Here is a 144179-nt window from a genome sequence, read left to right as displayed (position 1 = left end):
AGTGAGCTTGGCTATTAGCATGTTACAGCCCTTGGCCTGAAATGGTGGAAGGCTTTCAGGAAAACCTGGTAGTTCCTGGGGATTAATTCTTGGGGACAGTGAGACCTGAGCTAAAACCCCTTAAAATGGATGAAATGCCTCCCAGTGGGTTTAGTGGGTTTTCCTCAGCCAAGTCCTACTGGTGTATTTGAGGGATCATCGTGGCTGTGCTTCTGCATGCTAGTAAAGTATGAAGTTGTGCTCTCATCATAAGAAAAGGCCTGGAGAAAGCTGTGCTTGCATGAACCAGTGGCTCTCAGTTGCTGCTTGTCTTTGCTGTTTCTTAATGGATAGATATGATGGCAACAGCTACCTTTATCCAGGGTTGAGTAGGCTGGGAATACATCATCTGGCCAGCATCTTGTCTGCATATGCCAGTGCTAACACAAAGCAAGTCTGCCACATCTGCTGCATGGATATGTGCTGCTCTTCAGTGCTGTGCTTCAAATTCAGAAGAGTGATTCAAAAGAGTAATCCAGATAACACAAATCAATGTCAGATACCAAGCCATAATCCTTTGTATGCGTTGTGGCTGTATTGCAGGCATCAGTTCTCCCATTCTCTTCCCCTGAATTTTTGTTTGTTTGCTACCAGGGACACAATTCCGGTGGCACAGCCCATCACACAGGCTGACCTATTGGCAGGGAACTAGCTTTTCCCCTCTTTAGCATCTCACACCTTTTATCTCTTAGGAAGATATATATATATAGTGTGTCAGTTACAGTTCACACTGAGTAACTTACATGCTGGATCTAAGAATGTTAATATTTCTCATGTTTGCCTCTTGGCCCTTTTGGAATGGTTTCCTTTTTCCTATTGGAAAACTCTTGAGTATATTGATCTCAAGAAGCATATAAACCAACACTGGTGATGTCAAGGGCATCTGTTTCAGGCAATCCTGATGCAGAGAGATCTTGAGTTTTCCCTGCATATATGTGAATAGCATACACTGGCTGGGAATCTAGAAGAAATGAGGGCTTGGAGAAACCCAGGCAGAGCAAAAGATCAAGGAAGACTGAGCAGCAATCTAGAACAAACGGGGACTGAGGGAGATATGGACTGCAAATACAGATGGGCAGTGGTAGCAGTCCTCTTTGCCATTGCAGCATAAAGCAGTGATTTGAAAAGCACATAATACCATTGCTAACAAAGGGGAAGAGATCTTGCTTTAGAAATAGAAGTGAGAAAGATTCCTCCTACAGCAGGCACACAAAGTTTTCATCATCCCACTCACACCACTGCTCCAACAGCATGCAGCCCTGTTTGCCTCCTGGCAATTTGCATCCGGGGTTGAGTGAGCTGGGAGACTGAGGAAGATGCAACTGCTGAACCCCTGCTGGTGGCAGCACACCCCATGGGACGGGTCTGGAAGCAATTCTTTCCCTCCTAGCTTGAGCCTCATGCTTGCCCTGTCTTGGGGGAGGGGGGGGAGATTTGAGAAGAGATTATTTAAAATTAAAAAAAAAAAAAGTCTGCGTCTGCTTGTTGGATGAGTAGTTTAAACATATTCATTCAAGGGAGCTGTAGAGCTGTAACCTAAGCAGCCAAAGTCCACTTGAGCTGGGGCTGAATTTGGCCCATTGTCTCTCCTTCACACCCACAATACAAATAAAACCTGCAGCTTCTTAGGGCTAGCTGGGAGGCAGGAGGCAGGAAAACCACTGGAGTGTGGTGTTGCATTGACAGTTGATGTGCATTCCTTGAAAACCTGTGCTTCTTATCACTTCTGGATATAGCAGTATGACTAGTTGTTGGGAGACAGGATGCAGTTTGTTAGGAGTGGGACATAATGAGAGTATAGGATCTTTAGGAGAGAGTTATGGAGCAATGCTGACTTCTGATTAAGGGATGGGGAAAAAGCAGTGTTACCCTGAAAATTGGGCTGGAATCTTCAAAAACTAAATCTTTGGCAGGAGTTAACATTCAAAGGGATCATTTTAATTTAGAATGGTGTTTACTTTTAACTGTTCTTTAAATAATTTAGAGCTGTGTCCCTCTGGAGTAGAAGCAGCAGAGTAGACTAAAGGGCTTCTGCTATCAGTTAAATCTGGCAAATAGACTATACTATACAAATGTAATTTATCTTTGCTACTTGAATAAGAATATTTACATTGCACTTTCCTGCAGAAGGAGGCTATGGACATTTATAAGTGGTGTACAAGAGTTTCTCATCCTCACTAAACAGCAGCCAGCTCTGTGGTAGAGCCAAGTCACTGTTTAGCACTGCAGGGTAGCAGTTTGGAACAACTTAAGGCAAATAATATAGAATATGAAAGGGTCATTTAAACCTGTAGAAAGTATTTATGAAACTGGAGTTTAGCTAGAGTTAGTAACATCTGTGGAGTTGCAGTAAGTACAACTGAATCTTCATGAGTCTCAAACATCCAGGATTTTCTTTGGATGCTTTCTCTCACTGTCACAGTATGTTTTCAAAAGTGTTACTGCTGCATGGGTGCACTTCTATCAGACTAAGAGTGACTTCATTTCGGTTTGAACTGCGTTCAAAACCAAAGTTAGTTAAGTAGGAAGCAGCAACCTTATTTCAGAGTAAGTATGCTCATATGGTGATTATATTGTTATGATAGCAGCATAACTTAAAACTTTCTTGTGAAGACAAATCCTTAAAAGAAAGATCGCTTGCATCTGTGAGTTCACATATCCTCTTGATACATTCTAAGATAGCCGCAGGGTTTTGCCCTCACACAGTGACCAACCTTGCTAGAGGATACCTTGTAAAAAATGTGATATAAGTGAACAAGTTTGGGGAAGCGTGGCCAGGTCAGAGTGTGATCTGGAGAGCTATGTTTTGCCTGTGTATCATTGCCTGCAATTTCACTTTTTGTATTTTTCACTTCTGTAGCAGTATAGTGTAGAAGACAATAAAAATTGGGTATCCTAAGCACCTAAATCGTCAGATCAGTATTTCTGCTAGAGAAGATGTGGTTGTTTTGAAGGTGGGTTTTTCAGGTGTTGAGCATGAGCTAAATTCATTTTCAGTGAAATCAATGCCTCCCATTGATTTTGATGAATCCCAGTTAGGCCATTGATAAGCACTTCTGTAAAGGCAGCCTAATCCCCAACTATACTTGATCTCAGCAAAAAAGCCTCAGTACTATGTTGTGCACGAATATTATGCAACTCCATTTTTTTTTTCTCCAGCAGGGTATCATGTTCTAGTGACAGAAGAGATGGGCCTGCTGTCCTTGTTTGTAAAGCACTTTGGGATCCCTCAGAGTGTAACATGAATGCCAGTGGGCTGTGGTTCTGTCCCACCTGGGTTTCAGTTCCAGAGCACAAGACTTTTTTTCACTTTCTACTTTTTTTTTTTTTTTTTTTTCCTTTTCGCCTTTTCGACAGAGCACTCAGCTGCTGTTTGTGAGCAGCTGTTCTGTTTCCCTATCTGCCTGCAGGGGTACCCAGACAGCTGCACTGTGGGGCAGCCAAAGGTGGCCAGAGCAATGCCCAGCTTTGTTAAAAAGTAACAAGATTGGGAAAGAGGGGAGGGAGCAGGAAAATCTGTGACCTGGAGTAGACTCTACAGCACACTGTCAATGGGTGCTGAGGGACCTGAGTGACCTCCGTGTCTAACTAGAGATCTATTTTCTATGCATCTGTCACAGTAAGACTCACCTGTTGACTCGGAGAAAGCAGTTAATCATGAGGTGATGATGAAGGAAGTATTGATGACAGTGGCAAACAGCTCATGTTCATGTCTCATGGAAACTTAAATGTGCATAAGTGTGTGTTCGGCATCCGCTGTCCGCATACTGCATGACTCAGACACAGAGAGGGTCAGGTGTGGCTAAGAACAGGCCTGTGATGTGCAGTATGATTTTTTTAAAATTTTTTTTAAATTTCTTGCAGGCAGCTATCTTGTGGATGGTAGGGCATTATATTTAAGTATTTGTTCTTGGTTTTATGTGCATATTTTTCCAACGATGATCACAGCATCTGTTTTGTGGTTCCACCTTTGAGCGCTTACAAATTAGTGAGGAACAATTCAATGTGTATGAAGCTATGTGGTATGTTTGTGGCATGTCAGGATTTCAGCTTTTGCCCAACTTAATATTTCTTTTCTTTGTGTTCCAGAAAAAGGCGTGGCATACAATTAAAACCATGGTTAACTTGCCAGTCATCAGCCCCTTCAAGAAACGCTACTCATGGGTGCAGCTGGCTGGGCATACAGGTGAGATGGATATCTTCAATGTGTTTGTCTCTTGAGTCAGGATGGCAGCAGCAAGGGAGGCAGTGTTTCATTGTTTCTCTGTTTCCTTCTTTCACATAAAAAGGAAGCAGGCAGTATCACATAAATCTGTGAACTAGAACATCTTTCTTTCTGTTGTGGTGGGGATAGGGAAGGGGAAGCGATATACCTGAATAATGAGGTGAGCAAAGAAGCAATGCTCAGACTGTGGGGAAGGGCCAGGCTCCTGATGCATCCTTGTAAGGTGATATATGTAAAATATGTGTTAGAGGGAAAGAAGAGGGTCTGAGGAGTTGAAGCCCCAGTCCATCTGTTGCTGTTGGTTGTGGTATGGGATCATCTTTCTTGACTGAGTAGCCAATGTGTGTTAGTTCCCTAGAGAGAAGGGTTACTGCCTGTACCTGTATGTGCCTCAGCCCTGGCAAGGACAGTGTTTCAAATACCAGCCCCAAACCCCTCATCTGAATGTAAACGCTTGGGTGGAAAACAAATCTGATGAAAATTGACTTGCTGACCAGGTGTTTGCGTTGCAAGTCTGTCATTGTTCACTGTATGAGTGCAAGGAACAGCTCAGTCAGCTAGTTCTAGTTTTGTGTCTGTAGAAGTTGGTAAGCGTGCTCCCGATGTAGGCTTTGTTTCATTGGTAAGGCAAAAAAACAACAAAGAGAAGTCATCAGGTTTGCTTCTCTCATGCTTCATTTAATTCCTGTGCAGTCCTTGTTCCTAAAGTGCTAGTGTGGGGTTTATTAGTACACATGTGGGCAGGCACCTACGCTGCATCGTGCTTTAATGCAGTACCTGAACCACCTCTTTATATGCTAATGCACTAATATGGTGCACTTCAAAGCTGTGCAGAGAAACGTATTTAGTCCTAGAAATGGAGTAGCTGCGTTTTGCACAGTGGTATTGGTGGGGCTGACTTGTATCACGCAGAGTGCCAAGATGACCCAGTCTTATTGCAGTTTTTATCACAGTGTGTATGGGGTTGGCTTGATCTGTGTGGAGTGATGCACTAGTCATGTAATCATAACCCTTCTGGAGGCTTGTGTACTAGGGTGGAAGAGGAGGATTAAGAGGTTGCTAGAAGTTGATTAGGAGAGATATTGCTCCAGTTTGCTTTAGATAGTTTTCTGTGGTTGCATTTAGTCCATCCTTTTTGCAGCTGCTGTTCTCTGATATGACAAGTTCTTTCTAACCTAAAACCTGAGTCATCACCACCTTCGCCCTTGTGCTGAGGCAGTGCCGGTTCTAGGATTTGTCAGAGAAGAACCAGTTTGCAATGGCTGAAGGATTCTGCTGTGGTAAAAGTTGAGCGTTAACCCCAGGATTAATGAGGCTCCTACTTTGGCACCTATTTTATGTCATGTAGACTAAAGGGTACCTCTGAATGAAAGGTGTACTTTCCTCAGATGTTATTGGCAGGTTGCAGGACAGGAGAGCATCTGGACAGGAGATTCTAGACAGCTGGAGTCTAACTACTGCCATTCTTGGTCTGTGCAGGCTGTTATTTGTACTGGATACTATTCAGACACAGGGTTGTAAAAAACCAATTGCACTACAGGCTGTACCTGCAGATTAGCAGGGCTCCGGAGGAGAGGCAGTACCTGGAGGTACAGGCATGCGCAGTCATAGCGTGTGTGTGTATGTGTGTGTAGAAAGGGCAGTGCTTGGCTTCTGGCCTGTTCATGGCTGTTTAACGATCACTGATTGACCATTCTGTCTCGGTATGTACACGCTCAGCAGGTATACCCTATGTGAGGATTAAGGACAAAGCCAACACTGGCAGTGTTACGCAGCTTTAAAATAGCCTGTCAGAGGATTAATGAATTCTGGCTTGTGGCTTCTTCCTGTGCATTTTAGTAAGTATAGTAGTGTTTTAATATCATAACAAAGAGTTTAGCATGGAAAAAAAAAAAGATGGCCTGGAGCAGCTGCACTCCTTAAAGCTGTAAATTCTGACATGGGAATGTATCCAAACGGACTTTCACTGCCAACGGCTGTGTTTGTCCTGGGTATTTTATTTTTTATGAAAGGCATGTTATCTTTTCTGTTCAGGAGAAATCGTTAACTGGTGTCATGAGGCCAAGGTAGATGAAGCTGGAGTGGTGGGGGATGGTGTTTTTCTTTTTTGCAGGTCAGTCTTGTCAGCATGTGTTTGGTTTTCTTTTTTAGGGAGTTTCAAGGCAGCTGATAGTGGGAAGATTCTCAAACGCTTCTCAGAGAATGAAAAGGAGTGTTTTGAGCGATTGATGCAAGACCCACTACGCTCCTGTGTCCCTTGCTTCCATGGTGTGGTGGAGAGAGATGGCGAGAGCTACATTCAGCTGGATGACTTGCTTACTGATTTTGAAGGGCCTTGTGTGATGGACTGCAAGATGGGGATCAGGTGGGGTACATGAAAGAGAAAGTGCTTTCTAACCCAAATGCATTTGAAAGAAGGGGGGATGTGATCTGTCTGGAGGAGTTTGGTAATGTTTTTGGAGCCTTGGGATTCATTCCAGACAACCTGGTGTTGGTATGGCAATCACCTTGGACAACCTGAGGAGAGTATGTCCCACTGTAGCCTGATTGTACATGGATTCTGGAAGCTAACTGATCTATAGCCTCAAAAACTATCCACATCAAGAAATTTTCAGGGGCAATTTAAGACAAAGTTTCTCTGCAGTGGCCTGATAATACGTGGGAAAAAAATTACATGATTCATTCACTGCCAGTTCATTTAATCTTTGTGTATGCAGTGATTCAAAAAAACCTCACAAAGAGTAAAATTCCCATCTCCAAATGCAAATGACTGAATAGCAGTGTGAAAGCCCATTTCCAACGCTTGAGTGAGTCTTCACTGGTATTGATCTTTTCTGTAAAGAAAAGAGTTGACCATCTGCTCGGGACTGACCTGTGTTTTTCCCTACTCTGACATCTCCATGATGCTATCACCTTGTTCTCCAGATTCTCACTTTCTTTTCCTTATCTTGTCTGTGATTAAGAGGAAAACCTCAAAAATGTTATCTAAGCATAACAAATAGATAAGGAATCTGTTGAGAGCCTGGAGTAACAGTACAGAGAGGTATGAACTGTCATAGTAATCTTTTGGCTGCTAGCTCAGATTCTCAGAAGTTACTGTCATAAATGAGTTATTCAACTTACAGGACTGCAGACATGCCTTTTCAAATAGATACAAAACCTTAAATGAATTGTCAGCTAAATCAGAGTAGAAACGTATAGCACTGGTATGCCTGGAAGAAAGAGGAGAAGGATTTGCATCAGTACATATTTTATTCAAAGTAGGTGACATTCTGGTAATGAGTGACAGCATCTCCTAAACACCAGCCTGGTTTATCACGCTGTGATGAAGAAAGTACATTGCAGGCACCTGACAAAGTGCAAGCTTTAGGAGTCCAGTGGAATGTAGAGAACATGCATAGTGTCTTTCTAATGGTTACCAGATTAACAGGTTGAGTGATAACAGCAAAACGTGGAAGGTTTGTCACCCTTCACCTTCCTGTTCTTAGTTAACCTCTTCTGGTTTGGAACTGCTGAGATAATCTGCTTTACTCTTAATTTTTACTGTATTAAGAATGATTCTGTCTTTCACTGCGATGCATTAAGTAAAACCTTAATTCTAGGCATTCTGAGGCCTAAAAAAAAATCACACATGGCTCACATTACGGGTTTTTTTTGAGGAGAGAGAAGACAGTAAGACTTCAGCAGCCCTATTTGCTTTTGATTTCATTGTAAGTGATCTCTCCTAACTGTTCTCTTAAAATACAGTTCTATTTCATGGCACAGTAGGAATTCAGCTTTCTCCCATTCTGTAAGCAAGACATAACAATAACAGTAAGTTAAGGTATGGTTAGAACAAGAAGTGAATGACACAATTCCCGATTCCTGCAGCTGTTTCACTAAATATGCCTGCACAGTCATTAGTCTGTGTTCTTTATTTTCCCCATAAGCAAAACTGGGGTAATGATAACACTCACTTTCCTGGTTGACATTTCTTGAGGCCAGTTTATAAGTTGTAAAAATAAATGTTTGGGGAGTCCTTATAGTTTTGTTGGGATGTGATGTTTTTGCAGGACATACCTGGAGGAAGAGTTGACTAAGGCCCGTGAGAAACCAAAGCTGCGTAAGGACATGTACAAGAAAATGATTGAAGTGGATCCTCTTGCTCCCACAGCTGAAGAGAATGCCCAGCATGCTGTCACCAAACCCCGATACATGCAGTGGAGGGAAACCATCAGCTCTAGTGCCAACCTGGGCTTCAGGATTGAAGGGATTAAGGTAATAGTTTCACTTCTGCCTGTTCTTGGAGACCAAGCTTTGTTTGATTTGTTGATTAATCAAAAGGCTAGTGCACATCAGTAGCCAGGTTTTCCAAAGGATTATGTGAAAATGCACTAATTGAAACCACAGAGTTCAGTGTATTGTGTTTTTAAAGCATCCATTGTAATTATAATAGAGTAATGTCAATGAAATTAAGCATCAAATGCACATCAGCCATACTTGGTTCAACCACAGAGACATTGCAGGAAGGACTCAAGCAGGTGCACAGCGTAGATAGAATGAAAATGAGACTGTTATAAGGAAGAATTCAGAGCTGAAGAAATAACTGCCTCTCCCCATGCAATTACTTTTTTTTTATCCAGGAACTATACATATTTATTCCAATCACAGTAAAGTGGTTTTGTTCCAGTTATGTTTATTTGCAAGGCATGTTAAAAGTATTAGCTTAGATATTCTTAGGATTGAGGAAACCCCTTTTCCTTTTAAGTACATGACAATATCCAGTATAGATGGAGCTGGAATAAAGCAAAAAACACCAAAAATAAAATTTCTCTGTCAACAAAGTCTATCTGCTATTCTCGATAGGTAAGTCTGTGCCCCTATACCATTCCTAGGATACTACGTTACAGCCAGAGAAGAACCTTGGCAATTTTCTTTCATACCCATTGATTCTTTATATTTGTTGTGCCCCATGGCAATGTCAGATACCTACCCAGAAGCCCATTACACCCTACTCTCAGAATATCAGCCACCTGACTCAGTTACTTAAATGTTAACGCTTGCGGGAATCCAGAAGTGTGCTTTCTGCTTGCATAGGCCTGTCATAGCTAGCCTTGAACTAGTCCGCTTGGGTTTAGATAGTGATGTACCTGTAGCAGCATGGAGCATGGTGAGAGCTGCCCAAACCCACCCTATACCCTGGATGAGTATTTGTTACCTGAAGCCCATGATGGGACAGCTATGAAGAAGTTAGTGTGGGTTACCCTGTGTGATTTTGGGATGTTTCCAGAGCATATATGTTTAATTTAGGTATGTTAGGACATTGTAAATTATAATCTGGATTAGTTTTGCTTCCGTTTCATAGTCCAGGCACATAGGAAGAAGGAAGGGGTAAAAGAGGGCGACGCTGACAAGCAGAGGCTCTTTAAATACCCCTTTTTTCTCTGCTTCCCTGTGTTGTCTTCTCCCTTCCTCATTCACAGATTCTCCTGCTGTGACACAGGAACTAGGGCTTCCAGCTCATGCTGTGCTGGCCCCCTGTACGCTGTGCCACCCACTCCTGGCTGTTAGACACAGGCATCCTCACGCAGGAGCTGTCTGGGTGGTAGATGATCTGGCTCCCATCCAGCCAAGACACTTCCTGTCTTACCCTTTAGCCATCTAATGATGTTGTCAAGATATCTGTTTTATTCCTATACCACTTAAGTCTTTGGATGCCCTGTGTAATGGAACCAGAAACTCAGATGATCTTGAGACCTTTTACATATGTTCTTGGAAAGATAGTTGGTCAGGGTAGAAGACGTACAGATTTATGTTGAGTCATGGAGAGTGACTGAGCTAAGGGAGCACAGGGGAGCTCCAGTAAAACCTCCTGGCTTTTTCTTTGTGGTTTGGTTGGTTATCAGAGGTGGGTAGGAGCAGTATGGCACACAGACTGCATGATATTTCCCTCTGTTGAGATAATGCTGTTAACTGTGCAAAAGGGGACACAAATACTTAATCCTTGATTAAGCATAGGAAATGCTGTAGAGTACTGCAGTACGTTACCTTTTCCTTTATCTCCGTGTGCTGTTATGAGGGATGTAGGTGTCATTCTCTTATTTTTTTTACATGGAGAAATGGTGACAAAGTGTGTTGTTCAAGCAATACAGCTAGTCAGTACTCCCTACACTGTTTCACTGTAGCTGAACTGTACATCCAGTTCTGTGTATTTGCAGAAAAGCAAAGCCATGCTGCAGAGATCCCACTTTTGAGAGGAGAGTCTGTAAGGATCAGTGGTGCCAGCTAGTGGTTGATGAGAAAAGGGGGTTGTTCTCCCTGAGCACTGATAACTCCTGGAGTGAGCTGAGCAGATATGTTGGGTTTGGTCATTCAGAAATATTCCTGCCCTGTGGCTGCTGGAGTAAGAAGCGGAAGCAAAGAAAGTGAAATCATAGAAGCCATTCTGTGAAGTGGCTGCTGATAAATGAGATCTGATTCGCCATATGCACTCCTTCTTCATCAGTGGGGTACCTTTTCTCTTTAGGTTGATCCATCTCTTTTCCTTGCCTTGCTTCCATATCTCTGAAATCAAGTCAGGTTCATTTTTGGGATTTGTCACTCTTCCTTTTATCAAAAATAGTTTGAACTGTTGGGATTCCTTACAGCTGGCACCTGACACTCAGTCTCTTGTGCCTGTGAGATTCAGAATGCAGGTTTCCTCTCTGGAAGGGGCTGTATAAAGGCTAGGCATCACAAACATTGTCTCTACAACCCTAAGCTAATAGTTTTGCAAAGCAGAGATGCATGGGGCTGAGAATCAGGAGTTCTGGTTTCCCATTCTGTACTGAATCTCTCTGCAGTTTGGGAAGTTACTTCTTCCTTTGGTACCATTCCTTTAGCTGTATATCAGGGATAGCCATTTTCCCAGGAGGACATATTTGATTCATAAATCTTTGTGAATCCATTTAGGTCACAACCTTAACCCAGAGCCCTCTAAGGGAAGTCTCTAGAGGAATCTGAGCAAGACCACACAGGTTAAGATAGGTAGCACTATTTTATGGAGCCGCCAAACCTGCTAGCTGTGTCGCTGTCACATCTAATGAGAAATGCTGCAAGTGGCCCGCTAGCTGCACTGTGCAATGGACTGCTCTGCTGTGCAGGAATGTATGTGGAGGCCTTGACAAGGGTACAACTTCAAGGAGCGAGTCAGGCAAGCACCTCCTGGGGATCAGGCACATCCAGAGTTGTTGCAGGGACCTGGGATAGAATATGAGGGATGGTGTCATTCAAAATCTGGACGTTGTTCGCAGCAAGTAAAGGCAGGCAGCAGTTATGCTTCCTGCCAACCACTGCAAAGGAAAAAAAAATCATAAAAGTGTTTGTAAACAACAGGGAAGCAAGCAACTGGTCTTTCCAGACAAAAAAGGATGAAAAGGGTACAGAGAGCAGCTATTCCAGACTTTGTTCTGGGATTTGGGGCATGGGGAGAAACTATTTTTAAAACAACCTTACTCCAGTGAAGAGGTACGAGGCATCAGACTAAGTTCCAAATTTCTATGTGCTGTTGAGTATTATCACACATCAGATCAGATGGCTCCTAACTTTCACTGCCTACCTGCTGAACTTCTCTTGCATAACTTACACATCTCATCAGGCTGACATGCCACACTTGTATCTGGCCCACAGCCTTGGAATAAAATTCTGTTTATTCTGCTGCTAGAAAGTCTGGTAGGTGGGAGGCTGTTCTGCATGGCTTTGCCATTCAGTCAGTTCATTCTCTTGCATGATAAATCTGGAAATTTAGCATTATCGGATTTTTTTTTTGTGTATATACTAGGAGCGGAATTCTGCTGTGGAGTAAATAGTGTTTCACCTGCTGAGACTGGAGCTGAATTTACCCAGTTTTGGTGCAGTGACTTCTAACACGTAGGAGGGAACACATTTTGATGACCTGTTGATTTACTCTTGTAATGGAAATGAGGGATTTCATTGGACTGATACAATGGAGAGGAATACAGTTTGATAATCCTGCAGGCTTTTAGTGGATACAGGCTACCAACTGCAATAATTGCTGTATTTTACATGCATGTCCTGAAAGCTTGTATTTGTATCTCTTGAAGCAACAGGGATGTTCTTGGAGAAATGCATATTCATATAGTCTATGTTGACAGATACCTCTGATTCATGCGCTGTTCTTGTAGCTCCACAAGCACGAACTGGTCACTATTAGCATGTAAAAAGGCTAGTTTTTTTCAGTAGCAGGATGCTTCTGTCCTAGGCCTTACTGCTAGAACAAAAATACTCTGAATTTCTCCAGGACCCAGCTGGATACAAGCATGACTGCACTGTCCTTTGCCAAAATTCACACACCTGATTGTCAGTGCTAGGATTTGTGTCACTGCTAGCATTGCAAATCCTGAGTTGTTCTTATCTGGAACTAGCTTTCCGTTCTGTGACTTCTGGGTCACATTAATGTGCAAAGGTATATTGGGAACTGAGTCTTAACCACAATTCTTTGATTTCCCCACTGAAAAACAACAACAAATAAAAACCAAACAAAAAGAGCTAGTAAAATTGGGTTTGAAAATGTCCCCTTACACCCCTAGCCAGGGTTTGACTACACCAAGCTAGATGGGAGAACAACCAAAGAGGTCACTGTGGTTTGCCCCATTGAACTTTGCACTGCTAGTGCTGCTGTGTGAGAAAACCCTCCTGCAAGCTGGTAATATCATGAGTTGTGTTTTTTCTAACTGCACTCAACAGGAAAGGAAGTGCCATTTAAAGTTATCCAATCAGCTTTTGTATCTTTTCTCCTCCACTTCTTGCTTGGTTCATCTACTCTCTTCCTGTGCAACTACTCACTTTCATCTGGTTAGCAAGAGCTGAGCTGTTGATGGCTCAAGAGGATTGACTGATGAGGGGAATGATATGTATGTCATATAATGGTCTCTGTCTTTGTGTGTTTTTGTGCAGAAGGCAGATGGAACATGTAACACAAACTTCAAAACTACGAAGACACAGGAGCAAGTTCTACAGGTTTTTGTGGAATTCATTGAGGGCAACACAACTATTCTGGTGAGTCTGAACTCTTCAGGTTCACTGATCTTTGACCCAATGAACTTGCTTCAGGGCCATGCAGCAGATGGAGTGGACACGGGGACTCGCTGGGCTGTGAGATGTAGTTGGCTGAGACCAGTTCTGTCAGCTCTTGCCATGAGTTCACCCTGAGTTCCTCATGCTAGCAAAATGTCAGTCAGGCTAATTTATGGCTTGTCATCAGCTTCGACCATGGGTGTTAGATGCATCAGAGGGATGATGATGTCTAAGCAAGTATTGTGTTGGCAGGAAAATGTGTGATTTGGGAATTCAGTCTGGGGAGGATAAAACCAGAGCACGGGGGCAGGAAGTGAGATCAGTGGCTGGCTGTGCTCCGATGTGTGAGACTTGCCTCAAAGAGCAATTCCTGTATGCTGCTTCACAGGTAGCACAGCAGGCATATGGTAGATGGCATAAAGTGTCTCTTGTCTTTGGAACTTCAAGGGATGCCATAGTGTTTTGCTGCAGTGTAGAAGCTGTTATGAAGGCAGATTAGCCCTCCAGGAGGAGCATGCTTGGTAACACAGGGCAGCATTAAAAATGTATAATAAAGCTTTATGTATTAGGCCTTGATTTTTATTTTTTTTAAATCTCTCCACCTGCTCCGCCCTGCCCTGGCTGGAGCTCCTTGTCTCTCTAACACAGTTTCATTCTCTTTTCACTGTGGAGAACTGAAAGAATTTTAATTGCTTGAAATTTTTTTCTCTTTATTAAAAAGAAAAAAAAAGGGGGGAGGGATGCAGAAAGTCTCACTGCATCCAAAGCAAGACAGAGAAGTATGCTTGGTGTAACACAGGCAGCAGAGGAACTCCAGTCTGTTCATTCCCTATGAAAGCCTGTTGAAGTGTATTTTCAGATTGACTTTCAAGTGATGAACCTGTTGGTTTGAAGGACTTCTAGCCTAAAATTAACATAATCTCTTCATTATATTGACTCTTGTAAACATAGTAACTTCATTCATTCTTTGCTTAAATGTTTATGGGTTGGTTTTTTTTTTCCCTCTTCCTCCAGAAAAAATACCTCAGGCGTCTGCAGGAAATTCATATCATTCTTGAATCCTCAGACTTCTTCAAGCGACATGAGGTGAGCAGTGAGTGTAATGCTGTGGAGGTGCATTGCTGCTTTGTTTGGCAATTCAGATGTACCTCGGAATAGCCTGCTGTATTAGTAGAAAGGAGTTTGCAATAGAAGAAAACTAATATATGTTAACAACACAGATACCACAAACCCTCCACCACAACGATACAGAAAATTAAACCAGTTGAGGAATAATAAATCCTCCCATCTTTGTAACATCCCAGCACTTAACAGCTCTGGGCCACTGCAGGGAATGGTTTATTACTACCAGTTTCTTGTGGTTTCTCTAATCTTGGTGCGTTCCAGTGGGAATCTTTACAGAGGAATGGTAATGTGGAAGCTTGCATTTGGTACAGTAGCATTCAGTTATAGTTTGACAGTGAAGGTTTTATTAGTTATACTGGATTTACATTGAAACACTTTATAATTCTGCTCTGTATGTTCTCCTTGTATGCTTTGCTGTGGAGAAGGCATCACTAGCATTGTAAGTTCTGCTTGTTACAGCTCAAGATTTTGAGATCAGGCATTTTTTTTACCTTGTTGAATTCCTCTTGTTGCTAGAAGCATTTTTGTTAATCATGGGTCATGGTCTTTCTTTGAAAGTAGTCACTGGCTTTTGCTGGATTGCTCAAATTGAGATCTGCTGCCAAGTGAGCTGGAGAACTGCTTTTCTTCCCTTTGTTTACTGGGTCCATTTTCCCATCTACTTGCCTATGTATACGTTACTGATTGATATGGTTATACAAATGGGGCATGTAAATTGTCAATGTATAAGTGCAGCCCAAAAGTCTGTTGGGTCACAGGTGAGAAGGTCATTAGAGGAAGTCATCTTCTTAGTGGGAAGTGTTAAGTGATGGGGAGAGCTAAAGATGTGTTTTTAACCACATCACCTCAATCTGTCTTCCAGGTTGTTGGAAGTTCACTACTTTTTGTACATGATGGCAGTGGGAATGCCAATGTCTGGCTGATCGATTTTGGAAAGACCACTCTTCTCCCTGATGGGCAGACACTGGATCACAGGATCCCCTGGCAAGAAGGCAACAGGGAGGATGGGTATTTGTTGGGGTTGGACAATTTGATTGGCATCTTGGAAAGCATCACTGAAAGATGAGTTGAGATTGGCACAAAACTTACAGGGCTTCTCTGTAACTTTCTGCTCTACTGGGATCACTCAGAAAGAAACCTTTAACTCCCTCCAAACTCCTGAGGTCATTAGTGCAGAGGGAGCTGCATCCAGAACCCAGCAGTTAGTGATCAAAATGACTTTGCATCAGCCCTCTATGAACCTAAATAACTCCAGATTGGTCTGTATTGCACCAGCCTAACTTCAGACTGGTCCTCAGAGAATGAAGATCTCCATACTCAGGAATCACACCAGCATGAGTCAAGAGGTCTACATGGTAAACCAAAATGATTTTAATTTCTGGCAAACGGATGGGACTCCAGATTACCTCTTAGTGAACCAGAGCAAGTGCTTGGGGATTCAGGGTAGGAATAACAATTTTTCAGGGAGCTGCATAGTTTTGAAACCAGCAAGAGTGGTTTTTTCTCCCCTAATTCCAAGTCTCCTTGCTCCTGTGTACACCGTAGGTTGGACCAACAACTTCTGCTGCATTGTGTTACAGTGTGCACAAGGTGGAAATGGGTGATAATCACAAGAAACCTGGAGCAAAGGGAGACAGCGATTTGTAGTGGCTGGATGTGGTAACTGCTGTTGACCATTCTTCCTCTTCCCTACCCTAGCCTCGATTCACTTCTGTCCAAGAACAGCCTTTGCTTTTTATGTAGCCTCTCAGGAGATTACAAATACTCTAGGGAGAGAATAGCAGCCTATTGTCTCCAAAAACATTTGACTTTCAGAATCGGTGGGCTGTTGGAAAAGTGCCTAGCTTGGCAAGTTTGGCCTCTTGCAGCTGAACTGCAGTTCTGAAAATCAGTAATGACTCTTTCGCACGCGGACCAGGGAACTAAGGGTTTTTTCCAAGGTTTGTTTATTTTTGAAGATAAAACTCCTATACACGTGCACGCACTAGTAGCCAGCAACCACTGTGATCTCTTAAGGTCATGGTTTGACTGTCTCCTAATGCATGTGACTTCTTAGCCATGTTCCTGTTCCCAAATACAATGCTGCCACTTAAGTGTGTAGACTGGTGCAGCTATCAGGAAGGTAAAGTTTCTCCATTCACAGCACTACACTAATGATGAGATAATTCCCAGGCATCCTTCCTCCATGGTATCAGCTGTTAACTCAGGGCAGTTTGGGGGAAGGAATGTCACTATATCACATCCCTGAGTCCCCGTCTGGAATCACAGGGCCACCTGTGGTTCATTTTTCTTTTGCTGTGGCCCAGGCACAGCCACAGAAAATTCACAGTGTTTTGGTGAAAATCAAGAAAGACTGATGTGATTTCTTGTAATAACTTCACATACCTTCTCTGTTGGTTGCCTCTAGTCACTTGAACAGTTCTTTAAATACTAGCAGTATAAATACTATCAGTATTCACATGTTCACTAGCATTCCAGGTTTTAACATTAATAATGTGATGATGCAGTTTTCAAAATGAGGACAAGACTTATATTACTATTTGATTGTTAATCCCCCTTTCAACATCTAAAGCTAGTAATGCACAAAGACAGAAATCTTTTCTGTCTTTTCCTGCTGTCCTGTGCTCAGGAGAGATTCTGAGAACTTTAGGATATATGAAGGTGACTCTATGCTTTGGGAAACTGCTATTTCAATAATAATCATGATCATGAGCCAAAAAAAGACTGTAGACTCTGGATCTGGAATGAAATCTAGCTATAACAATTGTAATTAGAATTGGAGAGCCTAAAATAATTTCTAAAAGGAGTTCCTTTAGATAACACACTACTGTACTAAGAGATCAGTCAGATTTAATGGGTTTTTCATCATCTCTAAACAAAACAGCAGTATTAAAAATTCAAGCTTACTTGTTACCTAAAAGATGACATAGAGTGGGTATTCTGTAGGAAGTAATGACACTTGGAAACATTTCATCCTAAGCCAGAAGTTGTTTGAAACTGGTAATTATTTTTGCAGTTCAGACTTCTTCTGTGGCCTCACAGAGTCCCTCTCAGTTTTATTTTCATGATAGTATGTTAATGAGTTTTCCACTTGGATGTTTCAGAGAGTTTGCACCTTTTTTTTAAGTGACAGCAAGCCTTCAATAGAGTGCACAGATATTATCATTCCAGATGCCTCCTAACTTTTGAAGTGCTATGAGATGACAAATTAATCTGTGGTGAATTCCATACAATTTAAAAAAAAAAAAAAAAAAAGTTGTCTTCCTCCTTTCCTGCAGCCAGCAGGTAAGCCATTGGTTAGCAGTGCTTAAGGAGAATAGGAAGTAAATAGGTCTCACGGGGGAGGACTTTAATAACAATACCTTTTCTATGAGACTGCAATTGCAAGCAGTCCTACTGTAGTAAAATTAGAAAAGTTATAAATGAGACTGTTAAGGTGATAGAATTCATTAGTAGTTTGCCTAATTAGTCTTCAGAGTTAAATTTCTTTCTTGTTTTACCACATATGTGAATCTTTTGCACTTATTTTCTAGAGGGGAGATTTAGAGGGTAAAAGTTGATGCTCAAATGTCAGGTGAGAATTTGAGACAAACTTCTGGAATGACTGTCCACTTCTGAAGGGGAACTAGAAGCAATGTGGTACCAGTAGCTTCAAAAAAACCAACTGCTGCTAGCACCTGGATGTTTTGCAGTATGTGGTCTTGGGGGGGAAAATGCAGAGAATAATCCATTCCTCTGCAGTAGTTGAAAAGGTCAGGGAAAAAAGAAAACCTCTGCTATAGCAGACCTTGGTCTGCAAACTCATTCTACATGATAAATAGTTCTAGCAAGTTAGTTTTGAAATGGCCCTTTGGCTTGCTAAGGGCTTAGAAGGGAAGAAGCCACAATTGGCTGCTGCTGTTCTGGGGAAGGAGAAAAGGAGGCAGCTTTTCATTGGCAACCTGCAAGTGTAGGACTGCAACAGAGCCTGTCTGTGTATACTCAGTTGCTAGTGTGAGGAAGCAGTATCACTGCCTTTCATGATGGAGTAAGTTGCCTTGAATAAGCTTATATTTACTAGAGAGTCAACATGATGCCTTTGCACAGGCATGTAACATAGATGAGTTGATGCATGATAACCAAGGTACTTGTTCACATACAAGTCCAGAATGTAGTTCTTTAATGCCCCTGCTGAGATACTGCCTCACTCCGGAGACACCAAGAGCACATGTGTTTCCACAGCATGGTAAGATATGCTGGCCCAGAGGCACTTTGGTGCTGAACAGCTAACCTCTGACTTGGGCACCAGGGTCTTTAAACTCACTAGTTAGTTAGATGGAGCAATGCTTACTGTTGTAGCTGCTGCATTCCTGTGTGAATCTAGCAGTAGGACTTCTCTCCCTCAACTTTGTCAGTGACTTGGTTTTTGTGGCCTTGGACAACTAGCCTAGGCCTCAAGTTTTTTTCCCACTTCACAGATGGGAGTAGTACCTACTTACCTCACAGGAATGGTGTGAGGCTGTCCTTCATTATTGCTTGCAAGATGCTGTGAGATTCTTTGGAGGAAGGTGCAATATAGAAAGAAATGCACAAGGAAAGAGATACATCAGCTAAATTTAAAAATGATGAGTGTTGGGGCCCCACAAGAATATAAATTTGGTTGAAATTTAACCAAAGTGGTAAAAATCAAATCCCTCTTAATTTTACACAGTGGGGGGAATTCACTTAACATCTGATCCAGTTCCTGTTATAGGGAAAGATTTCAATGGGAGTTGGACCAAACCCTTAAGTATCTCAGAGGGCTCTTGCTATTTTTTTTTTTTAAATTGGTGGTGTTATTATTTGTTATTCTTAAGGTACTGAGATCAAATGGCCTGTATCATCCACATGCATCCGTTCTGAACACTACAATGCAATGCTGACCATGGTCACGTTTGACATTGACTGTACTGGTTGAGTGTTTGTTACTTTGAAGTGTGTATGCTACTAAATAAATGAGACTGAAGGAAATAACACATCCACTGTGATTTGGTCACAGGACAGTAATATCTTTTCTCCAAGAATTTCCTTAGAGAAGGGACAAAAACTATTTATTTCTTGTGCTTTTAGTCTTTAGCATCTAACATTTCCTAAACCAAAACCAGTTCCAAGACATCTAGAAGCTAACGTTGGAGCTTGGTTCCAAAACCCATTAGGTACGTTTGCTTTAGAACCTGATCCACGCAAAGCTTGAAAGCTTCCTTAGAGGTAAGCTGTCTCAGAAATCTCAGTTCATAGCCTACAGTCTATCAAAACATTGTATGTCAAAAGGCAATTGGCAGACTCGGAGCAGTTAACTGTTCCACGTGGCAGTTTTGTGTGGCACCAGGGAAGAAGCAGTCAACCCTCCAGGACTGGCAACACTTCTCAGCAAGAGAGAGTCCTCTTACCTGTGTGCAGAGTACTTCGCAGAGAGGGAAACAAATAGCCACTGTTAGTGTCTCTTTATTTTGTGTTGCAAATATAGAAGTATACACTTGTCCAGGTTTAAATTGCATAGAAGCAGGTGTGTCATCTACTTATGTACAGTAGTCACCCAGAAAGGTAAGTTGGCAAGAATTGCTGCCATGGTCAGAAGTAATGACAAATCAAAACCAATTCAACTAAATGAAAAAGTCACATGACGAGATGGGAAGATGTTAGTGATGTCATGCCTAAGGTCTCTGCCTCAGATTGAAAAGGGTAGGCAACCGGGAGGAGAGAGCATGGCCATGTCTACAGGAGAAACTGCCTTGCAGAGCTCTGCTGCTCTAGGGTCTGAGGAAGTGTGGTCCCTGGCTGACACAGCGGTGGAGATGCAAATCCATTGGGGAAAACTGTACTCCCATCAGTAGCGTTTTCTTCTCTTTCAGGTAAGTAGGGGTATTGCAGGTGGAATAAGGTACGTTTGCAGAAGCCCATAACTGTTTCATTAGACTTGTAAAGCTTTCTTAGTGCACACCTGCCATTGGCAAATCAGTAGAGAACTTACCTCAGGAAAAGGATTGATATGAGGGGGACACCTTAAATCTGTGCAGTTAAAAATTCTGTTTCTTGAAAGGGAAAATGATGATACAAATCACTTCAGTTGAGGAGAGAAAAGATAACAAAAAAATCTGAAGCACAAATATCAACAAATATGAAAAGAAAGCAGAGAAAGACAAATTGAAATTTGCATTATTATTTCATTTTTTGTTATTCAGTCCCCTCTTTAAAAGGTAGGTATGAGGTTGTATGAAGCAACATAAAGTACTAATGCTGAGCCCAGAAGAAGAAAACCCCAACAACTATATACACACAAACCTAAGAACAAGTTGGTAACATGTTAAAAGACAGACACCCCTCAGGAAGAACAATTTATAATAATCCTATGAATGGCTGATTCTCTAGTGGGCAAGTGGTGGAAGGCTTTTCACATGGATTACAGGACTGAATTAATGCCAGATCTCCAGCTCATGTCATTCCTCTAGGAAATAAAATCAGGTTTTGGCTTTCAATTGCCAAAGTAATCTAATTTTGATACTATGGGTTCAACTCATTGATTATGCACTAAAAGTGTGTCCTTAAAAAACAGTTTCAAGCAAGTTACATTTTGAAATGGTAGCAATTGAGCGCTGTGAAATCTGTGATTGTATGAACAGTAAGTTTCAGTCTTGGAATTGTAGGACTGAAGGTTGTAGAATGTGTCATTGTGATTGTTATTTTTAGATAATATGGTTTGGACAGCCTGTAGCATTCTAGCATCACAACAGGAGCAATATTAGCATCATTTCCTCCAGGATATTAATTAAAAATTCATTATCTGTGAGGGGTTTTAAAAAGCAGCTAAGAGAGCAGATATGCACAGAAAAACTGTTACAGGTCAAAGATTCATGGCAACTGTGCTGACAGAAGATCATTTACATTTAGTTCCATCTGAAGGAGTTGAGAGCTTATGTAAAATGCAGGTTGCTAATGCAGATTCTTTTAAAATTCCCAGCTCTTTCTTTTAGTGCCCATTTGGTATGTGCAGCTCCGTGTTCTGTCTTGTTACAAGACAACTGCATCTGGCTCCGTATATGCTGTTGTAAACCAGCAAAGTATGTCTAGGAAATAAATAATCACTACATGCTCACTCTACTCTTACAATTGCCCTTCAACACCTGACTATTGGTCTTATCTTAAGAGATAAGATACTGGGCAGGATGGAGTTTTATTCTGGCTCAGTGCAACTTTTGTCTATGCTCTTCCTGTAACTAAGTACCTTGATGCAGCTATTCAGTAAAAACAGGTATTTCAGTAAAAACAAAGTGCTGGACTGAAGAACTTCTATTTTGTTTATAGAATGAAGGCATAGCTGCAGCCAAGACTGCCTGTGGAATTGGTTATAGAACTGTGCTCTTCTCTCACTTCACTTTTCAGTGGCTTACCTAGTTTTATCACTATTGGCCTTTCTAAATTTGTGAGTTATGTTGAGGCAAGTGCTGTGTATGGGTAAAACAGTTGTAGCTCAAGCTGGTTAACTGTATGGACAGCAGGGATCTTACCTGCTTCTCACTGGAATCTCAGGGTATTGTATAGTCATTTCCACATGAAAAAAATGAAGAACTGTCTTGTGCCTGCTATAAAAAGTCTGCAGGAAGAAAAGGTGGTATAGTTAAACATCCCGTGGCTTCTGAACAGGTCAGTATTTCGCTCCTCTAATTTCCCACCTGTGCTGATGGCTAAGGAGAATTGAAAGCAGAGTCATAATATGCCTGCAAAAGCGTGGTCATGACCACCAGTGCTCTGCTCAGGGTAGAGCCTGTTACAAACAAGGTTTGGAAAGCAGCCTGGTGTTAGGTCACTGCAGCTGAACTAGGGCTGCTACACTCTGCTGTGGCCTTATCACATATGCAGGGCCTGAGTTGCTGATGCCCAGTCACAACTGTTGGAGAGTTTGATAGCTTACCTTTGGGGAAAAAACTACTCTACATTAGTCCTATGGTTTATGCATATCTGAAAGGTAAGTGTGGTGAAGGTAAACCAATGTTATTCCAATTAGCTAAGATTAGATGTATTTATTCTTGACTAGCATGTTCCAGAGGTGGCCAGCCTGAAACATGACCAAAAATGTAAGCCTCTGCAAGAGGAAAGAATGAGAAAATTTCTTGCTAACTGGGCTTTCCTGCCTCATCTAACTGGGCTGTAGCAGCTCCTGGACATAAGATAGGACAGGCAATGAGCTAAACATGAGAAAAGCCAGAGAGCTTAAGCAAAGGTGAAATGGAAAGAAGGGCATGAGGCAAGGGCAACCATCTTCCTTAGTCACTAAGCCCAACAGTCCCCACACCACTCCTGGAATTTGCCCATGCTCTGTTCTGACCGTCTGTCGTTCCACAACATGGATTTGGAATTATTTCCATACCCTGCGGGTCACTGCTGAAAGGTGGCCATCATCACCACTCAGGTCTGGAAATGATGGTATATAAAACGATTCATTCTAAAGCCAAAGGGCCTAAAACTATAAGAAGCTTGGAACAGATACAAAGTCAGACCAACAAAGTGTAAGCCTGGGCTGAAGGTGCATTTCGCTCAAGATGAATTGAGACTTCACTCTGCTTTTCTGTACCACATCTCAGCAGTGTCCATCCCCGAATGATGCAGAGGGCAGGAAGTCTGTGTGGTCAAAGCAACCCTCTCCTGCCAGCCCACATCTTCAGACTGTACGTGCAGCTGATCACTAAGGCTGAAGCTTGTACCAGAGCACCTCTTCCCCCAGAAAGGAACCAGAGTCTACAACTGACATCTCACCATACAACTTGATTACACATGAAGGCAGCACATAATTTTCCACTGTAGGTTGGCAGTGCAACATTCAGGAGTGGGCATGGACAAAATGCTTCTGAGACTGTTCAGGCTTAATCCAAATTACTCAGTTTTTCACTCTCCTTATTTTTCAGGCTTTAACCAGTAAACATCAGTTTAGACCCTAAGCAACAGAAGAAAGTCTTAGAAATGAGCTGTTTTCAAAACAAACAACAACTACCTTTACCAGCAAGTCTGTATGCTTGCAAGGCAAGATGAAATGATGACCTGCTCAGGTGTGTGAAGCCAAGTCATGATTTTAGCTTTCTCAAATGGTTGAGATATTCTACCTTCCTGTGTAAAGGGCACTGTAAGGTAGTGTTTGTATTAGGTTTCCCTTCACTCTGCCCCTCCCTTGCATTACTTTGTTTCTACCTCAGAGAAGTAGGTACTAAAACCAAGGAGAACTCCAGTGCACCAAAGGTAACCTGAGAACCTCAGCTTAATGCTTACCAACATAGCACAGGAAATTACTGCAGAATATCAAAGTACTTACTTACTTACAAAAATGAAGTTCATCCCAAGTCCATTAAAAGATAAAGACAGTCCATTTCTCATCATGCCATGCAGCTCACCCCTTCTTGAAAAAACCACCTGCCCCTTCCATGCCGGGAGCTGTGAGGAAAGCAACACCATGAGGCAAGCAGCACATTTCCTTTGCTATTTAAAGGGATACTATCAGCTCCACCAACTGTTTTGTTTTTAATAGTAAATTTGTTTTCCTCTTCATTGCTTGTTTTCAAAGCACATGCTCAGAGGAGCCTGGATCTTTTTTTTTTCATCTGTTCTGTTGCTTCCAATTTGAGCAGTAGTTTTGTTTTCATGTTTTTCCACAGGGTCTGCTAATAAAACAGCTGCAAATGTGGCTGCTATTTATTTATTTCCCTTACAGTGCATGAGCATCATTAGTAAGTCATCAGGACTGTAAAAAGCTCTCAGGAATATAGCAGCCTTTGCAAGTTGGTTGCTGCTGGCACAGCATGTGCTTCTTTCTGACCGAAGAAACCAAAATCGCAACCTGTGTTGATCATTATTTCCATCCAAATGCTGCGGTTGGATGGTAGGTCTGTTTCTTTTCACCTGAGCAGATTGAGAAGGAGTCCTTTCATTAAGTATTGTATTCTGATTCAGAGCAGCAATGCCATTGTTCTCCACCTCTAAGCTGGCTCAGTGGGACACATTTGATGAACAGAGATAGAAATGCAACTGTCTTTAACGATCTGGGGATCTGGCACACAGAAGGAGGAAGCAGAACATTGCTGATGTTGAAACATCACCCATCTGAAGGAACTTAAATGGAGGAAGTAAGTGAAATAAGCAGCAGTCCTTCCAGACACACACATTCCCTGATCTTTGGAAGAACCGTTTCTGTTATACTGGAGTAACACTCAGGTCATCTGACAAAGACAGACCTGAGTCCCTCTCTCTCGATGTTTTCTCTGTTTTATAAAAAGGCTTTTCATCTCTATGCAGACTGGAGCTCCTTAGCACAGCTGCTCTGACCTCCGCCAACACTGATGGCTGGTGGTCAGTGCTATAGCACAGGTCATCATAAGCATAATTTACATTGCCACAGGGGAAAGTCTGGAGTTTCACCAGTTCAATCCCACTGATATCCAGGTGAGGGCAGTTGCTTCGACTTGGAGATGCTGGAGATGCCCGAGAGCTAGGAGAAGAACTGCAATTCCCATCAAAGCCCGAATCTTCCCGCTCTGGAGTTGCTTTGAGCTTGGAGCTGGGGCTGAAGTGACAGATGTTCTCTAGCACCCACGATCCATAAGTTGGGTTCCAAAGATTTTTCGTTTCGTTTTTAAGTTTGTGGGTTGGTGGATTGCTGAGCTCCAACTTCTGGTTCGAGGTCTGCTGGAACCAGGACCCGCTGTTGAAATCGCTGAGGCATGGCAGGCTGGGCCCTCGAACAGTCCGGCTGCTCAGATTCTCCACCAGTAGCTCTTGTGGGCATTGTACAAGTTTGTGCCCAGCATTGTGGGAGTCCAGTGTTCTAGGCATTGTCTGAGGTGTGAGAGAAGGGCTTACCAACAGGGGCACTATCCCACTGGAAATGTTTGGGCGCATGACTGTACTCCCTTCATCCTCTGGCGTGGGGCCACACTCCATGGGCAGTTCCGTGTTGATCACATCAGGGTCCTGAAAGAGATACAAGAATCTGTTACACCCTGAGCACCTCCAGGGTGACTGTCACACCTGCATTTTAAGAGAAATAGCTATCAGAGTGAAAAAGATTTTGGCAGAGGCTGACATGGGGTTTGGGCAATACTCCTGCATGTTGTACAAGGTGCTATGTGCCATCTGGATATCGCATTGCTGTTAGGACTTGCAAAAAAGCTTTCTCATGTATGTGCTTCCTTTGAGCAGAGGCTGTGCTTTATTGAAATCAATGGCTAAGCTGAGGGTCACTAGTACATAATTTCTCCCTCGGGAGGTTGGATCGAGGCCTGTAGCTGTAAAATGCTACCAGATGGTGAACTCACTGTGCCATCTCGTTCGCCCCCCTCTGCTCCATACCAATTCAGCTGTGGCTTTCGAGCAACATTAGGCAAGGTCAGAATATGGACCTTGAAAGAGATTCTAAATACCTTTCCATCACAATATGAAGGACATTTTGCTACTGAACAAGCTGAGAGCTGAAAGCATCCACTTGCACAGGAACAGTATAACCTCACTTTGGTCGGGCTGAAGATGGGAGAGTGAGGGTGCATAACCAGAAAACCCAAATGAAAAGAGCAGATGAGCCAACAGCACCACCACAATTGGGAAAGTAATTAGATCAGTCTGTCAGCACTCTTCACTTGTTTTGGGCACTAAAATCTAGTGCCTTTGGATAGTTGGCATTCCATGGATTATCATCCACCTGGATACCAAAGATCAGTACCTGTGTGCAATACTTGATTCTTTCCAGGATGGTGGAGAAGTTTGGCCGATACTCTGGGCTGTGCTGCCAGCACTGTGTCATGATCCGGTACCTTAAAATAAGTCAAAAAAAAAAAAAAGTATCAATCAAGAAAGATAATTATTGTAAAACGTGTTTCAATATGAAGTGATCGTGGGTCCAGAGGGACTGCACTTGGTACATGGCCCAAAGGAGGAGAGCAAAAGCGGACATGTCATTTCTGCATCCTTGGATCCTGAGCCATTAGGGGACCACTAATTAAAGTAAATCCTATAGTGCTCTAAGCTGTATACAAGAGGCAGTAGTTCAAGAGACATTCAGTAATACCCACCTAACCGTGGGGGCAATCACCATTCCCTGACTAAAAGTGTCTAGTTGCCTTTGTCTAACCCCTTTGACACCCACTATCCCTTGGCTTGTGGGAGTAAGGAAATACTTACACCGGTCCCGGACAGTTTTTTGGTGGATCCATTCTTCCTCCACTGGTGACAAATTCCAGCACTTCCTGATTGGTTTTGCAAGGGTAGGGCATGTAGCCTAGAGAGAAAATCTCCCAAAGAAGCACACCAAAGGACCTGTGTCAGAAACCAGCCAACAATACCAATTAGGTTTCATTTGTGCTCCACAAACCTCGCATGAAGCTGTGTAGGTAACACCACAGCAACAACCTTTCGAAGCCATAGGCCAACCATAGTAATGCGCAATTAGTGTGATTATGAGTCAACTTTGATATAAAAAACCAATCAAAACCTTTGCTCAAGCTCCAAAACTAGCTTTACAGAGGTTTAAAAATATTTTAATAACTCTGAAGGTTTTTTTTTCTGCTGCATTTATTATTTCTAGAGCAGGAAATCCCAGAGCACCCTTTGCTATCTATGTTCTAACTGAAAAGAACTGTGAGATTTGGCATGGTGATGCCTACCTTACTTGGGAAGGCTTAAGATGTTTAAATCGGTATTTGGGAACAGGATGCTCAAGAATAAAATCAAGTAAGAGACATTCAGTGAAACTGAAAGGCAGCAGCATTTTTTTTTTTTTCATTATACAGTTGCTCTCCTTTTTTACATCCACAGGTTAGTTAGGCAGTGCCATTGAAAATAACTTATAACTTAGACCCAGGGGAGTCAAGAGGGTTCTGCCAGGACTTCAGCAGGGTCAGACTTGTTAGATTCACTATTTGCTGCAAAGGTGGAAGAAATTTCCAGTACATGCATGTTACTTATAATAGCCTATTACAGGAACTGTAGCACTTTCCTTCAAAATACTTAGTACTGGCTGCTCAAAGTTAGGCACTGATAAGCAATCCCTTGTCTTCTGGCATCACTAACAACTTCAGGAAACTGGGTCAGTGTGGCATTTAAGGGAATGTCTCAGTACAGTATATTGAAGAATCTACTGTACAGAGAGAGAGGCGTTCTTAAGCAACTGGAAAGCTTCCATTCCCCAGCACCTGTGCATGAATGTTCTACTGCTGAGGGGGTGCTTATTTTAAAGAAAGATCAAGTTACATGAGGAATCAACATATAAATATTGTTTCCTCAGCAACCAGCAAGGACTTCTAATTAAGTCTGCTGTCATTTTATATACAACAGAAAAAAATTATACAAAAGAGTAATCCTGGGTGGTACAGAGAGAGTCATTTACAAAATATAGAAGCAGGCCTTGTCACTGATAGAAACTGAGTGGCAGATACTGAGGGTTGAGTGAAGCATCTGATGGTATTTGTCTGGATTTTTAACTGAGACTCCTTGGGAATCTAAACTGCTTTCTCTTTTCACTTCTTGATTGCCTTTATGTGATACTCTGCATTTATGTATAGCGAATTTTTATTACCTTCATTTACATTAGATTTTAAAATTCTTATTCAGAATTCTTTAGCCATGCTTCTACTGAATGCTGAGGGAAGACTTCTAATATTTTTCTGGGAAATTCTGACATTTTTTAAGGGTCCTGCTGAGCAGACTTTTTTCTTGAGGAATACATTCCTTGACCCCTACCACTGAGTAGCAGAAGTGATTAAAAGACATCTGTTACCAGGTATCAGTCTTGGAGGTGAAAATGCCCTCTAAAAAAGCTTCTGGTGGCATCCACTTGACAGGAAGCATGGCTCTTCCTCCCTTGCGGTAGTAACTTGCTCTAGGAAAGATAAAAAGCATGGAGAATGTCACACAATCTGAAAGGGCTCAGATATGTAAAAGATCTTATCACCACAGCAACAGCAGCTGGGGATTACAGGTGGCAATGGGAGCCAAGTGAGAAAAAGGAAAAGTCATCAACACAAACAGTGCATTGAAGCAGTATTTTATACCGTCTTTGCAACTGGGATAGAAACTGAGGATGTTGTAGGTGCACAGCTGAAGACATCATGTTTGCCAACGCTGAGCACAGGGTGCTGATACAGCAAGTCATCTTGACATCATAAACTGAGAATTATGGTTGGGGTTTTTTTAAATTTAGCATTATTTATGATGAACTAGCTAATAAATTTGTCTATGCTTGGTTTAGTGTCCACATGTGTTTGCAGTGTTCCCTGAGGCCTAGGCTGGAATAAACACAGTTGAAGGGTATTTGGCTAGTAGGCATAGATTTGTTAATTTATAGTCTGTTAACTCCAGTTAGTTAACTGGTAATCAAATTCAGACACATAACGGACTGTTCCACTGCTTCAGATTCCATGAGACAGTTCAAACCGGTCAAAATGATACAGATTATAAAGTTATTCACAGGACTGAAATGGCCTTTCACTTACCTGTAAATATCCCTAGCCATCCCAAAGTCACCAATCTTGGCTATTCGTCCTGCTCCACTGCAGGTCAAAAGGCAATTCCTTGCAGCTATATCTCTTTAAAAAAAATAAAAATTATTAATTCTAATTCTAAACTCTTAAGTAGCTAAAGGAGTAAAGAGAGTATTAGTCCTGCAAGCCTTGAGTCATCTTTACACAAATGAAAAGAGCCTTATTAAAAATAAGAAATAATGCCAGCTACATTATCATTTTTATTAACCACAATTCTTAAACTGTATTTACATTACATTTTCTTCCCCGTGTTTTCCAAGAATTCCCCACTCCCAGCTCCTTTCACTAAGGCAGAAAACAGGGTCAGTGTCAGACCAGGGACAGATCCAACCTCTTTTGCTTCAACCACATTATGATAGATTTCTTTCTTGCTCTATTTTTTTTAAAGAGTGGCATCTCAGCAGTGTCTCCATCAGTTACAGATGTGATGCTATTGGTTGGTCTTAGTAAACTGCTTGAAAAGTCAATGTAGGACCAGATTCAGTAAACTGTTGCTTTGTTGCTTCTGGGTATCTCCTGTGGAACCAAGCAAAGCTACATATGGGAGCAGCCGTTTGCTGGGCGCAGGTTTAGCTTGTGGCAAATGGCAGTGATGACTGCATGGCCAAGACTGAAGGATTTGCATTCCTTTTAAATACGCATTCTGCAAAGGAACTAATTAAAAAACATAGCACTGTGGGGGTCCTGTTGACTGCCAAGAAAAATGAGCTCCTTGAACAACTCATATGTTTCTTCCCACTGCCAGCCTTAAAAAATCCCTCAGGATTTGGAAATCAAGCTCAGCTTTCTCTGCCATCATCAGCTGTGACTCCTAGATGACAAGAGCTGCCCTTAATGACATCTCCATAACCCCACTACGCTACCTTTTCCCCCTAGGATACCTTTTATCTGTAAGGATAATCTTCCCTTCCCGACCCACTCTAAGTAATACTGGCATCACTGACAAAATACTAATACGGAACCTAAACAAAATTCTTTCTATACTGATTTCTTGAATTGTTGGCTGAAACAAAACGAGTCTATTCCTAGGTTGCTTATACTAGAGATCTAACAGTCCAAAACCTGACCCTGAGAGTTTTTTTTAAGGTGATATGCTGCTATTAAAAGAATCAAACACTAGTTTCTTCCATTTCTCTCCTGAAATGGAGACTGGTCTTGTGCTGTCAGCTAACAGCTGGCCTGTCCCATTTGTTGACATAAATGTTAGAAGCTTTATGTGATGACCGCTGGCCTCAGTGACATATGATAAGAAAACCAGGGAACATCTACCTGGCGGGAGATATGAAAATTGGTTTTATAAAACACTTGTGGAGAAAATTTCTGTTGAGTTTCTATTGGCGTTCTTGCAGTACGAGCAAAAATTGGCCCTTCACATAAATTCAATAGATCAGGGTGGGTGGAGGTTGATGAAGGCTATTACTATTACAGTAAGGATTTTTAAAAAATAATGCTGTAGTGCATAACTCTGAAGTTTCCAATTAGAATACAGATCCTTTCATGTACTTATTAAGATATCCAAGAGCCAAAACTTATTGCACGCTCTTACTGCTCTTTTTTAATGACAGCAAACTCTAATCCTTTTTTCAAAGGAACTTATTTATTGCTCCAATATAAAGGAGACTGAAAACTGTCTCTCATGCTCTGATCATAAAGCCATAACATATCTCATATCTCAATCTCATGGTTTTTTGCTCCAACTGCTGCTTGCCACTTGTTTCCCTCAGTTTCTCCAATCGCTACCCACTCTTGCCTAGCTCTGCCTCTTTGCTCTGTGCGATGTCATGTGTACGCACACGTGCTTGTGCATGTGGGCAAATCAGTTGTCTACTTGCGTAACTCCGGGCTGCATGTCAGTTTAGTTAAAGCCTGTGTGACCCTCTTGTGTGCAGGCCTCTTCTTTCCCTTACACACAAGGGCTGAACTCAGCATGGAGTTCATACTCGGGAAAGAATTCAGTTGCACACTATGCCTGGGAACATTATGAACTGAAACAACTCTTAATCAGAAGCAAAGGAGTCCAATACCCAACTGGGAATTTTAAAAGGCTACCTCTAATCACCTTCGCCTGTTCTACAATATTTCATTCTTATTTGAAGCCTACCATAGCAACATTTTTTTGCTCTACAAAGAGGAAAAAGAGGTGTGAACAGACAAATACGGGCTCCCCAAGACCACACAGCAGGTCAGCCGCTGAGCTGGGAAGGAAGCCTTAGAGTTGTGTTTTTACCTCCTATTATCCCTGTTCTACACTTCTGTAGTCAATGGCTCAAATATGATGGGCTGTCCTGTGCTGATGAGATAGGCAAAGCATTAAGGCAAGATAGGGACATCAGAAAAGAGAGAAATGATACCTTATAGTCTTACAAGCTAACACAGAGTGACACTACCATCTAGTGGACTACAGGGCTAATTTCAAATGTGTCTACATTGCAGGCACCTGAAAGTTAACACTTGGAAACGGTCACTCTGAGCAGAAGATTCCTTTCTCCCCAGCAGCGCAAAGAGCAGCGCAGAGCCTAACTCCTACCAAAACCCAGTGAGACCAGCCCTGACATCTAAGCACAAGCCTGTATTGGTAGAGGAAATCTCCGTCTCCCTCCTGGAGATTAGTTCTCTCTAATGCACTGCAAATAGAAACTGTGTGAGCTTCACACACCTTGAGATACCTCAGAAGGGACTGTTTCTTCTCACCTGTGGATGAAATGATTCTCTTCCAGATATTTACAGCCGCAGGCAATATCCCTAGCTATGTTCAGCAGGTCCTGCATTGTTAGCGTGGATGGTTGATTCTAGAAAAGGACACACAGAAAATGGTGAGGGAAGAATAGTGGAGTAGAAGAATATAATTCAGGCAGGGGATAATCAGCAAGGAACAGAAGAAGGGAAAGGGAGAGACATTACATACAGAGTGGGGGAACGGTTAAATGAGTCAGGAGCAAAGAGGAACATAAGCAGATCAAAGTAAAGAGTTCAGGAAAATGAGTAAACTCTTATTTAAGCCACAAAACTTTCAGAAGATTTCACTTCTGAGCACAGTGCATGACTGCAAGCTGGCAAGAGATTTATGGACTGGCCTGAATAGCCTAGTAAAGGGGGTGGGAGAGATCTATTCCCTACTGGTGTTGGACTTCGTGAAAACAAAAGACAAGCAGGTTTAAAAGGTGAGATGGAAGAGAAAAAAAAACACCTGCTTTTAAAGAGTGAGTTAAATTACCAACAGAAATTAGCACATGAGCTCAAAGAGAGAGCAAAGATGCATGAGTGCACATCTCTGCACCAGCAGTCAGCATTCATCAACTTATCCATTCTTGTGGAAGGACAGAGGTTACCCTCAGGGAGCAGTATGCAAAAATGGGATGCTTTACCACAGGACTCCGGGACTGGTACTAGCCCTTCACCATCTGCACTTCCCTAACTAAGAACAATACAGAAGTCTTTCTCCAGGAGCCCTGCGTATTTTCATCCCATCATTTATTTCCCCATAGGGCAACTTCCTTGGTGTTTCTCCAGGAACTTCTGTATTGCTCTCGGGAAGGGTGGGGAGAATTAACTACACTGCTGATCAAAAGCCCGAGAGATATCAAAAAAATTGTTCTTATTAAAGCTGCTTTTGTTTCTGGATGCTGTTATCACTGTAATTTCTCATGCTCAAACCACATAACACACACTACAGCCATTGAGCACTATTTTTATTGGCTAGGCTAATTATTGTACAAAGCTCTTGGACATCTGCCAGGGAGAATTATTGTAGTTACAAAGTAGGCATTTCTGGAGAGGAGATGAAAGGCAAGGAAGAGAAATAGCATTACAGACTTCCAGACCTTATCTCTGCTCTGGGATTCCTCTGTCAGAAGACTGTGATGGACATGCGTTTTCTCTGCAGCCAGGGAAATTTGTTGTGAAATACATTAATGATGAGGCTAGTTCTGTTCTCAGATAAGGTGTACAGGGACATTTTTTTGAGTACTAAGGGGACTTCAACTATTGTATTTGCTATCTGCTAGCATACCAGCTAACATAGCAGCAGGTTTGTTTTCACATGATATTTAAAAAGTAACTGTTCTTTTCATTACAACTATACCTGATATTCAAATAAGAGTACTTATTATTCTCTGCTGCCCACAGACTTCATCTACTCACAAAAATTGTACCACTTTCACTATAAATGCCAAAAATAAAGATATACAAACTCCTCCGTCTGGGTGCTGTTATACCACTGTAAGTGCATTTAATTAGTATATTTACTCCTGTATGAAGAAGAGATTAAGCTTGTTCTTTCAACACCATGTTAATACCAGCATAAGAGTATACACACATGAAGCTACATTGCCGTAACTATTTGGGGTGCATGTGTGCGCAGAGGAGAAGCTGTGCAACTGCATCACGTGGCATAGGAGTACGAGGCACCAGTCAGCCTCCTCCTGCCCCTGTAGGCAGCCAGCATAGGCACCTCAATGCAACAAGAAATAATGTAGAATCAAGCCTAACTCTTCTGTTGTTTTTTTTTTAAAGTCTCCACTCAAGCAGAGATATACACTTATTTAACACAGGTGCCCAGGATCACACTGTTAAGAAGCAAGAACACGTATCTGGAATCAGCTATTCATTGTAAGAACATTGAAACTAATTAATTCCAAATAGTCACTGTACTTGGTTGGCATCAATATAGTATTAAAAATCAAAGATAATTTGCAAAAACCCTCATGACAGCTTTTTATAAGGGTGGGGGGTTTTTAAACAAAAATATTTGACTTGATAATTTCATTTGCATTGATTTAAATCCCGGTCACATTGCTACATACAGGCTCAGCTCTTCAACTAGTATAAATCTGTGCATCTCCATATGGTGCTGATGCACACCTGCTGAGGACCTAGTCCTACAAATTCCCACTGCATATCAGTGTTAACTTCAGCTCTTCACGCACTATCACAGTGCACAGAAAACAAGGCAGACATTGAGGAAAGAAAGCCCCTTGATTTGTAGTCCAGTTGACAGAGAACTCTGGAATGGCAGGACAGGATTTCACTCTTTCCCCCTCAGTTACTAATCGACTGGCACTGCTTTTGTTTTCTCTCACTGACATCTGCTTACATCAAGCAAACAGATGTACGTATCCAGAAGTTTATAGGACCTGGGACACCTATGCTGCCCTGCTTGGCTTCTACAGTGCCTTTATCCAATTCATAAAAATAATAAAAACAGTCATACTAAAATCAACCACAAGCCTAGCAGAGAAGTTATCTCACCACCCTGGGTCGATTCTGCCGAAGAAAGCTCTTCATATCTCCTCCAGCCATGAGCTCAAGCAGAATGAAGCGAGGCAGAGTCTGTAGGCTAACACCGATGCACTGCACGATATTTTGGTGATTGAACTTACTGAAAGCCAAGATCACAGCAACATGGAAGAGAAAGACAGCATTAGTACCTGGCCAACATCCATCACACTCACTGTGCCTTGAGCTTTGACAACCTGGATTGAAGCAAATCCTGATGCAGTGCAAGTTACCAAATAAATTCCTACTTCAGCCATATCAAAACGCCTCTCTGAATTATGACAGCCCCAAGATGAGGGTTATACCTAGCTTTTCCCATGAAAAGCTTTCAACAGAATGTATGAAAAGCTGAAAGCAAAGCAAAGCCTTCTGTCTGTGAAGAGAGAATTTAATGGACGCACTGACTGCAAGATAGGGGTGACGTGAGAAGGACATGAAAGCTAAGCACTTCAAATATGCAAAAATTACTGGCATTTGTGAAACAAAATCCTGACTGGTGGGGATTTTAATTCAGCGTTGGTTATTTTAAATATACTGCTCTCTAGTTTGTTGGACTCAGTTCAGTATCTAGTCTGCCAAAGAGGGACTCAGCTAATACCTACTGCAGCAGCTGCTTATGCGATGGCTTTCTGTCTCTTACAACAGAAAGCTGAGATTGTCAAGTAGCTCAGTAAGACTCAGTCATTAGAAAGCAGCATCTTCCCTTGGATAGTGATTACCTGGATAATACAGGAACTAAAAATGGAAAGGAAGCTGGGGAAGAGAAAGAGTCCTGTGCTACTAAGTGAATCAAAGCACTCTTTAATCGATTGAAATTGCTCTTTAAAAAAAACATACATCAGTGTTACCTCCTGTTCAGCTGCCAAAGTTCTTGCAGACTTTAGGAAGTGGCACTATGTCATGAGATTCATGCTTTAATAGCAGATATGAGTTGGGCCAGACAATGAGAAGAGGAATTTCATGTTGCACAAATTAAAAATGCATAAATTCTGATCACAATCAACCCTGACTATACTATTATTTTAAAGTCACCCTTGACTATACTATTGTTTTAAGGTTATGGATTTGGGTTAATGAAGTAAATTCCAAGACTGGAATACTTAAAGTACAGGTGGTAATAGGAATGGCTGTCTTATCTTTTCCAGGGAGGTTTTATAGATCTCATAGTTCACAGTCAGAAGGTCATGCAGATGAGACCTTATAAAGGTTCTGTCAAGCTTGCAAAGGCATCAAAAGCCAGAACATGTCTAAGCGAAGTGGCCACACAGGGAGAAGGGCTGTGTTCCATCTGTGTAAGCTACACACACAGAGCCATATTCACTACTTTATCCCTACAGAGGTTTCAGAGTGTTTCACTCAGCTATTTTTGTGCAAAGAAAGTGTAAAAGCTCAGGACTTTCACTGCAAAGAGTGCTTACTTACAGCAAAGAGTTCTACAGATAGGAAAAGCAAAAAGGCTGCACGTACGCTTAGCTACTGACTGAAAGCCACAATGGGAAAAGCTTTTCACACTTTCTCCTTCTTCAACTGCCAAACATGCTCTTATAAAAACTTCTACTCTTATTTGCAAGAGATATTATAGTTTAACCCCTAGCACCCAAACCTAAAAACTTAGCTTCCTGGCTCAGAGCCTGTGTTGTACCACCTTGGTGCTGGTCTTGCAGAGGCTGAACTTCTGAGTCACTGCACAGGTGGCTCTCATCTTTAGCTTTCCTATTGCTTTTCATTTCATCCTTGAAAATTTGTTTTAGCAAGGGCTTCGGGACATGATTTATGCTTAGTAAAAGGGCAATGGATTTCTTTGAAAAGGAAAACATTTCAAACACAGCACATATTTGTAGAAAAATGTTGTGCCTTTTTACTCCTCTGAACATGACCAGCAGAACCAACCAGCAGAAATTTTTGTTGAGATGTTGTACTGGTTTTGGGTGGGATAGAATTAATTTTCTTCACAGTAGCTCATATAGTGCTATGTTTTGGATTTGTGATCAAAACAGTGTTGGTAACACATTGATATTTTAGCTATTGCTGAGCAGTGCTTACACAGCATTAAGGCTTCTCACCCCACCCCACCAGCGAGGAGGCTGGGGGTGCACAAGAAGTTGGGAGGGGACACAGCCAGGACAGCTGACCCCAACTGACCAAAGGGGTATTCCAGAACATATGACATTGTGCTCAGCAATAAAAGTTGGGGGAAGAAGGAGAAAGGGCGTGGTGTCATTTGGAATTTGGCATTTGTCTTCCCAAGTAACTGTTATGCATGATGAAGCCCCGATTTCCTGGAAATGGCTAAACACCTGCCTGCCAATGGGAAGTAGTGAATGAATTCTTTACGTTGCTTTGCTTGCACACACAGCTTTTGCTTTTCCTATTACACTGTTTTTATCTCAACCCATGAGTTTTCTTGCCCTTCTGATTCTCTTCCCTGTCCCACTGCTGTGTGGGGCCGAGTTGCCTACTGGCATTAAACCACAACAAATGTGCAACAGAAGAACTTCAGTTACCTTGTTTGAGAGGAACAAGTAGCTGAATCCAGTAACTCACATGCTACTAAAATGCCATCTGGTGAAAAATAAGGCTGGATTTCTTTTCTGAACCCAAGCAAGTGGATAAATTATTCTTATTACCTGCATTACTCTTCCCCCCCCTGCCCACCATCAGTATAAAAACCTTAAACTATACCTGATAATCAATGCTTCCATCAGGAAATCCATCTCATCCTGCTCAGAACAGACTTCCGGCAGGGTCTGTTGAGAGGTAAAGACAGTGAGGACCATCCCACCAAAGAGTTGAGAACAATTAGGTGACCACCAAAGGAAAAAGAAACAAAAAAGAATGAGTATGTAGCATGTGAATGACTCCAGGAACCTATGAGGTGGGGCTCATCTTTTCAGTGCCCAGTTTATTGGGCTGCATGTGACCCATTTGGTAGTTAAAGTTAGAACAGGAAACTGGTGACCTACTTGGAGATTTTTTATGTGCATTTAACTATATACAGTGTTCTGGAGCAAAATACATTCAGGTATACATCAAGAAAGGCATTAAGTGGGGAATTACAGATCTAGTAAGCACTTTAAAATGACAGGTGTTAATTTATTCTCCCTTTTCTATATGTCCACATTGCAGCACATGCTTCCATGTCAAATGGCACATACAGCCACATGATTTAAATAATTGTGTCGCGTGGCCTTATAGCTTGCTTTGCTGCCAGCAGATCTGGACAGCATCTGCCACTGATAACCATGAACTGAGAGCGCAGGCAGCAGTAGAAGCAGCACCTGCTACTGTGCCCTCTGTTTTAACGTTACGGGATGGTTTGGCCACAGCTGTGTGTAGTGCCCGCTGCCAAACTGCACACAGAGAAGTGGGATGTTTACTGCTCAGTGTGGCGAGGCTGGCATGGAAGCAGTTCTTGTCATCAGTAGCATGGGCTACAGAAGAGAGGGTTGCATTTTGCTATCTGAAATAAGTGATCGCTTCGCACAGGACAGTGCAGATGATCTGTTAAATTGGCAGAATACCCACAAACAATGTGTGGAGTATGCTGCAAATATATTTTTTAATTTATTCCCAGCCTGCACCTGCTTCTTCTTCAAACTCAGATCAGGCCTGATACTCTCCATCACGAAGCAAGGTGAGCATGGTCACAGGTTGGGCCCCATGGATACTCTACAGTTTCCAGCCAGGGAGAAGAGCAGCGTTTTGGTGATGTTCAGGGGGTCACTTTACAGGGAACTGGGTGAACAAGTGGGCAGGTGGGCAGACAGGGCCCTAACAAGTAGCCATCATTGCCGAGACTTTCAAAATGGGTGACATGCTCACTGGATTATCACAACTGAACAACATGCCGATCTACTTCTGTTTGCTACTGTGCTGTGGTGCTTCCTCCAGTCTGGACAGCGAAACTGGATTGGGCAGTTACAACTGCTTCCTAGTGTCTGTTCTGGGTTTTCATGCACATTCGTTCAGTGGTACAGGTAAGTTCATAATAAAATGCCATAATGCATGATCTTTTCAAAGAGGCGTTTGAAAGACAGGATGAATAACAATAGAACTACTTTTTATTAATGAAGGCTACGTTTTGGGCTGAACTTATAGAAGTAGATTTGGTTCTCTGAGTCACAAGCTTATAAAAGAACAAAAGCAGGCTATGAGCATCCTTAACTTCAGAGCTGAGTAACTGACAAATCCTGAGGCAACAGCAGTAATTTCACAGAAAACCAGCCTGTTATCTCTTGCCATTAATGACATGGAAATTAGCATGATATCACAATATATATTCACAGCAGCATATTGAACACTGTGCAATAATAAGAGACTACCTGGAAGTTTCAAATATGGTAGACAAACACTACTCTCAGTATAAAGGAAATGTAACTGAGAAACAATACAAATTTTTAAATACAGTAACATCGTGAAAAACTTAAGAGAAAGCACTCAAAACCACTGAAATGCAGAAGTAATAATACATAAACATTACTATAAATGTTTACTGTTTGCTGTCACATAAATGCTTCATACGAATATTTGCCAAGGCTTTCTTTTCTTTATACAAGATTTAGAAATCCTCTTCTAGTCTGCAATGTCCCCAAAACGTCTGTTTGTTGCTATTTTTTTCCCCTTAAGTTTCTTTTTTTCTTGGCTACTCAGATCTTGATACTGAGTGCCAGAAAAGCCATTGTGGCAGATTACCTGCTGGGGTGAACTGATGGTTCTGTGTTGATTCCAAGGGAGCTGTATTTATTTATGTTGATAGGCAATTTGTTATTTTTTTTAACTAATCAGTCTCCAGGTGACTAATTCACACAACTTCCCATTGGAGGGCACTGATCTCTCCTGAGCAATGGGAATCGGGCTTACAAAACAGATTGCACTTTTTAGATTCTCCTCCTAGTTCGACCACAACTTACAGCCATTAGGCATGCAGCAAATAAGACAGATGGTTTACTTTCAACCTGCTGCTAGTGCCATAGAGCTTAAAAATCAAAGTTTATAATTCCAGGATGCAGCAATTTGTGGAAACCCGCATCACGCACATGCATATGTCATTAAGCATGTGATAAACGTGAATCTCCAATTGGAATAGTGGTAAGATAATATGGCTCTTACAAGTAGTTATTGTTGTGTAAGAAATTTGTGGGTACTGACCTTGATAGCCACTTGAAGAGGGTTGGGATCCCCTGCAATGCCTACCACGGTTCCCTCATAAACCTCACCAAATGCACCATGTCCTAGCGCCCTGGAAGTAAAAAAAAGAGAGAGAACAGATGCTACTATGTCCCTGGATCCAGCATTGGCTGAGCTCTTTTCTTCATCCAGTCCAAGAATAGGAATAGAACCTGCTGTAAGAGATGGAATCAACAACAGAGTTTTGTTTTCATCTCAAAGTTTCTGAAAATAACTTGTCAGTATTTTCTGTCACTGCCACTAAAGCAGGGAGTTTGGATCCTTAATGGTTCTGAACAAATAAAGCAGCCTGCTCAGGGCCCTACCTCCAAGTACGGCAATAGCAAGACAAGAAAGAACTGGAGGGCAACAGAATAAGGTAGCTGCAAGCTAATGTCTTCAGGAGATGGAGTATGCACATAAGAATGATCAAGTTTTTCCTTCTAAAGTTTACATAACTTTGGTCAGTATCATCTGGATGGTGTGGAGCTGAAGAGCAACCTAGCATGCATTTCCTTGTAACAGGAAATTTCCTTGTGACGGGAAATGCTGAAAAAGAAATACTGCTATAGATTTGGAGGGGAGTTACTGCCAGGTGGCAAGTGTAATCCAGGACATCATATAAAAACATAGAGGTGAAATACCCTATGCAGTGTGTGGGAACATGGAACAGGAGACTCATGAACTTGTACTACTTCTTGAGAACTTTATGGAATCAAAATACCTTAGAGAACATAGTAAGTGTCACACGTATCGTATTTTGGCTGGCTTGGACTAGGTGTTTTCCAGTTAGTCAGACAGGTGGCCCTTGTTTTCTTGTCCTGGATACCTGATGCTGAGTAAAACAAGCATGGAAGCCCTACCTCTGCCTTTGCTTCAGGCTGCCTTTCCTCTCCTGTGCCAGAGAGCAACCCCTGCAGCAAGTCTTACCGAAGCAGAGAGATGTTCTTCCGTGGGATCTCCTTCAGCTCGCTCAGAGTGGCAGCCTTCCCTGCAAAGCAGTAGTTGGGGTTGTAATCTGTCATGATGGCTGATGTGCGGATTTTGCTCAGTTTATATTCTGGACTCTGCAGTCGTGCTCTGGCTCCTTCCAGCTGCTGCTTCTTAAGGTGATAAACTGCAGGTGAGGAGGCAAATAAAAATGCACGAACAAGATCAATACCTAGAGAGAAAAGATAATGCTGGCCACACAGAACAGAAAGAAACCAACTCCATAATTGTAAGTGCTTAAGAAACATCTTTAGCTTGCCAGTATCACGCTGTTCTCCATGCTCTGTAGTGATTTCTTACTGGATATGCAGTATTATTCCTGCAGAGTCCTAATCACCGGGGAGCAACTTAGGTTTCCTCTGCTTCTTTGCACATTGGGTAAGGAAAGGGTGCTCCACAAGACATCCTGCTGGCATCAAGTCCCCAAAAGCATACTATCTCCCTGAATGAATTATATGCTTAATTACAGACTGTGACTTCAGCCTATATAGCACTGGCTGCTAAAGAAATGCCTGCTAAGAGGGCTTTCCAAGCTCTTTTCTCTGTAGGAAATACCAGGACAGAGCAGTCCTTACCCTTTAGGACTCTGCTTGTGCCTAACAGTGGGGTGGGGTGATGTTTTCTATCACTTCTTTCTCCCCGTCTCTCTGATCCACTTGGGAGACCACAACACTCTGGCTCCAAGTATTAAAAGTAGTGGTATGTGGTTGGGCGGTCTCCTTTTGTCTAATTTAACTGGGAAAACCCAAGTCAAAGGATGATAAGGAGTAAGTGTTTCTTACTGATAGATAGGCTGCCACAAGTGAGGATCATTCCAAGCACCACAATCACACCCACCACAGCTAGGAGGAGTGGGAGAGGCAGGTGTCTCTCTGGGATAGGACCCTGGGGCACTGGAAAAAGAAAAATAGAGGTGCATTAATCAGAAAGCAACCAGAGCTGCTGTAAAGTGTCCCTCTGAAGGTTGCTCCTATTTCAGAAAACAATACAGAGATCATGGCCAGACCATCTTACGAAAATTACAGCAAATCCCTCTACAGCCCTGGAGGTGGAAAGAAAAACCTAAATAATTTTTAAAACATTGTGAAGATAGAAAACTAACTGATAAAACACAGATTTCTTATCTATTCTTCAATTTTTTATAAATGGGTAACATCACTGCTCGCAAGTGGAAACTCTCTACAGTCTTGATGCTTTGGACTTCCAAGAGACTGTGTCAGGAAATAACAGTGAATACCAGGCATCAGCTGAAGAGGCACAGTGGGAAACTGCTGTGGAAGGAAGTGATTTGTGGCTTAAATAACTCAGCAGTAGGTGGTACATTATACGGGAGAGGTATTTACATCTGATACACTGTGCCCATTCAGGAAATTTACACTGTATCTCTTTACAGATGTTTTACTTTCTACCTAATCCAAACCTGAATGTTGGAGATGGTGACAGAGATGCAGCTCAGTGTGTAAGGAAAGGACATCGGGAATTTTCAGTCATACGTTTGACTGACATTTCTCATAACACTGTGTTCACTAGAGTCACTAGCTGTAACTTGGGGAACTGACCATCAAAAAAGCCAGGAGAAGAGATAATACAAAGAATACAAATGTTATCCAATGAGGATAAAACTTCACATCTTACCAGTGCAGGTGACATTGTCATTGGCTAGCACAGCCCCCATCTCGCATTGGCAGACTGGCAGGTTGGTGTCAGGGTCCCGCTTACAGTTGTCCGAGTGGCAGTGGCTGCAGTTAAGATAGATCTGAACCTCTACCTCACCGTGACTCTCCATGGCTGAACAAGGAATCAGACACAACAGGTGGGCTTAGTTCAGTTCTTCCCATCTTGTTTCAGTACGGAAAAAACCCCTCAAACCCAGCAAGCACCTACAACTTCTCTCCTTCTCTGCAGGAGAGCAGATAGTCCAACACAGTGTGGACATACCAGAAACCTGATGGGGGCCAGGAGGGAAGAAGGTATTGGGTCCCTCAGGCAAACAGAGAGGTCTTGAAGTGAATTGACCTGGAAGTGTCTGAGACTGAGGATGTGCAGTTGAACTTGATGACTGGTGTCTCTTCTGCTTTAGAGATTGAGAGGAAAAAGGTCCCAGTGCACTATAGAAATATTTGAAGAAATTACCACAGCTAAAGATCTGACCTGCAGAGTGAAATATGCCTGAATGAAATGCATAAAAAGCAAAGACAGGAGGAGAGGGAACAGGAAAGAGGAAATAGAGAGGAAGAAGGGGAAAGGAGGAAGAAAAGAACCAAGAGGAATAAGAAGTATATTGTACCTGCTAGGGGATGCAAGAAGATCTCTCCAATGGGGTTCACAAAAGAGATGCCATCCTGCCCACCAGCTGTGATATCATCATTATCAGAGGCATGCCCCCCTGGGGAAAGAAGAGTATGGCTAGCTGATCAGTGCTGCATGCTGCAAAAAATGCGATGCCTCTGAAGTGTTGCATTCATTCCTGGCTCTTATCACCTGGGGTCACTCTGCAACCTTCCAGTGATATTAATATGTATAATGTCCTTGATGGATAAACGCTCACTTGACTCAGCCAGTACCAAGGTTTGTGAAGTGACTTATTCCAGCGTAGGTTTCTCAGTTCAGCAAGGTAAAAATACATTTGCTTCAAACAGAAAAAAGAAATGGAACATTTTCCCTGGGCAACTTGGGAACAAATAAAGGGATGATTCAGCACACCTTGCAAATACTAAATCACATAGGAACACTTCTATAACCTTGATTTCCCCGACTAAAGAGATAGTGGAGAGTAGGGAGGGTTTCATACTTTTCAGCTTTGAAGTATCTGTGAATCACCTTCTGCAGCAGTGTACCTCTGCACTAAGAGCTCTAGCCCTTAACTGCAGGTGCTCTGAAGGGTACAAAGTTAGACACCATGATTATTCCTCCAGCAGACTTACCTCTGTAGCCCCCGCCTCCTCCACCAGAAGTACAAGCTCCTCCTCCCCCCCCAAAGCCACCGGAGGTGGCCCACTGGAGCTTGGCTAGTGCTTGGGGACAAGCTTGACCCCCTTCTCCACCTTCCAGAAGGGACTTCCCAGCCTGAGGAAGCAGACTCTCATCTTGCCAGCCACCGCCTCCACCTTCAGTCAGAGAGTGAGAAAACCAAACAAGAACAGGTGAGGGAAGCACAAATAGAGGAAAGTGGGAGAGATACTATACAGAGACAGAGATTGGCCCTTATTAATTTCTTAAGTGCCCGCATTCAAATTAACTTTTTCTTTAAGGTTAAGAGAATATACAGACAAGTTCCTTGTTGCCATGGACAATAAGAAAGTGGAAATCTAATGCACAGCCTGTGGTATGCCCTGCATAACCAGCACCTTAGCACCAATTTCTAGTGGCATTAGAGAAATAAGGAGCCACCACTCCCCTTCGGGATAACTGGTTAGGGCTTTCAGCCGTGTGAGATGCTGAGTTCCCCAAGGAAATAAAAACTAACTGGATTTCCTTGTCTTCCTCTAGTGGCCCCTCTATAAGGCTATTCCAGCAGGAGATGGAGAACCACTGGATTTTTTTGTCTCTTAGGAATGGATTCTAAGCACAGCTGTTACAAGACTATAAATAAGCTTCTGTCGTGGTTTAACCCCAGCCAGCAACTAAGCACCACGCAGCCGCTCACTCACTCCCCCCCATCCAGTGGGATGGGGAGAAAAATCAGGAAAAGAAGTATAACTCCTGGGTTGAGATAAGAACGGTTTAATAGAACAGAAAAAAAGAAACTAATAATGATAATGATAACACTAATAAAATGACAGCAGTAGTAATAAAAGGACTGAAATGTACAAATGATGCGCAGGGCAATTGCTCACCACCCGCTGACCAACACCCAGCCAGTCCCCGAGCGGCGATTCCCCGCCCCCACTTCCCAGTTCCTAAACTAGATGGGCCGTCACATGGTATGGAATACACCGTTGGCCAGTTTGGGTCAGGTGCCCTGGCTGGGCATGAGAAGCTGAAAAATCCTTGGCTATAGTCTAAACACTACTGAGCAACAACTGAAAACATCAGTGTTATCAACATTCTTCACATACTGAACTCAAAACATAGCACTGTACCAGCTACTAGGAAGACAGTTAACTACATCCCAGCTGAAACCAGGACAGCTTCCATTTCTGGTATAATTCCCATAATATAATTCTTGTTGTTAGAATTTCAGGGGAGTAACAGGGAAAAAGTCTTCTCTTCAAAGGCCATTGTTACAGTGCGAAGGAGTGGGCTCCATCCCTTGACCATCTTTTCACTGAGACATTTTATCGAAGAGAGGAGTCCTCCTATGGAATAGCCTCTACTGGACCACTCATCACCTGCCCTATGCATTCTCTTTTATCTGGTGACATACCATATAAGATGACATCCATTGTAGACTACCAGCATATTTCTAACAACTACTGCCACAGAAAAATTCCAAAAGATCAAAAAAGAAGCCACTCGCTTCGTGCATACAGAACAATGTGTGTATTCAGCCATCTAATTCAGACCTTGTGTGGTTTTAGTGTCTCACCTGCTGCCCCAGTCCTCCCACTGACTCCAGGTACCGCAGTACTGTTCTCAAATTGCTCCAGGGGTATGTCATCCAGTGAGCTGTCCTGAGCCTTCAGGTAGGCTTTTCCTCCTCCTCCTGCTGCGATGAGCAAAGGTTCGAAAATCCCATCCTTCTGCTGGAAAACCCCCCATCAAACATCAGAAAAACTTCACATCCCTTGGATATGTGAACTCACATAAACTCATCAAAAAGCCTGAAAGCATCCCAAAGAAGAGTGGCCGAAGGCCAGGGCAATGCTTCTGATTGTCTCCTAAGTTCATTACAAAAATGTTTCACATCATGTTCCTGTGTGCAAAAGTAACTGTTTAACTGAATACCAAAGTTTTGGGATTTATTTTTTTTCAGGACTGCTGCCAGTATTAAAGTGGGATCCTGGTGTGGTTCCCAGACCTGAGCCATCGAGAACTGAGGAACCAGTTCAGCTATCTTAGTAACAGTATGATCAAGGATATGAAAAGAGATGAAGCATTTAAATTAAAAAGACAAAAAGACAAAGAGGGACAGAAGGATAGGGAGGGAGGGAGGGAAAAAGAGAAGAGGGAGAGAGACACTCCTTTTTCATCACCTTTTTTTAAGAACCGAGTATCATATGCCATGATTGACCGTGAAAGCTAGTTGTTCTGCTGGACACTGCTCAGGCAGGATGTAAAGAAGAAATACTTACTCTAAAGATGTAGGTTGCTCCTCCTCCACCTCCACCTCCTCCAGCCCAGTCCTTCAGGTCCTTTTTTTTTTTGTAATCTTCTTCAATGAGAGATGACTCCCCTAAGCAGATCTTCTGGGTTTCAGGATTGCCCTGAAAGGAGACAAGAGATGCACTCAGATATCAGCAAAGTCCAACTCTTGACGGTTGTCTGTATATCTCAGTATAATAATCTTGTATTGTTTGTGACGTAAATCAGGCATATATAAATCAGTATATATATTATCTTTGTGGAAAGTGAACTCTTCTACAAGGACCAATAGCTGAAGGACAAATCTGTTCTTTCCAATTTGCAAACTCACATTACACACGCAAGTGAAAATACAAATGCTTACAGAAAAAACCAAAGCAATACAGCAATAACTCATTATTGATATCACATAATTAATATTTTGCATATTTAGAACATCTTATACCCAAGAACACTAAAATGTGTTGAATTAGAGATTAATTCTCAGAACTTCCTTACTACTGTATTTATTAGGTATTTCTCAAGGTCATAAATGCATAAAGCAGACAGAGGTGACCTGCACATAGAGTGACCTACTGACACATCTTGGAAGAGAAATATGGAGTCCCAGCTTCCTATTCCTGCTAAATACTAGAGAACACTGAAAAGGCTGAAAAAGTGAAGACTGTTTGGCCATCTTAGATATTTTTTTTTTTTGGTGACACTTGAGTTTCATGAGTTTCAATGACTTTGTAAATCTGCCCAGCTTCACTCAGATGATGAAGTCTGAATGATTTCAGAAAATGCTATGTTGCCTCAGTGCAGGTGAAATCCCTACTTGTGTGGGTCATGTCACATATCTAGGCCAGAAGCGTGGTGCCAGTTTTACTGCCTGTGTCCTCTCATCCAAAGAAGAGGACAAGAGATGACAAGGTAGATGAGGACCAGGGAAAAGCAACTGGTGTAAATCTAAGGAGAGAGAATGCACGTTTGGAGCTGCAGAACTTCTTCAGAGAATGGAAAACAAACATCAGTTACCCAACATATAGATTCATCAGGATTTCCAAAGCCAAAGAAAGTTGGGCTTTGGAAGTGGGGAAAAAATGAATAGAAACTTCTTCCAATAGCATCTGCCACAGGGAGGTAGTTAGTGCTCGGTTATACGTTGTAATTTGGAGAACAAGTCATGAAATGCAAGGGAATAATGGACAACTTTGAAGACTATGACCTAAGCCTAGAGAGTGCACTAGAGAGGGAACTGCAGATATACAAATGTATGTTTTATTTAGATAGATACAATTCTTGTCCTATCTAAAGTGAAAAAAGGCTGGTTTTAGAGTCTGTTGCAGTATCTGGGTAAGGCATCATATGCTCTGGGCAAGGTACATGGTAACTTTGAATGCCTACAAGAATAGTGTATGCATTCCAAAACTCAGCAGGCTATCTCTGGGGAAAAGAGAAAACAGCATTGTTCCTGGGCAAGGGCTGACAGATCACATTTCTGGAAAGAGGCAGTACCAAAGAATTCATGCTGAAAAGAGGCAACTTTTGAGCCTAAGTGATAAAAGGACTTTCAAATCATTGGGTCTAGCATTAGAGGACACATATATAAGCATTCACATCATCAATTTCTGTTTCTCATGAGTGGGTTTTTTGTCATTACAAATGCCTAATACAGGGGCCACTGTAGTTAGTGGGAAAATTCCCACTGGTTTTGATAGGCTTTGGATTCAGACCTTAGTCTCGAAGCTTAGAGAGTATCTAACACAGTGCAGCCACAACGCTGCTGGATACTCCATAAATAATAGTAAAATATCTGAAATCCTGGCAAAGAGAAAGAAACCTAGGCTGTAGAAAAATAAAAGAGGGAGCATGCAACTCTCGCCTACTAGCTCCCTGCTTAAAATAAGCAGAAGAAAGCTGATGAAGAACTTATTTCAAACACCAGGAGCTTAAAGCAAAGTTCCTGTGGGCTTCATATTTGTTTGTGCATTTTGGGATTGTTTTTCTTTTCAGAGTTCTTTATATTTGTTTTGAGATTCTTTCTAACTTGGTTTATTGGTTCTCCCAGTCTCCTGACTAGATTTCATTGCTGGATTCTGGGATTTCTATCTTTCATCGCCAAACCCCAAGTCACCCACTGAATCGTATCTGCAGCGTCTCTGCCCACATGTGCTTGTGCTGCCCTCACCCCAGGGCAGGCATCCTCCCCCTGCTGCCCCACTAAGATGTACAGCAGCTCATCTTTCTCCAGCTGGAAGGTGGCTGAGATGAAGACCCCGTGGGACCTCTTATTGTGGTTTTTGGCTCCCTTTCCCCCAGCTGCTCCATAGGCAGAAATCCTGGAAGAAAAAGTAAGTAGTTAAAGAGACAAATCTCACACTTCTCCATCCAAAGCAACTCCATCCTCAAGCTCTCCCCAGCCTGCACTTCCAAACAGGCATTGCTTCAGAGCAGGCTCCTCTACTGCAGCATCTCATGGCTATTCTTTGTACGAGACCCGTGTATCTAGGCTGCTCAAGAGGATAAACCAACTCTGCACCAGAGCACTGGAGACAGAGACTTTAGGAGCAAACAGCATGAGCTGGTATAGCCAAATCTAGAAGACCAAGGCTTCGGGACTGAAATGATGGCAGCACTTCCACTTGACCACATGCCTACACTCACTCCTGTTCTGATCTAAGTCACCACTCTACCCTTCCATGCTTTGCAGTAGCTCAGACACAGATCCTTACAGCTAGCGCTCCTATTTCTCTCTTACTTCACTGCCCCCTCCACCCACTCAGTACAGATGGTCCCACACTTATGCTTGCTGAAGCTCCACAAACAAAAAGTAGATAAACTTGGCTGCCTCTCCAGCACACACTGATACTCACCTGTATCGGTTTGTGGCTGGCACTCTCCAGACTTGCACTCCCCGGAGCCTGCCCTCTTTCTCCACAGTCACCGACACGTTGCTGTTCTTATAGGCACTGTCGCACTGAGCCTGAGTTGGCCCGTGTGGACCACTGGCACCACATGTTGTGAACCACCAGAGAACAACAGATGTGTCCCCTGTGACCAAAACAGCAAGAGTCGGGGCAGATGTGAGCTTCCCTTTATTTCTCAGACATGCGCAATAACTCACAGAACTGTATAAGCAAAGAGCAAGTGTCATCAAAACAAACAACTGTTCCTGTTGTTATCTTTCCTTAATGATCCTTTGATAACAAAATTCACATTATTATTATTATTCACAAAGAACATTAATGATTTTTAGATAAAAAAGAGATGATCAAGAGAAAGACCATGTTGCAGCAGTATATGCTATCTACAGGGCTTTAAAACTCAATCCATCTATTTGATCACATGCTTATTATTATAGTCACAACAAAAATTGCTTAAACTTGTATTTACAATGTTGAGGACTTAAAAATAACTTTAGCATGTACTGGCTTTCATCTGTTCAACTTTAATGCAGCTCCCTTGTAATACAATCCACTAAGATACCACCCTTAATTATATGATCACAGAGTACTTACATTATCCCAACTTTATTCTAGTCATAGCACAACTACTGCTCTGTATATAGTCACTGTTTGCTTTTTTCCCCCCTCTCACCTTATTTCCTGCACAATATTTAATAAATCATGGGCTGCAGATAAACCCCACCAATTGGGGGAGGAGGGGGAGAGGGGAACAGGACTTCGAGAAGGTGTTTATCCAAATATCTCACAGACTTTATCAAATTTCTCTTCTCAGTGCCAGTATGAAGCAATGAGATATTATTCAATTTTCCAGATGAGAACTGAAGCATATACACAGAAATAAAGGTTGAAAACATCTGCCATTACAACTAGTGACCATCTATGAAACATGGTGAAAATTTAAGTGACTTGTCTCAGGCTTGCAGAAGAATCCTGTGGCAGCAGCAACAGGCAGGAGGGCAGCCTCTTGCTACTTTCAGTAGGGGCCCTTTTCCTCCAAGCAAAATTTTTCCTGGTTCTCATGAAGAATTATTCTTTTGTTTCTACAATAATGCAGCAGATAACCATCTCCTCCATTTCACAACCCTTGTCCAAGACCCAAACATATCCATCATGTCCAGTGAATGAGATGGGGCCTAAAAATAAAGCTATTTAATAATGTATCTAAAAACCATGCTATGCAGTGCATGCACAAGGGCCAGAGTTAGAAGTAGAACCATTTAAGAGTTGAATGATTAAAATAGCAGTAAAAATCACAAACCTTTAAAAGAAAAATTCTAATCTTATTTAAAGGATAAGGCAAGCAAAACTACCCCCAACATGTCATCCTGCAAACATGCAGATGGATCACCGGGGTAAGTGTGTTAGCTGCCTTACAGAAATCTCTGTAAGGTAGCTAAAGGCTACTTGAGCTAACAGGAACTGACAGCAGTACAGATTGTCACGTTTCAGGTGGACACAGTCTTCAGGAGGTGGTGCAGTCACACACAGGTATTTGTTGGCAGCAAAGCAGCCTCAAGCACAACCTCCCCTCCTCAGGCCCTCCTTTAGACAGCTCTTCTCACCCACACAGTTGCTATCTGTCCTCCAGAGTGGCAGTCTCTACTGCTACCAGTAAACTGCTCCCCAGTGTCCCCTGTTCTCCTAGTTTTTCATCCAGTTTTTCTCCTCAGTGGATTTCCAGATCCTCGCTTACTTCCCCTGCCTGGATCTTCATCTTTACACCCCTATTCTCTACCCATTAGGTTCAGCTTCGCTGCTCACCAAGTCCCAGTAAATCTCTTTCTGTCCGCATCTTTCTGTACTGGTCTACACCTTTCATTCCTGAGCTGGCTTTTGTGCACTCCAAATCTGAGTCATGCAGCTTTTGCTTTTACTTAAAGCTTCTGCTTTTCTTTAAAGAGGTCCTGCTATTTAAGGACTGGTGAGTTGGGCTCCAGCAAACTGCTGCCCTATAGCCAAACAGAGACTACCTAACATGGTCTCCACATCTTTGGGATGGATTATATTTAGTTGCCCTGTTGCTATAGGGCAGGCAGATCACACACAGGACATGGGAAGGGAGCCACCTTTTATAGCCAAGAGGCAGGTTTTCAGTACTGAATCAGGTACCTGGGAGGGAGGGCTCTTCCAGGGGGATCAGAAGATGATCATCGAGGATACCAATCTCCCGTGGGTACTGGCGCTTCCCACCAAAATGATTTCGTTGTCTTCCTGTAATAGTTTGTAGAATGGATGAGAGAGATTGGAGGATGGTAGAAAAGAGAGATGGAAAAATCTAAAGATCACATGAATGAACCAAGTACAACCATTTGGTTAAAATAAGTAAATAATAACTTGGTCACAAGAGGTGTTTTAAACAATCATAATTTTTTATTATTCTTTTGGGCCCATGCCTTGTGTTAGCTACTTGTATCTGTGCTGAAGTCAGTGGGTTTTCACATGAACACAAACTCTCCATGTTATCCCATGCAGGCTCACCTGCAGGATAAGCTCCTTGGCCAGCAAATTGCACTGGCTGTGATTACAAGAGACTTTAGGAAAAACATAGTGTGGGAGAACAGATACCAGGTATTGATGCCCTGCTGGTCAAAGGGGTGGGTGACAATTCTGGACAGGCAAACAAGTGGAGGTGTAAAGGAGAGGCATAGAAAAAATTGTTATCTTTGGTTCTGAATGGTGTCATGGTAAGTGAACCAGCCTAACAGATCACTCCCCTCTCAGCAACCAACTTTGAGCACCTCAGAGCTTGCCTAGAGAATAAAATACTAAATAAAATTAAACGTGTCACTAACATACACAGCTAAGAAACAGCAGCATGCCCTTGACACAAGCTGGACAAACTTTGGACAAACATTTTTGAAAAACACAGAGCAAAACCACTACATTTCTGACCAGTGAAACAGGCCCTTAAAAATCAGCCCTTTCTCAGAGAGGAGGGACTTCAAAGCAATTGCTGATCCAAAGCATCTGAATGCATTGAGAACCACATAACCAAAGCTGCCTTACAACAGGAAAAAGTAATAACTGAACCCTTTCCTTATAATCTGTAGGCATCCTGTTTCAATAGTTAAATTACCCATTTTTATGCAGATCTTTGATTGGAAAATGTCTATAAGAAAATGGAGAGACTTCCTTCCATTTTATGACCCCTCAGTTAATTTAATACTGAGCATTTTTCATCAGTTGAAAAACATTACAAATATTTCAATTTGTTCCAGTTGTGAGAATCTAACAGCTGTTTGATGCTCTATTCAAAAGAGACTCACTCAGTTCCAGCTGGACAATTATCTCTGCTGCAAAGCCACTGCTCTAAATAGCGATAATTAACACCCTTGTTAGCTGTGTCAGAAAGGCCAAATAACTAACTGAAGCATGGAGACCTTGCGGAGCTTTTACTCCTGAGAATATTCCCCCCAGGTCTGACTGAAAGCACATTGATGGATGGAAGTAAAAGGGAGCTTTGTACTGACACACTCTGTTCATACCAAGATAGAGAACTTCAATGGATGAAGTTGTCAAGCCAGCGAAAAATGAAATTAACCCAAAACAAATGAACTGGATCAAAGACAAGAAGGAAAACCAAATGAAAAAGACAACGCATGGCCAGAAAAGATGTTTGGTCTCCCAAGGCCTGCACTGAATTACAAATCCCAAAGGTCACAACAGTTTCAGATACAGAGACGTACAAGAAGTCTGGTTATGTTTGCCAGAACGAAGGAATGTAAATCACTCTCTGAAATAGAGAATCGGTTTGTGTGTCTGCATGGATTTTTTTGCAGCATCCCAACTGAGTATCCTAAGGCAATGCCTCCTTTCCAAACAAACAATCTTTCCTCCTTGTCCAAACAGTCCCAAGCCCTCACGTGCTAGAAGAAAGTTTCTGTCTCTTCCGTGCTCAGCAGCAGAAAAGCTGCAAGACAGGCTCAGCATCACCCTGTCCACATGAGCTGTTAACTCTTAGAAGGCTGATGTTTTATGCAGTGTCAGACATGACTTTGTAAGGTGGCATTTTCTACAAACATGGTGTAGCCCTGGGATCCAGGGGCTGGTACTCCAGTCTATTTTAGCTTCCACTTCCTCCTCTGACAGCCAACATGTTGACTGTAAGTGAACGGAAGGGAACAAGACTTAATTCATATTAAGTTGTACCTATATCAGAAAAATATGAAGAGCACAGGACTCCTTTCTCCAGAATTTAGCTAATGCTGTTGATTTCCACACTGAAAAGGGAGAGGGGGAAGAGTAAAGAAGAAAGACAGGGGATCTCCTGCAGGCAAAGAGCTGAAGTAACTCACTTCTACTTCTCCGTCTCTGGGACTGTAATGAAAAAAGATATAGTGGTCCTGTGGCCAGGATTAACCAGAGTAGGGTGCCCCACAGGATCCTCAAAGTGTGCATGGTCTCGTCAGAGATCCCACCTTACTGATGCAGGTTTGACTATTTCTGGAAGCCTCTCCAGCTTGTCCTGGAGTGGGACAAAGAATGAGGAAGCTGCACCAGCTTCCCCCTACCCCATCCCTTTGGCTGATCTATTGCATTTCCAGTCAACACCTTAAATCAGGGAAATGAGGCAGTAATGAGGCTTGACCCATCCCCCACCATTCACCTCAAGCAATGAGACTGGTGATCAACAGAACCAGACCTTGTTGGGTCAGGGACTTCAAAGTCAAGAACTAGAAATATGTCATACAAAAGCTCTCTTTGGACAATCTTGCCATTTATAAACCAGTCTTCTGGGAAATTGTAAATGATGCACAGAACAAAATGTAATCCCTAGGCCAGGGCAATAGAGTACACTTTAATAGACTGCAGACCTGTGATCTTAATTGGAAAAACATAATGCTCGGAGCACCAAAAGGTAATAGTAAAAGCAGTGAGCACATAAGCACTGAGGGGGGCAACAATCAGCACTCTATTTGCCATGACAGCCCATGTTTTCATATTTAGACACTCAAAATCCAGACCTCTTCCTATGAAAGCACTAGTTAACTAAAACGATAAAATATCTTTATGCTTGTCCCCTAAAAGTTCTCACAACAAACTAGACCCATGTCACCTGGTCTGTGACACCGTTGTACACAAGGTGATTGTATGAACCAGAAGGTGGTTTCATCTCACCTTTTTCACAGGGAAAACATCTGTCCCTGCCCAGGAGCTGCCATCCAAAGAATGGTCTGTCTGTTTTTTTGTCCTTATTGATGTCCCTTGAGCTGCCCTCACTACCCACTTGTTTTCCTCCTGAATCTTACTGAATCTTTCCTCTTGATTTTGAGGTCCATGGAAAACCTTACCTTTTTTCCCTGCTTGCATACAGACAAACAGTGCTTTCAGAGTCTGCACTGGGTTTGGTAGAGCAATTGAACTACAGGATTGAAATAGATGGAGAAAATAATATTTACATCCTAGCAAGCAGCAAATTCTTCCTTCCTGCCATACATCCTTCCTGCTGCCCTCACGCAAAGAATTCACTGCTTGGATCTTAATTGGCTCCATCTCTGACATCTGAAACCTCTCCTTGCCAGGGAGAAATAATTTCATTACTGAAAACACAACAGAGCTGCTGGGCTTCTCTGCAACCTAACTGAATTAAAGTCATGAGAAGACAAATGCAAGGGGGTTGCTTTCAGAGGCGAGAAAACGTCAATTTGTAAAGAGGATTCAAGGAACAGCAGCAAGTGCAGAGCTTCCGAGAAATATGTTTCCTTTGTGATGTCTGTCTTCTGCCCGAGTCACACGTCTCTGGGTCACGCATTCAGATGGGATAAGTGCCAGCTGCTCCTGGACATCAGTGTGATTTATACTAATTGAAAATGAGGAGTAACTTGGGCGGTCTAAGGGACAAGCTCCAAAAACATTGCTGCAGTGGCATTTATGCCCCACCTATTTGCCAAAGGATACATCCCTACACCAGAGCCAGCAAAATGTCTGTGGGTAAACTGGAGGCTGTATTTGCTCTCAGAAGGGCAGTAAACTCCAGCAGCTGGGTGCACATCAGCTGGCACAAGAGCATCTGGAATCACTTCCTTCAGTTTCCTCAAAAGATTTCAAAACAAAGCGTTAGCATGGAGGTCCCAAAGTGTTGGGAGCCAGGGGTGTTAAGGAGCTGAAGTGAACAAATAACATTACCATCAAGGAACATCTCTTCCTCTTAATTTCAAATGAAAATGTGCATGCTCAGCATTTTATAGAAGGGTGGTTTCAATGCCCAAAGAACAAAGGGACAGAGAACAAGAGACTGAATCAGACAAAGGTGGGAGGGAACAAGGTGTTTTGTTGATGAACTTTTAACACATGTCTGTTCTGACATAAGCCTTCCCATATGTTATGTTAGGCTACAGCTAGTCTCTGCAGGGACACGTTATTACCCTAAATGCTGACACACTAGGTGTGGTGACACATGAAGAGTGGTACAGGACCACTGATGCACATTTTGCCTGCAACAGAAGTCACAATTCAAGTGCTGCATATTCTCCAGTTCCTTTACAACAGAGCATACAGGTCTTTTCTCCAGAGACAAAAAGGCAATTTCTAACATTTGCAAGTGGTTCAAGTATCCAACCTCTTTCCACTTGTCTGCTAAGAAAATCCAACTCTTGCTAACATGCTTCAGAGGGTATCACTGGCTCCATTTTTCAGTGGAATACATTGTCATCAGTCACGTTTGCAGTAATGAAGCAAAGGAAAGCATGTCTGTTATATATCTGGCAGTGACAGTTGATGTACCTCCTTGCAGAGTAAAACAAACTTGTCACAATAATCTAAACTTTACTGACAGAGAGTCATTTTATTCCTTTCCTCCTCTAAAATATGGTGACTTTCCCCTTTGATTTCAACAAATTCCCTTCGGCTATCAATTGCCAGGGTGCACAGGTCAGCAGGGACTGCTGAAGAACAGTGTGATGTAATTCTTCCACTTAGGGTCTAAGGAATGAGTCTAGTTTTTCTTGCCAAGACACAGACAGGTCTCAACTCTGTGATACAGGATATCCCACATTAGAAAAAAAAAGAGCACTGTGAGACTCTGACACACTGCAAAATTGCCTCTACTTGCAATCTTCAGTAAGTCCAAGGTAAAATGGCACTGTGCTGTAAAAGCTAACACAAACGATCCATGCACGCTCTGTGGGGAGAACAGACTGTGTGTGTCCTGGATCTGTGGGATGCTGTTTACACTACCCAAATTCTTTAACGGATTCTGCAATATTTGTAGCTCACCTTCAGTGAAGCAGTCAAGGCCAAATGTAATGTTGTCGATAGCAATGTCAGCTTGGGAATTCCAGCCCCAGGTTGCCAGGAGTTGCAGTTGAAACCTTTGCAATAAGATAGAAATTTTAGAGAAGACAAAGGGGCAGGGGAGAAAAAAAACCCCCAATGCCTAAAAATACAATGTTCCCTTATCATCGAATCATGATCATCAATATTTAGAATGTTTCCTCTAGACAAGCCCTGCTGAGCAGCCAAAAGGGCTTGATAGAAATCTTATCCAGACATCAACCATTAGTAAAGACCAGCCAACATTCATATAATGCCACATTTCACAGGTAACAAGAATTAGAGCCCTACTTCCCCTGCTATCTGCACACACATGTAGAAACACAAGCTACAGTCCCTCACTAATAGTTATACACAGACAACCATCCTTATTCAATTGCTATAAATAGTCAGGGAATTAGACATGTGCAAAAGGGAATGGAAAAAAGAATCTCCTCCTTTTGCATCCCCAAAGAGATAGCCAGAATAAAAATTGAACAGAACAACAATATCCAAATGGACAGGAATCTTGGGCTTGATCCTCAGCCAATGTAACATGAGTTTATTTCAGCTGAAGGTCAGGACATGTTAAATTTCAGCCATAACTCCCCGAAGTGTTTGCTTTCTGGGTGTCTCATCTTTTCCCACCATGACCAGGTGTTTAGCTACTTATCTAGGAGGTCTGTCATGTCCCACGTGCATTATCACATTCTGAATTCACAAGGAAGAAAGAAAATGGACTGAAGGATCTCCTTCTAATGGATAGGACTGAATAGTTTTTCATTAAATTTCAGAAATAAACAGATGTCTGATGTCCAGTCCATTTAGAGCTTATTAAAAGCATATAGAGAGGACCTCAATTGCTATCACTGTGAAGCTCAATGATGATTTATGAGAGATCAAGCACTGACCTGCCTAACACATTAATCATTCAGCCTACAAACACACTTGTCCCAAATAAGTGGCAATAAAGTACACGTGCGTATTCCACCCACCAGCCAAATGTTGGTCCATATCCACATTTAATATAATGTTGCATAGCTGCATCAAAATCTTTAGGGATAAACTGCTTTTACCCCAACCCAAGAATGGCCCCTTGTGCTTAAATGAAAGCATTCACACCTACAGGATCTGAGCACTCTGGGAGTAAGTGTTGGTGCAGCAAATGCAAATCAAGCGTCTCTTGAATGACCACTCTCTTAGCTATGGGGTTAGCAGGGGAATTTGCCATTAGATCCGCTTACTACAGAAACCGGCCTCTTTATTAGCAGGTTGAGCAATACTTTTGCATTTTGAGACCTTGTACATAAGCCCACTGACACAAGACAGTAATTCCCCCAGCCTTTTGATGGAAGAGAAAGTCACAGCACCCTGAGCCCAGGACTAGGGCACTTCAAGGGCCCACAGCCATAGATACAGCACCACAGCCTACCCTTTACTTAAAGCACCCATGTGGCAGTGTACCCTTGGTCAGGTCAATCTGCTGCATCTCATCCATGGAGTCAGAGCAGGAGAAGGCCCACGGCACTGTGCTACAAGATAGATTTCTTCTCCAGCGGAGTACAAGTGGGAGCCTGGGGAATGACCCCCCCCTCTTCCAGTGCATGAGAATAGACATCTCATAAGCTCTGGGCTCTGTATGCCTCCCTTTCCTCATAACTTCAGAAAAAGGGGAGGAATTTGCCTTTTGAACTCTGTGCTGTGTTAGCCAGAGGGGTTTCCAGTGTTCCTGCTCATTGAGCTCATTTTGCTGACTTCAGCATATTACACTCTCCAGCTCTCTGATGTCTGGTCTTCTGCCTGTCTGATTTTCTTCTGATAGCAACCTTTTTCCCTGTGTGTGTGAACCAAGTGAGTGAATTTGCCAGCTGATCACCAAAAGCAGTTTTCCAAGTAGCTAGATGCCCAACTGGGAGGCTGATCAGCAAACTGTGTAGTTTGTCTTCCTTCTCTCCTAAGAAATAAATTCACTGGGCAAAGCTGTTGCTAAAAACTACTTATATATCCCCTCCATGGCTGCCTCCTTCTATCCGCTAAGGCTTCTCTACTTCTGGCCCCATGAAGCAGTTCATGTCCTGCTACAGCAACTATTTGTTTGCAATTCATGTCTACCCCTTCTCCTTGTGTGATCTGTCCCCTCCCACCTACTTTGCTACTGCCTCTCATCGCTTCAATGAACCAGGGAAAAATATAGCCCTTTCATATAGCAAGAGAAGGACAGGAGTTTACTGAAGATTCAGGATACAGGAAAATGACATGCCAGCCCAAACTCTGTACTAAAAAATTCCCTAAACGCAGAATTGCTGGAGTTTGCATTAACAAGGAAAGCTGCCAGCACCCACAGATATACAGAAAAGTAATTCATGGAGCTTTATACCAAACTGTACTAAGATTGTACAGCAACGTTCACCATACTCCTCTGTTTACAATTGTTTGCAACTTCACCAAACTTAAGCCAATTTAGGCTGAACTTTTCTATTTTGGGTGATTTGGTATGACTTGCCTAGCAGTCAAAATGTCTTGCCAGTGTTGAGGATGAGGCAATGTAGTGGTTCCTCATTTTGACCATGCTCGAAAATGCTGACAACTTTTCACGTGCTCTGTGCTACCAGGTATTGGAAGTGGGATCTGAAATTTGTGAGGCAGAGACTCATATGGCAGGGATGAGGGTTTTTTCCCATTTGAATGAGAATCTATTCAAATTTTAGTAAAATGTCCTTGAAAATGTAAAATCCCTGACACTTCCATGGCTGGTAGAATTTTTGTAATCCTGCAGTCTCCTCTTCCCTGGATATCTTCAAGTCTGGGGTTAAACAGTACTTTCCATGGCAGTATTTTTATGAACTGTGTCAGGTCCTGCCTCAGCTATGTGAAGTGAGAACTGCCCTTCCAAATTAATGAATACACTTTTTCTTCCCCAACCCTTCTTTCTTCTGCTCATCCTGGCCAAATAAGAGAATAAAGCTGCCTAAACTGAATCCAGACAGAACAAGGTGGCATCTTGGAAAGGCTGGGGAGCTCCCTGGGAACTTTACAGCAGGGGAGCTTGACTTGGTGGGCAGGGGGTTTGGGCCTGAGATCTACAGAGAGAAACAAATAGCCAGTCAAACAGGAAGACTGGGAATAAACCTTTACTGTAAGTCTGGGATCATCGAAATAAAAGCGCACAAGAGATAACTAGGAGGAGAAGGGAATGGAAGTGCAGGAAAGGGAGTCAGACTTAATAAAAAAAACAACTCACAGAGACATAGCACCTGCTCGAAGAGAGATGGAAACAAGAAGCAAGGAGGAGTTCAGAAAGGGAAATTACAACTGGAAGCATGAGACAGATAAAATGGGTTCACAAATGGGAGCTTGAAGGAGGAGAGACCAAGTATATGAAAACAAGGAAGAAAGGCACTAAGTGCTCACAGAAGCAGGTCAGACGGGACAGAAAGAGCAGAGCATGGAAGGAACAAGGCAATAGGCCTGGGATGGAGCCTATGTCCTGGGAGCACAACGACCAGGGTTTCCTCACTTGGGGCAAATAACTGCAATATCTTCCAGTAAAGTGTGTGCTGCTTCTGTTTCTGCTATACATTACTGCAGCAAATGACAACTTGTTACTTCTGTTAGTCACTTGGCTAGCTCAGGTAGCACAGGTCTGCTTGCTAGATTGAACAGTTCCAGCCTCACCCACAGTGACTGTCACTGTTGTGCCGCATCAGTTTTAAAGGCATACAGAAAGGTTACATGAAGTGAAACAAGATGGAACTACTTGAAACAGACTGTCATAAATACATGCATGCACGACCTACATACTTCTTCCATTTAGTCTAAGTGCTCAACTCTTTCAAACATTACAGTATTTGAATACCAATTTTTTTTCATGCAGTGCTGACTAGTGCTCCCTAAAGCCCCTTGCTGTCCATTCCCTCCTGCCACAGAAGACCCATTTTGCTTCAGAACTGAGGGCTGATGCCGAAATCAGAGGCTTCAGGGGACAAGCATAAGGGACAGTGTATCAGAGGAGGCAGAAGGTCTTAAAAACCTTGAAGAGCCCCTAAGACTAGGATGCCCCATCCCTGGCAGTGTTCAAGGCCAGATTGGATGGAGCTTTGAGCAACCTGGTCTAGTGGAAGGTGTCCCTGCCCATGGCACGGGGGGTGGAACTAGATGATCTTTAAGGACCCAAACCATTCTATGAACCTATGACTCTGCTGTGGTTAGGTCCACATGAAAGTGCCTGGGGAAAAGAGCTATTCTGGACAAATACACTGGTCATACTTTACATATGCAGAACTAAACAGATGCTAATCCACAGGGCTCCAGAGTGTGTCAGACATGAATATTGAATACACTGCCAGCATGCAGACCTATCCTATCCTAAAGGAATAATTCATGGCAAAGGTACGTATGGTGAACACATGATAATGCTGAGACCAAAGGTAATAATGAAATTAAACTAGAAAGAGGGTGGAACAATATTCTCTCTGTCTGAGTTTTTCTGCTGCTTGGGTCTGAGCTGCTATCACTTCCAGACCCAAATCACTTAGCCTTTTACACAAAGATGCAGAGCATATTTGAAGTTAAAAGGAATCCCCTCACACCTTCTAATCCTTGAAGTTTTGAGACATTATTTATTGCCAATATCTGGTAGATATTTTTCCATTTGTAATATTCACTGTATAGACTTTGAGGGTTTTTTTTGTATTAAGTGTCACATGAAATAGGCCTTCCTGAGGAAGATGCAAAAAACCAGATTGGAGCAATTTAAAAACCATTTGTGTCATGCAAAACACCTTGCTGCCAACACCAACTACCTGACTTGAGATCAAGTGACACTGGGTGAGGGAGGAGAAATACTAGATTAAAATTAGATTGGGTTGAAATTCTTTGAATCTTCAATATTTTACTTTATTTGAAAACCAATATCATGCTGTATTTTCACATCTAAAACTGTGAAAACTTTAGTGCAAGGCAAATTTGGGCAATGGTCTTTTCCTGAGGTTGTTGCATCAGTGATGTGGCAATGAATGATCTCCAGCTGCCTAGGCTGCATTGATATAGATCCTAGACTAGACAGTTGTATTGGCTAAACTGTGGTTTTACCACTCACTTGACTCACATGGCTTTTTTTACTGTGGGAGTACAAAGTGCAGCTATGCTAATATAGCTGTTTCCCTAGTGGGAGCACTTTGCCACTGTGAGTATACTAGCTTTCTCAGATTGGTAAAATGGTTCTAGTACAGACACTTGCTATTCCTAATACCTAAGCACTGTTTGAGGCTGCATGGAAGTGAAGACACACAGTGTGGGCTTGTGCTGAGCTAAGCTGTGTATGTGTACGAAAATATGTACGCATGACAATAATTCCTCAGCAGGCAGAATTGCAGTACTCCTATAATTTTTTCAGTAGAAATGGCCCTGGAAGAAGGCAAGAATGAAAGTGATGCTTCACAACAAAGACAGTAACAATTTACTAAATGTCTAGGGATAACCCTGGATGCTGCTGGTGGTGCTCTTACCGGTTCTGAAGCACTGGCATTGGTAAGGTGATGAGAAACCAGTGGTCACTCCAGGTCCCTGCCCTTTCCCACATTGGCAAGGTGATTGGAGCTTCCTGTATCTCTTCCCTGACTGAGAAGGAGATGGTACCATTGTAGCTGCCAAAAACATGCACTGAGAATTGGATCTGTAATAGAGGAAGAAGAGAAAAAGAATGGTATCCTGTGGTAAAAAGGGAAAGGTACTCACTTCTCCCCTCCCTGGGGATTTGAGACACCAAACCTTTGATCTTGGATCAAACTGTTTAAGCATGCACACCACTAGGGCCTCCTCATTGCTTGTGTATGATGCATCGCTGTTCCTAGCACAGAATTTTCTTGGTGGAGACCCTGACTGACATTCCCATTGGGCAGCTGTTCTTCAACCACTGGCAAAAATATCCATGACCTCAGAGACCATCTGGGTGAGAAAGCACTGGTTTCCTTGTTATGTCCTTCAGGAACAAAAAGTAGTAAAGCAGAGGAACACAGGCTTAAACTCAAGAAATGCTTTATCATTAAATGCTTCTACTACAGTTAGGTTATTGCAGAAAAACAATCCTAACTGCATTCCTCTTCAGTGTTCTCACCAGCTTAAAGATTCCTGTGAAAGGGTTTGAACCACAGTTTAAATCTTTTAAGGATTCCCATTGTAACCACCCAGGTTAATGGGTCACACTGATATAGCTGAAGCTATATCCAGGCACTACATAGGGCAAAAAAGCACCCCGAGGAGAGAGCTGTCCTGCCCCAAATGCCCTTGAAATGAGGAATTAGGCTGTCTCTAGAGTCAGGAAACCTCAATCCATATACTTGCTCCAAGTCATAGGCACCATCTGGACCATAGCACCCATATGACAGGTGAGCAACCTGATCACCAGGCCAGTGAATATTTTGAAGCAGGACTCATTCCTCTTTCTTTGTAGTGACTACTTCCACTTTACCACAGAGCAAGAGACAACTGCTATTTCCACCACTGCTTAGAGCTCCTAGCTGCTCTTTGTATTACAGAGAGTACCAGCACCAGCAGGAAAGGGAGCACACACATGTATGCACTGCAAAGAACAACCATGGGAACTTCCTTGCTCCTGAAATATGGGTTGAATCCTTGGCAGTGGAGGAGAGAATGGGTCCAGATCTCCTGTGACCTGTACACCATAACCAACAGTTACTGCTTCTCCTCCTCCTGGTTTTGTGAACCTAGCTCCAAGCACATTTTATTTTGTTGGAACTACCCAGCAAACTTGACCTGCATTTATAAATAAATATAAATGCTGAAATTACGTTTTTGGCGCCTGCACTATATTTCTTTTGCCAGGTCTAATTAGGAGGCATCAAAGTTTTCTGTGTTCCCCTAGCAGGGCTGGACTCCAGCTCAAACTTGCAGCTTAATTTTCCTAAGTGTTATGAGTACAATATTATTTAATATTTTTAATTCCAGCACCTCAGAGCTCCCCTTATTCTCAGTAGAGATTTGGGCTGAAGGCAGGTTATGTGATTTTATCCATGTCAGGTTAGCCTCACCTTTTGAAATTCCTAAAGAATGTGAACAGAAGTTTATTATCTTCATCTATTCCTGAAAAATCTAGTGCCTACTAACTTCACACTCCTGTTCTCAGTGAAACTGCCAAGTTTGTTAACTCCTATGAAAGTATTGCAGAATTTATGAAGAGAAGTCTCAGCAGCAGGTACACTGAATGTCTCAACAGCCCAGACAGCCACCTCCCTTTCCTATAAACCAAGGCCACGACATACAGTTCGGGTGCTGGGTACCCTTCAGAGGAATAGTAGCTACAGTTAGACTGGGGAGTTTTCCGTACTGAGGAGTTTGATTTGGAGCTCCTGCTTTCACTTACTGGGGATGCACCTCATGTCTCCTTTCCAGTTTTCAACAAGTAGCTAGCTAGGCAGTATGTAGCCAACTCTCCTGCCTTCCAGTGTTTTGTAGAGTGTACAGTGTAGAGGCACAGGAGAATTGGCTAATTGTGCAAGCAGTGCCTACAGCCTGATGATTAACTCCACAAAGATGCTAAGACAGAGTGATATACCTGGTAGTCTTCAGTGGCAATACTGGCTGGCAAACTGGTACTGTAAGCCTTGGCCATACCGCTTGTCTGATTGCTGTCTGCTCGCAGGTAGAGGAAGTGTCCTGTGAAGGGAAAAGTGAGTCAGAAAAGACAAGATAATGTTTTGCTTTTTTTTATACTCTCTTGAAATAATTTAACATCATTGTGCTGAAGTACAATGTAAGTAAGATGACAAGCGTGACTTGGGAGCAAATCTATTAGTGAGGATGTAATAAGTGCTCTGGTAGATTTTAGCAGCACAAAAGTCAACATCCCAAACCCTTTCCTGGAACATGAGTGCATAAACCTCAGACACCATTCAAGTATCTTCCCATACAGGGGCTCACACCAATCTACAGTGAACTCCTGATCAGCCCTAATTCTTACACCATTAGCATCAATGACTATTGCTGAGACAAACACTGGGCTGGAAGAGCTTATTTGTAGTCTTTGTTCCCAGGGACAGTTTATACAAGCTCTCAAGAGACAAACAAGACACTCATGAGCCCCCTTCATTTTGACAGGGAACTGTGAGGCAAGACTGATCTGTGCTAATGCTTCTGAATTTCAACCTGAACATGTGAGGGTCTGGCATCCCTTCTTCTTATTTACCAAGCTGACAGTTCTGGAAATTATGTGACCCTTTTTTTTATTGTGGTATTCCATGGCACAGAATGTGTATGATCACTTGGTCTTGGGATATGCTTACACGTGATGCTCTTCCTAACCCACTGGCAGAGTCTGGCAATGGTCTGCAAAAGATCTGTTTCTACAAGCTGCCTAGTTCTGTTGGGCAATTTTTACTTTGTGATGCAGCAGGTATGTTGCTGCTGAAGTACTCTGCAGTTGCATAGCTCATAAGAAGAAGAAGGAGGGAAGAAGTATACACAGAGAAAAGAGAATTCATTCTATAATTTTTTTAAGGTGAAGGAGAATCCTAGTCTCCAACAGTTGTGTTAACTTTGTTGCAGAACTTGTTTCATATAAAGTTTTGAACCATGTTCAAAAGTTACCTTTAGCTACATTTAAAGTTGTTGTAGATAATATTAATGCTAAAGTTCATTTGCCAATGATGCCAAAAATTTTAAAGCAATTTAAAAAACCTAAAGTCAGGGGTATTGTATATATACACACACACACAAAGAGACAACTATGAGGAACCTACCACCAGTGGTTTGCAAGGTAGACCCTACAAATGAGTCATCTTGAGTCATATCAGTAAAGCCCCGAACAGACCAAGGAGATGCTGCAGTTTCATTCAGTGTCCAGCCACACGGACCCTCTTCAAAAGAGCAATGTGAGCCCTCTGGAAGACTGTCTACAATGGAGAATAAGAAAAAGCAGGAAAATAGGAGAAACTTGATTATGGAAGAACACAAACAGTAGCAGAAGTCAAAACTCATTGTGGTTGTCTAAGCTATCCAACCTATGCTACACAGTTTTTCAATGTCAAAATAGTAATATGTCTCGTTTGTTTATTTCCAGAGTCACCATTAGAAAGCCAGCACTTTGCTTCTGGAGATACTGGAGATTTTGCAGTTCTGTCCTGCTCTAGATACTGTACAAAACTGCAGCTCCCACAATCTAAAGAATGGTAAATCACTGCCATATGTTTGCAAAGGCCTTGCTGCATGTGAAATTGCAGGCATCACAAAGTTTCTGTGTCCACTTAAAAGAAGGCCAATCAACAGATTGTTTTCGATCTCTGCCACTGTACTTGCAACAAAGCTAAATGATGCTTCTTAGCACGACCTATACTGAGTCAGGGGATTTCTCTGTCCTGATGTGCAAGAAGAACTCTTAAATGGGATCTTGGAGGGACAGATTTATGACCGTGTTTGTGGCTGGCACTAGAAAGATGACCAGCACTTTCCACTGAAGGGAGGTTCAGACCTCGGGTCCAGAAGGAATTTCTCACTCAGCTGCAGACATGTAAATAAGGTTTTGCCTTCCTCTGAAGTAGCAGCAACTATGAAAGGCAGGTCATTGAGCTCCTTACTGAAATGCTTAAAAAAAACAAACCAAACATCCCAAATCCATTTTATCCTATAAAGGGTGAATTTTCAAAGAGAATCTTGGTATCCAATTAATGTAAATAGGCTAAATTAATTCAGGAGGCAAACCACTGAATTAATCTAGAGATGGAATCAATTTAACTTATTTTTCATTTGAAATTATTTCTTCTAATGGGATGAAGGTTCCCACAAAGTGCCATGCCACATACTCACCACATCTCACTCCTTCCTGCTCTTTGGCAGGGCAATCACTGATGAATTCACAGATTTGTAGGTGGCTGACACAGCCTCCATGAAGGCAGGGGAAGGTGGAGCCTTTGTCATATATAGAAAGATCTTGGTTTTCTTTATCTAAAGGAAAAAAGTTAAAGAAACTCAGAGATGAGTTGGCAGAATGTGTATGACCCTTCATGTGTATCAGCCTTCACATGTAGGATGTCAAAAAGTGTCCTTTGGGTCATAAATGATACTCATCTCTGCTTTTTACCATGTAGATTTCTATCCAGCATGACATTCCTGCAGATCACCTCAGCTCTCATGGAGACCAAATTTATTGCTACTTTTTCTCTCAGGTACTGTCTTCTGCTGTGTTTGTCTTTAGATAATCACTTTTTGGATGTTTTTTTATGAAGGATCTTGCAGTTTCCTACTGTGGTGTGCTCCTCAGTTCTGCACACATGACTGTGCACCTGGCAGGCAGCTGTGGCATGCTGCATGACCCTCTGCTGCTGGAGGCAGAGATACCCAGTTAGCTCTGGTCCTGACAGACACATTGCTATGCCCTGTTGGGACTCAGGCTTAACTAACACTCATGCTGTTGATGCTTTTCTGTGCCAGCTCTGAGGCATCCAGCCCAAGATGATAGCTGCTTCCCCAGCAAGTTGACTCATTTTGCAGGAACTTTACTCATGCACCCTAGCTAGTCTAGTCAGCTATAATCCGGGAGCATTTGACTGACTGCACAAGTACTCAGTGACCAGGCTGAACATAATTTTTAAGTCTGATATTTCCCAAAAGCATGATTCTTAATGCACCCAGCCTGTCCTGTGGATGTGTGTGTGCATGGGTCCATTACGGACCTGCAGGTTTGTGTAGGTCTCTTCTGAACCTGCTCCCCTTAAGCAGAGCTCTGCACAGAAGTTCCACTGGGATAGTTACTGCTCTGGGAAAAAATGCAAAAGTTAGGGAACCAATTCCAGGAGAAAAGGACACTTCTGCAGCAATCCAGGTACACAGTCTGAAATAGTATTTCTTCATGGCACTGTGTTGTGCTGGGTACATGCATCAGCTTATTTAGGGACTGAGTGTTTAGCATAGTCCTTCAGGCTGTATGCATCTCCTCAAAACTCCATGACTGTCAAAAACTCATTACATTAAAAATATGACGTTTGTTAAATTAAAAGATTAATGACTGCAATAAAATTAAATCTCTAATATGATCAAAACCAGTCTCACGATATATTATGAAACAGCTCTGTGAAACCAGTATTCTCTTTTCACATTACATTCCAACCTATTTCTACAGTGTCTGCAAAATGGAGGCAGTAGCATTATATTAATGCATGAAAACCAGGAAGTGAAGGTGATTATGTCTCCAACCTGCAGGCTGCCTGTGCCGACAGACTCTTATACTTCCAAGAAGCCTAAATGATATTAGCAAGGTTCTGCACAGCTACTGAGGATCATTTGCACAACATTCGCAACAGGACTGCAAGTGCCAGGTAAAACTGAGGATTTCTGAGTACTTTGGAGAGAATAATTACATGCCAATTATTTTCATTTTAGACAGAAGTTCTCAGCCTGGCAGTAGCAAATGGACCCCATGGACCAATGTAGATCAATGGTTGGTTTTTTTAATAGATTTGGAAGATAGAGCCCCAGTATGGGAAAGGCTTTAGTGACACAGGGTAGTCTTTTGTTCTTGATTATTTCAGAAAGAAAAATATTAAATGGTAAAATAATCTAGGCAAAGACTTTTTTTCCCCTCCCTGTTGCTGGATGCAGCATAAACCCTGTTGTTTTCTCATACGAAGATCAAGCAAAGCAAAGCTGAAAAGCAGAGAGGATGACTTAAATCAGTTCTATAATTCTGAGCTTCAGCCCTGCCTTTGGAGCATGTACACATGTGTGCACACACATAAAACACAGGCAAATGTGACCCTTGACAGGTAAGCACTGCCAGAAACCCCAGAGGAGACTCAGATTTCATTTAAATCCCATCTGACCAACTCCCTCATCACACTCATCAAATTTGGTGAGGATGCTGCTCTTTTCTGACTGCATTTGGTTATTCCAAACCTGACTGTTGCAACATACCATGAAAGCAGTTCCTGAGTTGCAAGGAGCCCACTGCTAGTACTCCAACATCTTGTGCTCCACAGTTGGAATACAGCAAGGTGATTTTAAAAGGTCTTTCTATTCGGCCAATCTGGGCTATCAGGTATTTCCATTTCATCCTAGAAGACATCAAAGAGCTATCAGACATACACACAGCACACTGGAATCCATGGAGTCTCTAGCATAAAGATTTTGCACTGTACCAAATAGAAGTAATAGTATCCACATGAGGAATAGATTGATGAATGTAAGCTCCAACATAACAAACAGATATTAATATAAAACAAGTGATGTTCAGTCTAACAAGCTCATGTTCAGTTATCTTTGCTACAGATCCTATTGCTAATGATGAAAAGATCCAAGCATTCCCAATGATTCTTAGGTTAAAATGGGGCTTGAATTACCACCAATTTTGGACACTCCCGCCCCCAATATGTGCCTTCCACATACATGGTTGTGTTCTGTTTGTTCTTGCAAGTACAGATCAACCAAGCAGCTGCACAAGTCTCTGGATCAACTCAAGCTAACACTGACATTGTATGTCCTGGAAGTAAATGTCTGGCCCTGAATGTTTCTTGGTTGTGTCAAGTGTGAGGACCTTTTTCTGTGCATTCTCTGTCTAATCTCCTGGCTTAACAAACTAGAGTGCACCCACAAAGCAAGGGGAAGAAGAGAATTGGTGTTCCAGAAAATGCAGATTGCTCTGGCAATTTACATTTCACCACAGAACAAATGCCATAGACCCTATACAGCAAAGGTTTCTCAGTTGTGCAGCACTTGTGGCAGTTCAGAGAAAGACAGATGGTCCCACGCACTCTAATTTTAAAGATGGTTGTTAGGCATTGAAAGCTAGAGAGAGATACCAAATGGGAATTTTCAAAGTACTTCATTCAAATCAGTCTGATGGAAGTCAGGGTATCCAGGTGTCATTAAAAAAATCCAGCAGGATTCATAAATATATTTTTTTAAAATTATTATTTTTTAAGACTGTCCTTCTACCTCATGTTAACAAGATAATAAAATACAGTTAAAACTATGTTATTATTTTATAAAGGGTTTGTAGCAAGGATAGTGACAAAGGAATCCTTGCTCTAAGCTCTTTTCTGAAAAGAGTACCAGACAGGGATAAATTTACCCATACCCTACATACTGCCGTTGTTGCTGGGGGCACCCTGGATGAGCGACTCTAAGTTAGTGCCAGTGGGATGATAAGGAGACTAAGGCACAGTGTTAAGATAGGTGGCTCAGGCTCTGATCCTAGTATTACTTTTTCATTTGGGAAATGCCTTCAGCTGCCATGAAGTGACCATCTAGTCCTCGTCCTGTACCAAAAACACATTAGAAGGCAACACCCGGACAACAAACACATCTCTACTGGACACAATATAAAAATCACAGACCACCTGCTTTGCAACTTGCAAAAAACCCAAAGCAACTTTAATTTTTTTTATCACCCTCTCTGCTTTTGCTTGCCACTAATTCGTTATCTTACTCATTCTTCCCTCCACAAATCAGCTATATACCTTTTTCTGGTGAGAGTTTCTTACTATCTCTTCTATGGCATCCCCCCACCTTCCACTTTCACTATTGTACACACACATAAATACCCACAGATACCCTACACTCATCTGAAGTTGAGCTCCTCTTATCAGGATGACCCTAATTATCCTGTTTCCTGTCCCATCGTATCATATTCAATAGTTCAATATAATTTCATTCAGCTTCAGAAATGTCCGGCCCTGAACCACAGCTGCACCATCTCTACTATCCAACAAAGGAGAGTGACTGCTTTGCTTTTCTTTTGTATTACAGTGCAGCTTCAGGCATGTCTGGCACTTATAAATGTATCTTATAAATACACTTATAAATATATCCCCCCCACCACACTGTGGCACAGCATCTGAGACAGAACTGAATCACTTCTGCTACATGACACAGCTTTGTTCATCACTCCGTTGCATCCTGTTGGCCACAAAAATCAACGGGCCTTAATCAAATTGGTTCAATGAGCCACTGAAGGTAAGAACAATCTTTAAATCTTTTGAATTTACCTATTAAGTGTACTAGACCTTTCAAGCACTGAGACATAGTTCTAGTACCTCCACCAAGTTACAACCCACCCTGCAGCTGAGGCATTGCAGTATCACCAGTGTTACCACACCCCTGAGTGCAGGAACCTGTAGCACACAGCCTCTGATTCACAACCAGTGTTATATTTAGTAGTAGCAACTAAAGAGATTACTGCCCCACAGCTGAAAACAATGACTAGTTCAGCTGCTGCACCTTAATCCTCCATGGTTTATGAACCAGACACTTTGGAACTTGCCATTTATAGCCTGGTATATCAAAATAAATGAAAACCACTGGCGATCTAAGTCAATGCCGTGGTTTAAGCCCAGCTGGCAACAAAGCACCATGAAGCCGCTCACTCAGTCCTCCCCCCCCAGCCCCAGTGGGATGAGGAGGAGAAAATATAAAGAAAAGCTTGTGGGTTGAGACAAGGACAGGGATGGATCACTCACCACTTATGGTCGTGGGCAAAAGACAGACTCAACTTGGGGAAAAACAAAATCAATTTAATTTACTACCAATCAAATCAAAACAAGGGTAATGAGAAGTACATCCAAATCTTAGAACACCTTCCCCCCACCCCTCCCTCCTTCCTGGCTCAACTCCACTCCCCATTTTCTCTCCCTCCTCCCACCCCAGCAGCGCAGGGGGACGGGGAATGGGGGTTGGAGTCAGTTCATCACACCTTGTCTCTGCTGCTCCTTCCTCCTCAGGGGCAGGACTCCTCACCATTCCCTTGCTCCAGTGTGGGGTCCCTCCCACGGGAGACAGTCCTCCACAAACTTCCCTGGCATGGGTCCTTTCTGCAGTCCTTCAGGCACAGACTGCTCTAGCGCAGGCTTTCCCATGGAGTGACAGCCATCTTGGGGGGCATCCCCCTGCACCGGCATGGGCTCCTCCCCGGGCTGCAGGTGGGCATCTGCTCCCCCGCTCCCCTCCATGGGCTGGGGGGGGACAGCCTGCCGACTCACCACAGGCTGCAGGGGCAACTCCTCCTGCCCTCCTTCCTCACTGACCTCGGTGTCTGCAGAGGGGTTCCTCTCACATTCCAACCCCACTAGTCACTGCAGGTTCCCCCCCTCTTAAATCCGTTCTCCCAGAGGCGCTACCGCTGTCACTGATGGGCTCAGCCTGGGCCAGAGGCGGGTCCGACTTGGAGCCGGGGAAGGTTCCAGCAGCTTCTCACAGGAGCCGGCCCTGCGGCCCCCGCCCCCGCTACCAAAACCCCACCACACAAACCCAGAACAGTCAATAAACCAACCTCTGAAATGTCACAACTGAGAAAGACACACTGTCCATTCTGCCATCTCTGCTGGGAGAATGGTGGCATCTGGTAGAAGAGCAAGGCCACTATCTAAGGCCACTACTTGTGTGAACTGGCAGCTCTTCTCAGTCAGAGCCCTAAGGTCTTATAAAACATTCTAGTTCTGCACTAAAATATCTCTAGTACTGAAATTTGACTCCATTTATAACACCACAGCAAAAGCTGGCAAGCATTCAGAGACTGCAAAAATGACAAGTGGCTTTGCATCACCCAAAATACTTCTGTGTATGGAGTCTCATCATCATCAAGGTATTCCCCTTCAGAGAAAGCCTCGCCCCCAAGATCCAACTGCAGCAAGATTTCTAATGCTGTAAATAATTACGCTGTCTTTGCTTGGTCCCACTATCCAAACAGGGGCTAGTCAGAGCCAATTTAATTTTCTTAATGGAATCAGGAACGAAGACCATTGTCGATCTAACAGGAGATGGATCATTGCAGCAGGCTTTCAGATATACCAAGCTTGGCAATACCTTTACTATTGATTTTATGTCAAACTAGATCTCAAGTAACGAGGTAATATTAATCTTCTTCTAAATAGAGATGTTAAAATTGATCTGTATGTATGGAAGGCCTATCACAGTCTGACATAATTTTGAAAAATTTGCATGGATAGAAAGTTTGGAGTTGCAAGCAACTTGATGCTTAAGGCAAGGGAATTCACGATTCACCCTGCAAACCTATAATTTCAACTTTTGATTTTCATTAGCCTCTGAATCTCCTCTGCTGAGCAAAAGTTTTCCTGCCCCTCCTTACCAATCCTTTCTATGCCACGCCTTTCCCTATCCAACAAAGGTAACTGATCATTAATTTTAAGATAGACTTTTAATATTAAGAACAACAATTTCTTCATTAAGAGTGAAAAATTCAATAAAGCTGAACAGGAAAGCTAAAACCTTTTCTGAATTAGGGGGACTCACTGCATCGGTTATTGCACAAAGGTATATATGCTAAATGCTTCTAGGCTCAATCAGTGAACATATAAATTAGAGGCTTTACATTGCTTTTCTACATACAGGGAACTGTTGCCTGCAAGTCTTCACAAACATCCATTTCTAGACATTTGACTTAAAAAGAAATAGATGAGAGAGCAGAACACACGCCTACCCCTCTTGCTTTCACCAACCAGTTAGTGGGTTCTTATTTGATCCAGTGTATTCTTGGGTGCAATTTCAAGAGAAGCATGAGGGACAGTAAATAACACTCCCAGATTAGCATTCAAAAATCATGGCCTTACATAATGGCTGGACAGCCTCTCCTTTTCTAGCTGCATTTTTTAATTGAAATGACTGTGCTCATTGTTGTCAGTACATATTAGGCATTTTCTGAGGACGCTTACCAGACTACTACCTTTCAAAGGCTTATGTGGTTGGACACCTAATTTATGAAACTCAAATCACCATACGTGTTTCTAGACATTCAGATTAGCTATATGGCAATGTTTCCGTGTACGACAGTAGGAGTTAAATAACTTTTGTGGATAAAAAATAACTACATTAGTAGAACAGAAGTGTCAAAGATGATAAGTTTCTACAAGTGTCTCAGAGAATGGCAGGGCATTTTAGCACCACCACTCCCCCCAAAAAGGGGAAGATGTGAAAACTAAGCAATAATTGTTTTGTGAGGTCGGCTAACTGAAAACCCATGTGTGCACACGGCCATGAACTTTTTGCTTTTTGACCTACCAAGACCACCATGGCCAGTGCCTTATATTTCAGAAAAAAAAAACAGAACAAAATCAACTTGGCTTATTGACCACAGAAAGGGAAAAGATTACCCCTGCCCCAAGTGATGCTTTTTTATTTTCACTGAAGTGTGAGTACTTAGAGTGAAAGAAACTAACCCTTTACTGAAACAGTTTTGGCTGACAACACTGAAATAATTGTGGTCAACAACAAACACAAACATGTGAAACCATTCAGAACAGAAGCACACCGACTCAGAAGAATTTTCGGCTGTGACTGTTTCTGGGTCTGCATGGTAAAGAGCAAAAAGGTGGGATAAGCAAAATAGTAAAAAAGACATTAGATGTGACCTAAACAAGCACTGTAACTGTAACCCTGAGAAAATGAAGACAGCTTTGTGAGCCAAGTGCCAGATGAAGAAGGCTCAGGCTTGCAAGCAAAGCTACAGGCTCTTGATGTTCAAGCTCTATGGAGATAATGAGAAATATAATTTTATGTATTTTTTGTAAATATATAGAATTTCAAACACCTCACTCCCTCAGTGGTTCTTCCTCGAATGGTAGTAACTCAGAATACCCACAGTCTGTACATGTGGTGTATAACAACAAATACTGTGACTTTGCCCTACTTGTTCAGAGGACATGGTATCTGAAGGTCCATGTGTTTCTTTGTTCTTTCACTAAGGTATATATGTGAAAAAACGAGTGTCAGCCTCAATACTACCAATTTAATGGTAAATCCTAGTAGTTAGTGAGGTGGACAGGACAGCAACTTTCTCTCACATGTGACATATATCTAAGCTTTTGGGAGCTGTATAGCTGATGCATCCTGAAGGAGGAAACACCATCAGGAGAAGATTTCTAGGTCCAGAAAGAGGACAGTTCACTGAAGTGGTCTGGTGCAGCTGTAATTTGTGATGAAGTATAGCTTGATCCTGGAATTGAGGGGTGACAAAGGGACCGAAGCAGGATTTTCTGAAGAAGTGCCAGCTAGCTTTTTTCCTAAATCTAAGTTTCTACTCTGATCTCAAGACAATCCCTTGGTAGTAATTGTCAATGTTTAAACTATGTGCTGCATGTAGATGTCTATCTCAAGGTCTTTTGCTCATTTTCCTCCTTGTTCTGCTCTAAATTGTGCAGCAGTGTTTGGTTAACACAGAAAAGCTTGTAGAACTCTCACTCCCTGGAAAGCAGGAACACTTCAGGATGGTCTCTCTTCTTAACAACCAATGTTGTTAAAATCTTAATCATGGAGAGAATGTTCATTTCGGACTACTTGCCTAGTAAGAAGCAGCTCAGTCACTGTGTTAGAAATAAATTTTTGTCCTGCCTGTGTGCTCAGATTTTTCTGGAATTGTGCAGAGATTTTAAAGTTTCCCTGTAATGAATGGAAAAAGGAAGGGTATTTGGCCTAACATGGTTCCTAACTTTGTTTTGTCTCTTTTCTATCCCTCCTTTCCATCTTGATTTAGAACAGGACTCAGACACCTTCCATCCTTAAAACCTTAATACTAAACCCTCTAGGCTTACCAGTGCTTCATTTCACTCACTAAGAAAAAGTAATACCAGTCTCTATGCCAACTTCCAGTAAAGCTAACTCCATTCTAATAAATCTAAATGCCATCACTTTGAGAGAGATGATATCCTTGATTTCATATAGAATTGTTTTACAGTGCTCAAATAAGCTGTTAAACAACATATCTGATCCATTCCAGAGATGCTGCAGTGATTGTGATCAAAGCCTGGTCTGGTCAGCTAGATATATCAAAAGAGTATTTTATGAGTTTATAGAGGGGAATGGAGCTGTGGCTGCAGTTGCAGAGGCTTGTCAAGTACTTAGAGCAGCAAGGGCAGTTATAAGTAAAAAAGGACATTAGAAACTGATCCCAGAAAATGCAACAGATTCCTTGTGAAATTGGCAAGAAGAAGGGGAAGGAGTAGCCAGGAAGGAAGTGAGCAATAGCTAAAAGCAGGAGGGGGGAGGGGATCTGAAAGAAAATAAATACCTTTTTTTGGTCAAACTCTGCTATCTTTGGCTGACCAGGAGTCTTGGCTACAGATCTCCATGGCAGCCTGGGGAGTGCCAAAGGACTCAAAGAAAACAAGAACTGGGATCTATTGCTTAAGTTCTCCATGGGAGTCAGTCAGGTGATGGAAATGAAAAGCTCTGTTGAGTGTCTGGCCCAGGTTCTTACAAGGCAGATTGCAGCAAAGGAAAAACAAGCACATGGAAAATGGCAAAATCAGATGACACGTGGACTTTTCTCCTACTTTTCCTGTTGTGATTCATTCCCTTTGCCCATTTCTCCTCCTTACTGCATTCTGCTACATGCAGGAATGAAAAAGTAAACCACTGGGAAGATCAAAGAGAAGAGAATACAGGACAAGATCCAGGGTTGCTGCACTTTCTTTTTTTGTCTTCACCTCTTTTCACCTCTAGCCTCTGCTTTTCACCTCCCTGAACTCTACAAATAAAGCAAAAGAGGATGCTCCTGAACTTAGCAGACAGAAGGAGGAACTTACAAAAGAGGTAATGTTAACCCTACCTCAAAATGAGAAATGTGACTCTTATAAAAATGATAGGACCCCTTGAATATTTAGAGATATCAGTCATGTTGCTAAGGCAGTCTTTGGACTGAGTGGATTTTACAGCTATAGTCCTAGCATCAGTGAGAGAGTCAACCACTCCTGACCCTTCCAATGTGAGGGAAAAAGAGTGAGGCCTAAGCAAGTGTGTTCTTTGCAAACAGGACATACAAAACCTGGGACTGTTACAGACATCCTGTCAGGAAGCTGCACACGTCAATCCTTACAGTTCTAGCTTCATTTTCTGCTGTAACAGCAGCAATGATCTCAAGAAGGGAGAAGACACTGATAAACAGTGGCCTGGAGGACTCCATGCTGCCCTGCAATTCAAAGTCTAAACAGCTGCAAATTGATTGTCTTACCCGGCATCCTCCTCATGGCCAACTCTCAGAGAAATTATTATATTTCTGTTTGTCTCCACATATCTGATTTCAACTGTGAACCTCTGGAGGAGAGGGACAGCATCCTGTGAACATATGGCCAGTTCCAGCAAGCAAGAGTCCAAACTCCCAGGCAGGATGGGGCTATGCAGGCTGAACTCACATCTATCTGGGAGCCTACTGGTGTTCAGGAGGAAAATGTCCCCTGTGAGGAAAAAAAAAAAAAAAGAAAAAAAAAGAAGAGACACACAGTGTGGATGGAAGACAGATAATAAGAGGAAAATGGATAAGGAGTTTGAAGAAAGGAATCATGAGAAGAAAGGAAAGGACTATGCACAAAACCCAAAAAATAACAGTAGAGAAAAGAGAATAAAGTAAAAATGGGGGAAATAAGTAAAGAAGTGGTAGAAGGAATGAGAAGAGAAGAAACCAAACAGAGTGAAGACACATCCAACAAAACAAAAGCCAAAGACTTCGCAAGTCAGACAGCAGACATGTGGAGCCAGCCATGGCTTGTAAAGGATTGAATTTCCTAAGAAAAATCCAGTCTCTGGAAGCAAAAGTAGCTTATCCTAAAACAGGGGCATACAAAATGAGTATAAAGGAGCTGGCTGTTTACAGGCTACATACATACACAACTCAGGCAATACACATACGTTATATGGCTCTTAGTGACTCTTGGGCACCGGCAGCACACGAGTTGTGCACCAGAACCAGCGCATAGCAGTATTTTTAGTGATATGTGCCTGAGGCCCCAGCCTGCTGGCTCCTGTTGCTGCCACCCACAGCTGCTACCAGTGCTGGGAGAAAGCAGATGTCCATTCGAGGGGAACTATAACTCTGCCTACCTTCAATATCTCCACGGGAGGAACTGTTTTCCAGAAGCAGCTGCTGCCTCTCCTGAGACACCAGGACACCAACTGAAGATAACACCCAGTCCGGTTTTCCAAAACTGTCTGTAGACGTCACCCATGAACAGCTTGAGCCGATGATACAAGAGATTTCTGTTATGAGAAACCAAAGGTTTCATTGAGGCCTTCCCCAGTTCAAGGGGCAGGTGTGATGCAGGCACATGAATAGGCACGTGTACAGTGTACAGGGGCTCTCCCTTCCAAGAAATGGAAGGGTCGAAAGGAAAAAAGAAAGTTTGTCTTGTGCAATAACAACAGAGTCTCTCCCAGGGCAGGTGAAGGAACATGCCAGAATGAAAAACAACCCTGCAAATTCTTGGCAGGTGTAAATAACATCCTCCCACTGGTATCAACTGTGAATTTACACCAGTGGAAGGTCTAGCCCGCATGTACATAAAATCCTGAATGAGAATAATACCTAGTGCAGCAAGGATATTGAAACTGCTTGGATTTAGCGTTTTGGCAGAGAGGAACAATTTAAACTCTAAGGTCAACCCTCTTTCAGCAATAGAAAGAGCTTGACAGGGTCTCAAGTAGAATTGCTGAGTAATGCAAGCTTTATATTTTTAATTTAAAAAAAATTTTTTTTTTAAACAGTTTTGCTTTCCTCCAACAGAATGGACAAGAACAACCCTCTTAAACTCCAGAGTCCATTCACAGCACTGAGAACACTAGATCATCCTTGCCAGAATTTCTCATAATCAGCATATTAGAAACCAGACAAGAAGTAATTCACTGTTCTCTCATCAATCTAATATAAACTCCCTGAAGGGATGTTAGCTGCACAAAGCTCTCCCACATAGAGTGGTGCTGAATAGATAGGGTAAGCTGATATTAACTTGTATGATATTTATTTTCGGTAGTAATAATAATATTACAGTAATAACTGGAGGACCCCCCAGGCCATATGAGAAATAATAAGAGACTAAACATTCGTATTTGGGATCCTAATGTTCAGAGGGTATTCAGACCTTGCAAACATGAATGACACAATGTTATCCCTCTGGTAGCCCTATTCCTGGGGAGGAGAAAAGACAGGTATAAAGAACAGAATTAAGATCAGAGATATAACAAGGATAGGTGGTTGCACAAGCAACACAGGTGGGGCAGAAATAAAAACATAAGAGCCTCCAGAAGATTGGCTATACTTTAACTAAGTGTGTGTGTGTGCATCATTCCAGCAGGGCACAGGAAGGAGGGCACCAGCCACTCTCCTGGCTCTGCTGGATCTAGGGAAAGGTGTCTGTGCACAGCTTCAGGCTGTGGTTTTATGATCCAGTAAAACTCGTTTAGGGATCTCAATAGCTCAGAAACTTCATGGCTTTATGAGACAAAGCATAGTCCTGATCCAGACCTGTTGTGCTGTTTCAAATTTATTAAAGTTTGACAGGTTAACTCAGTACTCACAGGCTTATTGTCAGTAGCAGTAATATTTTTATTAGGTAAAAATCTAGTTGGTCATAAAACCTGGAAAGCAATTTCTCTCACAACAGCATGACAGAGCTAGAAAGCAAAGTGAGAGCTCAGGAAAGAAAAAATTCCTTTTCTTTTTTAAATAGAGGGTTACTTGAAACTAATATTTATGACAAAATAATTTCATTAAATCTTACCAATACCCCTGCTTGCAGTAGCAAGGACTGTACCAATGCAGGCTTAATCCTTTGAACGTGCCTCACATAACAAAGCAGTTAGAAGCTCAGATAAGTGAACACAATATTATCCTTCAAAAGCACCTAATTCCCATACTCTCTGGGCTGTATAAAGCCTATCTGCCACAACCTGAGGCCTGAGAGGATCTGAATGCCTGGAAGAAGAGTCTGAAATAGATCAGGGAAGTTGTTGACATCCGGTAAAAAAAGGACTCTGAGATTTCTGGCAACAGATCACATGCATTGCACTGTGATGGAAAGATTGATCAACAAGAAACTGTTGTTTAGCATAAATCACAGAGCAAAAGAACTGGGTACACTCATGGGGTCACAGTGAAAGGGAGTATTGAAAGCTGCAACCTCTGATACTACTGTGTACCACCTTACAGATGCTTCATATCCAGCTCTGCTTAGCACCTAAGAACTTCAAGCACAGGTCCACAGAAAGGCAAAACGTGACAGAAATGAAAAGGAAAAAAGTAAAATAGAGGGAGAAATATATCTGTATTACTACAATCAGCAAAGGATGTATTTTAAGATGTTACAAAAGTGCTCTGAAGAAGCTTAGATTGAAGAAAGCTCATGGACAGTCCAGGGCATGTCAGAAAGGAGAATCACCCTTTAAAGAATTAGGTACTGTCTGCAAGATGTTACTATAAGGAACTTCTCTCTGGCAAGGCTAGGTCACCTTGCCACCTCCTGTGAGGAATGTATGTGACTCTTCTAACATGCACAGGCCTGCCTTTATTGTTTAGCATCTTCATTAACGACCTGGACAAGGGGGCAGAGTGCACCCTCAACGAGTTCACAGAGGTAACAAAGCAGGGAGGAGCAGCTGACGCACCAGATGACTGAGCTGCCGTTCAGAGCAGCCTGGACAGGCTGGAGATTGGGCCAATAGGAACCTCTTGAAGTTCAACAGAAGGAAACGTCAAGTCCTGCACCTTGGGAGGAATAACCCCTCGCGCCAGTACACGCTGGGGGCTGACTGGCTGGAAAGCAGCTCTGACGAGAAGGACTTTGGGGTCCTGGTGGACAACCAGCTGTCCATGAGCCAGCAATGCACCCTTGCGACAAAGAACACCAACAGCTTTCTGGGCCTCATTAGGAAAAGCATTGCCAGCAGATTGAGAGACGTGATCCTTCCTCTCTACTCAGCACTGGTGAGACCACATCTGAAGTAGTGTGCCCAGCTCTGGGCTCCCCCATACAAAAAAGATATGGACTTACTGGAACAAATTCAGCATAGATCCACAAAGATGTTTGAAGGACTGGAGCATCTGTCATAAGAGGAGAGGTTGACAGAGCTGGACTGATCAGGCTGTAGAAGAGAAGGCTCAGGGGAATTTTGTCAATGTATACAAACACCTGATGGGAGGGAACAAAGAGGAAGCCAGATACCTCTCAGTAGTGTCCACTGACAGGACAAGAGACAATGGACATGAATTTAAAAAATGGGAAATTCAATCTGAACACAAGAAAACACTTTTTTACTGTAAGAGTGGTCAAACACTGGAACAGGTTACCCAGAGAAGCGGTGCAGTCTCCATCTGTGGAGATATTCAAAAGCCATCTGGACATGGTCATGGGCAACCTGCGCTACCTGACTCCACTTGAGCCAGCGGGGTTGGACTAGATGATCTCAAGAGGTCCATTCCAACCTCAACCACTCTGTGATTTTTTCACTAAATGAAAAGGCATCACTTCAATTTCCAAGCTTCCACACCACTGATAACTGGCTCATTTCTCTGAGGCATTTATAAAGCACAGTGTTTGCTACATCTATCTTGGCACCACAGGAAGACCAAATTCATCCTACCCATCTCAGAAGCATTTTTTCCAGCTCACTGGGCTTTTACAATGCCTAGAAAAAGAAAATTCCAGTTGAAAAACTTCATTTGATACCAAGAAATGTAGTTTGTTCTATAGTTGCTGGAAAGCAGCTCCACTAATTAGCTCTTATTTCAAGAACTCCCAACCCCAAAGCTGGTGGATTTCACTGTGCTGATGGAGAAGATTATTCTTTTTCTTTCTTTTTTTTTTACTGTTGTATCTTTTTTTTTTCTTTTTCTCTCTTTTTTTTTTTTTTTTTAAATAAGGAAGTAAGGGATTCCCTTATGGTTACATTGGCCTTTCTGAGTCATTGCTCCATTTCCAGTCAGAAATCCAGTGGCATAGCTTTCTAGTAAAGGGTCCTTGTGACTGCCAACACCTATCTTGCACCTAGATTCTGAAGGAGAAATAAAGAGGATGTAAGGAAGAGGGCTTGTGGTACCTGGTTTAGAAGGCTGATGCAATGAAACCATCCTATTTTTTATCAGGGAGAGCTTCTGAGGTGGATTTGGTGAAGAGTTTTCTTCATGTGATCCAGAACAGGAGACAACAACTATAACAAAACAAAAAGAACACGGGTAGAGTTTGATGTTTCTATACAAAACTATGCTCCCATATTGTTAAGCATGAACATATATTTAACAAAGCCCTGTTATATTACACCCACTCTCATTACAGTGTACTGGTGCAGTACTGTCCTGATGATGTTTCAGCCCTACCACTTCCCAGAAATGTAACTACAACAAAATATTTTACTTAATAATATGTTCTTTACTATTCTTTATCCACTCCCATTTTTGCCAGTATATAACCACCGAAGAGATACTGTATATTCCAGTAGTGCCGATGTTGCAGTAACAGTACATCTAGCTGCCTGCCAACAACTACACCTCTAAAGTGCTCATGTTGGACAGGGCTCTGAGCAACCTGATCTAGTGAAAGATGTCCCTGCCCGTGGCAGGGTGGTTGGACTAGATGATCTTTAAAGGCCCCTTCTGACCCAAACCATTCTGTGATTAGAAGAGTTCAGCTGTAATATATATGCTATCTATACAATACATGACATGGATTTATTAGAAATCTTTTGGGAAGGCCTGCCTAAGTGCTCTCATCTTCACCACACAAGAACAGCTCATCCGAAACTAACACTAATGAAACCTTTGCATCACCACACACATCCAGAGAACAGATTTCTTTCTTACCGCCAGGCATATAGTCTGTGTAACTTTCCTGTATCTGATATCTAGTAATACGTACTCTCTCCAATACCTTTCTTATTAATCTCCGTGCACTGATCTATCTCAGGGATCCTTTTGTCATGTATCTATAAAACCCTTCATTGGTAACTGTGACATTTGATCATAATTATGGCACTAATACACACACATTTGATCATTTTTATTGAGATTGCATCTTAGAGTCCTGATGTAAAGTTTTGTTGTGCTGGAAAAAAAGACCAAAATCTCAGAAGATACAAAAGGCCATAGAAATTATTTTCTACTTCACCAATATGAATAGTAAATCCCGCATGCTAAGATTAGCTGGTTTTAAATGAAGGTGTTCTTCTTGATCAAATTTTTGTTATTCAAAGTAATACAAATTTACAAAAATTATTATCCATTGTAGTACTTCTGACAATTAAATATTCAGTACCTTCTGATTTCTCTTTGGAACAACTCATACCAAAAACGGCTTTTTAATTTATTTAACCTGTGCATGTGAAAATACACAAGTCTCAAACTAAGCATGCAGTTATCTTTATTTAAGATTATCCCTGGTCTTTTCTTTCCTAGAAATCATAAACAAGTTGACTAAAACAAACATATTTGTTTTCAAAAGGTGTTCAAAGACAGAAAGATGCACAATGAATTGCTTTCAAACCTCAGCCATGTGGGTTATGAATTCAGCAATATAAAAATGTGAAAACGTGTCAGAGGAGACAGGAATCCTATTCACATGAATTGCAGTTGAGACAAAGATGTGTATACACGCCATTGATAACAGCTAAGATATTCTCAGCAGAACTAATTTGGATAGTAATATTATGAAAACATACAGAAGGATCTAGAAAAAGAAGACCAAAAAAACCCCCAGAACTTGAACATACATTCAACTTTTTCAAACTTACCACTGTTTTTAGTTTTTCAGCAATATCTGGTCTGATTTAAAACCGCTAAAGTGATTTTCATTTTAATATATATGACAATGTGCATCACACAGTGAGTAAAATGCTGTGAAAAGTTTCATAGCATAAGAATGCTGTATCCTTCCATCTTTTATTATAGTACTAAAGACAGCCGTCAGTCTTCATGGGGTTCCAAGGAAATGATAACTTTAGAACAGAACAGCATCATGCTACAGCAGACAAATGCTATACTGATGACAGACCTGTGGTCTCCACAATCCAGTTGTCAAACACTACATTTTTTCCTGTCTATGTGTTCAAATATGTAGGGACATTAATGTTGGAAAAGTTGATTCTGCACTGTATACAAGACACTGACACTGGTCTGCTAAGTAAGGTATCTTCAATAATGGCATGAAATCCTCAAAAAGAATGTGAATTCTTATGTGGCACTTAGCTGGCAAAAGTTTGGCCAGCCTTATGAAAAATCCATGCTAAAAATCAATCACATATTGCAAACAAATCTATTTCACCATATTAAAAGAAATTCTGCTGTGGAAAGAGAACAAGACCTTTTGACAACTTGAGTCTGCTTCTCCCAACTTATGTTCTGTGTCTGTTGAGATGTTGCTCAGTTCTATTATCTCCCCATCTTTGTTAAGCACTGCTGTAGCTTCAGTATTTACCTCCCTCAGGGCTTTCTATAAAGTCTGTTCCACCCACTCATCTCCTCACACACTCCAAGCTGCTCATATATTTTGGAAATAGCCTGAATATCATGGGACCCACAAAACATAGTACAGTCATGGCAGAAGTTATACTAGAGACTTGCAGTCCCCTCCCCCCACTTAATTACATAAACACCTTTAGGATTTTCCTCTTCTTTCTCATTAGCAAACACAAGTCCCAGTGGCAGACTACCATAAGCAGAGGCCTAAGCTACTTGAAAAATGAATTTACTGCTTTAGTGTGGGGAAAAAAAAAAAAAAAAAATCCATCGCCATTGGTGATGGCTGAGACAAACAAGGTACAAAAGGTGTTTTTGCACCATTAAGATAAGTGTCTATGAAGTTCACTATTAACTACTGCTTTGTCACAAAGAGCACTGCATGAAACCTGATCTGCTAATTACATTATCCACCGTGCAGCCTGTCAGCAACATCCTATTCAATTTTGGCAAAAAGCCAAGCGGGCTCATTCAAATGCCTGGTAACAACCCTATTCACCTACTCTGGGAAGGTGCCACTTACTGAACTGGGCATATGAGAGGAAGGAAAGGCAGTCATTACAGCTGAGTTCACTGACAGACCAAATATACTTGGACAGAAGATCCCAGACTCGGTGACAGCAAGGAATTTGTTCATATGCACACGTAGAAATATGCCCCCATTCATTTATTTCCTCATAGCAAAGAGTTTCTGGCTATGGCTGAGCAGAAGAGGACTCACAGAATGATGAATCCATGCATGAGATCTGGATAGTGGTTTTGTAACACTCCAGTCCAGCCTACACTCTTACTTTATACCTTAATTATTTTTCTCTCTCACTCATTCAACCTCTCTGATTGAACAGAAAATCTAGTGCACACAGTCACTAACTTCACTTTCTTTTGAAACTGGTAATTGCAGAGATGCTTCCAATAACCCCACATCATATCCTCTCACACATGCTTGTATGTAATTCTTGTATGACATGACTTTCAGCATTAAACAACTAATAAAGACTATTGCTTACCAACTACATGATTTCTCTGTCTTGATCAGCAAAAGGCAATGATTTAAGTAAAAAGAAATAAAAGATGGAGAGAAAGGAGATCCATGATTTTAACTGCCATTAAGGAACATAAAATGTTCAGGAAGAAACAGTAACTGTAACAATATTCAACTGTCACAGCAAAAATATGGGATCTTTTAACAGCACAGCACAAATCCATCGCTTTTTCTGTAATCGAACACAGTAAAACCAGAAGCCTCCAGCACTCAGAAGGTAATCCCATTTCTTTCACTATCTTATAGAAAAAAAGCATTCAGATGCCTGCAGGGCTGAAATTTTTCCTGAATCCTGATGTTGCTTTGGAGAAGAGAAGAAAATTGCAGAAAATATTTATAGAACTCATGATGGGAAATCAATTCCAGGTCAGCTAAGCTATCTTCCTGCCAAAACAGAAATTTCCCTTTAGAGCATTTTCTAGTGTTTTTCCCCATCTAATATCAGAATAGCAACTCAATATTTCTCACTACTTTTCTGAGAAGATAAACTAATGTACAGACTAATAGATCTGACTGTCAGGAAGTCAGACAAGGCAAAAAGAAGACTCTTTGTCTACTACCTATCCTAGTATTATTCAATTACTCCTAAACCTTCCAGTTTCAGCTCAATAAATAATCTCTCTCCTTCATGAGTATTTACAGCTTTAAGTTATTAAACTTTCACCTTGAAAATGTCACTGTGATCTACTGCTGCTTGCTATTAAACTCTTTTATTCTTTGCTCATTAGTTGGTTGGTCCCTATGTCCCTTGCTTACTTCATCACTCTTTTTGTACTCTCTCCAGATAGATTGCAGGTAACGACAAAATACAGTTTTGCCAAAGCTTATTATATAAGGTGATACATCAGCATCTTCTTAGAGCCCTCTCCAGTTTTTCAGGGTTCTTGCTGGAGGGCAGACATCACCACACAATAATGCCATACTATGCAGAATAGCCATTCTGCTCCCTCCTGAGATCTCCCTGTTTATCTGTGCAACAATCTCATCAGTCATTTTGACCAAAATAAATCCTCTTAGCTGATCATCCACCATGACATCAAGTCTCTCTCTGGCATATTTCCTTCCAGAACAGGTATTCCCACCATCCATATCTATTATTTCCCTTTCATATACCTGGTTTTATTGCATTGGTGAGTAGGACTCTGCCTTATTTTTTCTATCTTAATCTTTATGCTATCAGCAGATCATCAGTACAATTTTTAAGTTGCCTTCTGACTTACTGCTAAAATTGTTAAATAGCACATAGCCCAGAACTTAGCCTTACAGGAAACTTACAGGTAGAGTTAATCAACAACGATTCCTATTTATACTTTCATTTTAAACCTACATGTGACATCGTGATTTATACCAGCCCAGGCGCACACTGAAGTACATTATCAAGAGTTACCGGTTCAGGTACATGACTGAAGTCAGAATGTCCTACATCCACACTATGACTTTTGTCAAACTTGTAAACTCATTTAGAAAAAATGACACTACAACAAGAAGTCTTTTCAAATAAGCCCTTTAGATCTTTGATCCTATATCAAGTATTCCGATATTTTTACTCAGACTGATGTTAAAGGCAGCGATCTTTGTATTACCAAGCAGTCTTATTCACATGAGTAGAGAGTATATCAGCACATGTAATTAAATACAGCCATCCAGCATATTCCATTTACCCATTAACTTTCTTCCAGTTGTCAAGAATTTCTTCAGTATCCCAACACTTACTGAAAAATTCAATATGGATGTCTTTTAAAGCTCCTTAGTTAGTTCTTTCAAAATTCTTTAACACAAGCTGTCTTGACCAGTTGCTTTACAAACTGGGCAATTTAATAACTGCTTTTTCACAACATCTTTGTGATCTTATGAAAGCTATTGCATTATTTCTACGTGACAGTGAAACATCAGTTATTGGGTTTCTTTTTCCTAGAAAAGAAATATTTATTGAACTCTTTTCCTTTTTGTCTCTATTACTGACAAACCTACCACACACATCTATGACAGATTCATATCATTGCTGAGATGTTTTTGCTACTAATGCACTTGGAAAACTTCCTTAGACTTCCTAACTCTGCTGCTGGTTTCTTCTTAATTCCTTTTGCTTTCTTCACCTATTGTTAAACTTTTGACTTTTCGACTTCCTTTTACTGCAAGCAATGTACTTTTTTCCTTATTTTTTATACCAGCATAGCCTCCCCTTTCAGCTATAGGTTTGTGGCTTTCTAGCCATTTACACAAACAAGCCAGTTATTATCTGCGTTTTTCTGTCCACAGCCTTTCTTTCAACTGTATTAGTGTGACACTGTTTTAAACTTTGCAAGATTTAACTCTTAGGGAAGTACCAAGCACTTCAAATGTTATTTAGGCACTAAAGTCCATTTATTTGAATATCTAGGCTGAAGTACATATCAGATCACTTCAGATTTTATTCTGTTTCAGTGGGTATTCAAGCCACAATTGCTTCCACTTGTATAACATCTGGGTTTAGTTCTAAGCTCAGTTCTTGCCTTACCTTCAATCTTTTATTTGCTGAGAATAGGTGTAAGACAATATCCTAATATGTGATACAAGGATTTGCATTCAGATATTGTCATCTGCTCAACACTTGCAAAGATGCTTTCATGCTGGCAGAATGAAACCTCCAATATGCCACTTGTATTGAAGGCTTCACACACACATAAAAACCCCTTTTTTTTCTCCCTTTACACACAACAGCCTAGTTAGTATTTCATCCAGGTCTTTAGTTGGATTTGACAACCTACAGCAGTCATCAGCAAGCAGATCAACATTTATTTTAGGTATTAATTAAACTTTTGGCCTTCAAGATCATTTGGTTCAATGGTTGGGGAAAGAGGAAACGTCATTTTTGCCGTGCAACGCTGTTCCCAGCCTACTTCGGTCCTTTGATTCCAACCACAGGAATCCTCCTTCCTAGTCTGAGAAATCCAAGCTTATTAGCATTTAGGTTTAGAAATCAGTAATTCCATTCCATTGCCACTTGTTTATTAGCCAGCCTCATCACGTTGGCAGTAGGCAATTAAAGAACTCCTCTTTCAGTCCTTGGTGCCTTGATTAATTTTATTCTTGACACCTTGAGTTTCTGCTAAACAAGTGATTTTTATTCCTTGCTTTTCTATCATTTCCCTTGGTTGCGAATTTAACACCATCCAAACAAGTCTGGCCTAACAAGTCTAGAAGGTTGCTTCCCCTCCAGTGAGCTGGAGGCCAGTCAAACCACACAGTCTCTTTTCCCCAGAGGATATAGACATGAATTTCATAGACCCAAGCCTTATACAACATATCTGGCTAGCAGAATACTTACAGATTCTCTTTTTTTTTTTTTTAACTTTCTGTATTGTTTTATGTGCAGAACATGAATGGCATCTAAGAATATACCTTGTACATCCTTCTTTGGCACCGTTAGAAGATTTCTAAAAATTAGTTATATTCTGCAAAACTAAAACCAGTCTTCTATGCTAGTATGGACTATCCTTGGTAGGTCCTTGCTTATTTACTTCAGAGAACCTACTCAGCTGTTGGAATCCTATCTGGTATCCCATCCACAAGAGACAGAACACCACCTCCTTGCCCGCCTGCCGACTGTTGACAAGAATCTTCCCTGAAGGGTGGTAAGTGGATCAGTCTGAAGAGCTTTTCACAACCACACACTGAGCAACTTCCTGTTATAATATTCACTCGGATTGCCAAAGATCATCTGCAGTTTCCATGACATGCAGAATGACTAGACATTTACAGTTGTACAAGATTTCTACAGTCCTCTTTCCTGCTGCTCACAGCATGCCTGTTTCCTGGCTGCCCCTAGTTACACAAAATGTTGCTTTGTCTCTCATTTCCTCGCTTTCTCTATTAGGTCACTCAGTGGCCAGTTCCTTCCCTGGATAGTGATGTTTCCTGAATCGTGTTATCCAACTACTCTTTATCCTCTCCAACGCTTTGTAGAGTGCATGCTCATCCTTTCATGCATCAAATCTTTGTTTCTAATAAAATCACTACGATGCACTTAAAAAACAAAGACTCTTTAAACTCCGGCACAAAATACAGTACATTGCAGGTTTCCACCACTGTGCTACAGCTATTAGACAGAACTCACCCAGAAAAAGTTTTGCCCATGCCACCTACATTTTTCTCACAAAACTCACCTATTAGATAAGATGCAAGACGGAATTCTTGGGTCCTCCTCCTGATACTACTTTCCTAACTTGGCATATTGCCTTTGAATAGCAACTTGCTAATTATGATTTCTTATTCAGTTTTCAGTGTACATGTGTATCTACTGAAATAGATCTGAATGACTATTTTAATTACAGTTGAGAAATAGAATGCCAAAACCACTTACTGAAATCCAAAAATATGCCATCTACTGCCTTCTCCTAATCTACTAATTGTGTAGTGTATACATGCGTGCACACATGTGTGCACATATTGTCACATTAACTTTGAAAGAGTTCTCTTTTTATAGCACAGCTGCTCATTACTCATATGTCTCTTTTTATAGTACTAACTGCTTCTTACTCACAGATAATCAGGGCTAGGTTTTGCATTGCGTCTCGCCTGTATTAAAGCTGCCAGGAATCGATCACATGCTACCCAACTGTCCAAAGGCTTTCCACAGAAAGCCACAAGGCTTTCTCCATTCTGCTCTACTTTTTACTTTCTCTTCTCTGTTCAGGCTGGGGTGATTGCTAGCAGAAGAGGCATCTACTCCATTTCTGCTAGCTGTGTACAGACATGATACTGACAGCTAACACAGGTTGTACCAATGTTGGTTCTGAATAAGAGAGATTTGTCCATATGACCTAAAGCTTCACTAGCAATCAATTTCTGTTTTTCTTGCTAGAATTTCATTGGTCTGAGCTACAGCCTTGCATCTGAAATTTGGCCATTCCTGGGGTGATGGCACGTAAAAAACACATTTGCTGCTTATATCACGTCTGTGTTGGAGACAGCAGAATTCCAAATCCTGAACTCTTAATCTTGTGCCTTTTCTTTCCTTGCTCCTCCATATGCATTAATGGGGAAAGAAAAATTTAAAATAAATGAAGAGAGGCATAACTGTATTTTTGTCACAAGGAATATTATCTTTTTGGGTTCCTAAAAACTGGCCAAAAAAAAGGTGGAAAAAAAAGGAAAAAAAAAAAAAAGGGCGGGGGGGGGAGGAAAAATATCAGAAGTGTTCAATGTACCATAAAGTGTAAAAAAACACTTTTCCATTTTTCTGCAATAAACCCACTGTCCATTCTTAAGGAAAATTTTCCTTTCCCATTGGCTAAATTTTCTAGATTAACTTTGAAATATTATTGATCTAGTTTACAGTCAGGCCACACAAATGGTTACACTGCCAAAACCAGAAGGATGACAAGCTGGGGTAAGTGGAAGGATGCAAGCCTTTCAAGCTGGCTTTGTCATTAGAGGAAAGGGATGTGAAATTGCACCCTAAGATACCTGTTTTAAAACAAACTGTCAATGAACCATCATCACAGAGGGAGCATAGCTTGGATGACTGGTTTACATTAGATGTATAAGTTCAAGAAGAATAAAATTAAGGAGGATGTGTCCAACTTTTAATAGAGGTTTTCAAGCAGCTCCAAAGAAGCAGCAAGAAGGAATACATGATGGAAATACATTTTGCCTTCCAAGGGAACAGCACTTCAAAACTGTTGTGCTCTTGTGCATAAATTTAGAGGAAGAAATAGAATTGTTTTATTCCTTCAGAACAGCACTCATTATAGGGTTTTTCAATTGCAGCTTAAAAGGAGATACGTATGTGTGAATTCACACATGTAGATGTGACAGGCATAATTAGTCACGAGGGAAGGTGAAGGAAGATATAAAGCCTGTAGATGCAGAGAGAGTTAGAAAGCAGAAGGGAAGGGCTGCCTCAAAAGACTACCTGTAGCCTCACTCTCTGCTGATGACCATAAAATACTAAGCAGTGACTATTTTCTCATGGCATGTTTTTATATGAAAATGCCAGTTCCATTACTTAATGGGAAATAGTAGTATCTTCCAAATATTCACATGGAAACTATTATAGCATTTTAAGGTTTAAACATGTCATCTTTACTCTGTAGTCTGCTCTGAGTTCAGAGTTTGTAACATTAATGCAGTAAAATGCATTAGGTGTATCCCATGAGTACATCCCATTAGGTGTAATACCTAGCTGAAGCACTTCAATGCTTTCAAAACACTGTTTGCCATACTGAATGACTCATTTTGATTAAGTCAAAGCATAAATTTGGAACAATTTGGGGGGAAGGAGGGAATGTTAAGATTTTGAGTCTTCATCATGACTAGAAATGAAACGATGTCCAAAATCGGTTTCCCATGAGACAGAATATTTAGTTTTCAACAAACTCATATGCTAAGATGCCAAAAAACCCCTCTGTGAACTACCCAGAGTGACCAATAAAATTAGGCAAAAGAGAAATAGGAGACATAATTGCTAGATAGCTGCCCTCTAGGAGATGTTCAGCTACCAGCTTCAGGATGCCTCTGCATTTTGTGGCCTGTGGCAGGAGCTCTGTGCCCCTGCCCTTCAGATTCCATGGCACAGCAGTGCAACACTTTGCAGCAAAAGAGAAATTGTGTGCCAGCAAGAAAGTGAAAGAAATATAATTTTCAGATCCAGGTTTTGATTGAATTATTACAATGAATGTGGAATAGATCCTGTAGAATTCAATTTAGTAGAAAGAAAATTATTTTCTATTACTTGATTTCACACAACATAACTTAAGTGGAGAGGACAAAAGTGACTTAAAGCTGTCCTTGAGCTCCCTTGATCTTCGAGGTTACTTAATGTTCCTTTCCATCCTTGTTTTACTAGGAACAGCCTTAGGAATGCTCTAAATGTATGCACTGCTCCAAGAATCCCTCAGGGGCTGCTCTGCTCACAGAGGCTATCCAAGCACTAAGGCACATTTCCTGCACTTCTTTTTTCTTTGATCTACTTTTGACACAAGGATCACTGCCAACAGCTCTTCATCATCTAAGGATTCCCCTTTGAGAACTTAACCCTTGCATAGCAGCATAAGTCAGCTATAAGAAAGCTCCATGCATCATTAAAAGCAGTTTTATTAGATACACACCCTTCTCTGGTAACTCTTCCCAGACAGGAACAGAGGCACTCATGCCACAGCATTGTGCCTAGCAGAGACACTACCCAGGAGCAGAGTTCCCATTTCCACTCTGCTATTAGCCCTCTGAGTCACTGTGTTTAACACCACAGATGATAGGATCAGCCTCTTAGGAAAGGTGCTTTTAGCAAAACAGAGGGAAAGTTTGATGCAAAGACTTGGTTACTGTTGTCTTATCAACCCTCCCGGTTCACCTAAAAGAGAAGGAAGAACTACCACAGCCAATGCTAATTTCCTTCTCCAGGACTCTTGGCCATCAAATCCTACAAGCTTTTCTCCAACACTCAGCTTCTGTAGGAATCTGTTAGGAGATTATTGAGGGATTGGAAACTAATCCATACATGGCAGATAATTCCATCCTTTTGCAATTTCATATCAGAAACAATCTCATCTCCTAGTTTCATTAAAACCTACCAAAATCCACTCGCTGCTGAAGAGCACATGGCTGCCAGTGAATTCTGTGAAGAGAAATGTCTAAATCCTTGCATGCTCCCAGATGGTTTCCATGTTAATACTTAAAGCCCCATGCAAACTGCATGCAAAGTGCTTCTCAATACAGTTCTGCCTTGAAGAGAGCATGCACAGTTGTGCACTGTGCCCTCACACACAAATGTAATATTCATACGCACAAAGCCATTTGCACAACAGTCTGCCCAGCAACAAAACAAGAAAAATATTTTGTCACATCCATTTGTAACAATGAGAAAACACTAAGATATTAAATTAAATAGAGGATATAAAAAACCAAAAAGCTCAATATATACAGTTGTTTCCAAGATGTGCCAGTGACAAATGTAGAAGAAAAAAAATGAAACTACCATAAAGAGTAAACTACCATAAAGAAACAAGCAAACAACCCACATACAACTTGAGCAGAGTAGTTAATAAGGGAGGGAAGATGCATAGGTACCAGCCGTTTGATTTTTTTCCTAGGAGACTGCGGAAAATGCTATTAAACCATCAATTATATAAGGACACTTACAGTTACATGGCTACTTCTAATATTGTGCTGGTACACAAAGAGCCTCTGTAAAGAAGGCAAAAATTCTTGCGGCAGGTAAAGCTCCCAGTTATTGTTCTCCTAGTATTGAAATGCAGTCTGGTATCAGAAGCACGATGTGTGATTTAAAGTACTGATCCGAGTATGAAAGTGTAAGAATGAGGCTCAAATATCTTATTTTAACATAGCACAAATACTCTTGTTGGAAAAAAAAAAAAATAATCCAGAGGCTTTGTCAGTGGTATGTACTGAGCATGGAGTGTAGAATGAGAGACTTTTGCTAGAACCATGATATTCCTGATTGTCCTTGGTCTGATGCTGGTATAGATCCATTCAGAAATGACACATATTATTACTGAGCTACTACGATCAACGTTTCTTCTGAAGTGGAGTTTCACAGTAATAATATAGCAAAACACTGTAAACTGCATTTTGATTACTATAGTTATGGCTACAGCTCTCATTTTGGTTACTTAATTTGAAGAAGTTCAAACATATCAAGGTAAGTGAGCTGGACAAATAGCAAATAATTTGACATGATAGTTATTGCAACATATCATTCATCACTTACCAGTTCAGATTCACAAAAGAGAGGACAATGCAATTGTTACTGCCTATGTTTGATGTCTTTACACCTAAAGACAAATGAACTGGCAAGTATTTAAAACACTAACATGCTAGGAAACCAGAACAGCAAGACTTTACCAAGAATGTCACCCAGTTACACAGCTAGCAGAAGTGAACATCAGAATTTCCAAGAGACACTTAATAGCAAACTTTAATGGGTGGCAGCTGTACAATTTGCGTGAAGAGCAAGTGTCTGGAATCCTTAAGAGTTCAGAACCAAAAAATCCAAACTAAACTCAAGGAGGAAACAAAGTTTTTGGTTTCTTTGTAGCATCTAGAATGCTAAATACATTGCGATACATGGTGATAGAGATGGCCAGTCAGCAGCTGCCAAAGAAAACCCCAAGCCCCCAACTGAGCTGGAAGGGGTCAGGGCACAAGAAGCTGTGTGATCACAAAGTCCAAAGATAGTTGTTGGTGCAAATGTAGAACAAGGCAGATTTGCATGCTGGTCACTTTCCTGATTTCCCATCTTGACCATCCAGATCTGCATTCCACAAAGTGCTAGTGTGCTAGTCTATGAGGGAGAAGTTTTATTTGCATTGTTTTAAAAAGAAGTGAAATAGCAATAATCAGTAGGATTAGTTGTTAGTAGTCTCTTCATCTAACAGGCTTGTTATCTAGGACCAGGATGAAAATTGGCCTTTTAACAGCTCTTTCATGAAATTTCTCCTTTATCTCAGCTAGATTCACTGGCAAGCTTCCCACTCTTTCTCGCAACAGCATCAAGAGTTTGAAAAAAATACCTGACTTCAAAATGTTTCACAAAGGTAGAGCTGCAATGTTAGCCTTTTTTATCAATATGGAGAGGCATACCAGAAAGGTAACATATCCTAGACAACAAATAAAGAATAAGGGGCATTAAAGTTCAGTGAAAAAAAAAAAAAAAAGATGTGGTTAACAAGAAACTTGTTATCCAAACACGTGTGTTTCTATAACCAGGAGAGGAATGTGAAAAACAACCAATGTTACTGTTTTATTTACTTTTTCCCTTTTTCCTACTTGGTCACCCTCATGTGAAAATGACTCTGGGTTCTGTGACTTCAAAGGATAATATCTTGTACACAGTGAAAGATACCTTCACCATTTGACTTGTAATTTAATATTATGATAATGTTTTCTTTTAATGAAAGAGCAGAGAGTGTTTATTTGAAAGTTGGCTGCTGGCCACCTCTTTTTAAGCTATATGAGGCTGTGGTTTCTTAGAGCTGTGTGAAACATCTTTTATGAAATTCAGGACGGGAAGAGAAACCCTCAAGACCTGAAGAACTGGATCCTGTTTTCAGCTCTTCCATTGATTATTAACAGTTTAGATAGCAGAAGCTCTGATCAATAATACATTCCACATAGATAACACAGATAAATAGGACCAGGCCCTATCCAATATAGAGGAAGGCAAAATCCCAGCTCAGAAGACCTCACATTCTCAGACAAGAGACAATTAAGAAACATCACAGCAAATAAAGATGCATGGAGAGAAGAGGAATAAACACATATGCTGGGAGAGAAGAGACAGACACAACTGAATTGCAGTCAAATACTAGAATGTTTTTTGGTTTTGTTTTGGGGTTTTTTTTAAAGAACTTGGAAAAATAAGCTATCAACCTTAGGTAGTGCCCATTGTTTTGAGAATACATCACTGGGTTCCCAAAGTGAGTATTCAGCTCTCACAAGCTATGCTGTCAATTCCTGCTTTACCAAGCAGAAGACTAGATATGGTATCTCCTGGAAACTGCAGAATGTAACATGACTGTTAGTGGTAAAGTATACTCAACAAAACTTATTACTACATTGTAGCAAAGCTACTTCATTAGGTTCCTTTCGGGAGCAGCCAAAGGCTTTAGCTAGATCTTGGGGTAACCACATAGGCGAGTATAAGGCTTACGCCTTTTTAGAGGAGCAGCACTTGTATTTTGCCATAAAATACTGACTTCCTCAGAATTATTTTGCTCAGAAGCCCCACCCACCACTCTTTATTAAACCCACTGACAAAGGAAAAATATACCATGCCATAATTATGGTGGGCTTCCACATAAGAAGGCAGTATCTGAGTATATACTGATACTTCAGTTCACACAATACTATAGCCTTTATCTAGAGGTATCACTGAGCATGCGTGTAAATATACATATGTGTGTGTCTGCATATATTAGTGACTGAGACTTGATTACACTTGCTTTGTGCAAAAGAGAAAGTTATGCAGTAGAGACTAATTTTAGTCATGCAATCAATAACTGATAAAACTGACTTTTCTTGTGGCAATGCAATGCTTTTTTTTGGAGTTAGGAAAGCCTTACTGATCATGTTTTAAAACTCTAGAAGGCATTTTTGTGACCAGAAGCTTAGACCTTAAACACATGTCACTACAACTTAAGTCGCTGGGAGTTCAGGTAACAGCTTCAGATCTCCTCAGACATTTTCATACCACCCTAGCGTGATCCCCACACACCCTTGCTGGCTGTTCTACCTGCCACATGGCCCCAGTGTTCCTGACAGGCAGCCTGTTGAATCTACAAGGAAAAAAAGCTTACTTCTCTGAAGGAAATAAGCAAAAGCAGAAAAAAGCAGACAAAAATTCTACATAGAAATGGCAAGGGGTAATCAAAGGACTGAATTTCAGAAAGTTCATATCCTTAAAGGTGAGATAAGTTTTTATATTGTAAAATCATATTTTAGAAGTTGTAAACACACAAGGGGGAGAGAATAATGCTTTTTCTACTGCATATTCTCCTTACCTATTGCTCTTGTCTGCTCCAAAGAACTTACCTGCTCTTTTCAAAGGGCCAGAGACTGCAACATTTCCTTATATGAAATAGTATATGCCCCCCAAAAAAGTCTCTTTGCCAAAAGCTTGCCCAGATACTACTAAATGTAAGAAATGAAACAGAAATATGAATAGCACAGTCCAGAAGAACTGTGCAGGGGGAAAGAGAGCAGAGAAGTTTTGATGGCAATACAAACTTATGAAGTGTGACAGACTTGCTCTTGCCTGGAATACTTTACCCTAGTTCTGAGAAAAGGATATATCATTACCAGGAATCTTAGGAAAAATCACCTGCATGCAAAGTACCGTGGTCCTAGGTACCAATCATATTTCTCTTTTTGACTGAAATCATGACCAAACACATTCAGAATCTGCCCAACACTATGTACTGAAAATGCTCCCCCTGGAATACAAAAGGAGAAGGAATATACAGGATACACTCCCCTAGATCATGTGAGAAAATGTCTCCCAATTTTAGACCCAATTGTGAAAGTTTGGTTTAGGCCATGAATAATAATAAAAAAAAAGCACTAAAGCCACTTGCCTTGTTTGATTTCTTGGAGGAAAAATGCAGTTATTTTTGTTAAAGGAAAGGATATACTTTTTACCCCCTTCTTCAATAGACAATTTGATTCTTTCTTCAGGGCACTGTCTGTAATTCCTGCCGCTAATGTCCATCACATGTCTGACAGGCCAAGAAGCTCTCTCCCCATCCTGAAAAGGGCAGCCCTTGTTCTGCCCTTATTCTTCAAAGCTATAATGCTTTTAATTGATCACGTTTCTGTCTTCCTTTTCTTAAGCGTGTTTTAAAGTCATTCTACAATCTATATACACTCAACAATGACTTTAGTTACCTTTCCCAACATGCATGTGTGTGAAAACCCATTGCATTATGTCTTAGGCTCAAAACCGCTCAAGCAAGCTAGGAAAACCTTAAAATCTTTATTTCTCATTTAGCTAGGGTTTTTTTCCAGAAGACAGGGAAAGTAGCAGGTGTTGCAAAAGAAAGAAATTAAAAACAGAGTCAACATTGTATCCTGTATCTTCTCAAAAAGATGCCCCCTCCCACCCAGTTTGTGAGCTCTGTTATTGTGAATGAGCATAGGAGAAAAGACAATGACCATGAAAGAAAGTCCTGGAGCCCATGATGGAGAGCTTTCTGCACATCTGCTGAATTCATGAATTGCACACCAATGTTAGATGGACTAGAAACAAGGGAGGCCCTTTCCTTTAAGACAAAACTGGGAAAGTCACAATCTATTGGTGTCTGTAAGACTTTGTGGAAAATGACCTGTCTTGATGGTTTTTGCATTCAACACATAAGCCAACACTGAATAAAGTGTCTTCTGCCTATGCTTCTTCTGCCATTCCCAGTAATATGGCTATTTGAGACTGGGAAGGAAAGAGGCAGGTCAGTGAACATCCAATTGAACTTGCAGCTCATATGAAGGGGATCAGCAAATACCCTAAAAGCACATCTTACCTTTACATTGCATTATGCCATTAGTGGAGACATCCATAAGAAATACAATTACTGGTGTTAGAACCTAACTCTGCTCTTTCTTTAGAAATCAGTCTAATTACTGAGTTACAGAGGAGCAAGGAAGGATGATCCCAATTTCTTTATTACCTCAAAAAATCAGGGCAGCAGGCATGCTGCATTGTTAGTACTTCATTTCCTTGCCGGTAGGACTGGTACATAGGGCAACTTGCTTGGAAAATTTTAAACCAGCATTTTAGAAATTAAGCAAAGTAATTTCCTTTCAGCATATTCCATTAAACAGGAAGAATCTTAGCATGTGGGATACTGTTATTTAAGCTGTCCAAAATTGATTTCAGATGTTTAGAAAAGTCAAGCTAGTAAAAAGGACTTACACTATTACTTTTTGCTGCTCCCACAAGCATTAGACAGAGCATATGTTCAGTTACCCACTTTAGTTTGATACTCCTGCAATACTGCAGTAGTCCTTGTGATACAGTTCAAACCAAGCCATCATTTAATGAGGCAACTATCTTTTTCAGGTGGAATGATGCAACTGGCACACGGAAAAGAGATCAGACTTAATCCTTGGCTCCTGCACTTGGCCTGGGTCAGAAAGCCTGTAAGATGGCTCTGCTCTGTTGCCACAGATTTGAGAGTTTGGCATCAGTCAGCTCTTGCTTTTTTTGCATTTCCAGCACTCCCACCACAGGGTGAATGTTTTGTGGTCCTTACTCATCTAAATTTCCATGACAGGGCTGCCTGGGACTGTGGCAGGCTGTACTCAATAACCCAAGGGACCCAACTGGTCCTATAGTCCTCTGTTGTTTGCAGCATGCTTGGCTGCTCAAGTGAATCCGCTGTCAGTAAGTCACATACTTGACTCCTCATTGCCTTGGCAGGTTACACCACCATTACATAAGTCCAAGTAGTCTGGTGTGAACACCAAACCGGAGAAAAATCCATGAAGAAATCAGGCTGTAAGGCTGCTTTAGCATCAGTGACACAGCAATGTTTTTCAACAGTGTTCTGCACATTCTCAAGCAATAGAGGGTCAAGGTGTCCTCCTGGGTTGTGTTTAGATATTTCACACATTTCTGCTTCCTGCAGAACAGACCTTCATCTGTAGGAGCCTTTCACCTCTCTCCTGAAATCCAGTCTAGATTCCCACCCACGGTTTGATGTTGTAGCTTTCCCTGTATTCTAGCTCCTTAGCACACTGTATTCACTTACAACCATTAACTGACTTTCACTGAAGAAGATTGTTAAATATAAAAGCTTTTGACATCCAACCAGGTCTCCAAATACATGAGTTTGATGAGTCATTTTGAACAATATTATGAGATTTCAGTGGAACTAAATTTGGGGGTTTTAGAGGTTTTCTTCTTTTGCTATTTATATGGACATTTCTGCTAATTCAGTTCACAGTACAGTAAAGACCTGGTTTTATGTGTGTGAACTGATGTATTGAAGAGATTTGCCGAAATGAGTGACTAGCACTTTGTGGATAATTACCTGTTATTAGTTAATTTTGGATCTTATAATGAGCAAACTGCAACTTACAGGGTATTATTTCGCTGCTGCTTGAAGTATTGTGCAATACGCGGGAACAAAGGATTTAATTTAAAGAGAGCCAAATATCTTTCAAATACCAAAGCTAAATTACATTTTTTCCCTGAGGGCTTCTGGGTTTAAAAGAACAAAGCATATACAAAACATAGATCTATACACTCTGCACAGATTTTCTTTCTAAAAATTAGTAAGGAAATATTAACAACAAACCAAGATATCACTAGGCCAAAACTGGTTTAAATTCTCTAAATTAAATTCTAACTATAGCCAAGTCTAGGTCACAAAGAATTTGGATCACTAAATCAAATGGGTTAATGGTGATGTCTTAAATAATCAAATTCTGAAATCATCAAATGAATGCATCAGCTAATCAAATCAAATCACAAGGTTAACACAGACAGAATTGCTTTTCATCAATCCTCTACCAAGAGATTGAAAGTGATGTCTGTTTTCTTTTGATCTGAAGCTGCTCCTTGGTTCCGATCTAGCACAGTGGTCTTGGTGCAGCTGTTGTGGGACATGACACTCCAGGCTGACTTTAAACCCTTAAACAAGTTTCAAGAGAATGCAGCAAGCTTCTTTCTTGTATCACATTGTTGTTACACAAACTATTATTACTCCACTAGTCTTACTTCTGATCTTGCATACAAACCCCCAAACGTTTAACAGAAGTCATTATTGAAACAGGTTGGTAACTCACAGTACTAGTTCTGAATAACGCTTATTCACCAGCTTATTAGTTTCAAAAAGTCTCATCCAGTTCTCATTTACATGCACGGAACTATTAACAGCATTATTTCCCACCATTTCTACCATGCCCACACTCTACACATTCTGTAGAGTAACAAACAAGGAAGTTGCCTTCCTCCAAGGTTAAAGAAAGAGGGAACGACACTTAGGTTTGGGGTTTTTTTTTTCTTTGCCATCTTGGAAGCTTTGATGCAGATGACTGCAATTACTGGCACCAAGCAATGCAGCAGCTTATTAACAAAACAAAAACTAGTGGTCAAATGAGATTATTCTTCTCTAAATGGAGAGGTGTCCAAAAGACATGGTCTGTCTAGGGGCTCCCCGTATAGACACTGGGAAGAGAAAAGTACCTCTAGACAGCAGTTCATTGCATGTCTGCCAGTCATGGATTAGCAACAGCATTGAATCCTCTCTGGACAGCCTAGCTGGGATGAATCCCAGTGTTTCAGGACTGAACTGTTACGCTGATATAGCCAAGGAGAAGTATCTTCACTTCCCAGCCACTCAAAAGTGAACTGGAGATATTTTTCTGCTCAATAGGACTGGTGAATCATGAGAAGGAGCCCCTCTTCCTAATAACCATATTATTTCCCTTAAAAATAAAAATAAATTAAAAATGTCAGGACTGGCATGGACTTCCACTTACTCAGGGATTCAGGGACCCTGTTACATCAGAAATCCAGGGAGAGTTAAGCGACTTCTGCATCCTAGAAATAGCCGGTGTGGTCTAATTCTTTTGTAAGATGCATGCTTTTGGCTACCTTAGACAGAGTTTTTTAATGCATTTAAAAACAACAAAGCCACAGTACTTCAGCATTTGCCTTTCAAAATTTGGCCTGTGTCACCACAGAGAACCCCAATGACAACGACACTATCAAAAGAGCCAATGGTGAATGTTACAAAAACATTAGTGAGCTGGGGTGAACAGCAGACAATGTCAAGGATGCTCCTTTCCTCCTTTCTTTGCGGTAATAGTTGGACAGTACAGACAGTACCAACTTCATTTAAAAGGATCCCAGAATCTTCATAGCCATAACTCACAGCTGAACCATTGCTTTCCATTCCTTACCCAAACTCATACTGTCTACTAGCAGCTCTGAAAATAAACAAAACACCCCCCCAAAACCCACATGCGTGTTCACAAACCTCTTAACCACTGCCCTATCACTGCACCTGAGAAAATGAGGGAAGTAGACAAAGCCTCATCTGAATTATGTGAGAATAAATTTTGCCCTCAACTTTTTCAGTGTGTCATTTAATTTATGAAAATTAAAGTATACCCAGATGCATTTGGATAGGAGTTATTCCAATTCAGTTGCAAATAAACTGGAATAACAGCTACTAAAAGAAATCTTTCCTGTTTATTTCAAGTACACTAACACCCACTATGGGCTAACACTGCTAGGAATTTAATGTATCTCCCCAAATTGTCTACATATTTCTTAACCTTGATATTTACTTACAATGGCAACAGCTCCACTGACAAAAGTTAGAAGTTTCTGTCTTTTTCTCAGTAATAACTTGGGCACTGAAGCTGAGATATGAGATTTCTGATTGCATGCTGTATTATGTTTTCACACAATCATATGTATGTTGTTATTCAATATTCGGCAACTTAATAGTGCTAGGCACATTACATTTTTATGCTTAGAAGTTTGGCCAGTTGTATAAAATACTCTCTTAAACTTCTATATTAGATCATTGTGTTTCTTACGCTGCCATTTTCTCCAGAAATGGTTACTACTGGAAATAACCTTATTTCCAAGACTTCTATTTAAACTCCTTGTTTCTATCATTCAGACACAGATTTATTTTGGGAGGGGGAGGCAGGCCTGGGGGTGGGGAAGGAGAGGATGGGGCACTCCTCATTACATGATGCCTTTGGAGCAAGGCGGCAGCCTAATCCCTTTCAACCACCACGTTCAAACTTGTGTTAACCCCTTCATTATATAATAGCTTATCTCTTTTCAAGCATGTGTCCAAGAAAACTTACAATCTCTATTCTTAGCAAGTACTTTAGCAACATTATGTTCATTTTCTGAAGTGTAGATGCTGCTACAGTATCTGTAACACAGGTTTTAAGTGTTTATTGCTATGTGATTTCTACCCATAAACAAACTCTTATCAATTAGCCTCTAAAGCTTTCTTTCCTCAGTCTGGTCACAATCCTATTTTGCTATTGTCAATGCTTAAAGAATCTATCTTCATGAAGAAGTAAACAGTTAATACTCTATCATCCATTCAATGCTTTCCGCTAATTTCAAAATTACCCCATTCCACAGGTTTTGTGAAAAATAATAAAAAGATCACTTAATTTTTTTCTTTAATCAGTCACATCAAAGCCCTCCTGTGTTGTCTGAACTCCTTCGTTATGGAATTTCAATTATGGTAACCTAAGAATGAACGTGCTTAGATGTTAACACGCACTGCGTTGTTGTCTCCTCCTTTTAAGGTCTTTCCGCTAATTCAGCTGCTTCCATGTAAACTCTATCATTTTTGCAGCATTGCTGTCATGAAGTATAGCAAGTGCTGTCTAACCATTCCCAGTCACTTTAAAGCTTTTCTGGTGGCATGCTGCAGGGCAGAATTCGACATTCATCCTCTTCACATCAGTCAAGAGTTAACATCCATTTCCATCTCACACAGCTTGTAGTGATCAGACACCTGGTGTTTTGGTGCACCTCAGTGGCTGTGACACAATTCCAATATCTATTTGATCACATATGTCACAGCTGTAAGCACTGTGTGTCAAATCTATCAATATGTTTTATTAACCCCTTACCCTTTTCTTTACTGATGTATGCACAAAATGTCCTCAACTGATTTTAAGAAGTCATGGTTGATGTTTTTACTCTCATATGACAGTGATATATATCAGATAACCACAAGGGTATAGATGAGCAATAAAATAACCACAGTACAGAAATAAAAGAAGCGAACAGATGTTCTCTAATACAGAGAAGAAAGAGAATCTGAGGTCATTCAGCCAGGTTAGAAGTATTGAATTATTAACAGATATCCAATGAACCAGCAACTAGTGTATCTGTCTCTGTAATTAGCTCCTGGGTGCACACCTTTCCAGAACCCTTGAGATACGAGGGAAGTGGCTATGAGATTATAAATCTGCATAGGAAGGACAGGCTGCATTAGAGAAAAGAAGAGATGAATCATTGACACTCCATATTACACCACTGCTACCTCAGTCCTGCAAGATTTGAATGCACATGGCTTAATATTAGGTAGCACATAGTACAAGAGGGAATAAAGACATGGACATTTACTAAATAGAAATAGGTTGTCAATAATGATGCTGAAAAGGTAAATTGTTCCATTAAGAGTAGATTCTGTATTTACGAGGGGAAAAAAAAGACACAGTACATGTGTGCCATATAAGAACGTAAGAGCACTACCTCCTCAGGCGTAAACAATTTAAAAATTAAGAGCTCTAGACAGCTTGAACCTAAAAGTCCTTAAACTCACTGGTGGTACCTCTGCCATAACACTCACTCAGAATGTCTCAGAATGCTGAAAGCATCTCAGTATGAAAAGAAAGTGACTGTTTTCTTGATGTTTAAACAGGGTAAAAGGGGAACCAAATGATATGCTGGATCCTGATTACAATCTTGAGCAAAATAATGGGAAAATTGTATTACCTTTTATTAATTAACAATAGGAATACAGTTAAAAAGACAATGTTTCATGGAATAAAAAGTTGTCTTAAACCCACCTTATTCTTTGGAGACTATAACAGCATTGTCCACATGAGCATTCCCTACAGCTCCTGAACTCTTGTCAAGTCTTCCAACACCCTAAAGTGGCAACAAACCCATCAATTTAAAACCACACCTGCAGCTGGTGATTTTCTAATGACAAGGACATACTCCATCAGCTTTCCAAATTACTTCCAAGATCTTTTTGGCTAAATCTGTATGAAAACATATCCTTCCTTCCTTCATGGATTTTCTTTTTAATGGAATTCATAAGTTCATTTGTTGTTATTGCATTCTTTACAATCCACTGTGTGGTACGGATATTAAAGAACATGCTAGGTCTCCAGGGAATAGACCAGGAAGTGTTAGGGCAGCAAGGTCCTGATTTCCACAGTGATATTCAGCTGCTTTGCATGTAATAGAAAAGAATAATAAACTGATGTACTTTGAAGCGACCTTCTAGGTCTACTCATGGAGAGCAGGTTTCAGAAGCATACAACCTTTACATTTTCTGTTTCTTTTTCGAGAGGACTCTTTGCCATCATATTTGCAACAATCTGATCACTGACATTTATGTACTCTCATTTACAGTCTGTGTGCCAGGCACAGGTTATTAATAGGTGTGCCATTGATTCTAACATAAGGGAAGTGCAGCTCATGCCAACCTTACAAACAGCTAACTTTTCTTCTAGTGCCCAGCCTATTTTTCACAGTAACTTGCTCCATCCTACTTTTCACTTACACCACAAGTATTTCAATTTTTAATTTAGCTTTCCAGTTAACAGATCAGATTTATGCAGCTGTATCAGATCTTGTGGTCTTGTGGTTTTCCTTTGTCAAAAAGGGCCATCTTTCTCAAATTACATTTTCATATGAGACTATGAATACAGGATTTTTTTGCTAAACTCCATCTAGCAGTATGCCTACCACCAGCACCTTGGCAGCAGCTATATGGAGCAGCATGGAAGATTCCATCTTCTCCAATTTCTCTTCAATACCGCCAGGAAAATATGGAAGTACTGCCACAAGTCTCCTCTCAGTATCTGCCAAATTCCTTTCCAGAAGGAGAGATTCCAATTGCTCCATGCCAAACTTTAGTTTTCATAGGCAGAAGTTGTGAAAAGGTGGGATGTACAAGAGTACTGTTAACAGATTAAACTATTTCTTACCATAAATTGTCCGGTAAATACATAGAAGTGGGATTTATGACTTCAGCCACCTGGTACTTAGGTGTTAAATCTAAGCTAGTTAACAGAGAGAAAAGCATTACAGGAAGAGTCTAGAAGACTAGCTTAAACCGCTCACCTATTGAATGGCTCAAGTTGGCCAAAAGGAATCCTACTATAAGTGCCACGCAGTGAATTGGTTTGTCACGAGTTCACTTTGTACCTCTTAACATGTGCTAAAAATCTCTGACATGACAGTGAAAGACTGCTGCCTGGATCAGCCCTTCAGTGGCTAAACTAGGTTGGAGAAAAGTACAAGATTAAAAACTGAATCTTCTGGCCAGTATCGCTTGTATTCTTCATGATCAAAACCCTGCATTAAATTCGTCAGTGGATTACCAACACTCTGTGTTACCTGGGGTCTGTTCTGTTACTGCCCAGGCTGCCATCTGTAAAAAGAAGGCAGAAGAACTTTTTATCCTGCTCATTCTTTGGTGTCTCCTGTAAGTTCTTCAGGGTCACATCCTATTTTTTTTCTCCATGCCATCTCCTCCCCCACAAAAAAAATCAGGACACAAAAAAGGGAGAGGATGTTTATATTATGCTGTTGAGAACTTTGGCATCAACTAGTAACTTTGAAGAATAATCCTGAAGATGAAAGATGCAGATGAAGGGACCAGACCCTGTCCAGCATTCACATGGCATAAAGAATGGTTTCCAAGAAAATAGATGTCTAGGAAGTAATTCGAAGTTAAAAAAAAAGGATTTCTACATGTAGCCCAGGGAAATACAGGGTTTTATCAGCACTGGTACAGCCTCCCGTGAAGGAATTAGCAAACCTGGAAGAAAAAGAGCTTACATAACATCCACTGAAATATGACCAGGTAGATCACTAGGTTAACTGCAGTGAAAAGTGTTTCAAGTTAATCTGCACTGACTGCTAACCACCTAATGCCCAGGACATTGCTGCTTATTGAATAAAGAGAAGGGGATGGAAATTATGTCAAGGAAGAGACAAGCCAGGATCATGAAACCCAGTCGTGACAATTAACAGAGACACATGAAGATGCAAATGCTAACCACATATGCATAAGCTGAAAATTAGAATAGAGACTCCCTAGATCAGACATCTATTGATTTCTGAAGGAATCCCACAAAGTAGGCTATGACTAAACCAAAATATGTAAATTGAGAAGAGAGGCAGAAAAAAGGGAGGAAACAGGAGAGAGAGGAGATGTTTGAAGTTTAATAAGAATGACTAATTTTCCAATTTTGTGTGTGTATATATATATATAAACACACATGTTTGTTTAATTAAAGCTACAAATGGAACAATGTAAGACATGCAAATAATATAATTGTCAAACAAGGACAGTTCACAATCTCTTTAAATCCCAACCCAATACTTGGAAAAGTCAGAATGGATTTTTTTTTTTATTTTATTTTTTACTTTTAATGACAGAAATTATATTAGCACCATTGGCTGCTACTCCAGCCTCTCTCCAGAAGTGGATGTGTTTACATGAATTATAATTAAGAAATTGGAGGAATATTTTTCACAATCTAGCACAACTGACAAAAAAAGCACCACAAATAAATTACAGACCATGCCACATTAGTCCTAAATGCTGCAGATTTAACTGCAAGGGAGAATTGGAGAAAGGTACTCCAAAACCAACAGATAACTAGAGAGACAAGAAACCAATGACCAAAAGGCAAAATGAGATATGAGGATCAGGGGGAGCTACTAGTTGATAGTTTTGTATAATCACAATACACCCTTTTAGAAGTAGAGAGCAGAAACCAGTGGGCTCAATGTATTGAGACTGCTCCCCATGGACATGGTGTGCTGCAGTCCAAAGGGAAAAAAGGTGGAACCAGGAGAGTTTAAAAAAGGGAAGTGCCAGGGTACAGAAGCTGTCTGAAGCTATGCTGCCACAGCCTTGTTGTGGACCCAAGTATACTGTGTGCAAGTGAGCAGGTCTGAGCACAGCTACAAAACAGGCTACAGAAAGCAGTGCGAGAGGCAGCACTTACGGGAGCACCAAGTTACAAGGTAACCTCAGCCTCCAAACAGCGATGCAGATAAAACTGAAGGCAATGAGAGTGTTGGGGCAGGCAGGCACCATTTCCAGACTGAAGAGGTCAAAAATCAGTAAGGCAGACAACAGGTCTCACCCAGAGGGAAGAGTGTCTCAGAGAAGGACAGCAGTAACCAAGAGGAAGGCCTCCTCAACAGCAACAGGACAAAAAAAAAAGTGGGAGACTGATTTAGAGATCACAGTTGATGTCCTTTGTCAATGAGGCCTGACAGGCCACAGTGGCATCGCAAGAAAGGCACTTTCTAGGGTATAGTAAGTATGAGGCTGGCAAAAGCTCTGTTGTAAAGAAAACTGTGAACTATCAGGGACCTTGAGAAAAAAAAAAAGGAGAGACTTGGAGTAGTCGTCAGGAAATCAATCTGTGCGGATAGGGCTAGGACGCTAACTCAAATCACAGCACCAATATAAACAGTCTTCTTAATAATGAGACAATTTAATAAGTATGGAGCCCTGATGGTATGCTGAACATTAAAAATAGTAATGTTTTCAGTGCTTACTGTTTCAGAGTAGCAGGAAAGCCAAGCCTTTGGAGGAAGGTGAGTCCGAGCAGTCTCCTAAGATCTGCACATTCCTCTGATGGAAAGGATTAGGACTAAGCTTGTTCACACTGTTCAAGGTATTTGCCACCTGCAAGATGACTTTCCAGTATGAATACCTTAACTTGCAGCCAGCACAATGTAAGAGGTGCAGAATCTTTTTTCAAACTGCATTGGGATTACTGTTGTGAGCAATGAACTTTGTGTAACAGATTCTGAGTGGGTGGGAGAGGCCTGGTATTCAGGACTTCCTGAATGGACTAAAAGTCAGGGATGACTTAGACTACCTTATGGCTGTTTGGCAAATTGTTTCTTTATTTTCAAAGACACTTCTGTCATTTGTGCCAAGATTTACACTTTATTTTTGGATTAAAAAAAAAAAAAAAAATCACCTTTGGGTTGAAAAAACACGACACAGTTTTTGCTCACGGCCTAAAACAACATAACCAAGATTTATGAATTGTTCCAGTCCACTTTTGGTAGGAAACTGACTTTGCAAACAGAAGAGAGGTCACCTGTATTCCAGTTTTTTCACTTGTTTTCCCCTCCAGTATAGAAACACAGAAGAAAGTGGGGATGATAGCCAGATGATCCCACTGTTTTATGTGTTCTGAGAACAGAAGACAGTCAGTTGTGTTGTAAAGAACAACTATGACTAGAAGGATACTTCCTTATCTTGGCATTTTATTTTATTTTTGGCTTCCAAGAGAGTAAGGTGTGGTTTAGAGAGGAGATCTTTGGGCTACTATACCACACTTACCAACTGGAAAGCAGCTAAGGGTGCATATTTCATACGAAGGCTTTTATTTTACTTCTGACAGGAAGTCCTTAAATATAATGAGTCCTTCCTTTCCTTTAAACGACCCCTTCAGGATCAGTGCCAAAATAGAAATGGTGAAATTTGGAATTTCTTTTCTCTCAAGGAAGAGGGCCTCAGGTTACTGTCTCTCATTACTGCAAGGATGAGCTTCAGGGTTTAACAACGTTATGAATTACTCTAGCGCACTGGCATAGCCAACACTATCATGGCTATTCTGATATTCTTAACACCCAAAACCTGTGCTTTGAAAATATCCCCCAGCTCTTCTATCCAGACAGCTTTATGGAAGGGAATGACTAGTAGAAAACCCAAATGACTGATAGCTAGACCATACCAGCACAGATGTGATCCATTTTAAGACAAGGGGGCCTCTCTCATTCATTCCTTTCAAAGATGTTTCAGCCTGTCTTAAACTTCACACTGAAGATGAGAATGTCACAAAAAACCTCCACCCCAGTGTGAAATCAGTGCAAGAACATCAAAGCAGAAGAAACTAGAATGAGTGCCTGCAAAGAAACAAAGATTCTTGGGAAAAATTCTGACTTCCTTTCAGACCATGGATAAATTGATTAAATGCTAATGAACAAAATAGTGCCTGAAAGAAAATGACTGGGGACAGTCCCTCCCACGAGTCCTGAGCTATTTCATTTGCAGGCAGTTGGGAAACACAACTGGACACATTTCTGGATATATCTGGAAAGTGTCAATATGCACGAGAAACAAGCGCACAAAAAACACTGGATGCAAACAAACAGAACAGAACACATGAATGCTGAATTCTCTAGATATCTCAACTCAAGTTCTTACGTTTGTTAAGAGAAAATAAAACCATCTTCCATTAGAGTGAATTCATGAAACTCTGTGGCTGCTGGAGTCCAGGCCTGCTCCACCACCACTTACTTTCTGAAATCCTAAGTTCTTCCAGAACTCACTCTCTGGAAGTGATCAATGGGGAAATGGTATGAGACCATAGCTCCTTTCAGTAACTACTCACTTTAACCAGGCCTTTATTAGACAATTATGAAAAAGACTACATATCCCAGTAGAGACTCCCTAAAGATCAGTGCCTGACTACTGCTGGCCTGTGGCTGGGGTTTCTTTGCTGGCAAGGGGTCGCTCCAGACCTGTCCACACAAGGGAGAAAAACGAGGTTTCTATTCCTCAGCCCTCAAATGAGCAAGCTAAGACGAACACCAGACAGCCTTAGTTCTTTGCTTGCAGGACACCAGCCAGCACGCATGAGCCAGCACAATGAGGAAAGCAAACAACATGAGGTCAAGAGCTTGTGCAGTTTTCTTCCCTGCTGGCCCCCAATAAAAGCCTGAAACACGACAAGTCCTGAAGCAAACCTGGCTCTGCCCCCAGTGCAGTATATCAATGTGGAGTCCCTTACATAAGGCAGCTTGCAAGGTGACAAAATGCCTCACAGTGGCATTGTCCTGGTTTCATCTGGGATGTAGTTAGCTGTCTTCCTAGTAGCTGGTACAGTGCTATGTTTTGAGTTCAGTATGTGAAGAATGTTGATAACACTGATGTTTTCAGTTGTTGCTCAGTAGTGTTTAGACTACAGTCCAGGATTTTTCAGCTTCTCATGCCCAGCCAGCGCACCTGACCCAAACTGGCCAACAGTGTATTCCATACCATTTGACGTCCCATCTAGTTTAGGAACTGGGAAGTGGGGGGGGGCAGGGATTTCGCCGCTTGGGGACTGTCTGGGTGTCGGTCAGCGGGTGGTGAGCGATTGCCCTGTGCATCATTTGTACATTTCAATCCTTTTATTACTACTGTTGTCATTTTATTAGTGTTATCATTATCATTATTAGTCTCTTCTTTTCTGTTCTATTAAATCGTTCTTATCTCAACCCAGGAGTTTTACTTCTTTTCCTGATTTTCTCCCCCATCCCACTGGATGGGGGGGGAGTGAGTGAGCGGCTGCGTGGTGCTTAGTTGCTGGCTGGGGTTAAACCACGACAGGCATGTAGCTTTTAACGGTTACCACAGGTACTGCCTGAAAGGTTCTTTAATTCCACACAATTCCTACACTTTCAGTGCACGCTCTTCTGACATCCAGAAAGGAGCTACCAGACCAAGCATGGGTTCCTGGATTCATTGTGCCCACCAAATGCAGCATACCTGCCACAGTTTCTGTACATTTAGATCATTCTTGGACTGCTCATCCAGCATCTCATTTTACCTTTTCAGCTCTAAACAGCCTGAAATTGTAGCTGTAATTAGCAGATTATCATCCACAGGAAAAGACCAAATACATATTTGAGTAGTACTGTACTTTTCTATATATGACTGTCAAGAGTTCCCACTGCCCACCTTGTACTCCACTAGATATCATCCCAGTGGAGGACAGCAATATGGAAAAATCATTGGTGTCATTTCACTCTCCCATCAGTGCTTAACAGAGCTTCTTCCAGAGCTCTCACAGAATCACACATCTCAAAACATCCTTTCTGTGCCAGCTCCCCCTGAAGAAGCCTCAACTCCTCTGCATCAGGAAATTGCAAATGAGGCTGTAAATACCAGAAGTGTCCCAAGCACTTCCAAGAATTCCTATCACCACAACAGCCAGCTACCTGGTCAATAAAAGCTACTGCTTCTTTGCAAGCAGAGGATGAATTCCACTTTATCTACAGTAATGAGAAAGCATGACAGAGCACGCACAACACATGCACTCTGAGGAAACTGCACAGTTGATAGTAGATAGTATATTCTTTTGGAAGCAGATGTTGAAGAATTTCACTACAAGAAAGACACTGAGGTTCTGGAGCATGTCTCAAGAAGAGCAACGAAGCTGGTGAAGGGTCCAGAGAACAAGCCTTAAGAGGAGCAGCTGAGGGAACTGGGGTAGTTTAGTCTGGAGAAAAGGAGGCACACAGGGGGACCTTGTTGCTCTCTACAACTACCTGAAAGGAGTTTGTAGTGAGGTAGGTGTCAGTATCTTCTCCCAAGTAACAAGAGGACATGGCTTCAAGTTGTGCCATGGGAGGTTTAGATTGGATATTAGGAAAAATTTCTTAACTGAAAGGGTTTTCAAGCTTCGGAACAGGCTGCCCAGGGAAGTGGTGGAGTCACCATCCCTGAAGGTATTTAAAAGACGTGTAGACATGGTGATTAGGGACATGGTTTAGTGGTGGACTTAGCAGTGTTAGGTTAACCAATGGTTGGACTCGATGATCTCAAAGGCCTTTTCCAACCTAAATGATTCTAGAATTCTATGGTTCTATTTGCATTGCCCTGCACCTAGCAATGGCTTTGACAAGAAGTAATTTTATCTTACGTTAAGAAAAAGAGAGCCCTGTAACCTGCCATAGTGCCATACCCACATCTGAAGTATCCACACTAGAATCTGTTACTGTATCCTTCTATATTTTGGAAGGGCTGGGTAGCGGGTAGTTGCTGTTGGGACACTGAATTCCTACTTTACTGTCTTCTACTCAGAGCAAGACTAGGTTTTAAAGTTGCCCTGAGGCATGATGGAAAGCCAGTTCAGTCCCCAGGACACTAGTAAGGCAGGCTTCATTGATCAGGCCCTGAGAGGGAGCAGGTTGCAGCGTGTTGGGCACAGGGAGGCCTGCACTTAGCTTTGAAGGCAGTCGTGTCCACTGCTATACCTCCACATCAACACGCCAAGGCACAGTGCAGTGCCCAGGCCTGTGTCTCTGAAGAAGAGATGCTGCTACTGTGCCACTGAAGGTGAACAAACACCTACCCCTACTATCATCTCCCCAGCACGGTGCTGTCAGCTCTAGGCAAGAGTCAAACACCTTCCTCACAGCCTCAACTAGAAATTGTTGCCAGCTTCCAAGATAGGGACCACAGCTTTGCCTGCAAGTGCTCCAGCAGCGTGTGGAGTCTGCCAGTGCCAGCTGAGCCTCCCAAATGGGCTTCCTAACAGCTGAGCCTCTCAGTGCCAGCTGGACTCCAGAAGAGGAAAGCAGTCAAACAAACACTCAGAGGAGGCTAAGAAGGTGGAATGTGAAACTGGGCACAAATTTCAGCAGGGTATTCAACAGTTTGGCAGCCAAGATTTCAAATGTCTTCCTTGCATCATGGCTAGCGTTCTCTGCTGCTGCAAGCAATGCTCGCCTCCACAGCACACTCACCCTGAATAATGTATACTTTATTCTTAACATACACTTATTTCTTCCTCTTTACGCATCTGAGAATCTGGGCTTTGCAACTAAAGGCATAGAGACGCCAAGTGATTGCTTTGCATTCTTTTATAGCTCATGCCAGGTGTGAGTAACAGAAGCAGAGAAACAAGCTGTGTACTTCTTACAAGACCTAAAGACACCAGCGCATCCTTCACTGAGCTCAACCTGCCAGGTGCTCCTACCCAGTGTGTGTAAGAGACACCAAGCCATAGGATGAAAAGCAAGATGTGGCAGTAGGGCTGATGAGGTGCAGGAGATCGGGAATAGCCTTGCACTGCAGGCAAAATAGTCAGAAAGGTTCCAAGACCCATAAAAACAAATTTGACTCAGAAAAACTGATAATTTTCAGCACACAGCTCTGTGAAAAAGATGAGGGAGATGGAGAAAGAGAAGCTGATTACTGTACTTTAGTTAGCATTCACAAAACGTGTTACTTTCAAACAGCACCAGCATTTGGTTGCACCTAGAAACCCAACACCAGCAATTATAGCTATATTCTCTCCTCTCTTCCTGAGATGAAACTATACTCTGAAAATTGACTCAGTGTCACAAATGATCGAGCTGGCATGAAGAATATCAATCATGACACCAGAGAAACAAGAGGGAATTTTACATCTATTCATCAGTGCTGTGCCTTCTCAGGAGCAGATAAGGATACATTATGGAAAAGCAATACAAATGCACACCTTTAAGGAGAACACTTTTGTTTCCTCCACCAATGGAAAAGCCAATGCTGTCAGAAAGCTCTTATCAGTAACCCAACATTCAATGTGAAAGAATAAACTTTTTTATTTTTTCAAAGCAACACATTTAAATTTCTACTGAAATTGAGTTATAGATTCTCCTTAATTACATTTCATTTAAAAAAGCACCCCCCACGCCCCCCAATTTCTGTGCACTGGATCTGTTTCAAGGAACTAGAACATACTGGTTTATGTCTCACCACATCTGAATGTGGGAGATAAAATAAGTAAAATAGGACAAGGATTAAGGCACCAAGACTAAGTAGCCTTCCCCAAATCATACAGAAGGCTTGTGGCAGAACTAGAAACCAACCCTAGGAAATCTGACTCCCCTTAGCATATTGTAAAAGAGCTAGGTAATACAACCTTCCAGTTCACTTTGCTTAACTTAAAGTCACATTAAAAGGAAAAATGGATTTATTCTGTACATTTACTTTTAGTAGTACATTAGGACAATTGAAAGAATGACAAATGTCTCCAGTGCTGCCAGTACTTATAATTCTATTCTGAATTCAGTTCTCTACAGTGTTTTTCTTAAACATGTAGTTTCTGGAGCTATGTAATGACATCAAAATTACAGCAACAAAAATTGCTTAATAGTTACCCAGGATAGCAAACACAAACTGGAAAGACTCAGAAACCAGATGGCTCATAAATATGTTTGTTTTAATTTGATGATTTTTAACCCTATCTTGTGAAGCGAAACCTGAGCTTGGAGAGTTTAGATACCAGAAGAACGGTGCTTGCTATACACACACCCTTTGCCAAGCTCAGAAAGACTAAGCAGGGTACTTTCAGCTGTCACTTCTTGCCAGCTTTGTTTCTTGCTCCATTGTGTGTTTGGGTCACCAAGAATAAAAGGACATGCTTAAGAATATTCTTAAATGTAGCTAACCTTTTCTTGAAAACTCATGGGAGCACTTCTGTGCATGCTAGTATAAAACATTTTGTATATAAAAATTAAGCCTGGGCCCAAAACTATTTTACTCTCTCCCTTTTAGATGATAAATGTAAACCCTAGCTCTCCACCTTCAGAACATATTCAGTCCTATCTTTAATTGTTTCAGAGCAGCTTCTCTAACAACAGTCTGTACATGGTATGGGTCAAAGCTGAAAACAGACTATTTCATCTGAAGAGCTAAGGGGACACTTGAAGGCCACACAACAACATGTTGCATCTCTTATTCCTCAGTACTGTAGCATCAATGATAGGATTCAAACTACTAGTCTGAATTTTGTGTCCCCTAAAACTGTTTAAAGTTTTGATAACTAGATGCCAAAAACTAACAAGGTCCAAAAATAAGAAATTGTCATAGACAGAACTAGATAGCTAACAACAATGTTTTTCTATTTAGTACAACAGGATTGTAGGTATTTTCACAGTGGTACAAATTCATATGGAGGTCGTCAGCTCACTGACATCTAGCTGACAAGGCTGACATCAAGCACTTGCTTCCTTGTGAGAGAATGGAAAGCAGACATCACTAAAAGCTCAATAAGGATGTATTCACATAGTCTAAGTTCAGGTATCTAACCATACAGATGAACTTCACAAGATACTTATTTCAATGACGGGGGCGGGGGTGAGATTCAGAAAAAGCCCAACAGCTTAAGAGTTTCCCAAAAGAATTCCTTCCTGAGCCTCGCTCTGCCTTCCTCTAGCCCCACTGGGAGACTGACTCCCTTCTTGTCCTTCCTCAGCAATCACCGTGTCCTCGATTGTACCTACACAAGCTGTATAGTGTCACACAGTAGCTGGACCATTAAAATGATTTACAAAAAAGAAAGCTAGCTTTTAAGCTAGGTAATTTCAAAGCATCCCTGCAGTCTGACTGACACAGCTAAAATAAGACCATGCTGCCACTTGGGGGTTGACAGGAGAGGTCGAGGTGGGCATGAATGCTGGAAAGCTGAGCTAATGTTGACCTGCTTCATGTTCACTCAGTCTCAAGAGCCCTAAGAAATCCAGCGGAAGAATCAGCACTTCTACATTTGAAATTCTACGTTTACTTGACATAAGGCACCCCCCACCATTCTCGGTGGAAGAATGTCAGTAACATTATTAATTGGGCTGTTGCTTCTTGTCAGTCCTCCTTCTTGCAGCCACAAAGCAGTTTCTATCAGTAATGAAATAACTTATCTGCTTACTCTGCATGTACCCTGGTGCGGCAGTGAATGTAAATTCTGCTGAAGCTTAATTAAAAAATAACTATAAGCTAGATTTACCGTAGCTGATAGCCTGTACAGTCACATGCCACGTAAGTCTCTGCAAAATGGTAAACTTATTAAATATATAATTAGAATATTATCACAAACAATCACAAGCAACCCCTGAGTATTGTACAGTTTTGGATAACTGCATCCACTGAGGAAAGTATGGAAGACATACTTTGTTTTGCTTTGTTTAAAGCAAAGCTTTCTTCCATATATTTTCAGGTCCTAAAAAAAGTGAAAAAAATTATTGTCCTTCAGGAAAAAAAAAAAATCCATATTTTTCCTTTCATTAATTTTCATGCATATATATGGAGGAAGGCACACAAGAAAGGAAAAAAATACTTGGAAATTACAATGCGGAGAGAAGAAATAAAAAAAAAGCTATGCCTTGTCCAAAACTTATCAGGAAATAAAAAATGAAAATGGATTTAGCTTCCCCTCTAAAAGCTTTGTGTCCAATCAGACCAATCTAGCACAGCTCTAGATGAGATGAAAAGAGCTAGATCTGCATAAGTTTTTCATTTTTCTATCCACCTGAATAGGCAGAATACAAGGACTTTTGAAATAACTAAATAAAAGCCAGCTTGGTTTATTCACGTCATTTTGCTTATAATTAATTCACAAAGTTATTTTTTTCAAATTTTACTGACTTTCAAATTTCTTCTTTAGGATTGCAACAGACTGACAAACACCATCTGTCAAACTCTGGAAAAGTTTAAACTTTTCTAAGAACCTGATAGATCCTGAAGTGCCAGGAGGCATGCAGGACTTCCGGGAAGTTAAAAGAAAGAATGCGTAATAGCAAATATTTTGCAATGACTGTGCTATCAGGGCTTATAAGATTCATAAAGTCCAGTGTCTCATTAAAATCTAGGCTGAACTGTTAGCCTGCATGGGGTTAAAGAGAGCTTCTTTCAGAGGTTTTAAATACTATTTGGGCTCCTATAGTGAGTGTAAACACAGAAAATGCTCCTGTTGTGAATTACATACTTTAAAAGTGTTACTCATGTAAAGAGATCTGAACTCCAGCACAGTACACATCAAAATGCCATAAAGCAAACTCTAAAACATGTTAAAGACCAAGGAAATTTCAAGCAGTCATGTTTTTCTATGATTCTATTTGCCGAAGTCAAAGTAGCAAATATGTATTAATCACTCAGAGCTCAGCAGGAAAAAAATATTATAAATAGCAGATACTTGGAAAATTAAAACTGCAGTTAAATATAACAATAGAAACAGAAAATTGAAAAAAAATCAAGACATCCAAGATATTAGAAGTGTGTAAGCATAATCATCCATGCCCTTTACATTGTCTAAAATATTAATCAAGACACCAGGGTCTGCAAAACTGCCAAATGAACTATCCAGTGAAGCAAAGGAGTTTTTCAGTTCAGTTCCAGTTTGAATTCAGCTTTGCCCGAGGTTTCTCAGGTTCAGGCTGAGAGCTGCTAACCATTTTTTTGGTAATCCCAAACCACACTGGCTGGGCTCATGGTCTCCACTGGAGAAGATTTCCTCCATCCCGCTCCTCTGCCCAGCCCTAGCCACCTCCCATCCTCTCTGTGTATCCCTGCAGTTTCCTCCTGCCTCCCTAAGAACAGGAAAGCAGAGCAGAAGTTGTGAGGCAGAGCTACAAAGGCGAATGCCTGAGCACTCGGAGATCACCCTCAGCATGTAGAAGAAGGTCTTGGTCACAGCCGCAGAGCCACTCAAACCAGCTCTGCATCGGTATGTGGAAGCAGGCGCTTGTGAGGGTCCCATGGGGAAGTGGAAGCTGGATGCAAAACTGCTCAGAAGCCCACCACAGTTTGAGGTTGCTCCCATGCCAACAGCATCTCTGCTGTGGGAAGCAAGATTTCAGTGAACTGTGACTCTGATCCAGTAACCTATCGGGTTCATTTCTCATTGAAGTTCCAGTATGACTGCCATTATTGGGTCGGTTCCGATTCAAGGCAGGAATAAAGTTCCAGTTTGTGTTTTGTTTGCCTCCAGCACAAAAACTCTTCACCATGACAGTGAAGAAACAGACACTTCTCACCTCCTGCACTTTAGTCAGTGCACCAAAACACCATCACATTCCTCCATGTCACTTTCTAGTGTGGCTCTCACTCAGTTACTTTATCAATCCTATGTTTTTAATATATAAATATGTATCTCCCTAAATATAGACACAGGGGAGAGGTGTGGATGCTGTAACCCCAGAAAGTTTGGCTGTTCATGCCTTCAAACACATGCTGTGCTACAGACTGGGAAAAAAAAACCTAAGTGAGCAACTGAAATGCATGAATAAATGCATCATTCTTGGCTGATATGCCAAACCTTATGGGATTTCAGATACCAATTAGCTGAAAATCTGTGATGTCTTATTAACAGACATGGCTCTCCCACTAGATAGGGCAAAAGTTAAGCTGAGTTGCAAGGATAGATCTGTGCTTTTTGGAAAGACTTCAGGTTTTAATTCTATATTTCAGTCTTGTTCTTGACTATGTTTAACTCTGATGAGCCTGCTGTGTCAATAGGTGTCTTTTCTGTTTTTTTTAAACTCAGTCAGTGCCATTGTCAGGGAGTTTCTTTCATTTGCAAGGAACAGAATAGAATAGTTCAGCTTGAAGGGACCTACAATGATCATGTAGTCCAACTGCCTAAAATAAATGTAAAGCCGGTTAGAAATCTTAACTAGTTTTCACCAACAAGTGGAAGACAAGGTTGTACAGAATTGTGTAAAGTTTCATGTTTTTTCAGCCAGATTTATGTTAAGGAGCACATATAGAAAACCAACCTGAAATTCTCCTAAAAAGATAAAACCCGGCCTGTGGATGAGCACCTTACTGAAATTCTGAGTTATTTCCTCAGTGCATATGGCAGAGTTGCTTTTTCTAGGTGAGGAAAACTGCAAGGTCATCTCTGCTTCCTTTTATGTCATTTCTCTCTGTTTTCATTACTCCTCGTGGGCCCGGTTGTGCTGGTATCACACTCACTGCAAGAAGCTGCAGCGCAGAGGTGCACCACCTTGAGGAAAGCTCTTAGAAACAGCACACCTGAGGGAGGCAAAATGCTTCAGTGACACCCTGTCACTTGCTTGGGAGCTGTAGTCCTTTAGGCAGTGCAGAGATGTGGGGAGGTCCTGATGCCACATTTGCTCAGTTGTAAAGGTCCTACACCTTGAGCTCCCCTTTTGCACATTCAGCACAAAAAAAAAGACAGGAACCTGGCATTCCCCAGGCATAGCCTCTCCAACCCCTGATGATGCTGAACCAGTCACAATCTGAACCAAAGGCTCTACATGTTCCTCCTGCGCGCATATAACCCACTGGTGTCTGTCACCACTCTCACAAGAGATCTTGGTTCTCCCTATTCACTCAGAGCACATCTGTCAGACCAGCTGCAAGTCACCTCTTACCGAACACCTCAACTCACCACTTTTCCAAGCTACCTGCCACGAGTTTCATCTTTGTGCACACCCTGTCCTGCTGATAGCAGGCCACATCAAAGCACTGGGTTTGTTACACGCCAGGAGAGGAGAGAAGCAGGGGAGCAATTATAATGGAATGGGAGGAAGAGGAATTGTAAGAGGAAGGACTGATGCTGAGAGACAGGAAAAGACTATAAGCCTGATCCAATTAATTAACATAATTAATGTCATTATTTTCCTCCTCTGATTTAAGCATTCAATACAGAAATCATGCTTACTCGTAAGAGTCTTGGATAAAAGTCTCCAGATACAGAGGGCAAGACGTTGCACTGTTGTAACTGTATTCCCATAGAGGTCCATCAATTTGCCTTAACTAAGAACCCCATGGATTCCTTCCTCTCCATTTATTTCTGGAAAGAGCTCACCTGCCTCTCCTCTCAGCAGCTGTTTTGTGATTCTGCTTTTCCTAAAGGTTTACAAAAAGTTCAGGTTACCTTCGTTTCCTTTATTTCTGAGGAATCTGATCCAGTACCAAGCTACAAACAACAGTAACAGCCACTGTGTATATGTGCAGTAATGAACATCAGCCTGAGGACAACCACCTGCATGCACAAATCCAGGTACAAATTGGTATGTGGTATTACAAGATAACTAGGCAGCTTTAATACAGGATTTTCCAAGTTACTGGCAAGCCCAAAGAAATTAAAAAAGAAAACTGTCACAGGTCAACCTGAAAATTTTTCAGAAGTTTTATAAAATTGCAAAGACCAACACATTTCAGGGAGTGTTGAACTATAACATTTCATGTCAAAACTAAATGTTTGATACTAAATCATGTTTTAAGATTTTTAAATAAAGATTTAAGATTTTCTAATAAAAGACTTCCCTAAGCAAAAGTTTAGACTTGATACAGCTAGACTCACTTGAGTGTCTCGATATGAACTGACTGGTGCACACACAAAACAAACCTCCAGGCATAACAGCTCTAAACCTAGACCACTTTATAAAGAATTTAGTGTCACCGCACCAGCATTCTTCACCATAATTAATTCAAGATGAAAATTTCTCTCCACTCTAGTCACAGACATCACAGATGCACTTCAACACACCAGCACAGCCAGTGCGCACCCCATCACACGTACAAGCAGGCTGAAGACACGGACCCTCCTGTGTATCTGTTCAGGACTCTGGGGGGCGGGAGAGGAATGCTTTTGAAACATCGCTGGAGCAGGGCATCCTTTTTGCCAACTTTGATCTTATGGACTAATTAGAATCTTTGCAACTATGTAACACTGACAGAAAGATGGATTTCTCCTATGGCTGATCACACGACATTGTCTTCAGCTCTAAAGTAACAGTACACACGGCTCACTACCTGGTTTCATCCTCCTCCACCTTAGTCCTCCCACTTGATGTAGCTTACAAATCCCCAGTGTTTGTCTGCATGTACTCCCTTACTGTTGGATACCCATATATCAAGCCTATCCTTTTCCACTATGTTTCAAAGGGTCTTCAACTTTGTAATGTCTGTGACTTAAAAAGAACTGTCTTTTTTAATTTCAAGGCATCCACCTAATGTTTGACTTTCAGTGACAGTCATAGTGCCTTGAATTGCATATCCAGGCTGGGCACAGTATCTGCAGATATGCTGTTATTTGCACAGTAAAGGACCATGGACCTAACTCCTAAGACAAATTTAAAGGCTCATTTGGTGCTGTCCTGGTTGGAACTATTTAAGTGAAAATACTGAAACCACTATTGTACTTGTGTACTACTTTAACTGAGCGGAGATAGGCACAAGAAGAAGGAAATAAGAAAGAAGCTCTTCAATGAAGAGGCAAAAGAGAATGTAGGGCCCCATCCCTTCCACTCTTGGCATGCTCTCCTTTAGACAAAAAAAGGGATACACAAAGCAGTAAAGGTTTGTCTAAGTGAGATAGATGCACGAGTTTATTTTAAGTTGGCTTACAACAAAATTAGGTACTCCTATGTGAGCATCTTCATGCATGTGTGGACTGATTAAACTTAAACCAGCTTACGTTACTTTATGAAACAGGCCAGCTCAATTCTGAGAGGCAGACAAACCCAGAGAGAGGAAGAAAACCTTCGGGGCTTCTGAAAACAGTTTGTTAGGCAAATGCAAGGAGGAAATAGCATCCAGGAATGGGGCATTCACCATTGCCATGCTGATATACCATTCCATAAACAAACAAAAGGCTGGCTGTCTTACTCCTAAGCCTGCCGTCAACCTCCCTATGCCTCACTGCCTTAGAAAGGATTCAACAAACCCCAAAACCGTAACTATTCCTCAGGATGAAATTAAACATAAGATATCCTATTCTGTGACAGCTCCACTACAAGTAGTGGAAAGGGCTGTAAAGAAAGACTTGATAAAATGCCTGTACTAATATTATCTCAAGAACTGTGGTTATACTCAATAGTTAAACTCTGAGCAATGGCATAAACATGACTGCACTTTTGAAAAGGTGTTTGAAGTTTGCCCGGGATGTATGTTGTGCTGTAATTTTGCAGATAGTTTGCCCTCCACACCCAAAGGCAAGAACATGACATCTGGCCAAGCATGACCCAGTTTTTTCATAGAGGAGAAAAGGACTGACCTACCCCCTCCACCAAGCCCCCTCCACCAAGCTCAAGTAATCAAAGGAAAAACATCCAATATGAAGACTCAAAGCAATGCTGGTGCTTAAAATAAAAAGAAAATTCTCCCACACATTCATCTGGTGGCTTTTTTCACCTTCCTCCCAGCCATCTCCTGAGACCTGAGGCTAGTGTGCGACCTCAGCCTCCAAATGACTGTGAAGTTGCTTTGACACTGAACAATGCACATCTGTGCACCAAGTCCTTTCTTGGTTCAGGGGTTCTCTTTCTGAGTTTTTTTTTCCCTGCTGTTGTTCTATACAACTTTCTGAATTTTTTCATAGAGTCTTAATTTTTGCACCAAAAGGAGTTCTGACCTCCTCCAGTGTTTTGGTGTGCCAAAAGTTTTCAATGGATTGGAACTCTGAAATTATCCTTTTAGGATACAGCTCATTAGAAAGGCATATGCCAGCCAGTAAAACAAAAGAGATAAAAGTGGACTTGTAAATTCCCTTATCACCAAGACCTTGGGCTTTCCAAATAAAGAAGGAAATGTAAAGCCACTCTGAGAATATGCTCCAGGAAAACTTCCTCAGTGGAAACATAAGTGGTTTTTAAAATAATTGACTGCAGAGCCTGAGAGCTGACCATAATAACCCAGTGAGACAAGCAACCCCCATCTGAAGATTGTGACAGCAGCTACACAGTTAAATGCTCATGCATCCAAGTCTCTCCCTAGGTGATTAAGATTATTTTTGGCAGAAAATTGGACAAAGATTGTAAAATGTATGTTTGTTTTCATTCAGGTCTTTACTTGCTCTCTCTGAAACACACCTTTTTGTTTTTTATCTCTGTCCTAATACAGTCATGCTTCAAATCACAGACTTGGAGATAATGGCTATTCCTTACACCAACCTTACTTGCATGTTCAAAGTCACTCCACCAAAAAACGGTGGGATGATACTTCGCAGCTCTTGATGAGACCACATGCATGAGAACTGAGGCTGTGGGGACACACAGCTCTGCTTGCATGGGGTACACTTAACCTGGGACCCTTTGACAGTAAAGCAGCCTCCTCCCAATAGGAATAACAGGCCAGAAAAAGCCCAAAATCAAAAACTCTGTGCTATGTCTTGGCATTCAGTTGTAAATAGAACTAAATGAAACCTGCTTAAAAACTGATGTCCCAGCATGTCTTCATATAAAAGAAAATATATACAGGTTCAGTATTTAGCCAGGGACAGAGAATTTCACTGCGCTAGCAAGAGCAAGCTGTAGTGCCCAACAACCTGTTTGCCTTACCTCCTTCCCTGCCTAGAAGTAATAAGATTTGTTATACTGAGAAATACAGAAGTGTCTCCTGATCCTTGTCTAAGGGTCAAGATGGTGTCTCTGTCTCTGCACTGGGGGTACTACTGTAACTTCAACTCTCTGAGAAGTTCAGCATGTCCTAATGCAGGTTTTTCTCTCCTAATTTTCATAACGAGTTTGCTTGCCACTGTGCTCATATAGTAAATGTGTCCCACTCCTACCTCCTTCTCCCATCGTTGCTTGTGTGCCTGCTGCTGCTTCCCGACTTGTCTCCTATTACTGCAGCTTCCCTCCTAACATCTCCCTCCTTCTCTCTTACTGTTATTTCATTCCTCCTGCTGCGTTTCAGAACCAAAGCTGACAATGCCAGAGTGGCACAAAGATTCCTTTCAAAACTCAGCCCGTGCACCACTCTGTGGGTGGATGCTCATAACTCCATCTTTCATAGTCCCAATACCTTCTTCTCCCTTTATCTGCCTCCTCACCTCTCTCTACTTAGACAAAGCATCTTCTCCAAGCTACACCTTTTCCTGTAAGCAACCTTCGCTGCTCCTGAAGCATTACTTTCACCCACCTCTCCAAAATAGTCACAGAGAAAGTAATCCAGTAATCAGAGAAGCGAAATGGTCCGGGGGTATAGCTATAAATTTCATGCTGAACCCTCGTACGGTGACAGCGCCTGCTTCCAGCTTAAAAGCCTCGGTCAGCAGCAGCCTTTCTAAAGAAACTACAGAACACCTATTCATTCCAGTGAACAACATTTACTTAGAATCAATAACCATCAAGATTTATCTTCCCACATGTCACGCACTGTATGTACGTTTCATGCCAGTACTTTCTCCCCCCTCCTTTTCCCCCCCACTGCTTTGAAAATAACGCTTTACTGCTTTTAAAGGTAAAAGGGAAGGGGCAACGAAGTAAGTCTCATAAGAGGGAGTTTGCACCGAAGGAAGATGGGGGCAGAAAGATAAGTTACTTACCGGCTGCGGTGACCCACAGCACCAGCTGCGGGAGCCTGTTCATGGCTCGGGGGGTGCGGGCGGTCCCAGCCGGGTGCGCGGCTCGGGAGGGGAGCTGCCCGGCTCTTCCTGCGGGCTCCGCAGGAGCTCTGAGGCTGGGCTCGGGCTCCTGCTGCCTTGGAGGAGAGAGAATTCCCACCTCCTGCTCAGGAAGGCTCGCATGGGTCCTAGAGCCACCCTCCCTGCCTTCCCTCCTCCTCCTTTTTTGCATTCCGCTCCTGCGCGATCAGCAAATCCGTAAGGCGGTTGCTTCAGACACGAGCACATCCATCTATAAATTTTTTAGGCCTTAGTAATCACTAGGAAAAGCTGAATTCAGCATCTTGCTGGGTTGTTCCCCCTCCTGAGTCTTCCCTTGCAGCTGCCTCAATGACATACACGAGACGTACACGCTGCCTGGACCAAACTCAGCTCCTGTTTAAGATGATAGCAAAGATTCCCCTGGCCTGGAAGTCCTTGCACTGACTGCCCTGAGAGAGAGAAATCAGACCTGTTTACACAGCCTACATACCTGCCTCTCTTTCCCTTAACTTCACTTATAACCACATAACTCCTGAGCAAGACTGCCTCAGTTGGCGAGACATGCAACAGGGACCTGCAACACAGTAAGGCATAGGCACTCTGCCTGCAAGCTTGTGCGTTTGCCCTTTAATCACTTTACTTGTTAAACTCCTTTTTCTTCTGGTCCACCAGCATTTCAATTACGTTAGTTCACTCTGCCTTCAATTTGTTTGCGTGTGGATTTTTTCCTTCACAGGGAGTTTATTTTAAAACAGCTGTTCTTTTTATAATCAGAATACATTCTTTCTGATTAATTCTCCATGTGGATACCCTTAGTCTGCATTAGGAGTGCTTTAGTCCAAATTAACATAATTTGTTGTGGCTGTGGGCTGCAATAATTCAGATTGGAAACTACAGTGAATTTAACAGGTAGTACCCAAGTCTTGAGTAAAATACCATTCACACTGTAGGCACTGGAGAAATTTAGAGCTGACATGAATTAAAACCCTGATAGGCCTAGTGGATCTCGTGTTTTCAAGGCAGAGGCCTGCATTCCATTTTTAATTATCGTTCATAGATTAGACTAAAAATTTAGTGGATTTACTTAACCTTCTCTGAATCTTCCACTGGTATCTATGAAAAGTACATACTGCTCAAGGGTAGAATTTGCTTTTGTACCATAACCGTATATTTGGATCTCCGAATTTGCTCTTTGTTCAGCAACATATTGCTATTTTCAACAGATTTACAGCAGCATATTTCTGAACACAACCTGGATGATTTGGAAGAAAACATCATTCTGAGGCTTTCCTCTATGGCCACATCAATTACAAAAGTATGGTAGCAAGACAGACAGACATTATTGGTTGCTTATTAACTAAGTTTATATAAACTGTCCCCCAAGCAAAGTAATAGACCAAGAACAGTGTGTGTCAAGCCCCCCCCCCCCCCCAAAAAAAAAGGCTGCCAGCTTTCCATCTCTTCGTAAATAACTTTCTTGGCTGAGGCTCTGGGACTGCAAAGCAGGTAATTTTTTACTCCACCAATTGGTAAAAAAGTAGAGGCACCTCAGGAATTTCTATACTTGCCTAAATCCTTCCCCCTATGAACAGAAATGTAAAAAATCTGTATCTGCAAGGAACTGGTAGCAGCAGCAGAGACAGATGAAATAACACTGTTTCTGACAATACTCAGTTTTAAAGCTGTTCATATTTTCCATGGTTTTCAGTTAGTTTGGCCAAGACAGATGAATTCTGAGGGTCATTACAGAAATGTGAGGCATTCTATAAAATTAAATAGATGCATGTGATGCTTTTAAGCAGAGTAAAAGCAGAGGGGAAGGTGACTAATCTCTGAACAACTGGCTCATTAGCCAGTTTCGATGGTTTAAGTCCTGGCTCAGAAAAGTAAACCTTGGTCTACTGGACGGTCTGCAGTTAATCCTAGGCAAGGTAATCCACATCTGTCAAGAGAAGGAAATCACCCAATCCAGACAAAAATTGATACTTTATGGACTCGAAGATTTTAAAGATAAAGGACAGGACATGGAAAAACCAAATCTTTCACAATGAAAACACCAAGAAGACATGCAGAATGTGAAAACAATGGAAGTCAGAACAATGCTCAGCATATGGCAATAGGTGCAAGCAAATGCCACTCACCAACAGTTTGCAAGTGGTACAAGAGCATGCACTGCAAGAGACAAAACCCAACAAGAGAATGACAGCAACACCACTAATTCAGAGGAAATCTCTGTAGAAGTAATTAGGAGCAATGGACAATGCTGCATCAGCAGAGAACTGAACTGTCAGTCTGGAAGCAACTGTGACAATTACATGCTTTTAAGTTGGGCACTGATGCACAAGCTAGAGCACTGCCAGAATCTGGATACCAGCTATTGAAAAAACCCACTGGTCTTAAATAATGATACAACTCAGGAACAGCCTACTGGAGCCCAGGAGAGGGAAGCAGATATGCTTGCCCTATTCTTATGTTCTTCTGAGGGCATTCATTAATGTCCACTGTTGCAAACACTACACAGAGGGCAGCACAGAACTTCGATCTAACCCTGTAACATCTCAAAAAACATTCAGAACAGGGTTGCAAGACAAGTTCCCACCATGCTACCAAGAAAATTCCTCAGAACTGAAGGGAGATGAGGTGGAAGCACTCACCCACACAGCAAGCAGAGCTCCACAATGGGGGTCTAATCACTGCCAGAAAAAAAGATGGAATTTTCACTACAGTCAGGCAACAAAAATTTTAAACAGTGGAAAAAATTCCCCATATACAAGAAAGCGGCACTGAAGGGGTGATTGATACCAAATGCATTTCTACATGGGACACAAAGCAAAGCAAATGTTTACCTAGCTTCAACACCTTCTCTGGGAGATACTGTTCCCTTCTGGGCTGTGCACTGCATAGAAATATGCAGCACATTTCTGACAGCATATGCAGTACAAAAGTTTGTATTGTGACATTTTGATCTAAGAAAAATATGAGAAAAATGCAGTCAGAGACTTCATAAACCTTGCATGGAAAACAAGCTGTAGGGCAAAAGCTAAACAAATACCATGTAAATTCCTTACGATGGAAATAATATCCAGCAGAGCAAGGTGAATGTGGCAAGATGATATAGACTGGCAACACTAAGACGAAGGAATACAGACTCATTTGAAACACAAAGTATGTAAAGAAATATGTGCTCAGTCAACCTGCCTCAGCATCCTGAACGCTGCCCTACAAAACAGTCTAACAGACATAGGATTTAACTGTTACAAAACCATCTGGAAATCTGAAGGCATTAACCAAAGATGGCCCAGTCAAAGATATGGTATCTAAGCACAAAATTAACTTGTCCTCGGATTCTTCTACTGAGAATACTGATAATTTTTTCAAAGTTGTATAGTCAGACTTGGAGAGCAGTCACTTATCCATAAAAGAAATTGGGTGTTAGAGTACATAAAGAAAGAAAGAAGCTTTGGCTTTACTCCATAGCCACTAAAGCTTCATGTCTTCATGCATGGAAGAACTGTGCGAGCTAAAACTGATCATAAAACTCTTTACAGCCTAAGGGACCTGGCAATTCTCAGCCTAACCTTTCCCACAAGCAAAAAGGCTACAGAAGTATTTTGGTTCCAAATATATGATTGCAATGTTGCATAAAAACTAAGCAAGATCTGATGATGGTTAGACACATGGTGTCTGGAGTACTTGACAAAAGAGCTATGAAGCAAAAATATCCAGAACTAGATTTTATATCTGTTACACACACATGCTCTTTAAAAGCAGTATCTATCCAGTGTCAGACAAAATGTGAACTTTGATTGCTGCAGACATTGCTTAGGGCAAACCCCTGCAGAAAGTAATTGTGGCCAGTGGCGCAGATAACGCTACTTGCTCCAAATGGTGCATAATAGCTAATAGAGTGGCTTTACCCCTTAAAATTCTAGTAGGTAACAAAGGGTTAAATTTAATTGTTAAATGTGACTTTGTTTCAATGCATATGAAATCCTCAGACATCAGAAAAAAAAAAGTGTTAGAAACGACACGCACAGAATCTTCTAGGGATTTCAAATCTAAAAGCAGGACCAATGACATTTTACACCAGGCTCAGACAAGCAGCAAGTTTGAGGAAGTTGATGTTATGCTTGTTGCATAGGCCAGAAGGGGAGATAAAGATGTGCATGGTGTAAGGGGGAAAAAAGTTATTCCCTAGAGCAATGTAGGCATAGATTTGTCACTGCTGGCTCAGAGAAAACCAACTTATTTGTGTCCCAGACTATCAAATTCATTGCCGTGTAGAAGAAAATATATCTAAGGAGTCATTTGTGCATGTCAGAACTATTCTTGCTGCATTTTAGAGTGCCTGTGTTAGTAATGTCTGACAACAGGACACTTTTAACGAACATGAGTTTTAGCAGTTTGCAGTGAAGTACGTATGAGGCATGTCACTACAAGTCCCCATTATTTCCAGTACAACAGGTCGGTAGAAAGCAGTGTCAAAATAATAAAGCACCTACTAATGAAAAATGATAGAGGCCACATTCAGCACTGTTAAACCAGAGCATGGCACCAGCAAAGCATGGCTTGTCATATGCTGACATTTCATTCAATGGAAAATGGAAAACTTAGAGTAGCTGTGCTACTAGAAATGGATGTCAAGAGCCCGTAGGGACTTGTAGATATTTAAGGAGACAGATGAAGAAAAACAGCAATCCAAAAATTACTTGGAGTACCTGGAGCTTCTGCCATTTGCCCAAGACAGAAAGCTCATAACTGTGAAGGCAAAACAGCAGGATGGCAGCTGAGACAGTTCGAAAGTCACAGGAGTGTGTCACACAAGAGAACCAATAAAGAAAAAGGCCACCCTGCGAGTCAGTTGCTGTGTAACAATCCCAGGAGATGGTGCTTTCTGAAGTGCCTGCTGTGTACAATTAGAATTAATGAGCCCTTCTGACTACGTATATGACCACAATTTCGTAAGAGCCTTTGGATGCAAAAGCACTCTTCTTTCAATAGCACCTTAAGCTCACAGACCACCTGAATGACTCACAGTTTCTTACTGAGATCCTGGGTTTAAATCACAAGTCATCTCCCACAGCAGCGGCTGGACCATCTGCTCTTGCAGCAACTTCATAAGGAGGTGCTTCCTATAAGGGCCCAATATCACCTAGAACAGGAACCAGGTATAAGGGATAGCCAGAGGTCAGTGAGGTACCACAGCCTGGCCACAAAACAACTTTTCATTAAGCTGTAAGGAGGGTAAAAGAATGGCATGGGAACTGATATTTACCCTTCTCTTAAATGAGGACACCACTTCACCTGGTGTTTTCACCTGTTTTCCCCTCCTCTGTGATCTATTTCAGGTGCTCCATTTCTGCTTGCGTCCTACTAAGTCTTTCCTTCCAGTTGCTGTTTCTGACCCTCCAGGTTAAGGCTGAGAAACTGAATCCTTTCAATGATTCAACAGCCACAAACAGGCCTGATTTATGCCCTACACCTTATTCATTCTTTCTGTAATACCACTTAAGAAAATGTTTCTGTGTCTCTCTGACTACTGTCTTACACTTTGCTTATTTTTACTGCACTTTTTAGAAGCATTGCTTTAGAAGGTGGGAATCTCTCCTGTCATGTCTGCATGGAGCTTTCTACCTTTAAGTGCTAGACACCAGCTCTCCTTTAGAAGCAACAGGAAACTGGCTGAGTATACTACACTCTCTTCCAAACAAGGTGGAGTTAAACAAAATAGTTCAAGGTCTTTATACCCATACAAACTTCATCTGTAGCCATGAGGCAACATAAACTGCATTCTGGTTCCTGAACATCCTTCTCCTTCCTTGTACAGGGCAGCAGAGTTCTCATCCAGTGCCCAGATATCACTTCTTTCTTTCAAATTTACATTGTTTTTCACAGGATACTCTCTCACATAGCTACCAGCTGGCATATGATGACATCCAGTCTATGAGATAACTCCAGTTGTAAATTAGCAGACTTTGATTGCTATTTGTGCCACCTAGACAAGCCTGCGGGACTAAACCCAATCTGCTAGTGCCCTACCTTAAAGGAGAAATAAATTCAAAATGAGTATGCAGAGGAGCTGGGCACCTTCTAGATTCCAGGCCAGGCAGAAAGAAACAGACCCCCAAACTGGGAGCCTTTGATATAGGGAGAGACTGGATGATCCCTAAGAAGCTCAGTTTGAAAAAACTATGCAAGCAAGCCTCAGAAGTGATGGCTGCAAAATGGTACGTACTAAGAAGCCAGGGAACTCTGATGACTTTGTTGTAATTCAGAAACTGACTAAAAATGACCAGACTAAGAGAAAGTCTGAAGGAAAGGCACTGAAAGGCTGTGTGGGGATGAGGAGTAAATTGAAGTCTTTTAATTTTCATCTATCTGATTGAATACATCTCATTTTTCTCTGTCTCAAAACCACCATTTTCTAGTTCATATTCTAATATAACCTTACAGTGTGAAAACCCTTCTCATGTCTACCATGTGGTAATGAAAAGAGACAGGAGGATCCATCTCAAAAGAAGTTCCACCATGAAGTCCTGTTACAGAGGAATATATTTATTATGTAATTAAAATAACCAAGTCTGCAATTTCATTGCAAATATCTCCATCACTGTGTTGCAAGCAGGATAAAGAAGGAAGCAGAATTCTATGCTGACTGTTCACTCATCCCTTATTTTAAGAATTGTATCATAAATAAGAAAAAAGTTAAACCAAGTAAACAAACTATTGCAGAGCAACGTTAGACAGTGGTAAAGTGCTGAATCTGTATTTTTACAATAGGACTCAGCCTGGGGAACTCCAACCAGTTAAGAAAGTTGAAGCACAAAGCTCAAAAAGCGGTTCCTTTCTGATGCTCTGAGGCTGAATTGCACACCCAAGTAGAAGGCATGATTGTAATCTTCATGTTTGAGACTCTGCCTGTTCAAACATTATTTTTGGCATGTGCTGTCAGTATAGACTTTCCTGGTAAGATTCTGAATAAGTGGATTTCAGGTATCTGCAATTTAATTTCTCTAAGCCACCTTGTGTGGCACCTCCCAGACAAAACCAGTATATATTTAAGCCGTGTCTTTAAAACCAAAGGATCCTAACTTTCTCTACAAACTTTACATATTGATGATGTCAGTCATCAGTGCAATGTATCAAAGTTCTAGAATATCTACAGATTATTGAAAGTACCTTGTACACCCCACTTTTTTAATACATATTCACTATGACGTGAACGCCAGCTGTGAGCAGCACAGTTTTTGGGATGTCTTGGCCCAACACATATGAAGTACAGATAAGACAGAATAATTGTGACTTAAGGTTGAGTCTAACTATTATATTTACAATCTTAGCTGATTTATGCTTACCGTTACAGTGTCTCAGTGCACCATTCAGTTATACCAAGCAAAAAAGAGGATAAGATTTGACGTTTTCTGGCAGGAGTGATGAAATTATTTTTCAAGGAGTGGTTAAGACAGCAACAAATATTGTAAGTCCTACCATAGTCCACATGAAAACAACTTTTTAGTTGTTCCTTGTGGACTGTCAAATGAAAGATAGGATACAAAGTGGGTCATGACAGTAACTACTGCACAGCTGCAAAGCAAAGATTTCCTAAAGGTTTTTTTGGTAGCCACTTCAGAGTAAAAGAACTTCACCATAAAATCATCTGTAAGTATTCATACAGATTATTGTAGCAGGAGATTGTATGTGTTTTCCCCTGAGATTCATCAATAAAAAGATTATATACCTGATAAATCGAAACCTTCATATATTAGAGACAGTAGATTGACTCCTCTTTCTGTTATTACTTAAACAATTAAAGAATTTGCATAAAGTATTTTTGTCTTCAGTCTCTGATCTCTCAAGGGACAGAGTATCACGGCATTTGCGCTAATTGTTTTGTCAGCACACAGCTGAAATAGAATAATCCATTATCTCCTTGAGTGTTCTCAAGACAGCAATAGAACTGCATTAAGAACATAAGAAAATGTAAAAAATATGATAAAAAAAGATTGTATTAGTGTTGTCAATGAATTAGGGCTTATACTAATAAATATTAATTCTATCTGTGGAAGATCCAACACCAATCTACAAAGTTATGGAAAATGAAAATGAATAATTACTTTCAGCTTACTGCCTAGGACATACATGCAAACGAAGCCATCATTTTTTCTTGAAGGTTGTGCAGCAAGATATTATGTCATATTTCCTCATTTACCAAAAGAGTGTCAGAGTTAGAGGAGATTAAAATTTGTCAGCCTTACATACATGAAGAAGTCGAGGCAAGTCCCTACAGATGGTAATCTTTACACCTTGCAGTTTAAAAGATACTGAAATACTTCTCAGCAATTAAGATGTATTTTCTTCATGTTGAGCGAACATGGCTTAGTTGCAACTCTTAAGTTGTTTAAGAACAATGAAGAATGGAGAGACTTTTCCACTGATGATGCTAACTGCTAGTGCTCACTTTTTTTTTTTTAAAGAAACTGTCAAGACCTGCTGTAAAACCATTTAAATGTGAAGATAGTGACTATGCAGTGACTATAAACAAAACTGGCATTTCATTAGCAACATTAGCCAAGTCGTCCTGTTGACTGACAGTATGGATTAGGCAGGTTAAATGAGTTCAAAGAGAATTCGTATTACATCTTTTTTCTCCATGATATAGTCACAAAATTTCACTCATATTCAGAGTCAGTCATTTCTATAACCAGTCGTATTACTGTTCAAGTATTTCACATATATCTTTGATAGTTTCAGATGATGTGGTACTATCACCCTCCTGTGTTAATAATTTATTGGGGTTTTATGCATATTTCCAACATTCCAGCAGGCTTATCTTATCTATTGTCCCAGCTTTGGGTATTCTTGAATTGATTCCTTATGCTACTACTTCAGCAGGTAAGTGAATCATAGAATACCAGGTTGGAAGGGACATCAAGGTTCATCTGGTCCAGCCTTTCTTGGCAAAAGCATGGTCTAGACAAGATGGCCCAGCACCCTGTCCAGCTGAATCTTAAAAGTGCCCAATGTTGGGGAATCCACCACTTCCCTGGGGAGATTATTCCAAAGGCTGATTGTTCTCATTGTGAAAAATTTTCCTCTTGTGTCCGATCAGAACCTCCCCAGGAGTAACTTGTACCCATTACCCCTTGTCTTTTCCATGTGACTTCTTGTAAAAAGGCAGTCTCCATCTTCATTGTAGCCACTCTTAAATACTGTAACATGGTGATAAGCTCTCCCCTAAGCCTTCTTTTCTCAAGGCTGAACAAACCCTGTTCTCTTAGCCTTTCCTCATATGGCAGGCTTCCCAGTCACTTGATCATCTTTGTGGTCCTTCTCTGGATCCTTTCCAGCCTGTCCACGTGTTTTTTGCATAGCAGGGACCAAAACTGAACATAGCATTCCAGGTGTGGCCTGAAAAGCGCTGAGTGGGATAATGCCTTCTTTCTCTCTGCTAGTAATGCCCTTGTTGATGTAACCCAGCATCCTGCTGGCTTTCTTTGCTGCAGCAGCACACTGTTCACATATATTGAGCGTGTTGTCTACCAAGACCCCCATGTCTCTTTCCACAGAGCTGCTCCCCACTGGGCAGATCCCAGCCTCTGCTGCACTCCTGGATTATGTTTTCCCAGGTGCAAGACCTTACATTTGTCTTGGTTGAAATTCACAAGGTTCTTGATAGCCCACTATTCCAGCCTATCCAGGTCTTCCTGCAGGTTGGCTCTCTCTTCCAAAGTGTCCACTTCCCCACTCAGTTTGGTATCATCAGCAAACTTCATCAGGGAACACTTGATCCCGTCATCCAGATCACTTATGAAGATGTTAAACAGCATTGGGCCCACTATCAACCCCTGGGGGATCCCACTTATGACAGGTTGCCAGTTTGATAAGGAGCTATTTACTATCACCCTCTGGGTGCGGCCTGTCAGCCAGTTCCCCACCCACCGCACAGACCACTTGTCTAGACCATAACGCTCTGGTTTTTCTAGGAGGAAGCTGTGGGAAACCCTACTGAAAGCCTTGGAGAAATCCAGGTAGACAATGTCCACCACTTGCCACACATCAACCAGTCATTGGTTTCCACTAAATTCCAGGCTGGTAAATGTTAACACTGTGCTGACTTAAACATTGTTTTATTTTTCTTTCACAGTGTGCTAAAAACATTTTTAAGATAATCCTAAAATTAGAAAAAAAGGATCTTGTAGTCACTGAAGTTTATGACATAATGCATTGTTAGACACATAAGTTAAATGAAAGATTAATGGCAAATTTTTTTATTTTTTAAAATAGTTTAATAGTCTGCTTTCAAATTCTAGTTCTGTTAAATTTCAGTAATTTGTTTTTTAAAAGAGATAAAATTTATTCAAGCTGATATTTACCAGTTTAAATAATAAATTTAAGATTATATTTGAATGTATATGTTCAATATTTATACGTGAAGGCAATAAAAATAAAACACCTGAAGAATAAATGCTATGCTACAGGAATTCGTATTTCCTTTAAATGCTCTTTACAATAAAGCACTGTTTCTTTTATTGCTCATTATTTCCACCAAAAAATCACGTCAGTCCCATATCCTTCAGTAGACTGCTAACTCAGACTTTAAGCCCCTTAAATGTCTTATTAAAGCCCATGGTTTTAGTCTCAATCTTTAGGTCTAGCAACACATATGAGATTCAGCTTCTGTACTGAAAAGCCCACAAAATTCTGCTTATTCATGAGTAGATAGCAGTAAAAAAGTCTAAGCTGCTGATAAAACCAAACTTTACCAGTTCAGACTTTCTCAGTGAGAATATCAATAGCAAAGTATCACCAGTAATGCAGACATACAGTAGCTGTGTGCCTGGGCTCATGGAAGGCTGAGGTCCTAAGGGTGTACAAGCCCAGCCCGGAGGCAGACAACAGAAAGTCTTTGCTCTCTCTCGCGCTTGATTATAAGTCCACCTGCCTGTCTGCCTCTTGTGACTGAAAAAAACAACTAGGAGTGTGACTGACCCTTACACATTGGGGTCCAAGGAAGAGCTGTTCTCGCTTGCATCTGGTGATCAGGGACCAAAAGACAGAAAAGGACTTTCCAATGATGGTAGTAAAAAGGGGAAGGAGAGAGAAAGGACTTCATAAACTTGCTGTTTTGAACTGGTCTGTGGCTAAGTGGCTTGTAATTGTGTATTGTTCTAAGAAAGCAAGGCTGATACCAAATTTTTTTTAAAGAATACCTATTAACCTCTGTCATGTCTGAATTCCTCCAGAAATTCTTCTGGTATTTCATTTCTGGGCTATGAGGAGGCAACTAACCACTTCATTCTTAGGTGTGTGGCTCAATATTTGTAATCGAGTCATTAGCACTCGATCTGCTGCAACGTCATTATGTGCACAGTTGTGCCAAGAGGCAGATGTGGCAGATGATCAGTATTCACAGCTTGCTTTGCTGAGGATCAACATAAAGCCCAGCAGAAAGCAGTGAGGGCAAGGATTAGTCATGCCCTTGCCTGCTCCTTGTCACTCCTACCTCTTGAGGTAGAGCAAAATGTCTAGCAGTGATGCCTGCCTGTTACTATTGAGACTTTCAAGGGTGCCTTTGAGGTGGCTGCTAGAGATCTCTAGAACATCCTGCCTCAAACAAGTTGTTTCAGCAGCTTTGGTAATATACACACATCCCTCTCAGCCCTTACAAGCTTTTTCTCCTAGAGTTTGTTAATGCACCTGCTATATTAAGGACCCATCATAACAACAGTTCTTACTCAGACTGCTCAATAGTCACCTCCTAATAACATCATAGAGCCCACTCTCTGCATAGACATTAAAAAAAGCATTTTTAAAGATTTAATTTCTGTGCAGAGTCCTTAAAAATCTTTTCTCCTTTGTTTCTTTTCCTCCTCATTCCACCAATAGGAAGAAATATTCATAGTCCTCAAGAACTTTTGTGTTTAAATGTGTAGTAGGAAAGTGCTTATTGTTCTTTCTTGCCCCTTAGAAGAAAGAGGAACCTGAAGCACAGAGAAATTAACAACCAAGTTTTAAAGGCATTTAGACACCTAGACAAACAGATGACTGTTTACAGAAGTGGTCCCATTAATATCAATAAGATTTAGGCCTTAGAAAAGGCAAGCAAGGAAAATGGACCCTTCAGATGTTGCTACTGTCAGCTGATGGAAGGACTCCTTATATTTCTTCCAACTTCTGCCAGATCTTGAACTGAAGGGTGTTGGATTGGTAGCCTGGAAGAGAGCAGCTCTCTAGAGTTGCTAGGACTGGAAAAGGATTTACCCCTCGAACAACACTAGCATTTTACAACTTGTTGACTCTTGTGAAAATAAGGCACACTGTTATAGTGACTGGCAGGGTTAGTCTCTAGGTCCATCCAACCACTGGCCTCTCTCTCTGCCTACTCTGTAAATCTGTGGTCTTTTGTAATATATTGGGTTGTTACTGTCATTTTAAATCAGTCATAGATATGTTTTACACTTTCCATTCTAAATGCAAGGCACACCTCTGCAACCTGAAATTAAATACAGGGAAATATGCACATTTAGGGGCGGGGAATAAACTCCTATCCAGCTGTGCCATTACATCATGTGTCCTGCTCATCTCCTGGGACAAGATAAAGGATGGAAAAATGTGCATCTGTCTGCACTGAGCAGACGTCAGATATCAACGGATTTCAGTCACTCTTCAAGTAAGTTCAAAGCCATCTTCTATACTGATCCTTTAAGCTGTTTGCATTCCCTCTGAGCAAAAAATTATATATACATGTACACATACAGACAGACAGGCACAAGTACATAGAATACATCTCATCTCTTACAGACTTTCCATAAAATAGGACTGGACACAGGGCTATTTTTGCAGTCTATGAGTGTGGCTTTACACTTGATTCTGGCACAGAGTCACCTTTAAAACAACTGATTTTTATCAGTGTACTCTGTCACGTACCTCTTGTAGCACTGAGTTGCCTTTTGGTTCCTAAACTGTCTGCTTCAACTACAACAATGACATGGGGCGTTAGAAGGGCTGTAGAGGTTTCTGGTGATCTTCACCTTGGTATGGTCATGAAAATGCTCTCATCTACACTGAGAATTGATCCCTTGCAGAGATGGTCTTGGATCTTGCTGACTGTGGTCTTGGCTTCACGGGACCTCCTTGGGCTTAGCTAAGTATCTAGGCTATGTGAGCAGGTAAGCAACAATGAGTAAAATGCATTTACAGTATTAGAAGGCTGTTTTCCATTTCTAACTGTCGTGGTTTAACCCCAGCCAGCAACTAAGCACCACGCAGCCCCTCACTCACTCCCCCCCATCCAGTGGGATGGGGGAGACAATCAGGAAAAGAAGTAAAACTCCTGGGTTGAGATAAGAACAGTTTAATAGAACAGAAAAGAAACTAATAGTGATAATGATAACACTAATAAAATGACAACAGTAGTAATAAAAGGATTGAAATGTACAAATGATGCACAGGGCAATTGCTCCCCACCCGCTGACCGACACCCAGCCAGTCCCTGAGCGGCGATTCCCCGCCCCCCTTTCCCAGTTCCTAAACTAGATGGGACATCCCATGGTATGGAATACACTGTTGGCCAGTTTGGGTCAGGTGCCCTGGCTGGGCATGAGAAGCTGAAAAATCCTTGGCTATAGTCTAAACACTACTGAGCAACAACTGAAAACATCAGTGTTATCAACATTCTTCACATACTGAACTCAAAACACAGCACTGTACCAGCTACTAGGAAGACAGCTAACTCTATCCCAGCTGAAACCAGGACACTAACTGATAGAAACACTAGATCTCAAAATATCACTGGGCAAGATTAATCCAAATATCATGAATGCAAGCAAAACCGATCTTATCCTGCTGACATGTAAAGTACTTTATTTTATAGCGGGCAGGGGAAAGAGGCAATCCTGGTACTATTTTTGAAAAAAAAAAAAACAATGCAATCCCATGAGGGAGACATTCACTAATGATTTATCTGGTCCAATCTTTCCTATTTCATTTAACATGCTTTTAGTTAATTAACTCAGAAAGCCTAGTGACCTAATGGAAATTATCAAACCAGCCAGCATGAAATGAGTTGGAAATGGCCTACACCACAGTAAAGGGAATCCCACGGAACCTAGCTCCTGCAAATTTTGCTGTGTCTTGTTTACTTCTATTCACAGTGCCTCTCATGATTGTTTTTCCCTTCTTCCTGTATTTTATTATTTAATTCTTATCACAATCATATGAACTGGTGTCATTGAGTATAGGTTGGAAGTCTTTGCCCTTGACTTTTGAATGTCCCAATCTTTGGCATTGAAAATGTTGCCACATTAAGTATCTTCAAAGTAACAAAAGTCTTGATGGTTGTAGAACTAATTCAACTTCTCATAGTCTTGGGCAAGTCCCAAGACACTTTGATAATCAGAACTACCTTCCACATTCTTTCTAATTCCAAGAACTGATGCTTGGAGTACTTTTGTTCTTCTGTTTCAGATAGAGGTTCATAGCCCAGATAGAGCAATACTTATGACTTTCTTCTTGAAGTTTTACAGTTAAAAGGATGACTACTTAGCTTCACCTCACGACCAGACAGGTCAAAGGAAATCCCTAAAAACCACATAAGCGTCGAAGAGGTGGCTGATCATGTTTTACACAGACTGACTTCTTTTCAAGAGAGTGCACAATGGCAGAACTCAAACAACAAAAAAGTTATGCTGCAGAAGCCTATCTATGCATAAGCTTGTATGCCAGCTGGATATAAAGGTGGCTAGGCTGATTATGAATGGTGAAGATGTGTCTTTCCCATGACCATTGTTAAAGCTGTAAAAACAGTGATTCTATTTGCAATGAAATCTATTTTCAGTGTTTTTCACTCCTTGAGTTTGGAATGGAATCAAAGGCCTTCTTGCAGGCTACCTGCACAATCCCTGGGTTTTCTGCACTCAGAATTCCTCTTAACCAGCCTAAAAAAATTGTGCTAAGCTGGCTTGCACAGCAAATAATAGATAACCTGCTCAGTTCATTTCCCTGCATATTTTTTTGTCTAGTCTTCCCTTCCCTTGCCTTTTCTAACTTGTAGTTTCTCTCCCATTATTTTTCCTCTTGTTGTTTTTTACCACAGTGTTGAGGAGCCCTAGGCTTCTGCTCTGTTACCTGCTGTACAGCAAGCTTTTTCCTACCTCTTTCCTTTTGGCATTTTTTATATAGCTTTATATCTCCTTGTACTTCTTAAGCTTTTGTCATCAGTTCCCTCTAATACATGTTTCCTAACCTCTTCCACATTCCTTTTTTTTTCTTCTGAAATATTTTAAACAAATTCTTACATTATTACAAAGTAACCTTCTATCATCTATCTTGGTTTTGGTACTTTCCACTGAGGGAGCTCAAAACACCTGGCAAGCATGAGTGCATTTATCTTCTCAAGTCTCCTGTACCATAGGATGAAATTTAAGCAAAACCCTTGCTGTTTTCATACTGGCCTAAAAGGATTTAGGCACTAAAATATTCCTACTGGTCTTTATTTGGAGTGGGACGCCTAATTTCTAGCTAGAGGCAGCTTGAGAGCTGGTTCTGCATTTTCATCATGACATTATTCCTTCTTCACAGGTGGCTAATCATTATTTTTCACAAAGTAAAGCCCACTCTGGAATATGCATTTCAGAGAACATAGTCTAATGTCTTTAGCTGGTACTAGCTGGCATTGCTGCACCAACAAACATCGTAATGATTTACACCTAGCCTTTGATGATCCCATCCCAGTACAGTAGCACCTGCAACTCTGACTAGGCTTCAAAAAAACTAGAGAGTATTTTGGGTTAAAAGTGTGAAGACTTTTAGGAACTGCAGGAAAAAACATGACACAGAGACAAGTCCCTGTTTTGGATACTGCGCTATACCAGCATAAAAATGCTTATAGAGAAACAGATTTAAAGAAACGTTCTGCAGAATAAAATGATGCAGGGCAGCATGATAAGTTCAGGCTAAGGAAGGCAGCCAAAAGCAGTAACAGCTGCTGCCATTCCGTCTGTCCATGTTCTGTACAGTACACAGGTAGGCTGAAACAGCTTGGTTTATAGAGGTAAAAGTGGCAAGTCAGCCACCAAGCAATGCTGTGTTAAATTGGCGGGAAAAAACCCAGGCTACAAAAACGAAGGCCAGGAGCATCCACCACAGATGTAGTACAGCTTGTCATGTATGCCTCCACTACATTGAGTTGCACCAGATTTCTGGTGGTTGGTTGTTACAGACCTGTCGGTGTTTCATTGACATTACATTGAACGACACAGAGCTTCAGTTTGATGTACGATAGCTGTTTTCATGGGGTGACATAGAACTTCAGTCTGGCATACGACAGCTGTTTTCATGGCTACTGAGGACACTCATTTTCCCTTTGATGAACTACAACATTATAACCACAGACAGTATGTAGATACATAGCTAGTAAACTACAGGCTGAATCCCTAGTAAACTACAGGCTGTATCACATGAGGCTGTGCTAAATGTGCTGTCAAGAAAGAGCAAGGTACTCAATTTCAAGCCTGAAATCCTAAATCATTTCTCAGCCAATTCTTACTTTAGTGTTGTCAAAGCTCTCCCAAAGCTTTATCCTGTGTTAGAGACTCCCTCATGGCCCTGTTACTCTGGTTGGGAGAAACTGCCCTATGTGAGCATACATTCTCTGTGGATCCCGATTCTTGAGTTCAAGTGTGTATAACACAGGACAGGCTTTCTTGAAAATAAATATAAAAATAAAGATTGTAATGCAATATAAATGACTGACAGTTCATGTATCTGTCTTTGTTTACACACACAATTCATAAAGTGGAAACTTTCAGGGACCCACCTTCTTCTCCATGATAATTCCATACTGCATCAACTTTCCATTTTGTCAAAAGCTAATTGCCATCATTCTTCCAGTGAGCTGCAAACACAGACCATTGTTGTCCTCCATTGTATGCCTCCGGTTTTCAGAGATAACGACATTGTCTGTATACCTCTCCTGAACCTGAAAATGCATGGAGAATTGACTATTAGTACAGATTATTTTAACTCATTCTTATGGTAAGTCATTACAACAATCTGGCATCTCTCCTGAATTACGAGAGACACCAGTAATTACTCTTATATTTCAAATGCTTGGTGAACATAATGACATATGTTTATATTTTACATGCTTGTTTTACCAAAATGAGATACTCAAGCTCATTAAATAAATTCCAGAATTTTCTAGCATGCCAGGAAAAGGCTTAAGTGTCAAAAAGAAAATGTAACTGGCCATAAGACCAACTTCTGTTGTAACTTCTGTTTTTTCATTATTTTCTATTCAACTTCATTTTCAGATATATTGTAGAAAATGTGTGTTTTGCACAGAATAATCAGCCAGTCTTTCTCAAAAGCTGTGAATATAAAGCAAGAAATCATTTGGCCAAGAGTCAAATACTCAACAGGTCTATCTCCTCAGAGAGCAAGATGCCTTGCACAAGACATGCTTTGGCATAGATTCCAGCTATAGCCAACAAAAATTATTTTTCAAATTTGCGTAATCCTGACTTTATAACAGAGTTACTGTGTGTTCTCTTTTGAGGACCAGAAGAATGCAAGGCCATGCACCACTGCCCCACTGCCTCCTTTGAATTCTCTCTCAAAGCAAAGCCTGCTCCTACTCCATCTTTTAAAAAGCAACTTCCTGCATACCCACAGACGTTACAGGGGTCTGGAGTGCAAGCTTGGTTTCACTGAATTTACACATGCACTAATAGTACTTGCTAAAGGTGACCATCTGAATAACAGGAAGCAACAGACCATCGTTCATGCAGAGGAACCACAAACAATAGCTTTACCTCAAAAAACTATCTGGTGTGGGTAAGTCAGGTGGGGAAGCACATGCATTAATAAGCAAATACAGTGCTGTCTTCTAAGTCTTAAATGCTAGGAAAAGCAATAGTCATTGGGAAATGTCCTCAGAAACTATTTATCTCAATTTTGATTGCCATGCACCCACACCCCATCACTTCTTGATGACCTTGTCATGTGCAAAAGGCAGTGGTTTAGATACAGTACAGGTACTAAAGTTAGAAGATACTTCAGTACACCGTATTGCAGGCCAGTTAAGAAAATAATTATTCAGCACCACTTAGGCAATCACTTACAAAGGCCAAGCCCTCCTGAGACTTTAGTTTCTCCAGAAGACATGCTTCCACAGTGAACAGCAGCAGACAAGGAATACAGACAAAAAAATGGAAAGTGTTTTCTACAGAAAAGATATCTGTGGCCATGGCACCTGAATATGTAGCAAACCCACACGTCTCAAGCAATGCCAAGTGATCTCCTGTATGCCCAGCTGCAAGTTAAAACATCTGAAGCTACAATATTCTGAGGGGTCGCATCAGCTGCTGCCTGTGGACATAAGCCACTGAAGACCATCTCCCAAGTCAGGTCTGAGGAAGAAAGCTGCAGGAACATACTAAAGTTGATATCAGCTTGGTCAAGTAACAAAGACAAGGGAGGGGACATCGACTCAGTGCAGAAAACAGTGCAGAAACTCCTAGGGCATCGGTACAGCAAAGCTTCTTTCAACAACAGCTAGCTGAAATGAGATGGCTTTGCAGAACTTTTTCTGATGCTGCATAATCCAGGACTAACTGAAACAAGAGTAAAACTTCTCATCAGCTTCTCTGAAGATTCTTTATGCTTCACTGCATAAGACTATAGGTACTCCTGCAATCTCTTAAAGTTTGCTATGGAAGGATACCACAGTGGATAATATTTACAGAATTATAGAAGTTAATTATCTGATTCAGCATGCAATACCCAAGGTTCCTTATTGTTGCAGAGAAACAATTCCCTTTAGCAAGGTGTTTAAATGCACGCTGAGGATGGATTGCATCTTGTTTTGTACGGACTACTCTTACTGTATAGATTTATTCATACCAAAGGCCTCTATTCTGAAAACTGACTTTGGTATAAGGTTTCTGTCCCCATAAACCTAATTGCTACATGGTCCCAAAGTATTGGCTTCAACAGCTGGCCATGTTTCCTCCCAAACTCCTTCTATAGCTTCTACTTCTGTAAGCTTTTCTTTTCTCACATTATAGTCTCACATCTTTTGCAGCAGCTCTTGTAATAACACACCCACATCTCACCACTTAGAATGAAGTTCCAGCATTTTGGGCTCCTGATAGCCACTTCAGTCTCAGGCTGGTGATGGTGGTTGTATGTGTGTCTGTGTCTATAAGTGAATAAATCAAAGAAGGCAAATCAAGGTTATACTACAAGTTTGTACAAACTCACTTTGAAGCTTTTACTCCTCATGCCCCTGGGTTTCCTAAGGCCAAATTTCTTTCTGATGCAATTTCTCTACAGATAAAAAAAAAAATCCACCAGACATGTACCAGATCTGCCTTCTTTTTCCTCTTGTGAGTGGGCTTTATGGGAAGTAAAGGGAAACAATTAGACTGAGTTGTTTTGTTTCACATCAGTAGAGGCAGAAGGGAAGAAGTTCTCTTGCAGGAGTACACCAAATAACCCATGTAACTACAATGCAGTACAAGTATATTCTTTGCAAATTATTAAACTTCACACTTCATGGAAGCTTTGCACTATTAGAAAATGTAAGGTGGGTACATAGTTTTAATGTATTTATGTAGACGGGCACAAAAACACACAAAGATCATAAGAATCTTTTCCCAGCTCAAATAACCGTTGATAAAAGGACAGTGATGAGAATATAGAAATAGACACTTCTGAAATCCATCTCTAACTTTGTTTGGGCATCAGGCTCCAGCCTACCACTACTGCCATGGATCCCATGCAAAAGCAGCAATAGCAAGAAAGATGGAAAAGCTCCTGTCATATATTTAGTCTTTCATTGTTTTCTAATAGGGAATAAAACTTATGCTTGAGGAAATATTTTGGGGTTTGAGGGTTTTTTATCAGGAGTGCAAAGTTTATAAGCATTGTTTCTAGGTGAGAAAGGTGATCTGGTCATTTATTTCTTGGTCATTTTCCACGTAATACTCAAAATTATAACCACATGTTCTGAATGTTTAGCATATGACAGATGGTTCTACTTTAGCTGAATCTAACTAAGTCTTATCCAGCAAGGAAAAAAAAATTACTGGGTTTCTTCTACCTCTCTGCTGTCTCCAGCTTTCTCTTAATTTCTCATTGTTGAACAAGAGGAACACAATAACTTCCCCAAATCATTAGGCTCGCTGTTTAAGAAATGCTTGGCTGGAGTAAGAACCTAAGCTGTTTATTCACCCAAATCCTAAACAAAACATTTGTAGCAGTTCTGACGAGTTCCATTAATCTTTGCAAATAGGTTCATTTTATTTTTACGTGCTTTTGCACTTAGAAGCAAAAATGCCAAAATACTGTGAGAAATGTTCTACTTGTGATATTTCCCATTTTACCTGCATCAAGAAGTAGTGGATACCTCCCTGGAAAACCTGTCTTTATGATCAGGCCAGTAAACTTTACATCTAAGAGATTCACCTGTGACAGATACGCTTCCAATACCACTGGAGACTAACAAGCCAGCAGCATGTGAAAGAACTTTCTTGGCAAAGATTGTCTCTCTGGCAACAGGATTCTCAGGTGTAACAAGTCCACAAATGCACCCTTCTGGTAGACCAGGGCTTTTCATTGCTACAGCATTCAGATGCAGCTATCTGCATTTTCCCAGACTGCAGAAGTATCTGGGTTTGGTGCCTAGGGCTAGCCAACCAGAAGGAAGGACTCCAGCCCTGACGTTCCAGTCTAGTGCCAAGCTTTCCCAGACATCACTGGGGGTCAAAAACAGAGCACCAACGTAGTCCCAAAAGTTAGTGGAGTGCAGTAATATAGATATACACAGGATGGTGGTTCTAAGGGTGCATCATAGTGAATTAACTTTGTTTGAAAGATTATCTCTCCACCCCTCCTCAATTCCCATCAA

General features: G+C 41.3%; 2 protein-coding genes across 3 annotated transcripts in view; one reads left to right on the top strand and one right to left on the bottom strand.

The window, feature by feature from the left end:
- Positions 1-17844, top strand: part of ITPKA (inositol-trisphosphate 3-kinase A) — a 38874-nt gene extending 21030 nt beyond the window's left edge. Inside the window, exons 2-7 of one of the 2 annotated variants that reach the window (XM_010580074.1) lie at positions 4129-4225; positions 6416-6629; positions 8317-8521; positions 13199-13300; positions 14333-14404; positions 15306-17844. In XM_010580074.1, coding sequence (XP_010578376.1) covers positions 4129-4225; positions 6416-6629; positions 8317-8521; positions 13199-13300; positions 14333-14404; positions 15306-15509 — 894 coding nt within the window. In that variant the 3' untranslated portion in view covers positions 15510-17844. The remainder of the gene's footprint in view (positions 1-4128; positions 4226-6415; positions 6630-8316; positions 8522-13198; positions 13301-14332; positions 14405-15305) is intronic. The other variant, XM_010580075.1, reaches the window with a different exon arrangement.
- Positions 17845-24324: 6480 nt separating this feature from the next.
- LTK (leukocyte receptor tyrosine kinase) lies at positions 24325-123251 on the bottom strand. The gene is made up of 29 exons (XM_010580203.1): positions 123209-123251; positions 80667-80777; positions 76680-76835; positions 75814-76036; positions 67770-67909; positions 65667-65804; positions 64604-64756; positions 63421-63521; positions 61355-61521; positions 55812-55906; positions 50706-50807; positions 48504-48681; positions 47819-47969; positions 45639-45770; positions 44933-45089; positions 43329-43511; positions 42692-42790; positions 42040-42192; positions 41187-41297; positions 40345-40531; positions 39397-39487; positions 36931-36995; positions 34222-34351; positions 31666-31763; positions 28927-29019; positions 28212-28313; positions 26618-26752; positions 26160-26250; positions 24325-25414 (listed from the first exon to the last, which is right to left on the bottom strand). The coding sequence occupies exons 1-29, from the start codon at positions 123249-123251 to the stop codon at positions 24638-24640; spliced, it is 4362 nt and encodes a 1453-aa protein (XP_010578505.1). The 3' UTR covers positions 24325-24637.
- Between the last annotated feature and the right edge of the window lie 20928 nt (positions 123252-144179).

The sequence above is a fragment of the Haliaeetus leucocephalus genome, unplaced genomic scaffold (genome assembly GCF_000737465.1).
Source record: "Haliaeetus leucocephalus isolate CR32 unplaced genomic scaffold, Haliaeetus_leucocephalus-4.0 Scaffold696, whole genome shotgun sequence".
NCBI lineage: Eukaryota > Metazoa > Chordata > Aves > Accipitriformes > Accipitridae > Haliaeetus > Haliaeetus leucocephalus.
The sequence above is the reverse complement of the archived record's forward strand: the minus strand, read 5'-3'. Positions and strand labels throughout refer to the sequence as shown.

Bases quoted from the DNA above. Each gene is read 5' to 3' on its own strand.
- LTK (XM_010580203.1), bottom strand. From the start codon at position 123,251: ATGAACAGGCTCCCGCAGCTGGTGCTGTGGGTCACCGCAGCCG. The intron at 43,512-44,932 runs GTGAGACACTAA...CTCTGACTGAAG, and splicing joins TGGGAGGACTGGGGCAGCAG to GTGGAGGCGGTGGCTGGCAA. The intron at 28,314-28,926 runs GTAAGTGAAAGG...TATCTTTCCTAG, and splicing joins ATGGCTAGGGATATTTACAG to AGCAAGTTACTACCGCAAGG.